The sequence below is a fragment of the Diospyros lotus genome, chromosome 10 (assembly GCF_014633365.1).
Source record: "Diospyros lotus cultivar Yz01 chromosome 10, ASM1463336v1, whole genome shotgun sequence".
In the NCBI taxonomy this organism is placed as follows: Eukaryota; Viridiplantae; Streptophyta; class Magnoliopsida; order Ericales; family Ebenaceae; genus Diospyros; species Diospyros lotus.
The window spans coordinates 4,051,705-4,195,883 of NC_068347.1; the positions used below are offsets into that span (position 1 = coordinate 4,051,705).

At 35.2% G+C, this 144,179-nt stretch overlaps 2 protein-coding genes and 1 pseudogene across 4 annotated transcripts; all 3 read right to left on the reverse strand.

Moving 5' to 3' along the window:
• Positions 1-12,013: 12,013 nt before the first annotated feature.
• On the reverse strand, positions 12,014-14,322 carry LOC127811847 (transcription factor MYB24-like). The gene is made up of 2 exons (XM_052352034.1): positions 13,978-14,322; positions 12,014-12,286 (listed from the first exon to the last, which is right to left on the reverse strand). The coding sequence occupies exons 1-2, from the start codon at positions 14,320-14,322 to the stop codon at positions 12,014-12,016; spliced, it is 618 nt and encodes a 205-aa protein (XP_052207994.1).
• A 14,239-nt stretch (positions 14,323-28,561) lies between these two features.
• LOC127812256 (uncharacterized) lies at positions 28,562-69,955 on the reverse strand. 3 transcript variants are annotated; one of them, XM_052352643.1, is made up of 5 exons: positions 69,450-69,955; positions 66,831-67,039; positions 65,953-66,060; positions 43,655-43,725; positions 28,562-28,958 (listed from the first exon to the last, which is right to left on the reverse strand). In XM_052352643.1, exons 1-5 carry the CDS (start codon positions 69,739-69,741, stop codon positions 28,946-28,948), a joined length of 693 nt encoding a protein of 230 aa, XP_052208603.1. In that variant the 5' UTR covers positions 69,742-69,955; the 3' UTR covers positions 28,562-28,945. The 3 variants fall into 3 exon arrangements, with proteins under 3 accessions (XP_052208603.1, XP_052208601.1, XP_052208602.1); XM_052352641.1 differs by lacking the exons at positions 28,562-28,958; positions 43,655-43,725 and adding an exon at positions 63,279-64,250; XM_052352642.1 differs by lacking the exons at positions 28,562-28,958; positions 43,655-43,725; positions 65,953-66,060 and adding an exon at positions 63,279-64,250.
• On the reverse strand, positions 34,070-36,651 carry LOC127812254 (G-type lectin S-receptor-like serine/threonine-protein kinase At2g19130; annotated as a pseudogene).
• Positions 69,956-144,179: the final 74,224 nt, after the last annotated feature.

A 144,179-nucleotide genomic window follows, 5' to 3' on the forward strand; every position in this document is an offset into this window, starting at 1 on the left:
TCTTGCCAAGTCAAGTTGTTGAAGCTCTCTTGAAGTTAAAGATTGTGGAAAATCTAAAAGAATAGAGGTAAGGGATAGCCCCATGGGATGGTGGCTTGCAAGTTGTAAGTATGATGCATGATTTCTATGTGTGCATTGGCATGTTGTGTGTTTTAGGACCTATGGCCATGAGGTTGAGTGGGGTAGGGTAGATTAAAGCCTCAAACCAAGGTGGTTGTGAGGATGTGGAAGCCCTAACCATGTTGCATACATGCATTGGCATCACATTTATTTTCATGTTCATACTATTGTCATTGCACCCTTATTGAGCTTAATAGCTCATGAGGTTTTTATCCTCACCATGTAGGTATCTCATGTGCAAGAAGGAAGGGAGTTTTGCAAAGTTAAGTGTTGAAAGCAAGGAAGAAAGCAAGAGAAGTAGTGTTTATGTATTTTATGCTTAAGTGTTGTATTTATTTGTTAATGTGTAATGAAGGCTAAATGTGGGGAAAAGGGGGCAAACTTGAATGTTTTGGAACCCCCTTGGTATGAGAAAGGGTTCTGGAAAATGTGGAATTTCAGTTCAAAAAAAAAAAAAAGAAAAAGCATTGTGGCAGTGTGCTGGCCGGGGGCGCGCTTGGGCGCGCCCGCGCGCAGGTGGTGCGCGCGGGCGGCCAAGCCGCGCGCGCGGCCTGCGCGCATGGCCGCGCGGCTAGCGCCCGCGGCTGGTGCGCGCGGCCTGCGAGCGTGGCCGCGCGGCCGGCGCCGTGGCCGATGCGCGCGCGCGCGGCCCCGCGCTGGGGGGGGGCGCGGCCAGCTGCCGTGCACACCCCCCCCCCCTTTTGCTGCTGTTGGGTATTTTTTTTTTCCTTTATTATTTTATTTTAATTTAATTTTTGTTTATTTGAATATATGATATTATTTTGGAAATTCTGAAATAATTTATATTTAAATAAATGAGTATTTAGCCTCTAAATTGATTATTAAATTAATATAAATTTGAGGCAATTGTGGGGAAAATTTTCTATATTTTGGAAAATTAAATAATGGAGTATTCTCCTTAAATTTTGGAAATTGGATGAGGATGCCTTGAGGTTGTATTTCAAAAATTAATTTCCTAATGGTTGGAAAATTATGGAAATTTTGAAATAATTAAAGGGGAAAATCAATGGAGATTTATGAGGAAAATTTATTTAAATTTTTCCAAAGAAATATTAATCCAAACATTCTCCAAGGGAATTGAAAGTGAGATAAATGAGATAATGGTTGGGGCAAAGAAAGGAAAAATTATTTTCTTATAATTAAGGCGTTATGCCATAATTTACTTAAAGCTAGAGAGTTATAGCTTATTTTCTTTCGATACTGGGAGGTCACCCTAAACTCTTCATTAAAGAGCTTGAGCAGGAGTGACGATTGCGAGGTTTCGGGTTTTAATAGGTCGCTTGATAATTCCCGGACCCTCGAGCGAAGCGAAGAAAGGGCAAAACCTAGTTCCCACCTAGGTCGTTTCCCGTTAAAACGTAGCCGTCTCTTCATCTTTGTCCTAGCATGTGAATAGTAAGTTGGCTATTCGTGAGTAACACCCGTAGGTGGGAGTGGGGCGTTACAGTAGCTATGTTATTAAAATATATCATGTTAGTATGTTTCAACTTTACAAACATGTACTAAGTTTTAAACGCACTATGATCTATGCTATTATGCTAAACCTTAAATTTCATGTCATTAGTGTGATTTATACCATAATGATGGGCATAATTGCAATAACAAACAAATTACAAGGTACTCATGAAATTTGAGCAAAATTAAAGGTTATAAACATAAATCACATAAATTATAAAGTTTAAGGTAGAAGTGTCACATTGGAAAAGTTCCAACTTTTACAATAATCTTGCTTATGTCTTTCTCTTTCTCCTTCTCCATCCACACCCTTCCACTGCCAATGAGCTTTATCCCACTGCTAGCATTTCCAAATATCCTTTTACCATGTTAGAAAATATTGTCAAAACCCTCTTGTTGTCGTCGACCTATTTGAATAGTTAAAACTACCAAAATCTGCCAACTTTTACCACTAAATCAATTTGATAACGATTGGTTTTGTTACTGCTTGCCACCAAAATTCAATCTTCCAGCCACTAAGCTCACTAGAATTCTCATTTTTTCACATTCTCTTATGTCTTTTCACTTAGAATGCTCGAAAATAAGCTTTTTACAAAGAAAACCTTCCAATTCTAAATTCTCGACCTACCATATCAATTGTCAATTTCTTGCCAAAAATTTTGTCAATCCTTCCAAATTCTAATTCCCATATTGATTCCTTATCAATTTCAACCCTAATTTGGAAAACTCGACAATATTTCAAAGACTAACGATTGCATTCATTCCTCAATTTCTTTTTGGTAATTTTTTTTAAAAAATCTTTTACTTCATCTATCTTTCTTATTAAGGGTCAGAAATACATATTGAATGTACTATTTTGTCCTCATACATGTCATTGATTAGGCCAGTCAAATGGTTCATTCTATTTCAAATTTGTTTGTCTGAAATTCAAGTCCAAAGTTACCTAATTAACTCACCGTGTATTTCAACCAACTTCAAGCTCAGCTAACTTTTTATTCATTTGTCAATTTTCTATAACATGTATCCATCATATGGTTTTACATTTATACCATTTATGAATCCTAGTATTCACCCAAAAAATGATAACCCAAAAAAGATAGGGTGAAAGAAAAGAAAGACAACGCAATTTTATAATTATTAAGAGGAATAAGAGAAACCCAAAGAAGAAAATGCTACCATTCATCAACTCTCTCTATATATGTATATGTTTAGTCTTTTACCTTATCTTTATGTGTTTAAAGAAATACCATTGTCTATTTCTTAATAACATTTATGAGAACCTCGCAAAATATGTACAACAACAATAACTTCATTAGCAAATAGAGTAACTTGATGTACCTAGCAAACTGTTCACTATTTTGTGTGCAACAAGTGTAATTGACTTTAATGGTTCAATAATAAGTAATATGAAATTAATATCATATATAAGCGAACATGATATTTAGCAAGTGACAATTAAATTAAACTATTGACCAAAGGAATGTAGCACAATTTGCAAGTGCTTTTTGTGATAGCATTTTCAACATAGTTTTGGGTAACCATAAGAACAAATAGTTAGTACTGCCAATAATCATTAGCAATAGGATTTAACACCATAAGAAATTATTCTCAAGTATTAGGTAAATATTGAACTAAAATAGTCAATGCATATATGCATAGACACACCAACTAGAATAAGTTTGATACCCATAACAACTGTATGATAATCTACGAGCACCACAATAACCAAATTCCCCAACCAATCATCAAAGTCCCATGGCTAGAAGAATTAGGTTGATTTTACCACATAGGAAATAACGTTATGTTTGACAAAAGACCGAACAGACTCTTAGTAGAAGATGAAAGTAAAACACCCAAAAGCTAGTAAAAGTTATTGAAATACAAACTTCTAAAGAATAAGAAACAAACTCTTAGCACATCCATAAGTTTCACCCCTCCCTCTTAGATTGTTATTTGAGTAACATTTTAGAAGCCTTCATTCTCATTGTTGTTTTCTGCCATGGTGTCATCAAGAAGTAATTGAGAGGGTGCTCAGACCCATTGATGAATCTTCAACTGCTACTTCCATATTTGGTGATTGTCCAATTGAAGTATTTGATATTTCAAGAAACAAAGCAAGGTCATCCTCAATAATTGGTGCATTAAGCAAGAAGGATAGATCATCATCAAGTGGGTTGATCCCTTCTAGTGGCCCTTTTTCTTTGATCCCTACATATATGAACAAAGTTAACTTAAACTTATACATGCTTTCAAAAATAAAAAAAAGATAATATATGAAATAATTGACAAATAGATTTTAAAAATAAATTTCAAGTGGAGTAAAGTTATGTAAATCTAATAGTATTTATACTGTAGTGAGTTTAAAAGAAGCACAAACTAGCCATGCAACCTCTTTCTCCAGTGTAAATTAACTTAAAAAGTCAATTGAACCCTCAACACAATGACTGATAGTGTTATTAATATGTAGTTATATGTTGACTAGATGATATATATGGGGTTATAAGTAACAATGACATTTTTTTAATTCTAATTTTTTATTTTAATTTTTTACTAAATAGATATTATATAGTTTTATCAAAATTAAATTTTCATTCAAAATTTTTTATTACTAAAGAAATGTCTTTCAATAAATTACCAAAGTTTAGAAGCAATATCATTAAATAAGATTCTTTAATTTTATATGCATGCTTAGTTGTAACATTAAAAACATAATAAATGAATTCAACTTACCCATGAATGAATGAGGTAAAGTTGAATCAGCTACTGGTTGTGCGAGAACGTTCATAAACTCTGCATTTGATTCATATATGACCTTATCTTTACCTTTCAAGGAAGTTTCTTTCTTCTGATATTTGAAATGCATCAACGCCTTGGACTTCCTGATAGCATGCATATTTATACCATATTTTGGCATATTTATACCATATTTTGGCATTTCACCTCATTCTTATTAGGCCATTTGAAGCAATTTTTGCTGATATTTCATTGTTTCTATTTTATTATGCTTCAAATTGTCCTTGCACTATTTTCTATCTTACCTCTACTCTATGGATCCAGGCTTTAGGGAATATTGGATGGGCTAGAGAAGTGGCTCAACTAAAGGAGCTTGGGCCTACTTTCAAGGAGCAGACTTGGGCTCACTTGTTTTCTGTTGGGCTAGGCCCAACCCTAGCCTCCCTAGCCTTTCCTTTCTTAGCCATGTATTTAAGGCCTCTTAACATGAATTTCCAGAGATCATCATGAGATAGAAAGAGAGGAGAAAATAGAGAGGATTCTGCCCGTTTTTGTTGTTGTAGCATTTTTCTGTTTTCTACATCTTTTGTTCCATTTTGTTTTCCTTGTTGTAATGATAGGCTAGAGCATTTATAACCGGTTGTGTGTCTTGAATCCATGTGGAATTTGAGTCCCGGATGAGCTACAAGAATCTGGTTTGTTGTTTGTTTCTTATTCATTTCTATTTGGTTTAGTTTGAACAGATTTGTGAATGCATGGAGTTCATGGCAGGTTTGTGTGAATTTGCATGGTTTCATTTTCTGTTAAATGCTTAAGAGAACAGAATGTTATAGCCGGTTGGTATAACATCTAGGAAATGAATATTATGTGCTTGAACGGTTGTTCTTGCATAGGTCCGGATAGGTTGAATAGAGAGTGAATGGCTGCATTTTGTTTACAAGAGATTTCTGTATTCATTTTGTTGTTCCAATCATTCTAATCCTTGGACGGTTGTTGAGGATGCTTTGAGTTTGTTATCCGGATATCAAAACATCTAGCAAGCCAAGGTATATAGGTTGGACGAGGAAGATTTCATATAGGAGACAAATACACAGCCGGTTGCATATCTTTTACTGATTTTTCATCCATCTTTATCTTTCTGTTTTGCCAATTAATTTTCTGTCAAACCCCCCCCCCCTAAACAAACTGTTGGTTATGTTGGTTCTCCTTTGTTGGTAGAAGAAAGTGAGGCTCCTTGTGAGAGATGACCTAGGGTGCACTTTGCTGCAAACTAGAGAAGAGATGCAAACATAGATCTCTAATTCTGGAGTGGTTCGACAGCCGGCCACTTCCCAATAACTTCTTCCAACTCTCTTTCATCATCCAATTCAAGTGTTTCTATCATGTAACTAGCATTTATATGCCCATGAGAAGGTTGTGTAGTCTCCCCCATAACTAGTGATTGATTTTGATCAAATTCTGGTTGTGAGATGGGGGTAAAGCCAAGTGGATTGAAAGAGCCTTCAATGGTTGGTTTTGGATCTAAGGAAAAACCAATATATGTGTTTTGAAGTGTACTTTGAAGGGGGTTGGAGCAATGCATGGCTTGAAATGGGTTGGTTGAGCTTCCTATGGATGGTGTAGTATTCAACCTAAGACTTTTGGGGATAATTTTAATCATGTTGGAAGAAACTTCTACAAATGTAGTAAATCCACCAGGTGTGATTTGAAATGGTTTAGTAGATCTACCAACCCTTGGTATAGTATGGAATTGAGAAAAGATAGGCATGGTTTGAAGTGAGTTAGAAGAGCCTCCCAAGGACGGTGTAATGTTGGACCCAAAATTAGTACTAGACTTGAATGGGTTCGAAAAGCCTTTTGGAGTTATTGATGGGTTGAAGCTGTTGCGGAAGATAATGTAATTCAAAACAGAAAGGAGGTTAGAGCAATATATAATCAAACCAAATAGATATCGAACAAATCAGCCAAGAACATGATAGAACAAGAGAAACTCCCTGTAAATAACTTGTCAAGGCTCAGATCTGGGTCAGTCCAGATTATACCACCCAGGTAACACCAAAATAGGGACACCAAGCCTCACGGAAGCTCACAAGGGACAAGCCACACAAGACCCCCAAATCGGAACCCTAAACCCTCTCGGCCAGTACACCAATCTTCTCCCATAACCACACAGGTAACGTTCATCACAAGATCCACCAAGGAACAAGAACGATCACAGAGATATGAGACGAAGAACAGTATCCGAGAGCTTACCCCAAACGGATCTGTCGCGCCAAGTAAATATAGGCTATTCACCGACCGACCATCGGCTTCCCAAAGGAAAGGAAGATCACTCCAAGAAGATGAGATCTGACCGAAGAAGGAAAGAACCAGCTTACGGATCTCAGACATCGAAGGAAAGGATCGGGAGAGCAAAGAGAAGAAGAGAGAGAGAGAGAGAGGCTGCCGAATGAGGACAAATAAGGCAGAAAAGATGCCTTTTATATGGTGGTACTAGGGCACGGTTGCAAAGGGCCATTTGGCTTGGGCTTGGGCTCGGCTTGGGCTTCCTTAGGCCTTGAGCAAATGGGCTCAGCCCATTTCTCCTCCAAAAGGCCTAATTAAGGGCTTATGGCCCGACTTTTAATGGGCTGCCAATGGGTGGTATTTTGGACGGTACTTCAATCCCGAGCCGAAGCCTATGAAGATAAACCTGAATATTTCGTCATAGCCTTGGGCCTCTTTGGGAAACAAAAAACAACAAATCTCCACCTGATTCCCAAAGAGGCCAGCAAACACAAACAGAAACATGAACAGCAAGATGCAACATAATGCAGATGATGCATAAGCAACTATCAAGTAATTTTGCCAATGTTAAGTAAATCTAGGCAGCTTTTAAATTTAGCCATAGGCAAAATTTTAGTTCCCATATCAGCATGATTATATTCAGAAAGCACTTTTTCCAATCTAACAATGTTTTGAGATACGATATCACGAATAAAATGCAGTCTCACATCTATATGTTTGGTGCGTTCGTGAAAAACAGGATTTTTACATAAATGAATTGCAGATTGACTATCAGAGAAAACAGTCACATTTTCATTAAGAACACATAGTTCATTTAACAATCCCTTAAACCACAGAGCTTCCTTAATAGCCTCTGTAGCAGCAATGTATTCAGACTCGGTGGTAGAGAGGGCAACAATATGTTGAAGTTGAGACTTCCAACTAATGCATGATTCACACAAAGTAAATACATAGGATGATGTGGACTTCCTATTATCTCTATCACCAGCATAGTCTGAATCAGTAAACCCTTTTAATATCACATTATTAGACTTATGCTTATATATTAATCCTACATTATAGGTGCCTCTTAAATACCTTAATAACCATTTCACTGCTTCCCAATGATAGGGACCTGGGTTTGTCATAAATCTGCTGAGAGTACTAACTGCATAGGCTAGGTCTGGCCTAGTACATACCATGAGATACATGACAGAACCTATAGCATTTGAGTAAGGGAATCTATTCATATATTCCTTTTCTTCCTCATTATCAGGAGATTTATCTTTAGATAATATGAAATGGTTTCCTAAAGGCAAAGATACTGATTTACTATCATGCATACCAAATCTTTTTAAAATTTTTAACACATATGCTGTTTGATGCAAAAATAACATAGAATTTGACCTATCTCTTTCAATTTCCATACCTAGGATTCTCTTAGCCATTCCTAGGTCTTTCATGTCAAATTCTCCACCTAATGCAGATTTTATGCTATTTATCTTTTTGACATCAGGACCAATAAGAAGCATATCATCAACATAAAGTAAAAGAAACACACAGTCATCATTATTTTTGTGCTGAAAATACAAGCAATGATCAAACTCACTTCTTTTAAAACCAATTGTTTTAACAAAGGAGTCAAAACGTTTATACCACTGTCTTGGGGACTGTTTTAAACCATATAAGGATTTTTTTAAGAAACACACAAAATCAGGCTTTCTTTTGTCTTCAAAACCTTTTGGTTGATACATAAAGATTTTTTCCTCTAAATCACCATGCAAGAAGGCAGTCTTTACATCTAGTTGTTCAAGTTCCCAATCAAAATATGCAACTAATGCAAGCATGACACGAATGGTAGTGTACTTAACAACTGGTGAAAAAATCTCATTATAATCTACCCCTTCCTTTTGTGTAAATCCCTTGGCTACTAACCTAGCCTTAAACCTTATTGGTTCTCCATCAGTTGTACCCTTCTTAACCCTATAAATCCACTTGCAACCTACAATGGACTTATCCTTAGGTTTAGGGACTAATTCCCAAGTTTGGTTCTTGTTAAGGGAACTCATCTCCTCTTTCATTACTTCTGTCCATTCTTTTGAGTATTTACTTCTTATGGCTTCCTCATATGTGTTAGGCTCATTTTCAACTAGGTCTTGATAGCTTGCATAGGCTAATTCAAAATCTGAGGCTAATCTTTGAGGTAACCTATGAGGCCTTCTTTCCCTATCCCTAGCTAGTTGGTAATCAGAAACTGATGGCTGGTCATTTTGAAAATCTTCTACTGTTTCACTGTCCTCATTTACTTCAGGCTGATTTTGACTTTCTACTTCACTAGAGGTGGAAGAAGTGTTCTCCACCTGATCTGAATTAGTAGGGGCTTGGGTGCTTGAGTTTTTCAACTCTTCTTGAGGACTCTTGTCCTCATTAATTTTGTCACCACAAGGCTTTGTACAAGGCATTTCTGATTCATTAAATGTGACATCTTTACTAATAATAATTCTTATTCCCTTTTGGTTTCTATCCCATAGCCTATACCCTTTGACTCCCTCAGGATATCCTAAGAAAACACATTTCTTAGCTCTCGGCTCTAATTTTCCCTCATTTTGATGAGTGAAGGCTGCACAACCAAAGGTTCTAAGAATTGAGTAGTTGGCACATTTTCCATGCCATTTTTCATAAGGAGTATCACCATTTAATGTAGCTGAAGGAGTAAGATTAACTAGGTAACATGCAGTCATAACTGCTTCTCCCCATAATGACTTAGGTATATTAGAACTAATCATCATACACCTAACCTTATCTAAGAGGGTCCTATTCATCCTCTCAGCTACTCCATTCTGTTGAGGAGTGTAGGGGACTGTTCTATGCCTAGTAATTCCATACTCCTTGCATAGGTTATCAAAATCAGAATTGCAAAATTCTAAGCCATTATCAGTCCTAAGGTATTTTATTTTTTTGTCAGTTTGATTCTCTATTTGAGTTTTCCAGTTTTTAAAACTTTTAAAAGTTTCTGATTTATCTTTTAAGAGAACAACCCAAACTCGCCTAGAGTAATCATCAATCATAGACAAAAAATACCTATTACCACCTGATGTGGGTTTTGATGCTGGCCCCCAAAGGTCTGAATGAATGTATTCTAAGGCTCTAGAGGCTCTATGAACATTAGAGGAAAAAGATAGCCTATGATGTTTTCCTAGGACACAATGATCACAGAAAGGGATATCAGACACAAAGTCCTTACCAAAAACACCTTTATCACTTAGCAACTTAAGCCCTTTAACACTTACATGTGCTAACCTGTTGTGCCACTTGATAGTGACATCAGGATTGATTGATGCTATATGGGATCCTAGATTATTAATTACCTCAGCATTTAATACATAGATCCCATTTCTCCTTACCCCTTTACATACTACCATTGATCCTTTAAACATTTTTAACACCCCATTTTCAATTTTTCCAGTAAGACCACTCTTTTCTAATTCTCCAACTAAAATTAAATTTCTAGCCATTTCAGGTATATATCTAACATCTTTTAAATTTAAGACATAGCCATTGTCTAACTTAACAGAGATGTTTCCTACCCCAATGATTTTATATGCTAAGTTACTGCATACTATGGCATGCCCACCTTCAGATTCATGCAAGTTTTTTAACCAATGTTTTTGTGATGTAACATGAAATGATGCTCCTAAATCTAAGATCCATTCATGCATGTATGATTTTGCAGCAACATTAATTTCAGTGGAATCAGAATCTAAGAGCATGTAGACTTCACTAGGATCATATGAGGTTACTACATTAGCTTCTTCTTGATCCTTACCCTTTTCTTTATTTTTATTTTTCTCTGCATAGCAATCTTTAATAAAGTGCCCAATCTTACCACACCCATAGCACTTTTTCCCCTTTCCTCGGTTTTTGGATTTGGACCTACTTCTACCCTTTTTCTTACTACCTCCCTCTTGGTTTTTAAATTGGGACCTACCTCTCATCATATGGACCTCACCATGCCTTTTCTCATGTTTAAGTTCCATTTCTTTACTTCTTAAAGAATCTATAACAATTTCAGGTGTTAAGGTATCCCTACCATACTTAATGGCATTTTTTACCTCTTTATAGATATCTGGAATTGCATTTAATAAGATCACAGCCTTATATTCTTCAGATACTGTTTCACCACAATTAGTGATATCTTGAACTAATTTGTTGAAGACATCTAAATTGTCATCTAGATCCTTAGAGGGGTCAATCTTAAAACTGAAAAAAATTTCTAACAAATAGAGTTTATTTGGTGTAGACTTCTTTACATATAATTTTTCCAATTTTTCCCATAGCTCTTTAGTTGTGTTAAGTTTTCCTACCTTTCTTAACACTGAATCAAAGAGGTGTAAGATTATTGAAGTGTATGCCAATTCATCAGCTTCTAGTATTTGTTCTTCTTTAGTACCTTCAGGGTATTTACCATCTATGGCCTTAGATACCTTTTGTTGTACTAAAATCCCCTTCATTTTTTGTTGCCAAATAGAAAAGTCCCCCTTCCCATTGAAAACCCCTAGTTCAAAGTGTGTATTCATACTCACTAAGTATATAAATTTCACACAGAATATGCAGCCTAATTAAATTTAATACAAACACACAGTTTTAAATTAAGTCAGGCAGCAAATTCTCAAGAGGTTAATAAAACAGAACTGATCAGGACTAAACAGAGTAGTGAAGACTGATTTACAAAGTAATCAGTATTATAGATTTGCACACAGCCAAGAATAACTGATATCACACACAGTAAATTATCAGAATGCACTAGGAATGTATCGGCAAAAAAAAATTGAGAACAGTAACAACAGAACAAATAACTAAAGCTGATACAAACTTTACCGAGCTAGATCTCAAGAGAGAGATCTAGAATGGAATAGGGTCGGATCTCTCGAGCCTGCCAACCTTCACGCGCCAAAGTCTGTCACTACACGCGTCATTACCAGCCGGAGTGTAGACTGGCACGCGCCGGTCAGGGCGAAGCTACTCGGACTGATGATCACGGATCTGGGGTTGGTTTACCCAGAATCATTCACTGCACAAAGCAATATGAGTTAACCGATTCGGGTTTCAAGTAAACCCTAGAACCACTTACCGTGAAAAAATCGATCGAAGAAACCAGAGGGCTTTTTCGATTAGGGTTTGATTTTGCACAACCCAGGAGCCACACAAGGCTCTGATACCATTTGTTGCGGAAGATAATGTAATTCAAAACAGAAAGGAGGTTAGAGCAATATATAATCAAACCAAATAGATATCGAACAAATCAGCCAAGAACATGATAGAACAAAGAGAAACTCCCTGTAAATAACTTGTCAAGGCTCAGATCTGGGTCAGTCCAGATTATACCACCCAGGTAACACCAAAATAGGGACACCAAGCCTCACGGAAGCTCACAAGGGACAAGCCACACAAGACCCCCAAATCGGAACCCTAAACCCTCTCGGCCAGTACACCAATCTTCTCCCAAAACCACACAGGTAACGTTCATCACAAGATCCACCAAGGAACAAGAACGATCACAGAGATATGAGACGAAGAACAGTATCCGAGAGCTTACCCCAAACGGATCTGTCGAGCCAAGTAAATAGAGGCTACTCACCGACCGACCATCGGCTTCCCAAAGGAAAGGAAGATCACTCCAAGAAGATGAGATCTGACCGAAGAAGGAAAGAACCAGCTTACGGATCTCAGACATCGAAGGAAAGGATCGGGAGAGCAAAGAGAAGAAGAGAGAGAGAGAGAGAGGCCGCCGAATGAGGACAAAGAAGGCAGAAAAGATGCCTTTTATATGGTGGTACTAGGGCACGGTTGCAAAGGGCCATTTGGCTTGGGCTTGGGCTCGGCTTGGGCTTCCTTAGGCCTTGAGCAAATGGGCTCAGCCCATTTCTCCTCCAAAAGGCCTAATTAAGGGCTTATGGCCCGACTTTTAATGGGCTGCCAATGGGTGGTATTTTGGACGGTACTTCAATCCCGGGCCGAAGCCTATGAAGATAAACCCGAATATTTCGTCATAGCCTTGGGCCTCTTTGGGAAACAAAAAACAACAGAAGCTAAAAGCATTAGTATCAAGTTGATTAAAGGAGCTTTCCAGAATTAGCAATGTGTTGAAGTCAAAACCTGTTGAGTTAGTTTGATGCGGATATGAGAAGTTTCCCATGGTGGTTGATGGAGTGAAGTCAATACCAGTAAACTTGGTTTGAGAACAAGTAAGTGGTAATTGACTTTGAAAGTTTTAATTAAAGGAACTTGATGGCGGTGAAGGAGATGTAAAATTATGGAATGTTATTGGAAGGATTTGATGTTTGAAGAGAGCTAGAGAAATGAGAACGGGGCAAAGAGGAACTAGAACTGGTGTTTTGATGATGATCGACTTGTTGGAGTTTCTTAACATTAGTGTTCCAAAAGTTCTTTATCTCATTATTTGTTCTACCAGGAACCTGGATGCCAAAATAGAAAAATTGATCAAATAAAGAGACTAAAGAAATTAAGATGAACATTTAATAGACCAAATAGGAAAGATAAGGCAAATATGAAAGCTCTATAAAATAGATAGATAATAGTGTATTTATATAGAAAGCGAGAGAGATGGGGGCGCTTGAAAACATTTAGGCTAAAAGGTCAATTTGCCCCTTGGATTATATGCCATTACCTAATATAATTTATATTTGGTTTGTTTTTATTACTTAACCATGAAGTTAGAAGGGAAATAAAATAATTTGGTAAAATTTAGTGCTAAATAATCCAAATATTTATCTAAAGTAAACAATTGGTCTAATAACTAATACTTTGATAAAAAAAAATGTCAATTTCATGCTTGTGAGTCAACAATTAGATTGATTAATAATGATTTATAGTTTATTGATATCAGGTACTAAATTGGGACAATTATGAAAATTCAAGTGTTTAATTGACTAAAAAAAAAGATAGGTACTAAACTGGGTATTAACATTAAGTACTTGGGTAAATTGGTCTTTTGGTCAAACATTTAACTCCAATCTAGACCAAAGCTTCTACAAGTTAAAAGAAGAAGTAGACAACACAACTTAACCCATATATTTAACCAAGTAAATGAAGAGAGAGAGAGAGAGAAAGTAATATGAACATATGTACATATACATACCAAATTAAGGAAAAGCTTCAAAAGGTTTAATTCCTACCCAGATTGGAATTTCTATGGGTTAAAAGAGGTAAGAAAAAAATAAATTTATCAAAATATTTAACCCAGAAAATCAAGGCAAGAACAAAAGATAAAGAGGAAGAGGAAGATGAAAATAAAAATTACAAAGCACATACATGCTTATGATAGGAAAGCGAATTATCTATGAATAGGAAAAGAAAAATTACCTTAGTGGCTATGTGAGCCCATTTGTTACCATACTTATTGTGGAGTTCAAGGATTAGCTTCATTTCTTCAACAGAAAAAGCACCCTTCCTTAGATTAGGCTTCAAATGGTTTAGCCATCTCAGCCTACAACTCTTTCCACATCTCTTTAGACTAGTTTTCCTATGCACTTGATTCCAATTCCCTTCGCCATTCTTTTTCACATACTCAACCAAGATCTCATCTTCAGATGGTGACCATTGCCCTTTCTTCAACTCTTCGTCCACATGACTGCTACCACCGTCATAACAAGCGTTACTTCTGCCTTCTCGGTCGCTTGATGTTTCTTTTTCCTCAACGTTAGACATGATTTTTCTTTTATCTTCCTCTATTTGCCTAATGTTGCTATTTATTCATTGACTTAACAGCATTTACTCCACTTTTTTGTCTCTTTCTAAACTCTATGTATATTTACCATATGATATTACGTATTGGTCACTCGCTCTTTTAAGGGAAAGTAATTTTTTAAATAAAAGGAAAGAGAAGGGGTAAGATGAAGAAATGACATGGCTACTTGCACTTTTTTGGTTGCATGTGAATAAATGGATGAAGCGTCATGTGACGCAAGGAAAGGGAGTAAAAAATAAACTAGAAAAGATGAATGTGGTAGTGAAACTAGAAATTTATATAACAAAAATAATGGGGTCTAACTTCAATTTCACAAACTAAATAAATTTTTTTTTACAAATTAATATTTTGAAAATATGAGTTGCAAAACAATTATACTTAAGGTTGATGAATTATCAAAGTATTTGACTTATAAACAAAAATAAATTGAAGTACTTAAGGTTTAAATAAAGATATAATTGAGAATTTAAGTGAATAATCAAGTATTATGTGTAAATAATCAAGTATCAATGTGTTGGTAACAAATACTCAAGTATTGAAATAAAATACTCAAATATTTTACTGTACATCAAAATATGTTAAAGTACAGTCTAACAATACTCATGTATAATGATTTAACACTCAAGTATGGTACTATAGCACAGAATGCTGGTTGAATGCAATTCAAAAATACTCAAGTACAAGAATACAATACTTGAGTATTACTGCACTGAAGCACATAATGTATGCAAGTTTCAGTTTCAAAAATACTCGACTACCAAAGGGTAATACTAAACTATTTGAGACAATCCATCAAAAATACTCGAGTACTAAATTTCAATATTACTCGACTACCTAAAGCTATATATTAAAATCTAAAAAATTCACTACTAAATACTCAACTACTAGGTCCACAATACTCGAGTATTGAAAATCCTCAATCAGAAAAATTCAAGAATCAAGTTGTTGGAAAGAAACTATTTGAATCGGAAATCCTTTCAAATCTTCATCTAACATCTCTTTGATGTTGCAGGTTGATAATTTAAATTTTTAAATTATTTTCTCTGATTAAAGGAAAAGATTGAGTCATTTTCAAACATGGGAGACATGCTGATGTCACTTGTTACTGACTGTTGCTTTCCAATGGCTCGATTCTCGAGCTTCAAGTGTGAGATCCCCCGTCTGAAGATCCTGAAAACCCGTGAGCCCCAGACGAAAGTCTCAGAAAAAGGAGGTTAGAAATACTAAAAGGAATCCCTGATAGAACAACATGTAAGGGAGTAATGTACTAGCACAACACAAGCATGGTATATACATACATACAAACAGCAAGGTAGTGGGGTGGCAACATCTGCACACCCTCCAACAAAGCCTGGGCATAAGAATCATGACATGTAAGCACAACTAGTAATCTCTTGTACGCCAAAACCACAAAACAAAACAACCCCATGATCGTCGGCTGGGACAACCCTATACAAACAGCTACCCAAGCACTCAGACGTTGCTACCCTCACCTTCAGCCCTCGCTTCACCTATTTCTATCCTTCCTCTTGGTTGGAAAGCAACCATTGGAAATAGGAAAAGAAGTCCAAATACTCTTGAAGGAAAATGAAGAAGGCAAATAACAAGCCAAGATGTCCAAATACTTTTGATCTTTAACTTCATCCTTATTCTAAAAACCCTATCTGCAACATTTTATTTATTTTTCATTCTTAAGTTTCAAATTTAATAGTCTTATTGAAAGCTTATTGTAAAACACCTTGACTGTTATCTTTTTGGAGAGATTCCTTTGTATTTTTATTCTCATTATCATTTATTCATTCATTATGAGTAGAAAAGATCATTGGGTTAAGTGACCTATGAGGTTATTACTTAGCCTTGAAAAGCAACCGTGTAAGGTTTGTGTTGAGCCCTTAAAAACACAAGATGTATAGAGGATAGTGCTTGTCTATTTCAAATAAACACTCTAGTTAGTGAATTTGGAAGATACTTGGCGAGGAATCAAGGTAGTGGACGTAGGCTATTTGTTGAACCATTATAAATTTGGTGCAATCTCTCTTGAACTTTCATCTCTTTACATTCATTACTTTTAGCAAAATTTTAGTTGGTAAAAAATTGTACAACTTAATTCACCCTCCTTAAGCTTTCATTTGGGCTAATATTTTCATAAAAATGAGAAAAAAAAAACAAATTTTCTTTGTCTTCACTTATGCTTTGTCGCCCTTGGGTGGTTCCATGTAAGCTTAGCTAGGGAAATAGTGCTTAGCCATGTACCAAGTAATGAAATCTCATGGTTATAACTAAGGGGGTTATTTCCTTGTCCCCTTGTAGTTGTCGCCTCTTCCACATGGGGAGGTAATGGTCACAAGGCCATTACACCCACGTGGAGAAGGAACAAGAGTCTCTTATATAACCAGACTATGAGGAAGTATAACCGTATAAATAGGTGCACTAGTTTTGTGACTTTCTTCTTCAATTGCATTTAATAATGAGATATTTTTCGTAAACAAAAGATGACGATTGGTGATGGTATCATGGCCTTTTTGTTTTTTATCAACCTCCTTTTAGTTAATACAACATTAATATACCGATAAAATAAGAAAAACACTATATTAAATTGCATTTAACAAAAGCATCAAATAACTATATTTGGGCAATAGAGAGAGGTTTCTCAAGAAACTGCTCCCACCACACAAGTTTTTTTAGGTATTCTAAAACCTATTTTAACCTAAAAGTAGAAAAGCCCTCTTTTTGAACATAACTAACCCTAACACATAGAAGAGATCAAAGAATTTAGGATCACTTGAATGATATGGCCATAATAGGATAGACAAGTTCCAAGTATACCGAATTTTCCAATTGATTAGAAAAGATAAATTGCTTTGTTCCACATCAAATAGGTGAAACCCTTTAGTAATTAAGTCATAAGAGACATAGAAGATTGCACACTTTGAGAGAGAGGTTAAAAAGATTAAGCCACTTTTCATTCCTCTTATTTGTAGAGTCCTCATGAAGAAGAAGAATTGTGTTCTATCAACTAGATTGATTTTTGTTGGGAGTGCATTAGATACCATCCACTAAGTTGAGACGTGAAAATATTAATAACAATTTTCATCTTTAAACATCCTAATGTTATCATGTTTTCGCTATGTCTTGAAAGATACACAAATAACAACTTCACAAAAATGTTTGACGAAAGCACATTCGTTAAGGAAAGAAAACACATTTTCAATTCTTATCAAATAATAAAAAAGGAACAAAGAAAAAGCATATAATATTTTCTTAATATGTAAAATATATATTTCTCTATTGAGATCATGAACTATCAATAATATTACATATATTATTATTTATATCATTATTCTTTCACATTTCCTCGCTCACAAGCTACATAGTTTCGATACAAAGGTAGGGTTGTAAATAAGCCATGCCGCTTGTGAGTGAAGTTGCGTTCATCTTAGTAAAATTTTGTTCATATTCATCTCTTGTTATAAACGAGTAGAGCTTGAGCATGGAAAAGCTTGGTTCAATTTGACTCGCGAACAAAGCTCACGAGCAACTCTAGGTTTAATCTCGAATCTCCTCATTTCTTCTCCATTTATCGATTTGTGAAGCATATTCTAACCCTAGGTCGGATCTTAGTCACCTTCACCATTTGTCTCCTCGCTATCGACACCTCAGTCGCCTCCACCATCTGTCCCCTCGCCATCGACACTTTAGTCATTGTCGCCTTTGCCTTCTATCTCCCTCATTGATGATGCCTCTTTCTCACCATTCTCACTATCGACGCCATTTGTCTCCTCTATCGTCGATGCCTTCTTCATGGCATTGTCACCTCTTTCGTTGCCTTTGTCACTACCTCCACCATCCTTCTGTGTCCCTAGTCTATTTTCTTTGTCACCACAGTCACCAGAAGCTCATTTATTATGGTAAATAAGTTGGTTTAAGCTCGAGCTTGTTTAACATAATAAACAAGCTGTTGGCGAGCCAAACTCGGGCTCAATAAATCTTTAACGAACTCGAGTTCGAACAAAATTTTAATCTCAATTTTTTATTGATGAACCAAGGTTGAACAGGGTAAAACTTGACTCGACTTGGGTAGATTAGAACCTTATATAAACGTATAGTGTATATTTTATATGTTTTGTTAAAATTTTTCTTCTAGTAATTTTTGTGAAAAAAATATTATTAAAAATTTTTATTTTATAAAAATTATATTTTTATATTTTTAAAATTTTAAATGTTTGCCCATATGAAAGTATTTTCTTAGATTTTGATGTTTATAATGATTGGCAAAAGATAAAATGTCAATACTTTTTTTTTTTTTTCCTGTGGAGGCGCGTGAGATAGGGAAGGTAAGATGGGGAAGGTTGGAGGTTAGGAGAAGGGAAGGAAGAAGTGATATTTGTTTTTTTGTTTATAACTGAAATGGGCCCACAGTTTGACTTTTACATGTATGGTTAATGGGTTGACATTAAAAACTTTTCAACCACCCACAGATGGTTGACTTTGGAATTCGAGCCATGTGGATCCCATTTTGTCGAGAATTTTCTTTAGTTTTTTTCTTACCATTTTTGTCTAAAATTAAAATTAAATAAAAAAATATTAATAGTACTATGGGAAAATTAAAGTTAGACACCTAAGACTTATAAAAAATTACGTCTTTTCAATAATTCTTAGTCCATTAAAATCTTTTCTATTAAATATCATACTAATTCCTTTATGGGTAATGTTAACTATTGTTCTAAATGTAATGGTTGAATTTCAATGAATGCATTTTATTTTAAGATAAAATGTATTATTTATAATTTCAAAATAATTTAATTAATTAATGATATGTGATTTATACACAATTAATTCAGACAAGTGTACTATAGTCAAATATGTATATAGTGATAAAACGAATGTCGATTCTATAAGAACTAGATCATAATACCAAAATAATTTTAATTTAATTTAACTTGATCTAATTAATTAATCGGATGGATAAAAAAATGAAAAATTGAATTTTTTATGAGAAAAATTAATTAATAAATGCACTAGGTGTAATACCCTATGTTTTTATGAGGTTGCCACGTAATTTAAATAAGTTCAAAATATCAAAAAATTAGTTTGATATGAAATAAGTCACCAAATCAACGGCAGGAAGCACCTCGAAACTTAGATGTTTAAAGAAAATGGTATGACATTGATGAACGTCTCAAGACAAGATTTATGAAGTTGAAAGAAATCAAAACAAAGACAGTTTTTGGTACAACTTTGATACGGCCTAAAAATCGAATGATCCTAAAGGAATTCCGGAAAGCCAGCGGAACCCTGAGTGTAACACCCCGCTTTCTCGGGCGCATTACAACTTGGGACAATTCTAAGGTAATAAATTTTTTTCTTCAAAGTTAAAGTTAAATCATATCATTCCTCATATCTATTCCAAATTTTTCATACATTTTCTCGAAAGAGAATCATTATACACATCAAATTGTGGAAGCTAAAATCGAAACCTGATATGGTACATTCACTTTAATCATAACATAAAAATCTATACCATAATTTAATATCATATCTATAACAGCCTTAATACATAAATACATGGAGACTCGATTCTCGAGATAACATCTAAACACCCTAAGTGTAATCAAATGATACCTCAAATACGTAGCCATTTCCTAACTCCTGAAACATCTCCTAATAGATAAATTACTGGAACTACCTGTTGAATCCATTGGACACGTCATCCTGTGTCGTCATATCTTAACCTACTCCTTGCCTAAATTGCAAGTTTCGACTGGAACGTTGAATGTTCCAGGGGCAAAGCCCAAGTTAGAGGATGAATCATCTAAGTAAGGGAACAATAAACATATTTTGTACATGAATGCAAAATGAAAAATGTCCTTTCTATATCATTTCGGTTTGAGTTGACCGCGCCCAACTATTGCTCTCCATTTTTACAGCCTCCTTATTAGGCCGAGATGTATGGGTGCACCCTTGGCAGAGCAGGGGTGCTAGTCTGTGATCGCAAACCCTTATGCGATTCATGATCAATAATAACATCGTGTACATATGCACATTTCATCATATCAAGTAAATGAAATCTATATGACATATTCCCATCAAGACATGACAACGTGATAAAATCATTTACTTAAAATTAGGTTTTTGGATTGAACAACTTACAAACCAAGCATTTTTCATAAAACTAAATCCAGTTGGAAAATACCACTTACCTTCTCAAGTGTATCGGGCTACCTCGATATTCGTGTCGTGTATCATCTCAATTTGCATGCCAACCTCAAAATTCACACAAGTCACTTCAACTTAAGCCTCAAAGCACTCTAATCATCATATTTGATTAAATAAGCATTAAAACCTATTTTCCATAATTTCTTGCATTTTCTTTATTTTCTCTCTATTTCTTCCTATTTTTCCTCAATAAATCCAAACTAAATATTTCTCAAATATTTCACTATGAAAATTCGTAAAGTAATATTCTTGAATTTCTTGAATTTTATAGAAAAATTTACTCACCTTGATTTAGCCCCTCAAGCTTTCTCGGTATGTGTGTTATACCCTCAAAATGAGCTCCTGAATAATTTTTCTCGCCAAAATCTCTAGAATATTAATTGTAACGGCCCGCCTCCCGGAGCCCCTACCGCAGATAGAGGATCCGTGAGAAGGTCATTACTAAAATGATACCGAACAGTGACGCATCTACAACACACACACAACCCTAGTCTCGGGAGAGCTCTGCACTTGCTACCATGACTCGACGGCCTAAACCCAAACCCCGCTAAACATACCTGCTCCCTTGGATAGCTCTCTTACCTAGAATGATGTAAAGCAAACATGAGTCGCGAGACTCAGCAAGCTCATGAAAGAAAGGCTATAGGTTTAAGTTAGGACTCTTTCCATGACACCCCATGCAATTCATGCCAATCCAACCACACCATATCATGATCCATACATGCCTTACTTCTACATGCATAACATAAAGTTAACTGCACATAAGGAACTAGGGGCCCACATAAGTCACACATTGGCACCTAGGTCCTGCATACAAACCTGTTGCAGCCTAACATAGGCTACCATATTATTATCCATAAAGACTCGCCTTTTTCCTGACATTAGTTGGCTTTTCTTGATATTCGTTACAAGCTCTTCCTAATACCCATCATACCCTCATGTGTTCTTCCTATCATCCATCACATTATCATATACTTCCGCGATCTTGGTCTTCCCTCGGGCCAACCCCGAGCTAATTTCTAAGGCCTTACCGTTGTCTTACCGTGGCCATGCCGCCTTGGGTCTCACTCCCAAAGTCTTACCGTGGACCACGCCGCCACCCATACTCATTACTTAAAATCGCACATTCTCACCATGCAGTGCAACAAATAGAAATGCAATGGCTTCTGTAGCATAAACGTGATGACAAGGCATAAACCAAGCATCAGGCCCTGCTACGCCCACATAGGAATACACACATGCGGCATGCTCTAAATGCATATGCTCACCTAGGATACCCAAGTTGGCTCTTAGACTAACCAGATCATGCAAATGCTCACGTATCGCATCACACACAAAGCATGTTCCCACGTGAATGCAATCATGTCCCTATGTAGCACGCACATCATGTTATGCACAAGTCAAGGCGGGAATCTAGAGTACTAGCTCTTTTGACCCGTCTAATGCTTATCGTAGCAACCGATAACTGGCGCCCATACATCCAGCCATCAACTGCCATGACCCACGATCGACAGTCAGTGGCTCTGTACCCCATACCCTTAGACACACTTGCTAACAGTATCAAACTTATACACTTCCAACTTAACATTTATTAAGCTATTCCCATGACATCTCATGCACTCGTAACATACCCATTAATATACCATGCTTGTTCTCATTCCTACTAATTTTCATAAAACCATCTCAACATGCAAAATAAACTCTTAACATGTTTCCATAATCTAAACCATATCATTTTCTAAGAACCTAGCCCCAATGGGTTCGGCATCATTCCCAAGGAAAGCGGAGCGATATGAAACTCCATTACGGTCGAAATGAAAGACACCCATATATCATTGTTTAGTTCATTCCATTAATAGTAGACCCATTAATAAAATAAAAGTCATAAAGTGATTACCACGCGGATTATTATTATTAATGCGTGAAACCGAGTCACGGTGAGTGAGGGTTTAAAATATGAAAAATAACGAAGACTCTCGCAGGAAATGAAAAACATGAGGAGGGGGTTAGGAACTTGCTTGAAATCGACTAATTCCTGCTCTTTTGTGCTCCCGTTGCGAAGTAAAGCATTTTTTAGTAATTAATAAATCATAACTTTAATTAAATAAATCTACCGTGTAATATAAATAATTTAGCCGTCTAAAATCCCACGTAGGCGCACCACAAATAAAATCCAAATAAGTCTCATATTTAATTTAAATTAAATCACGCTAATAACATCCTCATTTTATAATTAATACACGACACCAAGACGAATTAAGGGAAGGTGAGGGATTCTTAAAATGAAAACAGATCGCAAAGGTCTACGCTTTAAAATAGTATAACTCCCAAAATTAACAAAATAAAACCCAAAATGAAATTCTAACCGCACATAATGTTTAATACATATTTCTTTACTTACCTGACTAATTAAAACTCACTTAAACTGCATTTGATCTTGACCTTTCTCCCAATTTTTCTTCATTTCTTCACCTCTGCGCGCCATCTTCTTCTTCCTTTCTTCCTCCCTGTTTCTGCCCCATTTTGACCCAATTTCTTCTTGCAATTTGCAGCTTAAAAATCAAGGGAAAAGGGACTACCAGTGGCAGCCTAGCTGGTGCCATCGCATTGCCCAAACGACGTCGTTTTGGGCAAGATTTTGGCTGAAAAATAGCCAAAATTTCCCTTCAACGCGCGCAAGCCCCAGGTCTCGAACCCGCATCCCCCACCTGCTCCCTCACACGCACGACCACTGGGCTAGCCGCTTCCTTCATCTACTATACGCGGCCCATTAATTTTAGAGAAACCTTCTGCCTCTTTTCCAAAATTATACCAACACCCCCAGCACTTCCAATACACACACACACACCCCAAATTCCAATTTCCGTTTATTTCACTTACACCCTAAGACTTCCAAATTAATTTACTAAATTAATTTATTTTATTATTTCATTAATTTCATAAATATCCCCAAATAATTTAATTAATTACCCTTAATTTCATATTTCCTCAAAATATCATAGATAAGTATTTTTTCAAAAATCTCCAAATATTCTAAAATATCCTCAAACACCCAAATTAATTGTTTTTACTTGTCTCCAAATTTTTGGGATGCTACATTAATAAATATCCATTTCCTTTTTTCTAGGATTTTCTAGCATTCTTTGAAATTTTTCTCTATTTTTTTCCCTAAATTTCCTTTTTCCCTTAATTTTATCTTTATCTTTTTTTCTTTTTCTTTCTTCTCATATTCCTCCTTCTGCTTCCCTACTTCTTCCTGCAACTCATGCATGCTTCTTCTCCTTCTCTTTTTTTTGTTTTGTTTTTTCTTCCTTCTTTTCTTTTCTTTTCTTCCTTTTTCTTTTCTTTTTTTTCTTTTTCTTCTTTTCTTCTTTTCTTCTTTTCCTTCCTTCTTCTTCTTCTTCCATCGTCTTCCTCCCCTGCCTTCCTCTCCAATGTGAACCAGCTCCAGCTGTTTCACATTGTTGCTGCTACAGCCGTCGACCACCACAGCCTCTCCGGCTACTGCCCATGCCTCGTCGGCCTCCGTCGCAGCTATTGCTGTGCTTGTCCGCTAGCGGCTGGTTGCTGCCCGTGGCCATGGCCGCCTAGCTAGCTGCCATGGCCGCGCTGGTTGCTTTCTTCGGCCACCATTCATTCTTTTGATCTCTTTCTCTCTTGCATTCTCTCGGATTGCCCATCCCAACTCTGTTTCTTTCTCGCTTGCATCTCTCGGCCAAGCTCTCTCTTCAACTCTCTGATCCTCCACTTCTTATTTTCTTGCTATTTATAAGCCAACTCACTACCTAACCAGCTTCGCCCATCACCTATTACGTGTGAACTCCTCTAAATCTTTCAGGGAATGGCTAGGAAGTATGGAGTTGCAGAGGTATGGCTGCTGGAGTTTGCAGAGGATGGACGACCATCGCACACGCACACACAGCACGCAACCTATCTATATATTAATTACATATTACATAATAAAATTACATATTTAAACTAAAGAAAATTACACATAAACCCCAATTTCCTTCTTAATTTCACTTGAGTAATTTCTTTATTACAACTATGCCCTTAAACATCACATTAATTTGCATTTTGATACCGAAAATCCACAATTAATAACTTAAAGCTTACTCGATAATGACGATTCTGTCCCAGTATCCTCACTGGGCTATCGTTTCATCCCGAAACTATTGAAGGGTTGCTCATTACGAAAAATTGGAGCCCATCAGGCTTCCGTTATTTTTTTGGAGGTCCCTTACGACAATTCAATTTTACATCCTAAATGGCACCTACATTTTAGTTGAACCAAAAACTACCTCAATTCTAATTTCTTTTATTACCATAAATCTTATCTTAGAAAGCTCATCGAGACCATATCATTTTCCTTAGACAATTTCACTCCGAGACACTCCCTGCAGTTGATTCGGTATTGATAACTGCTATCAAGAAATTTTTTGGCATTATAAACTTGCTTAAATTATGTGGCAACCTCAGGAAAATATGAGTTCTTACACTGAGGAGGCTCCAATTTTTAATAAGGATCAACTTTGAAGTGGTTTTAAGACGAAACGATAGTCCTGTGTGGACACTAGAGCAAAATGTACTTATCGAGTAACTTTGAGTTATTAATTTTGAATTTTAAATATCTCAATTATTATAAAGTTAATGATAAGGGGTGTAGTAGAAAATCTTAGAGGATTTGGAATGATTGGAGAAGATTTGAAATGATTATAAAAGATTATGAAAGATTTAAGAAAATCATAAAATGATTAGAATATCTCAGAAGATTTGAGAAAATCTTAAATGATTGGAATATCTTGAAAGATTTGGAAAAATTTTGAAATGATTAAGAAATATTATAATATAATATAACATATTTGGTGGTCAAGTTTCAAGGCCTCTAAATAGGAGGCACCATTTGGAGAAGTTGCAAAGGAATGGAGAAAGGAGAAAGATTAAATACATAGGATAGCCAGGGTACGTTGAGACTCAGATTTGAGAACCGTTAAAAGTAAGGTTAGGCGATAATCAAGGTGTTCTGGGTTTTATTCAAGGTGAATAGTTCTACCAAAAAACTAGTTTTGTTGCATGTGAGATGTAACGGCTCATTTTTCGGGCGCGTTATAGCTTGGGACAACTCTAGGGTAATAAATTTTTTTTTCTTATAAACTAATACTAAACCACATCATTCCTCATACCCATTCCAAAATTTTCATTAATTTATCTACAAAGAGAATCATCATATACATCAAATGCGGAAGTTAGAATCGAACCTAACATCTTAACATTAATCATAAATCAGTTCTTATATTAAGGGGACATAAATTTCTCAACATGACTTAATACATAACATAAGTTCTCAACTAACAATAACCCTAAATAGGGTTATACATCATCATTCCTCAATACGTTCAGAATTCAAAGTAGCAAAACTTAAATACATGAGCTACATAACATACATTCAATTTATCATACACTTTCCTAAGTGTAATTTCATGCCTCAATCATCCTCGTATTTGCTACAATCTCCATATGGAACGTTTGAATACTCCAGGGGCAAAGTGCAAGTTAGATGATGAATCATCTAAGTAAGGGAAACATTTAATGCACATGTATGAATGCAATGCACATAACATCATAACTTTTATGTTTGCGTCGACTACACCTTAAGATTACTCGCCATTTTTATACTCTCTCTGCCAGACCGAGGTGTATGGGTGCACCCTTGGCAAAGTAACAGAGTCAGTTCCTAATCCCAAACCCATGCAACATACAACCATGAATCTCATTATGCTGATATGCATATTTCATCATCAGAAAATGTAAATGCACTCTACATGATGCATAGCATACCTAGACATGACAACATGACAATAAAACGTTTACATGAAACTGAATTTTTTTTTGGGTTGAACCACTTACAAACCAAGCATTTTCATAAAACTAAATCCAGTTGGGAAGTACTACTTACATTCTCAAATTTATCCGGATACCTTTATATTGGCCCCTTATCTCAAAATATGTGTATCATCTCGATTTGCGTGCCAACCTCAAAATTTGCACAAGTCACTTCAACTTAAGCCTTAAGGAATCCTAATCACCATATTTATTTAAATAAATATTAAAACCTATTTTTCCATAATTTCTTGCATTTTCTTTATTTTCCTTTCTATTTCTTTATATTTTTCCTCAATAAATCTAAACTAAATATATTCTCAAATATTTCACTATAACAATTCATAAAATAACATGTTTGAACAATTTCCTGACTTCGAAAAACTCCTTTAGCTTTGACATTTTATGGAATTTTTCTCCATATGTTTCTATTTTTTTTTCCTTTCTTTTCCTTTTTTTCTTTTTCTTCTTTTCTTCTTCTTCCTTCCTTCCATGCTCCCTATTACGCACGAACACCTACAACGTGCGACCTATGCACTACCTCCTCGAGGCCACCTCCACCCGCTCACCAGCCGTCACCAGAGCGCTGCCACTTGCCACCACGGTGATTCGCAGCTCGCCACCGGTCGCCCCAATGGCCTCCACCGTCACGGCTAGCATCCCCGTGCATCTAGCTTGCAGCGAGCTCGCGACCATGGTCGCCCCTACTTGCACCTCTAGCCATCAGAAAATGGCCACATCGGCCAGCCCTTGGCTACCCCTGACCATTGTGCACCAGCCAATTGCTGTTGCCGCTAGTCCTACTTCACCTATTTGTTGCTGCTACGGGCTGCCATGGTCGAGTTTGACCATCCTTCATTGCCCAACTCTCTTTCCCTCCCTCTCTCTCTACTCTCATTCGGCCACTCTCTCCTTCAAACCTGTCAGCTATTTGCTTCTTCATACATACATAGCATAGATATGTATATATATATATATATATTTTATATCACATAATGAATAATTCTCCTCAAATCATGTAGCCAATCTCTTATCCCAATGCCTCAATTGGTGGCAATTTGTCTCTCAATGATACATATTTGTCCCCCGTGTCCCATGCGAAAAGCTATTTTTATATAACACTATATATATATACACTAATTACGCATCTACTCTTACTAATTCTCCTTAATTGCACTTAGGGATTTTGATAATTGCACTATAAATTTGGATAATAGCTCTTGGACCCTCCAAGACCTTAAGATAATTACCCTCAAGTCCCACAATATCTTGATTTATCAAAATTAATATTCGGCGATTACTCGATAAAGGTCAATTTCGTCCCTGCGCTCTCACCGGACCCTTGTTTCATCCTGAAATCACCATAGGGTTGATAGTTATGAAAAACCGAACACCCCTCAAGGTTCCATTGACTTCTCGAAAGTCTCCTACGATAATTCAATTTTTCACCCTGAATCATGGCTGTAATTTAGCTGTATTGAAAACTAACTTAATTCCAATTTTTTTTATTGCCATAAATCCTATCTCGGAACACTCATTGAGACCATATCATTTTCCTTAGACAATTACACTCCGAAGCATTCCCTGCAGTCAATTCCGTACTGATAACTGTAAGAAATTATACTTAAGTCCCAACTCTTTTGATAATTTCACCTATGACCAGCATTAAAATTACTTTTGAGCACTTTTGAAAAATATGGGATATTACATGAGAGTTCCTACTTCAAACTTGAGTGGTTTCTCGAAACTTGATTTTGTTTCATCCAAATGGTTTTGGCATGTGAATGGTTGATTTCATGTGGATGGTTCATCCAAAATGTTTATTTACATGTGCATTAAAATGTTATCTTATATAATGCATCATTTCATGTTGTGGTTATGGCATTGGCATGTGTATGGGACATGGGTAGTGTTTAAGGGATGCTTTTGAGTGGGAACGTAATCTCTGACGTGATTTTGGTGAGCTGGGTTCCTACATTGATGTTGACCTTCCCATGTCGGGAGTGGTAACCATTGTTCCCAAGGTGTTGGAGAGATGCGTTGATGTTGCCCCTCTTAAGCTAGGGTTGTGTTGTGCCAATGTGTCATGTGATTATGTTGCCCTCAGACAAACAAGTCCTCTAGTACCAAGCTAGGTATCACAACCTTTTGTTTAAACAAGCAAGCCCTCTAATAATAAGTTAGAAAAAGAAAAAATAATAAAATGAAATGATCTAAGAGTAGACACTCTTAGTTACAAGATCTCTCAATATAAATACAAAGTTTGAACAAGATAATACAAATGATAATCAAAGTCTTTAGAGAGAAAAATGAAGCACAAATGAAACCATTAAGCTCTTGAAAGAATGAACACTTGAAAGCTTGAAATCAATCCTCTTGGTTGATTTGAATCACCCATTTGTCTTGTATTTATAGTGCCTTGAGAGTCCATTCACGAATCTTATCGTTAGTAATGGAAAAGCCACTTTGGGTAAGTGGAAAAACTAGTCATTGGGTGTTTCTACAACACAAACGGTCAACAGATGCAAGATATCAGTAGACAGATGAGTAAAAATTCAAAAAGCAATCGACAAATTAAAAAAATGGTCGACAAATTCAAAACTTGCATTATGCTGATCAACAAATGGTTTTGGTCGGTCGATAGATGGGATATAGTCGATCAATAGATTATAAATATTAGATTTAGCATGTATATATTACAACATATTTACATTTCTTTAGTTTAAGTAAATGTCCATATTTTTTTTAATTTAGTAAAATATAAATTAAAAAAAATGTGGACATTTACTTTAATAGATAAATGTAAATAAGAAAGTACTCTTCATTTGAATTTAATAAAAATATCTAAAAAATCAAAATTCATAATAATAAAAAAATAAAATTTTGGTTTTAGTACAAATTCAGAATTTTACAATTTTACCACTCCCAAAATACATACCTTTTATTTCTTGAAAAATTCATTAAAAATTATTTTAACAACAATGAATATTAGCTATCAAAATACCAGGAGATAGTTTTTCAAGATAAAAATATTTTCTTATATATCTCCTTATAATGTGCTAATCTTTCAGAATTAGAGAAATAGCATTTGTTGGTTCATTTTGATACACAAAATACTATAATACTTATAATATGTTTTCCACTATAAGTCATATAAAAATTCCATTAGGGGAATGGAGCAATTGGACTAAACAACATGGTCTTTTGCCTTTGAAATATTTTACTTCATTTATCTAATAAATCAAAACTAATTTAAAAAATTATTTAGGAGATTCCTTTAAATCTTAATATTTGTTTGCCCAAATCTCCATCTATAGAAAGTTATAGATCATTTGGTTTTCATTTTCACAAAGATATTTGAAATTGATTGTTATTTCCAAAACATATACTTGACTTAAGATATAAATTATTTGTTTTTCATCATCAAAACCAATACAAGAGTAAAATATCAGAGTCGATTGATCTTTAGATTTAGTCAACTCAGCAGAGGCTAGTTTTCTCATATTTTTGTGTCATCCCTTGGCCCAGTCAACTCAACAATCTACTCAGTCGACTAAGCATTTCTTTAGTCAACTAAGCTTTAGTCGATTAAGCCTTCCATTAATCAACTAAGCCCTTTATTTACATTTTGTGCTCTTTTGACCATAACTTTTTGTTTTAATATCAGAATTAAGATATTTTGTTTGACTAAACCTAACTTTATAAGCTTCGTTTTGAGATAGGATTTGAATCATTTGGATTCAAATTGAGCCTATAGTTCCCTTTTTAATCCGAGCCTAAAATCTAAAAATTTTCAGCTTCTTAAATGTTTATAATCTCTTCCCCAAACATCTTATAGAGTTAAAATGAGTATAAAAATGCTTCTTGATGATATGTGGGGGCCTTACAGGGGATAAATTTATCATGTGTAATAAGAAATGAAAGCCATGAAACTTTTATGATGAATATATGTAATCAATTTTTTTGATATTGAGAAATGGTGTGAAAATGAAACCCAATGAAGGATGTTAAATATCGTGGATGAAAATACCATGGGCTTATGAATGAAAATGATATTGAAGTGTTTAAATTTACATGATGATTGTGATGTGAACATTTTTATAATGGAGCATGCATGTTATATTTATGTGAGACCTCATGAGAATTGCATGGCATTATTTTTGCACTCCTATTATTATTTTGGTGCATCGATTATGTTCCGTGGGATGAGAAAGAAGATGATATCCTATAGAGTGCTTGACACTGGTGAGGTAGTCATATAGCCCAGTAGGCAATGCTCAACCCAAGTGAATGGCTTATTGATGTTTCTATATATATGTATACACATATGCATGCATGTGAATGGAAGGCTATGTGAGTCAATATGATTCATGTGAATTGAGGCTTTGAGAGCCGATGTGATGTATGGAAATCTATATGTTTATGGGAACTGGAATGTTGCATAAAATGCATAATGATGATGGTATGGGATGGTATTAATGATGGGAAATTAATAATAAAATTTTTATTGTATTTTGGGGAGTCAGGTATACTCCATTTGGTCTATCCATGCCTTAATTCTACGATCTCACTTGTTGATTATATATACTTGCTGAGTCTTGTGGCTTACCTTACTTACTTTTGTCATTCCAAATAAGGGAAAAGAAATTGTAGAGGATGAGTCTAGTGGAGCTAGAGCCTAGATTTAGAGGTGTACAAAGATGTTCACAACTAAAAGGTCCAGGAAGTATTTTGTTTGAGGGTTTGTAGAGTGAAATTTATCGTGCAATTTGCAATAGTACCCTTTTATTTTGGATGGTATAGCCATTTGGCCTAAGAGATCATGTAAGTCAAGTTATGAATGAAATGTATTATTTTTGTCTCCTATTATTCAGTGAGCAAGGAAAAAAATGTTTGAGTATTTTATTTAAGTGTTGTTCTATATTATTTTTGTGACAAGCTCCTTTCAAATTTTTCTATGCTAGGGGGATAATTTGAGAGTGAGCCGCTACAGGAATGGTCAAGATAAGTTTCGGAAGGTTTTCAAAATTTTTATCAAACTGTTTGTTAAATTTTTTAAGATGCATTAGATGACACATATATGCATGCATGTGAATGGAAAACTATGTGAGCCGATATGATTCATGTGAATGGAGGCTTTGAGAGCCAATGTGATGCATCGAAATCTATATGTTTATGGGAAATGGAATGTTGCATAAAATGCATTATGATGATGATATGTGATAGTATTAATGATGGGAAATTAATAATAAAATTGTTATTGTATTTTGGGGAGTCGAGTATACTTCATTTGGTCTATCCATACCTTAATTCTACAATCTCACTTGTTGATTATATATACTTATTGAGTCTTGTAGCTCATCTTGCTTACTCTTGCCATTCTAGGTAAGAGAAATGAAATTGCAGAGGGCGAGTCTAGTGGGGCTAGAGCCCAGATTTAAAGGTGTACAGAGACGTTCCCAACTAAAAGGTTCAGGAAGTATTTTGTTTGAGGGCTTGTAGAATGAAAAATTTATTATGCAATTTGCAATAGTGCCATTTTATTTTGGATGGTATGGCCATTTGGCATAAGGGATTATGTAAGTCAAGTTATGAATGAAATGTATTATTTTTTGCTCATGTTATTTAGTGAGCGGGAAAAAAAGTTGAGTGTTTTATTTAAGTGTTGTTCTATATCATTTTTGTGACAATTTCTTTTTGGATTTTTACTAACGGGATAATCCGGGAGTGAGCCGCTAAAGGAATAATCAAGATAAGGTTTGTAAGTATTTCAAGATTTTTATCAAACTGTTTGTTAAATTTTTTAAAATGCACTAGAAGACACATGTGTGTCATTTTTTTTCTTATCTGTAAGGATTAAGATAAATTTATCTAAAGGAGGAAAGATATATTTATTTAAAAAAATTCAGATAAGAAGTCGCATAACTTCTTCTTCAAGAGTTATAAGAAAAATTTAACAAATATAATAAAAAATACTTTTGTTTGAAATACTTTTCATATCTCATTTTTTTCGATCTATATCTTAATTAACAAACACTACATAAAATACTTAATTTTATGTCTCAACTACTAAGCAGATATGCCCTCTACCATATCCCCTAATAAGATTTTTTTTCCTGTTCTTCTTGCAACGAAATTATCAGTGTATTGTTTAGCATGTGAGTTAAATACAAGAAATTCGTTTATAAATTAAACAAGTATGTAGCTATAAAGTAATAAACAAACTTTTATTTAATTGAACAACCGACCTAACATTCCCACATGTGCCATGTCATTGTTTAACAACTATAAATACATTCGATAACATTTAAAAGATATAACTGCCAATTGTTTTATTTTCTTTAATTTAGATAAAAACTAAATAATTGATTACACACATAAACTAACCATTAAAAGAATACAACCATGAGTTAGGTTGCACCAAAAAAATAAAAATAAAAATGGAAAAACAACATTTTCCAAAGAGGGGATTTTGTTGGGTTCTAAAATTAAAGGAACATATTGTTAAATTATAATTTTATTCATGAGATCGAGTAATATAACAAAAATCTTCCAATATACTTGTAATATGAAATTAAGTCATTACAATATTATTTGACAAGAGTTGGTAAATAATGACAAATATAGAAAATAGTCCCAAATCTCACCATTTCCAAACAAGGCTTAAATTCTAATTTTTTTTTCAAATGTAAATAAATAATGACAGGAGTTTGTTCTATTTTATAAATGAGAAGGTGAGTGGCATATAAATCTTAAAAACCTTATTTAACTAAGGTAATATTTGTTAAAATGAATAAGATAAACTTGTATAAAAATAATATTGAAATGTTTTTCGAATTAAGATATGGAATAAACAAGATAAAGTTAAAAAATATTTCAAGATTTTTATTAGATTGTTTGTTAAATTTTTTGAAATACATTAAGAGTCATATGCCTCCTTTTTTTTATTTGTAAAGTTCAAGATAAATTTATTTGAACAATCCTAGACATAAGAAGTCACATGACTTCTTATCAGTGAATTACTAGATAAATTTAACAAATACAATGAAAACACTTTTGTTTAGAATATTTTTCATTTTCCATTTTTTTTCTACTCATATTTTTGTTAATAAACACTACCTAAGTAAGGTAGAGTATTAGAAATTGTTCTCTTTGTATTTTAATTTTCAATTTTGAATTCATTTTCAGTTTTATATTTTGAGTGTCTATTTTGAGATTGTAAGAAATGCATTCTTTTTGTCTGTAACGTTTTTCGCATTTTGAAAAAATTGAGCGTGTTTATAATAAAAACAGTTAAAATGACTTTTTGTTATTTTAATTTTTCTTTACAATTTTTTTTTCTTATTTGTGAAAATGCATTTTTAAAAGTATAAAAGTAAACATATTTTTACTGTTTTGGAAAACTAAAAACTGAAAATGGCCTGAAAACAGCAAAAAAAAAAAGAAGCATGACTTTAAAATCCTTGGCATTTTATACGAGTTCTAAATTAGGTGTACACTACCACTAGGTCTTTGTTCAAGTTTAAAATTGTTATACATATGAAGATCGCCTTAAACATCATTTCAATGTTCCATTTAGATAGAGGGATTTCATTAAACAGCTTTCTTAAAACAAACACAGCCCAAAAGCCTTTGAGGTCTTATTTTGGTTGTGAAAGTAAAATGATGCTAATGGACACGGAAAACACAAAAAAGGAAGAACATGCATGTTATATATACTAATAATCCCTTTTGGCCTTCAGGGCTTGGCATCTGTCGAGGATGCAGGGCTCTTTGCCTGAGAGGAGTCAGTCGAAGTGTTGCTCGGATGTTCAGAGCTCTGGCCAGAGGATGTCTCTGTGAAGAAAACTATGTTTTCCTGGTTGTCAACGAAGACTTGGAGGGATCGTGGAACCGGAGGTGGGTTCACATCCAGAATCCCTTCCAGGATCTGCACTACCTGACCCATTGTCGGTCTATGGTTCTCATCGTCTTGGACGCACCAACAAGCAACTCTACAGATTCGCCTTAGCTCTCCCGCATCTGCATTCTTGTCCAGTCTGGGGTCTAGTAGGTCAAGGACATCGCCTCCTTCTATGACAACATTTGCAGCCCAGGTTGGGAAGAATTTTTGCTTCCCTTCTTCGGTGTGCTCAGAATTTCTTCTTCCCGATACAACCTCAAAAAGCATCATACCGTAGTTGAAAACATCAGCTTTGGAAGTTATGGCTACTCCAGATATCCACTCTGGTGCAAGATAGCCTCTTGTTCCCCTTATGGTTGTCAAAACCCTGCTGAATTCTCGCCCCATAAGCTTTGCAAGTCCAAAATCAGAAACTTTTGGACAGAATTCAGCATCTAAAAGGATGTTTTCAGGCTTTATGTCACAGTGTATGATACAGTCCCTGCATTTCTCATGGAGATAAGCCAACCCTCGAGCTGTCCCCAGTGCTATTTGGTACCTTGTTTTCCAGTCCAAAACCTTCTCATCCTTTTCATGGAAAAGATGGGAATTCAAGGAGCCATTCTGAATATAATCATACACCACCAACTTCCTGTTGCCTTCAGAGCAGAACCCACGAAGCCAAACAAGATTGACATGTTGGATAGTTCCAATTGTGCTGACTTCTGTTCGGAATTGCTTCTCTCCTTGGATGATGCTCTCAAGCTTCTTCACAGCTACAACAGTTGAATCAGGTAATGTCCCTTTAAAAACAGAGCCAAAGCCTCCTGCCCCCAGTTTCTCAGAGAAATTCTTGGTTGCATGCTGCAAATCTCTGTATCCGAATGCAATTAATGAACCCTCTACAGCTTTTGTCGATCCAACTGACCTCCTTTGCCGCCGCCAGAAAACCGCAAAAACAACACCCAGGAGGGCTATCACTACAATGGAACCAGCAACAACTCCAATAATAGTACCCTTGTTATTTTTAGAACTCGAAAACTCAGAGGCAGCGAGTTTAATATAAAGAGTTTTTCCATTTCCTGAGAGTAGTTCGACGTTCACAAGCTCGCCAATCCAAATCGAACAAGCATTACTGTCATAAGCATAAGCTGTGCACGAACAGTTACCCAAGCATGAAGTTTCGCATTCTGCCTCACTGCCAACAGCCACAGTTTGTGGATTTTCAGGCGAGTTCATGTTGGGATACTTCCAAAACCTATCTCTTTCTTTATTAACAGCACCAGAAGTCTCGCACTGTAATTGGGAATTCCTCACACACCCACCAGAATGATCATTCAAATTCCAGTCACTGTCCGACCTAGGTCTGAAACCTTTCAAACAACTACAAGCTTGTTTTGTCGTCCCATCGCAGGTGCCAAATGCCCCACAGAAATCATAAACTTCACATTGTCGTAGCGGCTAAGACCAAACCAAATTCCACACCTTGCTGTTCTCCACCCATGTGACTTGCTTTATTTGCCCGGATGTATCCATGATAAATCTAGAAATTATTGAAGGATCATCGACAGAATATGTGAAATAACTCTCATTTTTGTTGTCGATAAAGCTAAAATTATAATTATAACCAATATAGTTCTTTATTTCTGGGATTTTGCTGAAAACCTGCCCGTTCCATGGACCACTTTTCCAGTAGACTTCAGTCCCATTCCGCATTATAATATACTCACTTTTATTTGCATCTAGACTAAGAGAGAATATCCCTGGAGCAGGATCTTCAGAATTCTTCCATGAAGTAAGGCGTTGATGGGTTTTAGTAACCCAATTATATGAGATCTTGGCACCAGGGAACCAAGTATCGGCTGGGTGATCAAAACTTTGCCAAATTGGTTCTGTGGAATTGGATTTGGACCCTTCTCTCAGAACCAAATTACCATCATCCCCAAGAACTGCTACAACAGAATTCGAAGTTGTAGAGCTCTGATTGGTGGACCAAACTTGGAGTTTCCGCTCGTTGAGAAGCACCAAGTTGCCATCTATGATTTTGAGTTGTGAGGAACGGTGATCTGAGACGGCTGATTCTCTATTAGCTACCCAAGGTACAATTTTATTGGACACTTTCTTGTACCACATGCATATGTAATACTTGGAAGCGTTACTCGGTGCGTAGAAACCCAATTCGAAATTCCCACCTGCAGAGACAATTGTCTGATCCCCGGACAGAGATTGGTTTGCAGAGATGGTGTCAGCTCCAAAAGAGAGACGCGTGTTGAGGGAGAAGGCCAGGAAGAAAACTAGCAGCATGGAACCCATTTCTGCCAAGAAAGATTCGTGCAGGAGCTGTGATAATAGAACTAGATATGATTGAATTACAGGGGAGAGAGAGAGAGAGAGTGAGCGGGCTTTGATATTTTGAATAAGTTGGGACTCAAATGCAACTGGTGTCATGGAAAGGAAGGAGTTGCGGTCGTTCTATCTTATAAGAAGTCCATTAGGCTTCGCGAATTGACCATTAGGCCATTTTTCAAACTTTTCTTTGTTTGGGAGCTGCAACGTTCAGTCAATTTTTAATGAAAAATATTATTAATATATCATTGTATATATTTTGAACTACATAATAATGTATCAATGTCTAAAATATCCTCATTCAAGGCGTTGAAGAACAGTGAAGGACAATAAGGCGAAAGATATGTATATTATTTATGTATTTTATGTAAGCTAAAATGTACATAAATGATGTAGAGACAAGGGTCAGAACATGCGGAGGGGATACTGAACCATTTACAACTACAATAGGACTGCATTAAGGTTCTGCACTAAGTCCATACTTATTTGCCCTAGTAATGGATGAACTCACTAAAGATATTCAGACAGATGTGTCTTGGTGTATGCTATTTGCAGACGACATAATGTTGGTGGATGAAACAAAAGAAGGAGTGAACACTAAGCTTGAGTTGTGGAGAAACAATTTAGAATCTAAGGGATTTAAATTAAGTAGAAAGAAAACAGAATATATGGAATGCAGATTTAGTAAAAATGCAAGAGTAGATGATGTTATAATAAAATTAGAAGACCAAATCTTACAAAGAAAAGACCATTTTCGATATTTGGGATTAGTGATTCAAAAAGATGGAGAAATCCACGAGGATGTCGCACATAGAATTAAGGCAGGTTGGTTAAAATGGAGAAATGCATCGGGGGTGTTATGTGATGGTAAAATCCCATTAAAATTGAAAGGAAAATTTTATAAGACAGTTATAAGACCAGTCTTGTTGTATGGCTCAGAATGTTGGGCAGTCAAATACCAGCATGAGCAAAAGACGAGTGTAGGGGAGATGAGGATGTTAAGATGGATGTGCGGACATACAAGAAAGGATAAAATTAGAAATGAAATTATTCGTAATAAGGTAGGAGTAGTGCCAATCGAGAAGAAGATGAGAGAGACTAGATTAAGATGGTTTGGTCATGTGAGAAGGAGACTAAGAGACGCTCCTGTGAGAAGAGTTGATGAAATGGAATAATTAGTCACAAAAAGAGGTAGAGATAGACCCAAGAAGATTTTGGGAGAGACATTAAAATTTGATATGAAATATATGGATCTAAACGAAGATATGACAAAAGACAGAAATACATGGAAGTCTAGAATTTATATAGCCGACTCCATATAGTGGGATAAAGGCTGAATATATTATTGTTATTGTTGTTGTTGTTGTATATGAGGAAAATATTTTTACAAAATACCATCACAGGACCCTACAGCGACTAGTTAACGCACGAAAACAAAAAGCACATAAAATGGTTGCCGCTTCTTTGTCTTTAAATTAATCCATTAATAAAGTACAAGAATTAATCAATTTACCTTTATATTTAAATCACTTCTTTGTCTCTCGTCTCACCTCTCCATCCCTCTCAATTTCTCTCTCTATTGATCTCCAGCACGCACCATTGGAAGTCCAGTTACGGTCAACTGTTAAATCATCATAGCCCCCAACTGGGGGCAACAAAAATCGTTGCTAATCTAGCCGTAACTTAAGCCCTGATCCACGGAAATTTATAGGAGACGTCAATTTAACGTTTCGAAAACGCTTTCGATTTTGAAAATCTAAATAACAGTTTCACATTATTTTTGAAATTTAAAAAAAATTTCAAATCCATTTTGTAATATTAGAAAAATATAAAAAATATATTTTTATCCACCAAAAGGTTAGAGAAGAAATTTTTTTCCCCACAAATAAGGGTGCAACAGCCACTGAAAAGACTGAGGAGGCGGGTTGGCGTCGAACAACCACTGAAAAGACAACCAATAAGGGTGCAACAGCCTCTAACAGCACACACCTCTTTATCGGCAACAAACAGGGAATACAACCACTGCTCACGCCGTAGGACCGTCGCTGCCCGCTCACCTCTCACGTCGTTGAACGAACCGAGGAGGGTGCAACAACATCCAACATCATACACCTTTCTATTGGTAACGAATGAGAAATACGACCTCCCACGCTTCTGGACCATCGCTGTCTGCCCACCTCCCATGCCACTAGATCGACTGACCACTCACCTCCCATGTCACCTACCCAGATCTGGCCGTCCATACAGCTGCTATCGCCAGCCCTCCCAACCCCGATCAACGTTGTTGTCAGCCACCAGCATGAAAAAGGTGACCGACTAACTGACTGCTTGCCTCCCATGTTGCTAGAGACCAACAGCATAGAGCAAGAGCAAGAATGAGAGAGAGGCAACGACTACCGACAAAAGAAAGCAAGACCAGAGGTTGGTCGGCAGCAAGGAAAGAGGGACCAGGATTGATCGATAGTGAACAAGGCGAGAGGTCAAGCAGAAGGCAAGAGGTTGTCGGCAACAAAAAAGGAAAGAGATTGTCAATACTGAGAACGAGGAAAAAGAAGATGATGGTACTGCCTTCACGCACCTCAATCGCGCGTATACTTTTAACATCTCTACTTTTTTAACAAATATTTTATATTGAAAATTATTTTTTTATACTTTTAACATTTAAACATATTTTTAAAATTAAAAATAAAAAACTAAAATAATTTTCCACAACTGAACAGGGTTTTAGTCCCTATAGGTGACGGGTCATTGTCCTTTTGAAAGGGTCACCGCACGCTATCATACTCTCCAACTGGGGGCAACAGAAATCAATGTTAGTAAGATGGGTAGATATATCCACCTTATTAACATGTGAAGGTATCAATGGAAATCTCAACCGTCAAATTATTTGAACTCCGCATCATAATCTAACACTAAAAAAAATTAAAGTATGATATCATTCTTAACCTCGGTCCAAATATACATACCAATCAGTCAGTCCTTCAGCAGTGCCCCCACCCTAATTGAAGACTTCCAGAGCTATCTTGTGGAGGAAAATAAATTAATTTTTTAAATTAAAAAATATTTACAAAAAATAAAAATTAGAAAGTTTATTGAAATAAAAAAAAATTTCAATTAGAAAGTGAAGATTCAAAAAATAATAATTTTTTTTAAAATTGAACTTAAAAAATTATTAAAAGGAGTTTTCAGATTTTCTTATCAATTTAGGGATATAAAAAACACCATTTTTAAAAAAAATCTCAAATCACCTCCTTATCCTTCTCTAATATAAATTATATAAAATAAATTAAAACATCTCTACTTTTGTAACAAATATTTCATATTGAAAATTATTTTTTCTGTACTTTTAACTTTAAACACACTTTTTAATTTTTTTAAAAAAATTAAAAATAAAAAATTAAAATCATTTTCCACAACTAAGCAACTCTCTGTTTTCCTTGTGCCATCCCATCTTGCTAGAAAAAATTAACCGAAAACTAGTGACAAAAATATAAAAGCAAAAATAAGAGACCCAAATATTGAGATTTTTTTTTCATTTTAGAAGGTTGGGATTGTTATCTTTTTATTGAGGTTTATTTTTACATTATAAATATATAACGCAACTCATCACAATTGCAATTTTATCCTAACTAGGCTAATACTGTAAAGTAGAAGGAAACATAGTTGACAAATTAGACCCTACGTTCCAACTACTGAACGTGAAACTATTAATGAAGTGTTGCCTGTGAAATGAAATGATACGATAAAAGGAAGTGTACCTCATCAGGTATGATATTGTTGCGATCTGATCCATTATTAGAGATCAATCCTGAACCCGATGGATCATTTCTTTTTTTAGTATACAGAATAGAGGATTTCACTAACTTGATTCTTAGGGAATCTCGAATCAAACCATTTGTCCTTATTTCAACAAAGGAAGCACGGGCCTCTTCGAGAGGTGCATAATAGATCGATATGAATATCATGAACTGTCCCATAATAGATTTGGTCTTATACATACGTGATGAAGGTAATCAAAAAAGAAAGAAGATGAGTTCTTCATCGTTTTATCACTTAAGAGCCGTGTGAGATGAAAGTCTCATGCACGGTTTTAAATGAGAGAAAGAAGTGAGGAATCCTCTTTTCGACTCTGACTCTCCCACTCCAGTCGTTGCTTTTCCTACAATTCCATTTTTATTTCAAATGGAGGAATTCAAAAGATATTTAATCCTATGATTCATATCCGAATCAAGTGCTTTGTTTTAGTATTTTTCTTTACCAGGGCATCCCAATTGGATTGAATGGGATGACAGTTTCTCATTTCGAATCTGTAAAATTAAAATTTTGATCAAATCACACATCATAATATACCAGGCCTTCTAATTCTTTAAGAGGTTTATCTAAAAGATTCGCAATATTCTCGTTCTGGGAAAAAATCTCTTAAAATAGAAAAAGCAAGAGTCGTTGAAATGTCATAAGTGATGATTGAAATCGCTGATGCCCAAGTCAATCCAAATAGTTCTCTCGAAAGTGGAATTGGCGTAAGAGAAGAAAGAGCAAGTCAAGTCCTATGCCTGGTTCACCAGGTTGTACCACTGCAAGGCCCAATCATAGTCAAAAAAAGAGTTTGATCTTGGCTCAGAAGGAACGTTGGGTTTCTAAAAAGGTGTAAATGGAACTGCTTAAGAGGGCTTTCCAACTGCATAAACCAGATGAAATAGTAAATGGGTAGAAAAGAAAGTATCATTTTCTGGTATGTTTTATACTAAAGTACCTAATAAAAGATAGGGAAAAAGAGACAATATCACTTGCATTACCTAATTACCTGATCAGGAGAACAAGAATAACCTTTAATGATATTTTCGCGATCATTTGCATTGATTAACGCAGCGTATAGTATGGGCATGAAAAAAATACAACAAAATAAAACCGAAAAATAAATTTCATTGGCCGAAACTTAGATTTTAAGAAGACGTAAAAATAAAATTATTTTCCTAAGAAAACCCAAATAGCCAAAATTTATATTAAGAAAAACTTTATTACAAACTCTAGATTTTAGGCATATTTATAGTATTTGATTAATCTAAATCCATCTAGAATAAAATTATTTAACTAGAATCCTAAAAATAAAATCTAAGTAAAAGTCAATTAGAATCTTAATAAAAATAAATTCTAAGTAAAATTCAACTAAAATCCTAATAGAAATAAATTGTAATCAAGCATGAAGTAGAATTCTAAATCAAGTAGAATCCTACAACTTATGAAGTATTAAAATACTGTTCTGGCGTTATTGTTCCAGCATGGTCGACTCGGACTTGGGCCAAGTCTTGATCAGTGACCGCATCATTCATCTCTACTTGAGAAGAATCATGTTCCTTCTTGACCAAAAGAGGGCGATTGGAGGCGGGACGCGGGCTCCGGCTATAGGTCCATCCGGGGGGCAGCTGGCACCTGCAAGCACTCCAATAGTCGAGTGAGTAAGAGAGTAAGGAGAAGGAGTGTATCAGTAAGTCAGAGATCAGAACATACCTTGGCTTTAAAGAGAGCTAGTTGATATAAAAGGAAGAGATGTCCTCCTGCATGCATGCATCATGCGTTTGCAGGTGATGAGACTAGCTATCCGGCGCCAGTAGAGATTCCCAGGTGGTAACATGGTGGCGACGAGACCCTCATTAATATGGATGGAATCCGCCATTAATGAGGACAAGATCTGAGGCTACAACGCGGATATCCAGTGGGAGTCACAATGACACTGTAGCAGGTTGGCGCTAGGCCAAGGCTGGGTTTAAGGGAAGGACCAAGATTGGGCCGAGATCGGTCCTAAGGAGAACACTGAGATCAGGCCTAAGAGAGGGCCGAGATCGGGCCCGGACGATCCATAGCCCCCCAGGTCGAATGCTTGAGTAATGAGCGTTCGAGCTAAAAAATGGAGGTCTGGGCAGTTTCTATCCCATGTGTTAGTTTTGAGGAGTCAAATTAAGTGGGGTTGAGGCGGTCGGTCGAGTTGACTTTGTCTTTGTTGGGATGGCGATCCTGGAGTCATTTTGAGGTCGGCCCGAGATGAGTAAGCAGAGCAGGGTTCTCTACGCGCTAACCTGCACTGCGCATGGCTTTAGGATTTGAGGGTGTTTTTCCTAAAAGGAGAAGGCGTTAGTTGGGTGGTAACTGAGAATTCCCTATATGCGTGACAAGTGGCGGCTTGGTGATGGTAGATCTGTGGGATGTGTCATAGGTATTCTTCAGCGATCTTTATAAGGATCCCCTTTTGGCTAGGGTTTCCTCACTTTCTCAATAACGGGAAGAAGGAGATAGTTGCAGAGGTTTTGGCGAACCTTACAAGTGACAGCCTATTCGATTGCTATTTGCGCTTGTGTGTTTTGTAGGGCGAATGGCTTCCACATATGGTAAAAAAGATATCAAGGAAGAGATAGATATGCTTCGCAAGGAGGGAGGTAAGGCTGTGTAAGGCTCCGTTTTGACAAATAAGGCAGCTGGGAAGGCTTTTGCTGTGCCGACACCTGCTGCTCCCCCCACGCAACCTGCCACTATTGTTGCTGAGACCACGAGTCCGAGCACAGGCCCTGGGGAGCTTACAATTTCTAAAGAACTAGCTCAGCATAAGAACTGTCAGAAGGGTCCTAATGGGGAGACTCGATCACTTGGTGGTTCGAATCTTGTCGGTGGTGACTGCTTAGCTTCGTTTTAGGAGCTAGAGTTTCGAAGCGACCTCTTCATTGACGCCTATCTCAACCCATCGTTGAATTAGAAAGGATTACTAGGTGCTGGGTTGTCGGCCGTGTTTCTTCAGATCGAGCACCAGGTGCTCCAACTCATCACAATTGCAATTTTATCCTAACTAGGCTAGTTCGGTAAAGTAGAAGAAAGCATAGCTAATAAATTGGACCCTACATTCCAACTACTGAACTTGAAACTATTAATGAAGTGCTGCCTGTGAAATAAAATGATACAATAAAAGGAAATGTACTCACCTCATCAGGTATTGCAGACACCTTGGGTTTCTGAAAATGTGTAAATGGAACTGCTTAAGAGGGCTTTCCAACTGCATAAACCAGATGAAATAGTAAATGGCCAAAAAAGAAAGTATCACTTTCTAAGACAAGGAAAAAGAGACAATATCACTTGCATTGCCTTACCTGATCAGGTGAACAAGAACAACCTTTCATGATGTCTCTGCGATCATTTTGCATTGATTGACGCAATGTGTAGTGTGAGTGTGAAAAAAACATACTAAAAAAAACTCTTGAAAGAACAAACTTCACTAGCCGAAATTTAGATTTCAAGAAGACGCAAAAACAAAGTTGTTTTACTAAGAAAAACCAAATAAGTTGCCAAATTTTGTATTGAGAAAAATTTAATTACAAACTCTAGGTTCTAGGCATATTTAAAGTGATTGGCTAATCCAAATCCATCTAATAGTTATAAACAAAATCCAACTAGAATAAAATCATCTAACTAGAATCCTAAAAATAAAATTTAAGTAAAAGTCAACTAAAATCTTATAAAAATAAATCCTAAATAAAATTTAACTAGAATCTTAATAGAAATAAATTGTAATCAAACATGAAGTAGAATCCTAAATCAAGTAGAATCCCACAACTTATGAAGTATTAAAATACTGTTCTAGCATTACTGTTCCGACGTGGTCGGCTTGATCTTGAGCCAAGTCTTGATTAGTGACCGCATCATTCACCTCTACTTGAAAAGAATTCGTCCTCAAATTATGATCCAGGTCTGACAACTCAACATTTAGCAAATATAAAGAAAGATTAACAACATTGAATGTTTTGGAAATACCATATGATTAGGCAAATTCACAACATAAGCATTATCATTGATCTTCTTTGTAATCTTGTAAAGACCATACTTCGTTGGCTTGAGCTTGTTCTGCTTTCATGTTGGAATCCGTTCCTTCTTCAAAAATATCATAACTTCATCTCTAACCTCAAATACCTTGTGCTTCCTATGCTTGCCAGTTGTCATCTTATACTTCTTATTTGTGCAACTTTTGCTTGACATTTTCTTGAACTACTTGAACTTTTCTACTAAGGGAACATGAACAAAGACATTCCTTCCCCTCTTAGCCTTATCTTCATTGGCATGGGTCCAACCATCACCATGTTTGTTGCCCTTTGCCTCCATTGTATTATTATTGTTAGATTGAGGATGATGAACAATCCATCTTGAGTGCTTCTCTAATCTAGTAGATCTTATCACATGTCTTTCTTCTCTCATTAGCTTTCTTGATTTTGACTCCTCAATAGCTTCCGAATTCATCCGTAGATTTTTCTTGCTTGGAGAAGCATTCTTTTGCAACTATTTTGAATAGAAGCTTATTCTATGACTACTAGCAGTCTCTTCATCACTTAAAATATTGATGCTTGAATCCTCATTTGGACCAAGCACTTGATTAGCTATAGCAGTAGCTACTACAACATTCTTAGTTTTGAAATCTAATTTCAAATTAATACCGAAAGCAATTGCACTACCCAAGTTAACTAGCCTGGGAGATCCAACACCCCTATCCAAAAAAAGATCCCTGTGACCATCTTGTTTTTGCAATCGCAAAGGTAAATACGTTCATATTGCCTTTGATTCAACCATGTCAGAGCCTGAATAAACTGTAGAAGGATCTGCTACCATGGCCACCATCTCCTTTACAATCGCAAGCCGATCAGAAGAAACAACGCCATCCTTGGATTGTGAAGCAATGCTTGAGCCCTCGGAACTAGAAAATACCCCAATATGAGTCAACAACCTTAGAGTTTCTGTCATGTTAGCAGCATAAACCAAACCTGAGTTTGTAAACGTTGAGGTTACTAGGATAACATAATGTTCAAGATCAAGCTTCAAACTCACTGAAAAGCCATTCTATAGTTTATACTCATCGTTTCCCCAATGGTTATGTTACTGCGCATTCTTCTTAACCTCTCTACCACTAAGGTTGGCTATCATACAACCAAGATCATCCTTATCGTTGCTATCATCCATCATTGGTCTTCTAGGATTAACAAGGATAGGACTAATGGCTGGTCTTAACGGTTTAACATAACCGGCTTGATTCATGTCATTAGTCTAGTTCTAGTTATCATTAACTCGTTGTAAAATGCCCAATTAGTTGTGATTCGCTCTAATTGTTGCTGCATTATACGAGTTATTTCCTATTATTCTTCGATTGCACTTCAAACCGCGGGCAACCCCGATCACCGTCACGAGGCTGGTTTTTACCATTACCTTCAAGATTGGCCATTTGATTGGTTGATTAATCGTTCTGATACCATCTGAAGCAGCATGTAGTATGGGTGTGAAAAAACACACAAAAATAAATTATTGAAAGAACAAACTTCACTAGCTGAAATTTAGATTTCAAGAAGATGCAAAAACAAAATTGTTTTGCTAAGAAAACCCAAATAGGTTGCCAAAATTTGTATTGAGAAAAACTTGATTGGAAACTCTAGGTTCTAGGCATATTTATAGTGTTTGGCTAATCCAAATCCATCTAATATTTGTAAACAAAATTCAACTAGAATAAAATCATCTAACTAGAATCCTAAAAATAAAACCTAAGTAAAAGTCAACTAGAATCCTAATAGAAATAAATCCTAAGTAAAATTCAACTAAAATCCTAATAAAAATAAATCGTAATCAAACATGAAGTAGAATCTTAAATCAAGTAGAATCTTACAACTTATGAAATATTAAAATATTATTCTGGTGCTACTGTTCTGACGTGATCGGCTCGGCCTGAAGTCGAGTCTTGATTAATGGTTGCATCATTAATCGTCCTTGTTATACAAGATTCAATTTATTGTGTGAAATGCACCATCATCACCATCAGCAACTTAGCATGACACAACTAAGATGGTTAGTCCACAAATCTAAGTACGTAAGACATCTTTAAATCACCAACTATAAACTTCAAGAGCCATATATCTATTAAAGTTTATAGTATCAATCTACCAACATTTCACACCTCCTGAAATGATACCATCCATGACAAGATATAAGCCATGAACTTCATGACTTTCTTGAACTCATAATTTTGTAGCCGAAAAACTTTACACATGTATTCCTAAATCAAGTAGCATGCTCAACATTAGCCATGCAGTTTCAATGTGACATTAATAGGGAAAGAATTTAAAGGAAGGAGGAATCTACAGAATTTAGAGAAAAGAATAGGGAGTATTCTGAATTTTTCTGCGTTGCCCTTTTTATTCCATTATGTTGAGTCTAGTGACTCAAAATTGAGACAGTCTATAAGTTGGTATTGGCCATTGGAGATTGCAACTCCAACAGCTAACTCCTAACCATATTTCTAAATTATAACTAATTCTGCCTCTTCAAAGTATCAAATTATTTCTATAAATAGAGATAGAGCATGCGGGAAAACACATGAATAAGCTACTGCATCTCCTACCATCTAAAGTATGAATCACTGGGATTGAGAGAACTGTGAGTGTAATACCTGAGAAATTATAAAGGACTCAAGGGTAATTTATCTTGGGGAAAAAATGGAATTTAAGGATAAATTGAGGATATAACGGTAATTTATTACTGTATGGATGACCGAATCGACTGCCGGAAGTGCCCTGGAGCCGAGATGCCCAAAAGAAAATAATGTGGCATTAACGAGCACCCTGAGATAGGATTTATGGTGCAGAAAGAAATCAGATCGGGAACAGTTTTCGGTACAGCAAAATAGCAACTGCCAATTAGGCTGCATTACCGAATTATTATAGACGACTTCCTGGAAGTCAATGGAAGCTTGAGGGAGCTTCATTTTTTCATTAGGAACAACCCTTCAGTGGTTTCAGGAAGAAACAAAGAGGTTTAAGGCCAAAACAAAGATTCGGGCCTAAGTGCAGTTTTTAGAAATTGTTAGAGGGAGGCCGAAACGATATTTTTTTGGAATCCTCAAGGGTAAAATGAAATTTTTAGGACTTGAGGAACCTAAATCCAATTGTCTAAAGTTGAGGGGTTAAGTGGAAAAGGGCCAAAATGAGAATACCAAAAATGGGGGGCAAATCTGCAAAAAAACCAAAAATGGCAGCCATGGAATCTGACCAACGCATGGGCGATCACCGACCGACTGTTTCTGCCATCGAAAAGGCACGAGGGATGGTCAGGGTTGCTTTAGCGATGCTTGGGGATCACTTTTGGGTCGAAAGCAGCCTCTGGTATGGTCGAATACTCGAGTTTTCTAACCAAAAGTTGGTCGCTTGGTCGCGGCACATGCAAATCGAGATTGTGGTCGGATGAAGCTGCTTCAAGGCCGATCCAGGGGAGGTTTATGCTCTTAGAGGCTTGGGTAAGGCGGCCAAAGGCTTTTGGGTGCTCGGATTTGCCTATAAATAGGCATTCGAAATGGCTGAAAATGAGAGGAAATGGAGCTTCAAATCGACCTCGAAAATGAACAAATTGGGAGTCAAAACCATAGGGCTTTTGTTTCCCATGGCTTGAAGTTTCATTCTAGAGAGTTTGAGCCATTTTCATGGCCGATTGATGGAAGTTCGAGGGTTGCCGGAAAAGAGGGCGGTCCGCTTGGCTGAGCTTTCAAACAGCCGGTTGGCTGTGCTCCGGTTGTCCTTTGAGGCCCAAAGTGGTGCCATTTGGATCGACTGGATGTGGGCTTTCAAGTGGTGGAGCTATCTTAGATCGCTGGCGTCGCCGTGGCCAGGGAGGATGACCGGCCCGTGGCCGGCACGCGCGGTTCCTCACGCGCCGCCACTCGCCTTAGCATATTGGGGCGCATGCAGGCACATGGAGCATGGGAAAAATTGGGAAAAATCTTGAAAAAATCAGAAAAATTATTTTATGGAAGTGTGTGCAAAAGGATTGGGATTTGGGATTCCCGATGTCTCGGTTTTCGCACCAAAGAATCTCGTTTTGCATGAAAATGCTATATCCGGGTAAGTCCAATATTTTTCCTTGGAAGTTCATAGCATATTATGAATTGTTGTGAAGATAGATTTGAGAAAATAGTCTCGATGTATTTATTGGGATTTTTAGAAGGAAAAATGAAGGAAAATAGGAAATAAAAGAAAATAAATGGAGTATTGAGGATATTTAGTAATAAAATATCATTTTATATTTGAGGTGATCGAGATGATGAGATTGGTGTAACTTTTGAAAGTTGGCACAAAAATCGAGGAGGGACAAGCATATCGAGGCGATGCACGCTTTTCGAGAAAATGCAAGTTTATCTCAAAAGGTGAGTTTTCCTATCCTACATGATATGATTGTTTATTATACATGATATTTATGAAAGATATGATTGCTTATATATGCATAATATTTACGAAAGATATGATTCATTTTGTCATATTGCATGGAAAGTCATGATAATTACATGGCATGATATTATTGTCACGTTGATATTTGTGCATGGGAATGGGATGTCGCCCCCAGAGTGTAGTCGTAATTCCCCAAAGGCGTTGAGGGAATAACGTTAGGCTTATTCTGCAGAGGTTCGGGATTTGCCTAGGATTCCTAGCCGGGCTTGCGAGCCAAGGAAGTTACATTAAGGGCAAATGTTGTTCATGTTATTGCATCATACATTCGTATATATGTTTTGGACCCTTACTAAAAGTTTCATCTTCTAATGGGTTATGCCCCTAGAACATTCAACGTTCCAGTTTAGACTTGCAGCTCAGGCAAGGAGCAGGTTGAGATATGACAGCACGTGATGGTGTGGCCGATGGATTCAGCGAGCTTACTCGGATATGTTTTAGCTATTGATGATTAGTCTTGTTAGAATATTATGGAATCCCCATGTATTTATGTATTTCAATATTGAGGATATGATGTTAACTATGGTACGAATTCTTATGTTATAAATAAAGTGAATTGATTGTGTACCATATCAGGTTTCGATTATCGCTTACGCATTTTTAATGATTTGCTGGGGGTTTTGTTTGAGACTCGGTACTTAAGGTTTAAGTTATGTACCGAGAAAGAAAGAAAAAAATAATTTATGTATATTTTGGGTCCCAGCATAGTGACACGCTCGGTAAGAGAAAAGCGGGGTGTTACAGTGAGTGCTAGAAATGCTCAGGCAAGAGCTTGTATTCTATTAGTTCTTGGAGTGAGTCAGTGAGGCTTCTTGTGTATAATTCTATAATCATGTTGTTACTGTATAGTGGATTGACTAGGGAATCCCCTTTGCCGTGAGTAGGATTCATTTAAGAATCTGAACACGTAATTGCTAGTGTTTATCGTGTGCGAGTGTTTCTATTTTGTTATATATTTTTTCTTCTTTGTTTTTATCTTGTATCTATTCTTGGAGTCATCGGTCGACAAATCCCTATCTACAAGTCAACAACAACTCAACAACTAGTATCAGAGCCAGATCCAAGACCTCACGATCCAAAGGGGTGTCTCTAAGCATCAAGACAAAATCAAGAAGAAAGAGAAGATAGGATCCACGAAGATAGAAATCGAGAAATTCGATGAACGTTGCGACTTCAATATGTGGTGTAAGAAGATGAGGGAAATTCTGGTTTAACAAAGGTGCCTAAAGGCTGTGGGAGGAGAAAAAGATCTCCCTACAACCATGACCCCTGAAGAAAAACAAGATACAATGGAGATTGCCTACAATCTCTTGATTCTAAATCTCGCGGACTACGTACTTCGATAAGTAAATGATGAAGACACTGCTGCTAAGGTATGGCTAAAGCTGTTGAGCCAACTTGATATATTTAATTTATTTTAAGATTTTGATAATTAACAAAAAGACCAATTTTGAACTATGTACAAATTGTTAACCCCCAATTTTATTTTCTAATAACCTTTTATGGTATTAATTCAAATAAAGTATGCTTATTTATTCAAATCATTTTGCAAATATATTTTTTAATGGAGAAAACTTATTTTCAACATTTTTGGTTCATTAATCAACTATCCATATAGCATTAGTCGACTAAGCGAAAAGTTTTTTTTTCACTCAATTCACCCCTCTCTTGAGTGGCCATTACCTAAGGGACCAATAATTGATATCAAAGCAGGCCTCTAAGGTAGTTGAATACTTTGTTTTAGTTCAACCTAAAGAGATCTAGATGACATCATTCACAAATCAAACCATTCCCGAAAGACCTTCACCTTCTAGACTGCCATTTTTTGATGGTACGAACTTTGCCTATTGAAAGATGCGAATGGAGTCTTACTTGTTCTCTATAGATTATCAATATTGGAAAATTGTTAGAGATGGTTTTATTACATCTAAACTTGAGGAGAAATAATGGAATGAAAAAGACATTAAAAAACACCAAATGGACCATAAGGCAAAATATATAATTTTATGTTCAATACTTCCTAGCAAATATGAGAAATTATTTTTTTGTTCCACATCTCATGAAATATGGATAAAATTAGAAGTGGTATATGAAGGAACTGATCAAGTTAAAAATACTAAGATCAATTTCTTAATGACTCAATATGAAGAGTTTAAATTGTAGCAAAATAAAAACATAAGTGACATGAATGGTAGGTTCTAAAAAATTATAAACAACCTCAAAATGTTAGGAAAAATAATCTTTGAAAAGGATCGAGTTAAGAAAATCCTTAGATCATTATCTCTACAATATCTCAAGCCAAAAATCTAAAAGTTTTAAGAATGGAAGAGCTAATAGGTACACTCTTAACTCATGAGTTGATTTTGAATAAATCAAATGGAGATAGCTCAAAAGGAAAGAAAACACAAGTTCTAAAAGAAAATGAAGAAACTGAGTCTAGCGAAGAAGAAGAATATGATAATATAGCTTTTCTTACAAGAACATTTGCTAAACTAATGAAAAAGAAAGAAAAGGGGGGCAAAAAAGTGTCTTCTACGTGCTACAATTGTAAAAAGGTGGGACATATGTAATATGATTGTCTCGAAGAGAGAAAATATATAAAGGAAAAGAAAACTGATAAGAAAATATAAAAGAAAAGATTTAGAAAATCAAAGAATCATGCCTTTTCGGCATGGGATGCAGATGCCTTAAGTGAGTCGTCTCAATCCGAAGAAGAAGAAGCTCATGTATGTCTTATGGGCATGGAAGATGAAGAAGAAAATGACATTGAATTAGAAGAACTTCAAGAAGCATACGAAAAAGTGTATAAGGAATATCAAGTTATTAAGAAAGAATTTAAAAATTCTAAGAAAATCCATAGGGAAGAAAATGAAAGTTTGAAAAATGAAATAAAGAGTTTAGAAGAAAAGACAATGGAACTAAAAAGAAAATGAAATCAAGAATGATGATGAATCAATTAAGCTTCAGGAGGAAATTAAGGAACTAAAGGTTCAAAACAACAAATTAATGATTGAAAAGAATGGCATTGAAAAATCTCTAGCCACATTAATCTCTAGGAAGAATGCTCAACTTAGACCTAAACCCAAGGCATCGAAAAGAGAATGGAGACAACCTAGGTGGTAGTCTCAACCGAAGAAGATCAAAGAAATTAGGATATGGATACCCAAAGGGCTAGTCAAAACCATGAGAGACTTAGAAAAGGAAATGTTCAAAATTGCTAATGTGTCACATGCAAGCACATCCAAAGTCACTCAATCTTTTGATCTTAATGAAGTAAGATATAAGGGACCTGTCACTAGATGGGTGCCCAAAACTAAGAGGTAATTTTATATGTGCAGATGTGCGTGAGGACCACAATGAGCAACAAGTGGTATATGGATAGTGGATGCTCATGACACATGACTGGTAAGCGAGACCTATTACTGGATCTCACTCACCAAGATGGAGGATTAGTCACGTTTGGTGACATTGACAAAGGTAAAGTGGTTGGAATTGACACGGTCAGTAAACCTCATTTCACCACTATAAGACATGTCCTTTTAGTAGATGGTGTTGGTTTTCAAACCAACCTATTTCTTGGCCAAACAAAGATCAAGCGCAGTAAACAAGAACGCATAAATGAAAATCACAACCACAACTCACACACACAAATAGAGACACAACGAGATACGTGTTCGGATCAATAGATCCTACTCACAGCAGAGGCTCTACCTCTACTCAATCCACTAGATTTCTCAAGTTTACAACCGAATACAAGATCTCAAGAAAGCAAGTAAAAATAGTATTACAAATACAACTGAAATAGAATCTAAAAACAAGAACAAGTGCAGATCTGTTCTGACCGATCTCAAGATCAAAGTCTAGGATCTCTGTTCTTTTCAATATACTGATCTCTCACACCTCAGGCACTTAAAACAACATAGAGACTACAAGCAATACTTTACTTACCATAGATCTTACCAGAAAAGCAACAAATCGATCGAATGAGAGAGAAGGATTCACAGGATGTGTCTCACTTCAAGAGGCGCCGATTAAGGTTTTAGAGAGTGTGCAAGAGAGAAAAACTGAGAACATTCTGAAGATTAGGGCATCGGATTTCCCTTATATAGCATTGCTAAATGGACTGACAAAAGGGCTAGGCTAGCAGCAAATGCAACACGGAAACGGATATGGGCTTGGCCCATAATAAACTCAACAGCCCACATATAACCAATAGCCCACAACAATAGCATGCATTACAATTAACAACATATAACATCAATTAATATGGATAACAATTACATTCAAAAAGAATATAATATGCATCTCAATATCATATAACAGCATGCAATCATTTTGATAAATCAAAAATGCAAATGAAAAAATCATTTAAACAATTTTGAATCACACAAAATTAACAAATTCCACCTTGATTCAAGAATGGATTAAATAGTGGATTAATAACTAGAGACCCTTGCAAATCTTCCACAGCTATGTTGGAAGAACATTGAGCAAAACTAAGGCCTGCTAAAACTTAGTTATTGGGACTGATTTAGTTAGGATATCTACTGGATTTATTAGAGTATAAATCTTCTCTACCTTAACCTGCCCTTTGGATATAATATCCCTAACAAAATGAAGAAGCACATCTATGTGCTTGGTTCTCTCATGAAATGCACTATTCTTTAAGAGATGAATGACACTTTGGGAATCACAATATACCTTAGAGATCTGGTCACCTAAACCTAATTCTCTAACTATTCCCTGCAACCAGATAGCTTCTTTCATAACTTCTGTTAAGGCAACATATTCTACCTCAGTGGTTGATAAAACCACTATGTGCTGGAGATTTAATTTCCAGCTTATCACATTTCCACCTATAGTGAAAAAATATCCTGATAAGGATCTTCTTTTATCCAAATCAGTTGCAAAATCAGAATCACAATAACCCTTAATGCTACTGGAATTTTCAGCATTTGATATAAGGACTAAACCCTTATCTATTGACCCATTTAAATACCTAAGAACCCACTTAATAGCTCACCAATGCTCCTTAGAAGGATTGCACATGAATATACTTACTAGGCTGACTCCATAGGCTATGTCAGGCCTAGTACCTATCATGGCATACATAAGAGTAGGGAACCTTCTTCATATACTCAACTTCTTCCTTAGGTAAGCTTTCTTTTACAGCTTGAAGCTTAAAATGAGGGGGAATAAGGGTTGTAACAGGTTTATAGCCTTCCATATCAAAGAGATTTATCACTTTCTTTAAATAACCAGATTGTGACAAGGTCAAAATACCTCTTTTTCTATCTCTATTGATATCTATACCTAAAATATGAAAGTAAAGCAAGACCGCTACGGGGTAAGCAGCGTAGTTCAAAATTTTGAACCTTACCCCGATCCCGGCGATTGGATCAACGTCGAAATCAAACAATCACATACATAATAAAGTAAATCTAACCTTTAGATTTTTAAGTCGTTTGCGGATTCAAGCCGTCCAAGTGTCCGGCCTCTAACTTGTGATACGCGGTGCGCGTCCGTTGGCGAGGAGAGCGGAATGGGCGTGCTAGCTCCTTCTCCTAACAAGGCTTATGAATGGACGGGAAAATAATTGATTTTCAACTCTTGAAAACCAACAAAATAAGAGGCATAATTTAGGCATCCTATAAAGGGCTATTTATAAATAAGCAACCTCCTAGGGTTTTCCCAAACCCTAGGGGACATGGATTGGGCTAGCCCATTAATCCTAGTCCAACTAGAAATTAAAGTGGCCCAAATTCATTTATAAATATGTGGCCCAAATCTAATTCAAGCCCAAATAATTAATATTTAATATTTGGCCCAAATCTTATTTAGCCCAAATATAATATTTATTATTTAATATTTGACCCAAATCTAATTTAGCTCAAATATTTAATTTAATTTAATATTTGGCCCAAATACTTTATTTGGCCCAAGTATTAAATTAAGCCCAAATTATTAAATTAGAAACTTCTTTCTAATTTAATCATTAAGTTAGAAACTACTTTCTAATTTAATCAATTGTTATTTTAGGAAACTTTTTCCTTTATGACGACCCCTCGTCATATCGACGTCATTACGTCTGTTTGTTCTTTTCCCGTGAGAACCTACGACGGCACAACTTCTTGCCGAAGTGTTCCACTTAACCATACGTCCGCTTTCCTAGTTTAAGCCAGGGACCGTGCCTATTGCGTATGACTCATTAGGCTTCCAAATATGTTGGCAATGTGCCGGTACGAACACATAAGACAAGATTGGCCTCTAGCAAGGCGTTATGCCTACCCAATTATTCAGAAGGATTCATAATCCGCAAATAACCTTTCACGAGCATGGTTACCGTGTAATTCAATCCTCTCGTCAATGTATCCTATGTGATCTCAAGTTGGCAATGTGTTGCTTGATTATGATCACATAAGTCTTTCTTCGGTTATCCGGATATCTTCACTTAATAGAAAGTGAATCAATAACTTCTTATTGATCTCTTTCACCATGGCCATGGATTTAAAGTGAATATCCACCGAAGGCGCCTTAGATACATCATCCTCTATCAAGGGATAGACGAGTCCCATCTTAGTTATGCACCCATCTCCATAAGCCTCACGATATGCCCAACGATCGCCCACGTGCAGCCTTTATCTAGGCCCATCGAAACGATGTCAAAGCATATCGGTCTTCTTATGAGATGACCGTAACAACCTCATGTCCAAGGATTAGTTACACCCATCTCGTATGAGAATTCCATCAACATTTAACCAAAATGGATTCTCATGGCGAGTCATGTCTAGTGACATGTTCTCCAACATTGGTCACCTATGTACTTGTCTAGGCATCCCCATGCCTATAGGTGTGAGTCCCCCATTGCTATCACATAGCAAAAACATAGCACATACAAGTCTTACCGCAATTGTCAATGTCCATTCTTGACATTGCTACGACTTGGGACATTTAATGATGTCAAGAAACTGTGATGCATCATCTCACATCTTTATAGATTAATCACAGTATACATCATATGGACTTCTATCTAGTTTCATCCGATCATTACATTAATAACAAGAAACTAATAGAACGACTTCTTGTAGAATTAAATAACTCTTTATTCAATATGAAATATGATTAAAAATGTCAGCGTACAATTTGCCCAATCTAATTGGGTCTAGAGCACCTACACTAACAAAATATGCCTAGCTGCTCCTAGGGTTTTTATTTCAAATTCTGATTTTGGGGCTTGAGTCAATTTATCTATTTCTCCCTTTTCTTTACATGCTATAAGCATATCATCTACATATATAAAGAGATATATGAACAGCTTTCCTTTAAGCTGTTTGAAATAGACACAATGGTCAAAGTTACAACTAGTGTAATTTTCTTTTAGCATAAACTCATCAAATCTCCTATACCATTGTCTAGGAGATTACTTTAGACCATAAAGGGACCTTTGCAGCAAGCAAACCTTATTCTCCTTATCTTTTTCTATGAAACCTACAAACTGGTCCATATATAATTTTTCTTCTATGTTTCCATGGAGAAAAGCAGTCTTAATATCTAATTGCTCAAGCTCTAAGTCATGTAAAGCTACTAAGGCTAAAACTAACCTTATATAGGTATACTTTACTACATGGGAGAACACTTCATATTAGTATATGCCTTCTCTTTGGGAAAAACCCTTGGCTACTACCCTAGCCTTAAATCTGGGTGGTTCTACTCCTAGTATACCTGGCTTCCTTTTAAATATCCATTTACAGCCTATAACCTTTTGATCTTTAGGTTTATTTACAAGTATCCAAGTATTATTCTTTTGGAGAGATTCCATTTCTTCCTTCATTGCCTTTAACCAATTAGTTCTATACTTACTTGAACAAGCTTTTTGATAACTAACAGGTTCATCATGCTCAATTGAATCTCCAATATTTAGAGCATAGGCAATTACATCAGCATGAGCATACCTAGTAGGAGGTTTAATCTCTCTCCTTACCCTATCTATAGATAGGACATAATCATCCAATTCAAGTATAATTTTAGCTGAATTTTCATTATTCTCATCTTCTATTTCAATTTCAGCAAGATCTGAAGAACTAGACACTTGAGGACTCTCTAGGCTAGACTTTACTATCTTATCATTAAGGTTATCCCTTTCCACCTCAAACTAAAATTTATCAGCTTGGTTTACCATGGCATTTTCCACAATATTTGGTGAATAGTACATCCCAGCTGATGACAATTTTCTTTTCCTCAATCAGCCATAATTTGTATCTTTTTACCCCTTGAGAGTATCCTAAGAATACAGCCTTCTTGGCTCTAGGGTTTAACTTCCCTTTTTTCTTATGGACATAAGCAATACATCCAAATGGTCTAAGGTGACTTAATGATGGGATCTTCCCACTCCACAACTGTTCAGGAGTCCTAAAGTTTGTGGCAGAGGAAGGAGATCTATTTATGAGGTAACAAGCAGTTGAAACTACTTCAGTCCAAAATTTCTTAGGCAAGTTAGAGTATTTAAAAAAGATCTTACCTTATTTAAAATGGTTTTATTCATGCTTTCAGCAATACCATTTTGCTGAGGTGTTTCACTGCAAGTTTTATGCCTTGTAATGCCTGTTTGTTTGCAGAAATTTGAGAATTATTGATTAGAGAATTCCAGGCCATTATCTATTCTAAGGGTCTTTATTTTCTTGCCTGATTGCAGTTCTACATAGGTCTTCCATTCCTTAAATTTAGCAAAAGCTTCACTCTTATGTTTAAGGAAATATACCTAAACCTTCATAGAATAGTCATCTATAAAGAAAAGGAAATATTGTGCGCCTAAAAGGGAGCTAGGAACTTGGGGAGATCCCTAAAGATCAGAATGAACATACTCTAGGACATCTTTGGACTTATGAGTTGCAGAAGGAAACTGCAACCTGTGAGACTTGCCTAAGGCACGTCTCACAAAAGTCTAAATTATTAATCCTCCTAAGATCTAAGATTCCTTGTTTACTTAATTCTAGTAAACTTTTCATTCCTATATGACCTAGCCTCCTATGTCACAAAACTGTGTCATCATTTTCAGAAGATGAGACTGCAGCACTGCCAGAGATAGTCTCTGCTTGAAGGATATACAATCCTTGCTTGCGGATTCCTTTAAGAACTACCATGGATCCTTTAAAAACTGAGGATACCATTTTCAAACTTATAAGACCCTCCATTCGAATCTAACATACCTAGGGAAAAAAGATTTCTTCTAAGGTTGGGCACAAATCTTACATTATCTAAAGTCTTATATGCTCCATCCCACATTTTAAACCTAACTGACCCTAAACCTGTTACATTGTAGGATTGATTATTACCCATTAGGACTTCCCACCCTCTATATGCTAGAAGTTAAACAACCAGTCTCTCCTAGGTGTCATGTGCAAAGTGCAAGGGAATCGAGGATTTGCACCCATTTCGAGGTCAACGTACGCACATCAAGGAGGCTTTAAAAGCTAAGGCTAGGATCGTTATGCTCGAGGTTAAGCAATTTGTGCGATTTTTTAGGCTTGGCACGCAAATTGAGGTAATACGCGCTTTTCAAGGAAATTCAAATTTGTGTCTAAAGGTGAGTGATTTTTCCCCAAAAACTTATATATGATATGATAACTTATGTTATGCATGTTATTCATAAAAGTTATGAGCATTTTGTCATACTTATTCATATATTATTGCATAGAAAGACATGATTTTTATATTACATGATATTATTGGCATATTAATACTTGTGCATGGGATGAGATGTCGCCCCGATAGTGTAACCGTAATTCCTCAATGGCAATTGATGGAACAAAGTTAGGATTATCTTGCCGAAGGTGTTAAGATTCTACCTAAGGTTCTGTGTCGGGCTGGGCCTGAGAAGTTACACTAGAGCAAATATTTTTTAATGTATTTGCATCATGCATTCATGTAACTGTTTTTAAAATGCTCACTAGAAGGTTCATCTTCTAATTGGGTTATGCCCCTGGAACATTCAAACGTTTCAGTTAGGACCTACAGATATGGTAAGGAGATGATTGATGACGTGGCCAATTGATTTGGTGAGTAGATCCGATATTTGCTCCTGTATGAAGATCCGAATATGTTTTAGTTGAGTTGAGAGATGATTATGTATGATGTTATTTAAGGTATCATTAGATTGTATCATTTGAATTACTTAGTTGTTATCTCTTGATGACGAGTCTCCATGTATTTAAGTATTGAAGATGTAAAATGGTACAGATTTCTATGTTATGATTATAGTGAATTGATTATGTACCATATCAGGTTTTGATTTTTGCTTCCACATTGTGAATGATATGCTGGGGGTTTTATTTAGAATTTGGTACTTGAGATTTAAGATATGTACCGTGAAAAAAAAAATTAAGAATTTGTATATATTTTGGGCCCCAGCATAGTGACACGCTCAGTAAGAAAAAACGGGGTGTTACAGTAAGCGCTCAGTCTTGAAGGTTCTTGGTGGGGTCCAACTAGTATCAGAGTAAGTTGCAAGTTTGAGTCTCCACTGAGGCAGTTCTGGGGGAGTTGGGGGGGGGGGGGGAAGGGGAATGAATTTTGGTGATCCATACCCCATGGCCCAACGCAATTCCAGGGAGGAATTGTTGGTCCATAGCCCATGCCCCAACAATTGCTTCATGGGACTGTCTGTGAGGCCTGGGGAGAAAGTTGCACCCACAGTGTGGATAGGGATAAAAAATTGTGCCTATGCTAACAACTATAGCTTTTGGCATGATGGTAAGCACTCAGTCCTGAAAGTTCCTAGTGGGGTCCAACAAAACATAGGAGAGTCTATTGAATTAAATAAGCCTATTAGTTTTAATGAGGCTTGTAACAACAAAGACAAGGTCAATTGGTTCAAGGCAATGCAAGAGGAAATGGACTCACTAAACAAGAATAAGACCTAGACTGTAGTTAAAAGACGCAGTGATTAAAAAGTTATAGGCTACAAATGGATCTTTAAAAGAAAGCTAGGTATACCAAGGGTAGAACCAGCTAGATACAAAGCAATGGTAGTTTCCAAATGTTATTCCCAAATTGAGGGAATTGACTACCATGAAGTATTCTCTCCCGCAGTAAAACATACCTCAATCAGGTTAGTCTTGGCTATTGTAGCTCTTTATGATTTAAAGCTGAAACAATTAGATGTCAAGACTGTTTTCCTTCATGGAAACCTAGAAGAGAAAATTTTTATTAAGTACCCTATAGGTTTTGTAGAAAAAAGGAAAGAACATATGGTTTACTTATCACAAAGGTCATTATATGGCCTTAAACAATCCCCAAGGCAATGATATAAAAGGTTCGATGAGTTTATGCTCAAAAAAAGTTACAGAAGTTGTAACTTTGATCATTGTGTATACTTCAAACAACTCAAGGGAAATCAATATATATATATATATATATCTCCTAATCTATGTAGATGATATACTTATTGCATGCAAGGATAAAGGAGAAATAAGTAAGCTAACCATGGCTCTTAAATCTGAATTTAAAATGAAAAACCTAGGTACAACCAAGAGGATACCTAGGATTGACATTAAAAGAGATAGACAGAAAGGTACTTTAACCTTGTCTCAATCAGGCTGCCTTAAAAAGGTTGTGGAATTATTTGAAATGGATAATTGTAAGCCTGTTCCACTCCTATTCCTCCTCATTTTAAGCTGCATGATGTGAAAGGAAATTTACCTAAGGATGAGGAAGCATACATGAAAAAGGTTCCATACTCTAATATAGTGGAAAGCCTTATGTATGCTATGATAGGAACTACACCAGACATAGCCTATGGAGTTAGTCTGATTAGTAGATTTATGGGTAAGCCTTCCAAGGAGCATTGGAATGCTATCAAGTGGCTTCTTAAGTATCTAAAAGAATCTATAAACATAGGGTTAGTGTTTAGTTCAAACACTGGAGGAAGAAACTGCATAAAGGGTTTTTGACACTTTGATTATGTAGCTGACCTAAACAAAAGAAGGTCCATATCAGGGTATGCCTTCACAATTGGTGGAAACCTTGTTAGCTGGAAATCTAATCTCCAACATATAGTGGTTCTTTCCACAACTGAGACAGAATATGTGGCCATAACTAAGGCCATTAAAGAAGCCATTTGGCTATAGGGGATCGCCCATAAGCTAGAGATGGTTGAGCAGGTTGCTAAAGTGTTTTGTGACCTCACAAAGTGCTATTCATCTCTTTAAAAATAGTGCATTTCATGAAAGAACTAAACATATAGATGTTAGGCTTCATTTTGTGAGGGACATTATTACTCAAGAGCATGTCAAAGTTGAAGAGATCTCAACTAAAGTGAATCCTACAGACATGCTTACTAAATCCATTCCAACAACTAAGTTTGAGAAGGTATTGATCTTGCTCAATGTTCTTCCTACGTAGTTGATGAGTGATGCGGGTCTAGTCATATCCAATTTCAATTTTGATTCAAGGTGGAATTTGTTGAGTCTAGTGACTCAAAATTGAGTCAATTTATAAGCTGGTATTGGTCATTGGAGACTATAGCTCTAATGGCTAACTCCTAACCATATTTCTAAATTGTAACTAATTCTGCCTCTTGAAAGTATCGAATGATTTCTATAAATAAAGATAGAGCATGCGAGAAAACACATGAAGAAGCTACTGCATCTCCTACCCTCTAAAGTGTGTATCGCTGGGATTGAGAAAAAAGATTAAGAGAAATGTGAGTGTTGGGAATACTCGGGCAAGAGCTTGTATTCTGTCAATTCTTGGACTGAGTCAACAAGGCTTATTGTGTATAATTCTATAATCCTATTGTTACTGTATATTGGACTGATTAGAGGAATCCCGCCTGTCGTGAGTAGGATTCATTCAAGAATCTAAACATGTAGTTGCTAGTGTTTATCATGTGTGAGTGTTTTTATTTTGTTATGTATTTTTTCTTCTTCATTTTTATCTTGTATCTGTTCTTGGAGTCCTCGGTCAACAAATCCCTATCTACAAGTTGACAGGAACTCAACACATTAGTTGGTTATATTTATAACCTTATAATGCAAAGAGAAAATAACCACAAAGCAAGGAAATAGAAAGAACTACTACCACTATTGTTGAAGACCTACACACGACTCCACTAAGCTAGAAAATATAGGAGATTATCTACCCATTAAAGCAACTAACATCCATTAAGCTTGACCAAGTCTTACTGGCTACATGGCTATGCACGTATCATTCCCCCTCCCCCTACTCAGATTATCCTTGTCCGCAAGGATGAAGTCGAGTATGTCTTCAAGCATGAAAAACTGAGATCGTTAACACCAATATTTGGAAAAGAATTTCTCATCACAGTAATAGCATAAGCCTTTTTCCCTACACTCTCAGACTTCTTGGCTCTTAATTCCTTTAAAAGGACTAGCATTACTAATGGCGCCAGTGCCAGTCTTAAGCGCAGCTGGGGGACCCAAAACTCCAGTAGAACTGTTGGGTCCTGATTTTGGTTACACATTAAGTGGTTGGCTTGGGATCTCTTGTAGCTGATTCCATTCCTCAATTAGCCAACCAACTCCTATTGTCTCTACCAAGGTCATAGGTTGTTTGATTTTTACGTTCAAGTGGATGTCATCTCAAAATGTTGCCACAAAACAACCAGTTAAATTTTTTTTAGGCAAACCATCTACTCAGTGGGAGAGTTTCACGAAGGCTTTCTGATAATCTACCACTGTCGAAGTTTATCCATGGCAAGATAGAGCCTCCGACAGATCTTTGTAAATAGTTGGACCAAAATGATGAAGTACAACTTTGGTGAACTCATCCCATGTAAGTGGTCTGAGAAATTTCATCAACCACCAGTGCCATTGTAGGGATATTCCTTCTAGATGGAAAGATGCTAACTGGACTTGTTGGTCAGGTGCAATATCCTTGAAATCAAAATATTGCTTTGCTTTGTAAATCCAGCCAATTGGGTCCTGGCCATTGAACTTGGGAAATGACAATTTTAGGTGTTGATGCTAGTGATCATTGCTGGAGTCAGGGCGAACAGCATGTGGCAATAGTGAGGATGTTCCCGGGGCAAATGAGTTAACTTCAGGGTGGCTAGTGCATGGGCTACAACATATCCATAAAGCTTGAAGCTCAGTTAACACTCTTTGGAGGGTAGCATTAACATGATCGAAGCTTAACTCATGTCGGGCTACGATTTCATTGATTTCATTACAAAATTCAAAGTTTGTTTGGCCGCAATTGTCCATGGTTGGAACCAACTCTAATCCCAAATGATAGGGAAAAAATTTAAAGGAATTGAGAATCTACAGAATTTAGAGAGAAAAAGGAGTATCCTGAATTTTTCTACGCTGCCCTTTTTATTCCATTAGTTGCTTATATTTAGTCTTACAATGCAAAGAGAAAATAACCACAACAAGAAAATAGGAAGAACTACTACCGCTACTGCTGAAGACCTGCACATGACTCCACTAAGCTAGAAAATAAGAGATTATCTACCCACTAAAGCAACTAACATCCACTAAGCTTGAGCAAATCTTGCTGGCTGCATGGCTATGCACGTATCAGACACTACCAACATTCAACTCTTTTAACTATTTGAGTCAGCAAGCTCCAATATTTTTGTGCCACACCCTAGTCGTCTCAGTATTTTTACTCTACTCAAACGAACACGCAATAATTCTCTTTTTCTTCTTCTTTTGGTTCTTGCAGCAGCAGAATTACCACTTCCAGGAGCAAATCCAGCAATAACAGCTTCAAATCTGTTATCACCTCTTTTCTCAAAATTCCGATGCAATGCCTGCGATGTTTGGTTTGGTTGCAAAAGTCTTCCCAAATGGTAAAGGGGACTGACATAAGAAGGCGATGAAGAAACAATGCCTCTCAACTTGGATGGCTGGACAAGCTTAACAAACTTTTTTATCTCATCAAAGCATGAATGATCTGAATATGGAACTGCATATATGTATTCATGATATTTTTCCACAGAACTGAAACTTTCACTCAGTTTGAGCTTGTCAGATTGACTCCCAGATTTCGTACACAATTTGCTACGGCTGTGATGGAGATTTGAAGGACCAGAACCAAAAAAACTGCTTTTTCCTTCAAGGGGCTTCAATTTCCATGAAAGACCAGATGGCATAATCCCTATAGTGGGGTGCATGGTATTTAGTCCTTCCAGAGTATCAATGCTAAAACTGTAGCGAGGGACGGCTCGCACCCTAGTTAAAGAAGTGTTGGTAGTGAAGATATCGTGGAACCCAAGAAGATGCATTATTTGTAGGCGTTCTGGCCACACCCAAATCTTTCAAGAATAAAACAAGAAAACAGGAACCACAATTCATTAAGAAAATGTAATATACAAGAATTATAAGAACAATAACAATAACAATAATACTTCATTCTTTTTCACCACACCAATCTTCTTGCAGGAAAAACAATATATATTATTATGTATGTCTGTGAAATCCACATTAAATTTAAACACAGCAATGGATTTTAATTTTTCTTTCTTTTTATTGATAAATAGAGTGCATGAAAGCTAAAGGTCAGAGAGAGAGGGGAGAGTTGAAAGTCAGCACCAAAGCAAAGGGAAGAAATCTCGATGTATATTCCCAGTCAATCACCGATTAATTATGTCCATAAAGCTTATTTATAGGTTATTCCTAAAGAAAACATACTGAAAATAAAGCTAAAATATAATCAAATCTTCCTAAAAAATAAAAAGGTGAAATTTAAATTCTAAGGTAAAAACAAATCAATAAAATAAGATAAGTCATATTTCCTATCAACCCAAACCCAAGTGGGGGCAGCCCAAGGGTCTAAAAAAATAAATAAAACCCGAGTCAGGTAAACTCAGAAATCACAAGGCCTGTTCTGCCCAAGTAGACTCAATCCAAAAGGTTAGTCCAAACCTGAGCCCTATTCTGTCTATAACTCGCCTAACAAATAAAATTAAACCCAAAACTCAAGTCAGAACAATAAAGTACAAGTCAAATTAATTTCCACGTTCCCCATAGGAAAGTGATTGAGGTATAGGCCAAGACGATTAAAGCAATATAAACATCACAAAATTATTACAATCAGTTAAAAAACAAATCGAAGATAAAGAAAAAATCAACCCCCCCCCCCCCCCCCCCCCCCTCTCAAAGAAGAGTAGCACACTACTTCTGACTTCAATTCAACCAAAATTTTGGCTATAAGTTAAGAAAATACCATTAAAAGTTGGGTTTTAAATTCTCTCGTTAGGGGGGTTCTGCCTTGGCAGAGCAGGACACCTCCAACTGCAGGACAGACCGGATACTCCAGTTTTGCAGCCCTAATTGACCCGCTTACAGATATTCCATTGACCAAAATGAAAGCCATTTTTTTAGCTTTATGAGTATTATTGCAAAGAAAATTGGCCGCATTGTTATTGACTCAAATCATGGCCATGTGTTACTGTTAGCTTCACAAGTCAACTTATTCCAACCGAAATTTGGCCTGAAAATTGATTGGTTTTTGATAGGGGCTTGGGCCTAGAACAACTGACTGGTCTGGGGAACAGGGAAATATCACAGTTTCAGTTAGCCCACTCTTTTGGGCCTTTTTCATCCCATTTCTTGGCTGCTATTTGGTCCCTAATTAAGCCCAATACTAAGGACTGAGTCAGGTCAACTCTCCGGATTATAAAAGGTAGGATAGGCAAATACAAATGTTATACATGCAGTAAGCAAGCAGAAAACAGCAAGTACCTGTGGTAGATTCCAAGTTGAACCAATCTACACTCATGATTTTGACGTTCCAGTAGTAACAGATTACTTATTCTGGATAATTTGTTCTATTCTTTTTCCAAAAGTTCAAAAGGAGGAAAAATAAACAAGCATACTCAAACCAAAGAGAAGAAAAATGAATAAAAGAAATTATGAGCTAGTTCTGGTCTAAATGTACTGCATAGGTGTTGTTAAGGTTACATTTAAATAGGCAAAATAGTAGCATATAGTCTTCTGTTCAAGGAGTGAATATACCTTTATATTTAGCACACGTGCAATGTAGAGTAAAAGGTCTTCTTTGCCCAAGGAGTCTATACCAATAATGATGTCATGTTCAGGATGAGATGTAATGATATCAACAACCTACAACCAGACCAAATGGTATATATTTTCTTACTGAGTTTCTGCATGGACAATCACTAGATGAAGATAAACAGTGGACAAAAGCAAAACTTTCATATCACAAGGCATGAAATTTATGTTTAACAATATTATTCAAAATTGAAATTTTCAAGAAATATTCCACAATTTTCTGACCACGTTTAGTTCAAGAAAGAGAGGGCTCAACACCTATCATGCCCATCTAAGTTATTCAATATTCATATTTGTTTAGAAAATCATGATAAGAAGTTAAACTCATTCAAATTCCCATCTAAGTAATTCAATATTCATATTTGTTCAGAAAACCAAGATAAGAAGTTAAACTCATTCAAATTCCCATTTATGTCCTTTTCATCTCAACTCCTGTATCCAAATTGCAGAAAATTACGTAAATATTGTTAGTGAGCTCAAGTGCATGCTAGTTAACCTCTTAATTTAATTTATTTTTACACCCATCTACTCCCCTTTTATTAAAAGTCCTTAATAAAAAGCCTCTTGAGGCTTAGTTCTTGGAAGCATGCCTGGAATTATCATTCTCTCTTGTTTGGCTTGCTTCACCCTATTCTGCTTCACATTGGTTTCAAGCAGCTTGGCCCAATAACATTTAGACAAACAACCTTATGTATTGCTCATGAAAGATTTCATAAAAATTAAAAGAGAAGTTTTATTGGTTCCAAAACTAATGGTAGCTCTACTACTAACTACATGAAACAAGGAAACTATAAAATCCCAAAGGATTAGGAAAGGCGCACCTGCTGAGCAGCAATTTCTCGAGAAGGAAAGCAATAGGATGGATTACAATAAGTGTTATCCAAATAAAGAATGTCAACTTTTTTAAGCCCGATAGCATTAAGAAGCATGCTCTTTCCAATCTGCGCCCTCTTGCTAGTTGTTTCCCAGCAAAAATCCCCAGTGTAAAGCATGCAACCAAACTCACCATAAAACAAGTACATGACCGCACCTGTCAAGTAAAAAACCATGAACAAAGCTTAATTGTAAAATCTTTGATCCTGACCATACTTCTTAAACAAAAATATTTTTAGTGAGAATTCAACATATTTTCAATAGCTAGGAATAGCACACTGAAAGGGAATCCAGGACAATGCAGTAGCAAAAACTGCAAGAAAAGACAACTTTCTTTTGACTCTAAAAATTCAGTCACCAATTACAATTTCTCATGATGGATCAATTGCTAAAATTTAAATATAAGACCCCGGGACTTTCAAAAAAGAAAATTGTTGGAAGTTTTCATATGAACTTTTCCCAATAAAGCCAGAAAAGCTTTCTATTGAAGCTTATGGAGCATGTCAAAAATGTATACCTTCTTGGAACGCCTTCCCTATAAAAGTTATATTAAATAATGAAACCACTTGATCAAAAAACAGCTCTGGTTTATCATTGTGATAAACACCTTTAAGTTCAAACAGCAGTGAATTGTCAAATTAGCAATGAATATAACCCTGACTAGATGAATTGCCCTCAGACAGCTTAATTTATAAAATATGTTGAGTATTATACAAGATACTACGAGCGGATTGCACCAGCCATAGGGCAATTGGACACTTGTCAGTCAAAAGGATTCCCCTTGCCTAACCAACTTTTATCATGATCTCCCTCCTTTTTAAGGGGGGAAATGCCACCTAGGCTGAGACTTGCGTTCTATGCCAAGGGTGAAGAGGTAAAAGCTGGGATGATTTCATCAAATGAATTGAAATGTAAACAGGCAAAATTTTGCTTCCAACCAAACCACAAATATTGAACTTTCTTGAATGAAGAAATGTATATGAGCTATGTGCCCTAATTATGTGTTCCTTAGTCAATACCCTTGTCCCCTTTCCTTCAAGGACTTCTGAACTATTAATGAAAGGTTGTAAACCTTGTTCCACATTGTTTCCAATCTATCCTCTTGCTCAGAACCTTATTGATGGTTATAATAAAATCAAGTTTCAAAAGTAGCTCAAAGAATCTCTTTTCAACCCGCTGATTATCAGTTTCTAGGCCAAAATTGTTACCCCTGTCCTAGGGCTTTTAAAATATGAACAGAAGGTTCTAACCGTTGCTCCATATTTCATCTAGTTTGTCATCTTGACCTAACTGGTAGTTTACAGAAAGATGAAAGTTAAAAAATGGCCTGAAAAAAACCAGTTTCTGATATCCCCACACCCCCACCCCATATACAAATGTAGACTCTTAAGCTTTGAGTAAAAACAATAGCTTCTCTGCTTTGGCTTAGAAAAGAAATATATATATATAATTTCTCTAAAAGCGGGTGACCTATGTGTACACCTTTATTCCAGGCAGCAATCTATTGTCACTGATTCAAGGCCTCGATCAATTCTTACAATCTCACATATCAAAATCTGAAAATATCCAACACATATTTTCATAACTTATTATTAAGCCTTATAATTCTTAAATCTTTATTATTTGAATTAACCATGTTATTATGCTTTCTTCTTTCAACATACTGCTTCACTTCTGTTGCTTTACACAACAGTTCTTAGAATCTAGGGTACATCAAGCTGTAGTAGTTAAAAAGCAACAAAATTACCTCACTAATTTAGAAGGGATGTCACTGTTGTAGAACTAATGTTTTCTACAGATGGAATAGGATAAATCTTCTAGTAACAAATTCTTGAATTTAACAGTAAGAAGCTTAAAAATATATTTCTACCCCCATATTTTATATAAGAGTATCAAGTCTTTGAGGAGAATTTCTGTTGAATTTCATTCTACATGATCAAATAAAAGATCTTAGAACTATAAAATCTCATTTACAAAAAATCATGTCTTCTAAATTTTTAATATTGGAAATCATATACAAGACATATGCTGTTAGCTTTCTTTTCTATATATGGGTATGAAAATGATAACCTTTAAATGATTAGAAATTTTCAATTTTATGTTGGCATTTGACATTGGTAGATCCTCAGACCGTCCAGTTTTACATCTAAACCATTTGGCTAAAGTTGTAGAACAACGTGTCATGCAGCTACTTAAATTAGATTTCCGTTGCTTCATCTCTCTTCCATCCAGAACAAATGCAGCACAAAACTGATGCAGCTGATTAAAGCATAGCTCGCGTCTCTTTCTATATACACACACACAAGCATGTCTACATATAAGTTAAAACAAACTAATTAAGCGACTACAATAACCACAAATGAATTTCAATAGTAATGATACAAGAACATTTAACTACACTCATATCTGTTTCAAGGCCGCGCAGCAAATATATTACATGGTTGAAAAGAAAACGTGAACCGCTCCTATGAAATAGCCGTATCTCGGCAGTTGCAAGAGGTTTCAGACATCAAGTGAAAGACAGCATTCATACTGAAGCTGGATAAAAACTTCATACTAAGGCGTACCGGGGCAGTGATCAGCGTCGATGGCCATGACTTGAAGGGTAGTATCGGATCCAGTGGAGGGAGAGGCCAAAGAGAGAGAATGCCAGTGGCCGATCTCAAGTACTCGAAGGAGAGAAAGGTTGAAGCCGGGGAATTTGACGGGGAAGAGCTTGGCGGTGGTGCGAGAGCAGAAGAGCGGGCCTTGTTTCCAGGTCGGCGACAAACCGACGGTATGGTCGGCGTGGAGGTGCGTCAGGAAATACGCCTGAGAGCCGCCGGACCACTGGTCCACCGACACCATACCTCTCTCCATTCTTCCTCAATCTGGCAATGCAAGTTCAATTCCGATGAATTCAGAACATATAGAGGGAGATTTTGAAATCTAGGGTTTGATTATTTGAAGCAGCAAGCGGCAAAGAACATGGCGTGTTCTGGCCGGCTAGGCCAGTTTCTGAATTTCGCGTCCAAAATCAACAATTTCCTTCTTTTTCATTCAGGCAGCGATCATTCAAAGGACAATGGATTGTTCGTTAAATTTTTTGATGTATTAAGCGTATTGGTTATTTTTTTTATTTATAAATTCTAAGATAAATTTATTGAGTAATGTTATTTGCCCACTCTTAGTACCACCGAAATCTCGCAATATTTTGGTGAGATATCGTGATATTTAGTAATAAAATTTTGCAAACAACAAAATTCAAATTGCTTCTTATTTTTCTCTCTCCCTCTCTTTCTCCGCTTCTCTTTTTGTGCATCTTTCTTTTTCCTCTCTCCACCCTTCTTTTTTGGTGCATCATTCTTCCCCTCCCACCCTTCTTTCTCTCTCTCTCTCTTGCTTTCTCTCTTGCTTGTGGGATCGAGCTTCTTTTATTGCAATAGTTCCAACCCTCTTCCATTCTTTCTCTTGTTCGTTGCACATCTCTATTGGCTTCGATCTAGAAGGAGAAAAGTCTTTTAAATCTATTCACAATTATTTTCAACACACATCTATGATATATAGGTATATATAATAGGTATATATACGCTATTGGGGTTTGGCAGAAATTTTAAGCTTAGATGTACCAAAATTCGGCCATTGAATCTTGCTAGTTTTTGGATATGTTAGTCGATAGACCCTTGGATGTCGGGTGGTTGCCTCTGATTGATGAAAACCACCGACCACAGTGGTCGATGGCGACTGAAAATGCGTATATATGTGTTATGGGTTTGGCCGAAACTTTAAGTTTAAATCTACAGAAATTCGGCCGTTAGATCTTGTTGATTTTTGAGCATGTTGGTCGATGGCCCCTTAGGTGTCAAGTGGTTACCTTTGATAACTAGAAATCATCGGCCACAGTGGCCAATGATGGCTAGCAATGCATTTTTAAGTTTACTCTGGCCCATTTTTTTGTATGTTAACTGTCTTGACTTGGTGTTTCTAATAATGGGCTCTGATCGTGAGAATCATCAACCAACGATGGTCGCCGGCGACGTTGGTGGTGGCGGTTGTGAATTCAATACGTACATACATATGTATATTTATATATATTTACATATTCTCTTTTGTTCTATATTAATTTTTCCTATTTGCTTAATGTTATTTTTTGACTGGTGATGATAATAAATTGGTTGTTGAAGTGACAATTAAAAATTTGATTTGTTTTTTTTATTGTGTTTTATGTGTATCTAGATGAGAAGGAGTTTGGGGTCTCACAAATGAGAGCGAGAAGAATTAGGCCTATACAATGAGGGCTTCGCAAATTAGTGTTTAAATATTATTTTATAATTATTTTAATTTATATTGTGAATGTTGATATCTAATATGATATTTAATTATGAATTTGTATTGAAGATGTTAGAGTTGAATATCAAATTTGTATTGAATTTGTGATCTTTGAATATTGTGAAGGTTAAAATGAAATGATTAATTGAAATTTAAATATTAATAAATTGAATTGGTTTGTATTTGTTTTGTGAATCTTTGAAGTGAAATTATTAAGTTTATTTAAGAATTGAATGGTAAATAGTTATAATTAATTTTATTTGAATTTATATATTTATTAATGTGTATATATACTAGGGAATGCCCGTGTCTAAAGGCACGGTGTAAGAAATAAAAATTAAATTAAAGTTATTATTTATTTATTTCTTTTCTCTTAACGTTTTATAATAAAAAATTAAATTAAAAAAAGTGTTTTACAATCTAAACAAAAATTAATATTTCTTTCTTGAAAAAATCGAACCTATACATATAAACACTTTAGAGTGATAAATAAAACTTTATACACATAAATAAAAAAATTAGTAAACGAAATTGATATTACGATTCGATGTAAGTTTCCATCCACCTGTAAAGTATGAAGAAAAAAATTAGACATGATAAGTATTTTTTTAAAAAAAAGAATAGGCCTTACATTAAATTTATATGAAGAAAAAAAAATTTACTTAACAAAAAATAGTAATATTGTCCATAACTGTTGCACTTCAACCTAAAAAATAAATCAGTTGCTACCAAATCAAATAATAAAATTAAATATTTTATTTAAATAAATAACCAAATCAGATAATATAATAGATGATGAGAAGAAGAAAAAAAATATAAACCAAAATGATAAAAGGCTAACCCAATGTTTAGAATAAATTTATTTTAACAATCACATTAAAATCAAAATCAAAACTTGGTATAAATAATTATCACTTGAAAAGTCTAAAAAGAATAATTGAAAAGTAAAATTAAGAAAGATGATGACCCTAATTTTTTACACCCAATTTTTTTTTTATAAAAATAAAAATAAAAATAAAATAGCATTTATGTTGGATTAAATGAGCTTTCAGGCAAATTGGGTCTTGATAAAGAATTTGCTTGGTACATGAAATTATCATTGACTGTTTTTAGTTGCTTAATTTAAATTTACAATTTTTATTGAGTTATAATTTAATTACACTACTCCTATGAGTTATAATTTTTCTCAGAGAAACTTAAATAAGTTATATTATATAAAAAAAAATAAACACATATTTGGGTCCAACTCATGAAAAAAAAAAATTGTATAAACACATAAATGGATCCAACTCATTTTCGTCCCATAAAATTTTTAAAAGATAAAATTATATATTTGGGTCAAACTCAATTGTACCCAATGTTAGAAATTGTTAAAATTAAAATTTTTAAAATTTTTTTTGAATAAAATTGTACCCAACGTCCTATTTTTTTTTCTTTTGTTATATTTTTTTGTTCTTCCAATACTAAATTTCCTTTATCTGGAAAGATGACAAAAATTACAATTTACAATTTTTACATGGATACACATATATATGACACTGATTTACAATTTAAATTTAATTTATTATTTAAATTAATACACATACACATGACACTAATTTAAAATTTAAATTTAATTTGTTATTAAAATTAATATAAAAAATCTCAATTAAAACTAAAGCTATATTACATGAAAATGTATATGAATGGGTGAGATGAAATTTAATATCTCTAATCAAGGTACTTAATTAAACAACTTTAATTCATTTTAATTGAATTAGATCAAATGGCCCATTACCTAAATTCTTAATTTTTAATTTCATTTTACAAATTATTACTAATTTTAAATATAATTATTATGAATTCGTATTTATTATTTTACATTATAATTATCTTAAATTATAATTATTATAAAATGGCCCACTGCCTAAGTATTTATTATATAAATTATTATTATGGTCCCAATCTTTGTTTCTAGTGAGATTTAATTGCCCTCAATGGCCGCGATTGAATGACTAAAAATATACAATGCGTATGCACACACAGACACACATAATGGGTACAAAATTTTTCATTAGATACACACAGTGCGTATACATACACTAAGAATTTTGTTGCAGGAGTATACACATTTTATAATATATAGCAGAATGTACACACGCACACACAATGCTGAAAAACATACACACAAAATACACACGCACACACAGCAGAAATATACACACGCAAGGAAGACGCATACTGTGTGCTTCCTTGCTTCTTTAATATATAATATGGATTATTATATATACATATACATACATATATGCAAGCACGGCAGAGTGCTGCCTTGCTTCTTTAATCTTTATACATACATATTACATTTATGAAGGAGAGAGAGAGTGACTGAGAAATCAAAACAAAACCTAGAATAAATTGACACACTCAAAATTTGCAGCAGACTCACCACAAATATGGAGAGAGAGAGAGAGAGAGAGACCAAAAATCTGAATCAGCTTGCAAGAGAACAAAACCCAGGAACCATGCTGCACAAAAAACCCACTGCGCTCTCCATCTACCTGAGACCCACATTATATTTTCTAGAAGAAGAAGAATATATACAGGAATATATATACATACACACAGTCGCGATATACATACAATGAGGAGAGAGAGAATGAGAGATACATACAGTGACTTAAAGCTTCATGCGCGGCGGCAGACAGAAATGAAGATCAGCAACCTTAGAGCAAAACGAATAGAATAACAAAAACACAACATAACGAAAATGCACATAAAAACACAAAATCTAAAGCCGTGATAAGAGCAGAAAATGCACATAAAAACACAAAATCTAAAGCCGTGATAAGAGCAGAAAATGCACATAAAAACACAAAATCTAAAGCCGTGATAAGAGCAGAAAATGCACAGTGACTATCTATATATATACAGTCGCGATGGATATACACAGTGAATAAATATACATACAGTCGCGATGGAGAGAGAGATAAGAGATGAGAGAGACACACAGTGAATGAGAGACACACAGATATGACTTTGAGCAGCGATAGAGCTTCATGCGCGGACAGCTTCGACGGATAGTTGAGGGATTGGGAGAGAGGGAAAAAGAGAAAGGGAGGTAGTGAGTGAGACCAAATGTGACTGAAAGAGTGGGAGAGAGAGAGAAAGAGAGAGGCAGCCGCCCACATGTCCATCAATCAGCCATCAAATTGGAGAAGAATTGTTGGGCGGGAAGAATTTTAATCTCGACCATCAAATACAGTAAAAAGAATCCCAGCCATTGAAATGTCTCAAAAGTGAGACATTTTCAAAAACAGTGCTGTTTTATTATATAGATTTTAAATTTATATTAAATAAAATTTAAATTATGTCAATCTTTTTTTATAAAAAATTAAAGATTTTAAAATGAAAAGTTTTAATTTTAATTTGTTAACTATATTTAGATACATGTATAATACAATAAAAAAATAAATTATGTTTTACAATTTAAAATAAATTATATTCTTTAATATTTATTTTAACTATTTAAATCAAACTTACTCAATATAAGAATTTAAATATAATTATATAATTTTAAGTAAAAATATTTGTTGCATCTATTGTTTGTTTCTTTCATATATAAATAAATACAAAATATTCAAAAACTTTGTTAGCAATTTGACGTAAAAAACATATTTGACAAGTACGAATATTATTTAGTTAGATATATTTTAAAAATAGTTAAAAAATTAATTAAACATTTTTTACAAAAAAATATTAAAAAAAATTAAGCAAACATTCAAACATTTGAAAAATATAAAATTATTTAACTAATTGTTATCTTATCAAAATTCAAAAGTTTTGACTTTTGTCTTTTTTCTTTCTAATTTTTTATGTTTATGATCAATCAATGTTCAATCTTTAAAATATATAATTTTTAATAACTCAATTTAACTATATCAATTCTTTTTGATAATATATATTTTAAATTTAAAATAATAAATATTATTTCAAATAATTTTCACATAAATAATTTTTAATTCATTATTAAGCTCTCTACCCTTATTAACAATTATTCATTCTAGCCTCTCTACCCTCTTTGTTAATAATGTAAGTGACATTCTTTCATTTATTAAAATTAATTAATAATAACTTAAAAATTATATTAATACTTATTAATAATGAAAAGATAATGAAAATAAAATTATATTTAATTTATTTTTAATATATTAAGATGAATCAACAAAAGATAGGGTGGCATTTCTTGATCGAGATTTTCAAATGCCAATCAATCTGTTTAGGCTCATGCCCCGATCAGGGAAGACATAAATAAATAAAATTGAACAATCTAAAATTATCAAATGATAGATAAAATTTTTATTTTAAAAAATTAAAATATAACATAAAAAATCAACACAAACAAAACATACAACAAATCATGGCTCTCTTTTAACACCATTTTGTAATCTGTCTCCCTTACTATCATCGGTGGATGTCTATTTACCGACTTTATCACATAAATCCAGTTCTCTCTCTCCTTCGAGAATGAGACCCAAACTTCCTTCTAAATACACGAAACACAATATAAAAACAAATTATGATAGTTTAAAACTCAAAACAAATCACGTTATTTAATTTTAATTTCAATAACAAAATCATCTTCATCAATACCATTAAAAAAATAACATAAACAAACAATAAAAACTAAAGCACAAAAAAATGAATATATAGATATATATATGTATACAAATATACAAAAATAGCCCAAAACAACCCGCCAGCACCAGCGGTCGCTGGCTACCACCGCTGACTAGAGATTCCCACGATTAGAGTCTACCATTAGAAACACCAAGTCAAGGGGGTTAACATATACAAAAATGGGTCAAATTTAACAGTTAGATTTTTGTAGATCTGGTTTTTAATTTTTGGCCACAACTTAAAAACGTACTGCTAGCCACCATGGCCAGTGGTTTCCTCCTATTAGAGGTAACCACCCGACACCCAAGGACCCATTGACTAACATACCCAAAAACCAGTAAGATCCAACGGCCCAATCTCCGTAAATTTAAGTTTAAAGTTTTAGCCAAACCCAAATAACGCGTATATATGCACTGTCATTCGCCACTCGCCACCGTGGCCGGTGGTTTCTGGAGATTGGAGGTAACCACTCAACACCTAAGGGCCCATTGACTAACATACCCAAAAACTAGTAAGATCCAATAGCCGAAACTCCATAGATCTAAGCTTAACTTTTTGGCCAAACCCAGATATAATGTGTATATACATATATATGATGTATGTGTGCTGAAAATCATTGTGAGAGAGACTTAGAGATATGCAACAGACGGGAGAGACAGAGAGAGGGCCAGAGTGAGCCCAAGAGACGCTGGAGATGAAGTCGCACGGGTGGGAGATCGAGAAAAAGATAACCAAACTCCGGAGGCTCGGTCGCACAAGCGGAAGATGACGAGTGTAATATCCCGCATCGAGTGATAGGAAGGACCAGAACAACTTACCCTGATGGGCCTACGCGAACTTCCCAGGGTCACCCATCCTTAAGCTTCCTTAGCTCAAGCATGCTTAATCTAGGAGTTCCTTGCCTACATTTAACCCAAAAGGTATCCAGTTAGTATTGTTTCCTTTCTTACTTATCCTCGATATATACTACCATTCTCTGGGCTTTTTGGGGTATTACATTCTCCCCCCTTGAGCACATGATGTCCTCGTCATGCGACCTTATAACTAGTTTTAGACCTTCTCCCCTTTAGGGGCTACCATCCTAGAAGCCTACCAAGCGCCACTCCTTGTTCAAGCCCTTGAGCCCCCACGCCACTCCCCACCCTCATCGAATCGCTTTCACCAAGGGTCGGCTCTGATATCACCTGCAACATCCTATATCGAGTGATAAAAAGGACCAGAATATTTTATCCTGATGGGCCTATGCGAACTCCTAGGGGTCACCCATCCTTAAGCTTCCCCAGGTCAAGCATACTTAACTCGAGAGTTCCTTGCCTACATTTAGCCCAAAAGGTATCTAGCTGATGTTGTTTCTTTTCTTACTTATCCTCGATATATACTACCATTCTTTGGGCTCTTGGAGTATTACATTATCCCCCTTTATGTCCTTGTTATGTGACCTTACAACTAGTTCCAGATTTTCTACCATTTGGAGGCTGCCATCCAAGAAGCCTGTCAGAAGTTACTCTTTGTACAGGCCTTCGAGCCCTCGTGCCACTCCCCGCCCTCATTAGATTGCTTTCACCAATGGCTGGCTCTAATATCACTTGTAACATCCCACATCAAGTGATAGGAAGGACATAAACAACTTACCCTGATGGGTCTACGTGAACTTCCCAGGGTGTTACCCATCCTTAAACTTCTCCAGCTTTAACTAGGGAGTTATTTGCCTATATTCTGGTCAAAAGGTATCCAGCTGGTGTTGTTTCCTTCCTTACTTATCCTCGATATATACTACCATTTTCTGGGCTCTTTGGGGTATTACAATGAGCTTGACGGCCAGAAAGAGAAGAAGAAAAGTGCGTGCGCGCGCGCGCGTGAGAGAGAGAGAGAGGAATAAGAGGAATGGTTGCCCAGGAGATAGCAAGAGAGTGAAAAGAAGGGTGGGATTGGCCTTCTAGATTAGAATTGAGGGTATGTTAGTAATTGGCTCAATGGGTAAATTTGTAATTTAGTTGAAGGTCGCACTGAGGGTGGCCGAATAGTATTACTCAAATTTATTTAAAGGGGGAGAGTTTTTTTTGATAATCTTGAATAAGAAGTTACATGACTTCTTTTTTAAGAGTTATTAGATAAATTTAATAAATACAATAAAAAAACACTTTTGTTTGAAATATTTTTCATATCTCACTTTTTTTAACTCATATTTTGGTTAACAAACACTACCTTAATTTCAAGTTAATAGATGTTTTTTTAATTTATGGCATTATAAATCTAATACTTTTATTTTTGTAGCCAGTTAAATCTGAAATAGTCTTTCCTTAAGCATGCAACATTCACTAGGGTAAAAAAAAAAAAATTAATTTACTTTTATTAAAATAGTTTTTATAAATACATCATTATATAATAATATGTATTGTTGTATCATTGTCATATAAATATTGTTGTTGTATATATACATATATATATATATTTAGGTACCATTTGTTAAAATGAATAAGATAAGGTTGTATTAAGATAATATTGAAATGTTTTATAGACTAAGATATAAAATGGTCAAGATAAGATTGGGAAGCATTCTAAAATTATTATCAAACTGTTTATTAATTTTTTTGGAATGCATTGGAGAACATAAGCGTCATTTTTTCTTATTTGTAAAGACCAAGAAATTTTTATCTTGAGGGGGGTAAAGAGGTAATCATATCTGAAAAATCTAGATAAGAAGTTATATGACATTTTTTTCAAAAGTCACCAGATAAGTTTAACAAATACATTGAAAATGACAAAAGTCTAAAATGCTTTCCATATCTTACTTTTTTCGATCTATATTTTAACTAACAAACACTACCTTAATAAGACCAAACTGATATGGTTTGATCCAATCTCGTCCTTACATGTAGATTTGGAGGTCAATCTATCAAGAGAAGGAAATGCTAATAAACTTATAATTAGTATTTTTATGAAATTAACTTCTAATTAGTATTGTACTAAGCTATTAGAATGATAGTAAACTTATACATCATTTTTGATATTGGACTGTACTAATTCCATTGGGCTTGACCCAACGATAAGCCTATAGCTCAGTGGGCTTGGTCCCTAAGCCCCATCCCATCAAAGTCAGCTCAGCAACATCCTTCACCCCATCAATGCCATACCAAGATCCCTACGTCCATAACATGCCTCAACTATCCCGAGATCCTCAGCTCCTAATCCACTTGTAATAGTCGATGACACGCAAGGGGCTCTCCCCTTCTCTCTTATATAAGTCAGCCAGCCACCAGTCAAGGTATGTTTTTTTTAGTCAAACAAAAACTCTACCACCTTAACCTTTTATTTACTTGAGCGTATGAGTGCTTGCAAGTGCCACCCCCTTCCCCCCTTCTCCCGCGATGCATTGTTGATCGCTGTTGCCTCAAGCCATCCGTTCGATCATCCTCTTGGACTAGAAAGAACACATATGTTATGATTTATTAGAACATGTTAACCTTGATAACAATCTTTGCTATTAGAAGTATAATATTGATGTTCATTTTGAAGTGTAACTGTACTTCATTTAGGTTTGATCTAATTACTTTCTTAATCTAAATGAAAAAATGGTGAAACCCAAGGGTGAGGGATTAGCAAGAGAATTTTGGGAATTTTATTAGGCTTAAGTATAATTATGAAAAAAAAAAATCAAATTCTCGAGGTTAATAACACGCTTGGAAAGATTTAAAGATGTTGTTTTCTTGATAGGAAGTGATTAACCAAGAGATATATTCAGTTAGTCTAGGTCATACAAGAAGGAAAAATTAGCTACTTGTGTTGTCTACAAGGCTAATGATTCATTTTTAATTTCAAAAAGTATAATGTTGCTCGATTAATTTAAATACAAAATTTATTCACATTATGGCATGTTATTGCAAAAAATGCATCAAAGTTTGTTTATATACATTACACAGGCTATGGTTATAAAATAGTTGATCATGTCATGATATGCTAGGCAACAATTGATATGTTTATGTTATTGATGAGAGATGTAGTTAAACCCTTATTATGATGCTTGAGGTCATGTGATAATCATTTGAGTGATGCTTCAGGCCATTAAATGAAGAGTATAAGCAATTTAAGGGTTGTGACATGAAAATTATCTTTTTTAGTCATGCAAACATGAGACATACATACCATTTTCTAATGCCTATTAAGTGGCAACACTCATTAATGTATATTCAATATGCTAAATTTTGCACGTATCTCGAAATAAAAAAAAAGCCATTAAAGATATAATAGTTATGTTATTAAAATATATCATGTTAGTATATTTTGACTTTACAAACATGTTGTACTGAGTTTTAAACGCACTTTGATCTATGCTATTATGCTAAACCTTAAATTTCATGTCATTAGTGTGATTTATACCATAATGATGGGCATAATTGCAATAACAAACAACTTACATGGTACTCATGAAATTTGAGCAAAATTAGAGGTATAAATCACATAAATTACAAAGTTTAAGTGCAATAACCTAGAAGTTTAAGGTAGAAGTGTCACATTGGAAAAGTTCCAACTTTTAAAATAATTTCACTTGTGTCTATTTTTCTCCATCCATACCCTTCCATCGCCGACGAGCTTTATCCAACTGCTAGCAATGACCAACAACCTTTTACCATGTTAGAAAATACTATCAAAACCTTTTTGTTGTCACCAACCTCCTTGAACAGTTAAAACCGCCAAAATCTACCAACCTTTACCACTAAATCAGTCTACTAACGATTGGTTTTGTTACTTATTGCCACCAAAATTCGGTTTTCCAGTCGCTAAGCTTACTAAAATTTTCATTTTTTTTCACATTTTCATGTGTTTGTTCACTTAGAATGCTCGAAAATAAGCTTTTTATAATGAAAACCTTCCAATTCTAACTTATCGACATACTATATCATTTGCTGATTTCTTGTTAGAAATTTTGTCAATCCCTACCAATCCATCCAAATTCTCTATCCCATATTGATTCTTTATCAATTAAAACCCTAATTTGGAAAACTCAACAATATTTCAAAGAATTTAACGATTACATCCATTCCTCAATTTCGTTTTGGTAATTTTTTTAATTCTTTTACTTCACCTATTCATGTATGTTTTGAAATATGAAAAATTTATTTTGAAATATGAGGTTCACATAAAGATTTTTCATTCTAAGATAGGTTTCTCATATAGGTTTTTATCAAACACATTTTCTTATATATTAAAAAATATGATACAACATAAGGTAAAGTTGAAACAACTATTGGTTGTGCAAGAACATCCATAAACTCTGCATTTGATTCATATATGACCTTATCTTTACCTTTCAAAGAAATTTCTTTCTTTTGATATTCGAAATGCATCAACGCTATGGACTTTTCAAGAACTTCTTGCAACTCTCTTTCATAATCCAATTCATGTATTTCTGTCATATAACTAGCATTTATATGCCCATGAGAAGGTTGTGTAGTCTCCCCCATAACTAATGATTAATTTTGATCATATTTTAGTTATGAGATGGGGGCAAAACCAAGTGGATTGGAAGAGGCTTCTGTGGTTGGTTTTGGATCTAAGGAAAAACCATTATATGTGTTTTGAAGTGAATTAGAAGCCTTATCCACATTAAATCCAAAACCACTAGGCTTGGTTTGAAATGAGTTAATGGAGTTTCCTATGTTAGACAAATAAAGTGTTCTAACATGCTACAAATATCAAAATAGCATTTAGATCAATGCGAAAAATGAATAATATTACCTCCAGCCATTGCTATTTTGATATGTTTCTGCTAGTTTAGATTTTCCAAGCTCTTAAACACCCCAAATGATGGTGTATGATGAAGAGAAAGGGATGATAAAGCTTAGGGACCAAAACCATGAATTTATAGAACATTCTTTCATCAAGAACATGCATCTATTACCACTTTACAACTCAATCTAAGAAACATAATTGGCATAAATATGGAAATATAATCATGAAAATATTTGGGCCATAATCAATCAAAGAATTCCTTTACAACCCATAACCAATACAATAATGGAAAAACATTTGGGCCACCTTAAGGAACTTTACATTCTCCCACTTAGTCCAAATGTTTAACTTGATGCCTTAACTTAATCTTATTGATTTTCGTTTCTTAAGAAATAAATACATGAATCATGGTGGTAAGTCCTCTAACAATGAGTATTACCTTCCATGTATTACAATGCATTCAGTTTCTTAAGAATTATCCTTTATGTGGCAACATTACTTAATGAATAAACCCTATGTTTATTCTTAGTCCTATACAAATGTGTTTTCTCAAATAAATTAAGGTGCACATGAATATGAGAAAACATCACAATAAATAAGAGTTTCATTCAAATACCAAATGTATACAATTTCATAGTGGAACCAAGTCCCATTTTATCTATATGATCCTTGAATTTCATTGGTGGCATGCCTTTAGTCAAAGGATTAGCAATCATCAACTCAGTATTGACGTGCTCAATGACCACTTTCTTTTCTTTAACACGTTCCCTTATAGCTAAGTACTTAATGTCGATGTGTCTACTTGGACTTCCACTTTTGTTGTTCTTAGCCATAAAGACAACAGTTGAATTATCGTAGAAAATTCTTAATGGTTTAGAAATGGAATCCATAACCCTAAGCCCATATATGAAACTCTTGATCCATACATGTGTGAAGTAGCCTCAAAAGAAGAGACGAACTTGGCTTCCATAGTTGAAGTAGCAGTCAATGTCTACTTGACACTCCTCCATGATACAGCTCCACTGGTCATCTTAAAAATGTATCTTGATGTTGATTTATGAGAATCAACGTAGCCAGCAAAGTTAGAATATGAGTAGTCAATCACTTCCAAATTATCCATCTGTCTATACATAAGCATGTAGTCCTTGGTCCCTTAAAGGTACATCAATACTTTCTTTGTAGCTCTCCAGCGGTCCATACCTGGATTACTTTGATATCGTCCTAACATTTCTACAACAAATGCAATGTCAGGCCTTGTGTAGACTTAAGCATACATCAGGCTTCTAACAACAGAAGCATATGGAATGTTCTTCATTTGTTCCCTTTCAAAATCATTCTTTGGGTATTGGTTTAAATTAAACTTATCACCCTTCACAATAGGAGCTATATTTGGTGAGCAATTCTTCATCTGAAATCTCTTTAAAACTTTATTGATATAGGTTTCCTGAGACAGACCTAAGATGCCTTGAAATCTGTCTCTATGGATCTTAATGCCAATGACATAAGATGTCTCACCCATATCCTTCATATCAAAATTTTTAGAGAGGAAATGCTTTACTTTATGTAGCAAACCCCTATCATTGGTTGCAAGCAAAATATCATCCATGTATAAAACAAGAAAACAAATCTTACTCCCACTGGCCTTTTGGTATATACATTGATGGGATGCTTGTTTTAAGCCGTATATGGATTTGTTGAGTTTACAAAGCAAATGTTCACCATCACTAGAGGGGAATCCTTCAGGTTGTTTTATATAAACCTCCCCCTCTAGATCTCCATTGAGAAAAACCATTTTCACATCCATTTGTTGCAACTTAATGTTAAAATGAGCTACTAATGCCAAAATAATGTGCAAGGAATCTTTCTTAGATATTGGAGAAAAGGTCCTTGTGTAATTGATTCCTTCCTTCTGAGTGAATCCCATAGTAATGAGTCTTGTCTTGTATCTCTCAATGTTGTCTAATGAGTCATTCTTAGTCTTAAAGACCCATTTACACCCAATGGCTTTTTACCATAAGGTAACTCAGCAAGATCCCAGACTCTTTTACTCTTTATAGAACTCATCTCTTATTTCATGGAATTATACCATAATTTTGACTCTTTACAACTCATGGCTTGTGAAAATAACTCAGGATCATTTTCGACTTCAATGTTATAGTCAGATTCTTGTAGGTACACTATATAATCACTAGGGATTGCTGACCTCTTAGTTCTAGTGGATCACCTTAATGTTGTATCAACATCTTCCTGAGAAGCTTGTGATTCAATTAGTTGTTCAGGAGGTGCTAATAATTCCTGAACTACTTGATCCACTGGAATGTTGACAACAACTTGTGGAACTTCGTTGATTGGTTGTTTAACACCAGTTGGAACTTGAGGGGTGTTGTGAACTATAACTAATCTATCATTTGAGGTGGAAGGTTGAAATTCTAAATGATCATGTTCAAGAATTTTATTCCTTAATCTTAATGCTATGAGATGGACAATAAAATTTGTATCCTTTAGACCTTTCGGCATATCTAATGAAAAACCCACTAATGATGCTCGGGTTCAGCTTCTTCTCTTATGGATTATAAATTCTCACTTCAGATGGGCATCCCCAAATGCGCATATGTCGCAAACTTGGTTTCCAACCTTTCCATAATTCAAATGGTGTATTTGGAATAGCCTTGGTTGGAACCCAATTTAATATATACACAACCACCTTTGATGATGCTTCATTCCATAAAGATTTAGGAAGATTGGAGCTGCTTAGCATACTTTGCACGATGTCCAATAATGTTCGATTTCTTCTTTTTACCACACCATTCTGGTCTGGTGATCTAGGCATGGTGTATTAAACAACTATTCCATGCTCTTGAAGAAACTTAACGAACGAACCCGGTACTTGTCCATCATCAATGTATCTACCGTAATATTATCCACCTCTGTCTAATCTCATGATTTTTATTTGTTTCTCACATTGTTTCTCTAGTTCAGCCTTAGAGATATTAAAGGCATCTAATGTTTTGCTTTTATTATAAAGCAAGTAGAGATATATATATCATGAGTAATCATCAATAAAGGTGATGAAATATTTCTGACTATATGAGTCCATGTCCAGACTACATATATTAGTATGTATGGTTTCTAATATGTTGAACTCCTATTGGCACCTTTCTTGGACTTGTTGGTCTGCTTTCCCCTTAATGCAGTCCACACATGTTTCAAAATCAGTAAAATCTAGAGTACTAAGTACCCCATCATTCACTAATATTTTAATTCTCTCTATGGAGATATGCTCTAATCTCCAGTGCCATAATACAGAGGAGTCCTCGTTAATAATACATCTTTTAGTACTAGTATGAACATGCATTGAACTGTAAGTGGTATTGTATTGTAAATTAATACGATAAAGACCATAAGACAAAATACCATTCCCAGTACAATTAGAGTTATAAGACAAACTAAATGATGTGTCTAAAAATTTTAAGGAATATCTGAAAGGCACAAGTTTGGAAACTGAAATCAAGTTTCGTGCAAAACTTGGAACATAAAAGGTCCTATTTAATTTTAAAATAAAATCACTATTTAAAGTCAAAACACATGTTCCTATAGCCTTCATGTGTGAGCCCATCTTGTTTTCGGATAAGATGCTTTGCTCATTTCCCACTGGCTTCCTTAGGTTTTGCATGTCCTGCAAGGAGTTTACAATATAGATTATAGAGTCAGAGTCAATCCACCAGGTGTTAATTTTAATACCCGAGATCTTTCATATTCAAGAAAATAGAATATCTCCAAATGACTATAAAAAGTCAAGGGCAAAATTGTAATTTTGTAGTTCAAGTAGAAGTGCAATTTTCAAAAAAAGAACCTGAGAACAAGTGTCATATACTAAAAGACCTAGGAATTAGTAAGATTCAAGGATAGCTTGGGGACCTAAATGAAATGGATTTCAAAACTTATTAAATATGACTTTAGATTTCAAATAACATTTAATTTAGCTTTGGATTTCATATAGAATTCCAATATAGTTTGAGACATGTGGTAGGATAGGATTGGGACAAGTGGTGATGTAATGATTATGGTTCTAGGTGGCTGGACACTTGGCAGAAGAGAGTTGGTTAGAAATTCTATAAATAGGACCCTTAGGAAGGAAGATGAAGCATTCAAGAGAGCTTTGGGTGAGATTTTGGGTCATTTGTGAGGGTTTGAGGTAAGGGATAAGATCTTGAGGGTGTGGGAGAGATTATGCAAAAGGAAGGAGAAGAATCGATGAAGAAATGAGCTTCGTTGAAAAGTTTGAGGCTTCATTAAAATCTGGGAAGAAACTACTAGAAAACAATGAGGCAAGTCTGATTAAAGTTTATATTCTAGTAAAGGGGAGAGAGATGAGCATGAAGGAAGAAACAGGGATCAAATCAGAGTTAAAATGAGGGAGATAAGACCAAAAAATCGAGAGGCTATTGCACCGTTGCTGGAGAAGACGGTGGTGGAACACGTGCCAGAAGGAGTTGCCTGTGCAGGCACATAGCCAGCCTTCTTAGGGTATGTGAGGGCCCATCCCATCTCTTTTTCCCCTTCAATTTCACACACAAACAAGTTAGATCATGTAGAACAATTCTATGTAAAAATATTTGATGTTTGATTTACAGGAATTGGTGTTTTCTGCAGAAAAATTGTTGGATCTGCCCTTAAACAAGCAAGCTCCCACTCCTTTATTTCTTTTATGCAAGCTCTTAACTCTCTTTCCATGTTTTTGATTCTTGTGTAAGCTCCTAACTCTCTCTTACAGATTCTGAGTTATTCCTTCTTTCAGTCTTAGTTGTAAGCTCTTCTTGCACTATCCTCTTTGGTATTGAATAGTCTGGTCCAATTAATTTATTGGTCTGTAATGTTAAATCCGGTTGAGCTATGTTTGTAATCTCAATGAGGGTCTCGAATCACCCTCAAGTTCCTAAGGAATGATGCATTTTTGTTAAGGTCAGATGACGCAGGGAATTGTGTCTCCTTGCAAAGGGAATGTTATGTGTGGGTTTATGAGTGTTTAAGGGTATGGGATACAAAGCTACTGGTTGTCTACTGCTAAGTACATTCGATCATTGGATGTATGGGCGTTAACTATCGATCGCTGTGACAAGTCACAGACAAGATAAGAAAGCTGGTACTTCCAGTTAGCCACCTTTGTTATTGTGCATATCATGATGTGTGACACATGGGGTTGGGTTGCATTCATTGGGGGAAATATGCTTTGTTTGTGGGGGGATGTGTGTGCATTGGCATGACCCTATTTGTCTAAAAGCCAACTTGGGTACCTTAGGTGAGCATATGCGTTTAGAGTATTTCACATGTGTGTGTTCTTATGTGGGCGTAGCATGGCCTGATGCTTGGTTTATAGGGGCCTTGACATCACGTTTATGATGAAGATGCTATTGCATTTCTTATGTGTTGCATTGCATGGTGAGGAAGAATGGTTATGAGAGGTGGGTGAGGCTGACAACGTAAGACCGTGGAACGAATCCATAGCAATAACATGTTATAATGATAAGTTATGAATGATAGGAAAAGCCAATTGTGGCGATATGTTATGTATGACAGGAAAAACATGTTATGAATGTCAGGAAAAGCTGACTAAGTTCAGGAAAAGGTAGGTCAAGAATGATGATATGGTAGCCTGTATTGGGCTACTAGCAGGTTTGTATGTGGAACTTGGGCACCCATATGTGTATCTTATGTGGGCTTCAAGGACTCTCTATGTGCAGTTTACTTTATGTTTATGCATTTAAGGCTAATGCACATATTGAACATGGCATGATGTGTTATTACATTCACATGAAACGCATGTGGTATGGGGAAAACTCTATTCTTAACATGTTCTCTTTATTCTATTATGCTTGCTGAGTCTTGTGGCTCACGTTTGCTTGCATCATTCCAGGTAAGATTAGGGTACCAAGCAAGGGCAAGGTAGGCGGTGCTCTAGGCGGGGGTTAGACGTGTACAGAGTATTCCCGACCAAAAGGTCCTGGTGGTGTCTTCTTGCTATAGATATTATAATGGGATAATGTGTTAGATTCAGTATTGCTCAATGTAATTGACCTCGATGTATGCTTAAGGATGTGTTAAGTGATTGATGAGGCAATAGAAAATCTTTGTTATCAAGAGTAAGTATGTTAACGGTTATGTTTTCATTAAGACTCTAGTAGGTGCCAACTATTCTAACACTTCCCCTTGAATTCCTCAGCCAGGGTTTCTAAGGAAGAGGTCGCTATAAGTTTTTGGTAGCCGTGCTGGCATCACGTTCCCAGGGAAAATATATAAATATTAACTATAAAAAATGGGGATGCTACATTAATATTAACATTAACCATATTAGATTCATAACAAACAAACGAGATTGAATTACCTTTATCCTCGTGCCATTTGTTGAATTTAGCGCAGTTTTTCTTCATGTGTCCCTTCTTCTTACAGAAGAAACACTTGGACTCCTTCTCAATATTAGTCTGGGCTTGTATTTTCCCCTTCCTCTTCTGATTGGCCTAAGATTTTCCTTTTTCCTGTGTTGTAGTCAGCATTGCACTTTCATTGATTGACTATTTATCCTTATGTGTGTTGTACGAGATTTTGAATGGCCCGTACTGTGGTGGGAAAGTGTTCAAGATATAGTGCACCAGAAATAAATCAAACATTGTAACCTCAAGTTTCTTAAGTTGAGTTGCAATGTCCCTCATATGCTCACGCACACCTTTCACGCTGGTGAGCCTCAAGGATCAAAACTTCATAATTAGGGTGCTTGCTAGCACCTTCTTTGAAGTGATGAATTGATCATCAATCACTTTCATCAAGTCCCGGACCTTTTCATGCTGATTGATAGAACCACGTATACCAGTAGAAGCTTTAGTCTTAATGAACATCACACTAAGGCAATTAGATCGCTCACAACATTCATAAAGTGCGATGTCCGCTGTAGTGTTGATATTAGTGATTGCTGGTGGCTCATCTTTCCTAATAGCACAGTTAATGTCCATCCACCCTAAATGGAGAAGAATTCTCTCTTTTCATATCTTAAAGTTATCACTCGTTAATTTGGGAATATCATAACGAATATAAGAGAAATTAATAGGTTGTGAAGCTGCATAAGTATTATAAATGCTTATGTCAAAATTTTGAGGTCTAAATGAATTGCATGTTTTACCAATGTAAATCATATATGAATGAATCTAATGACATAAAAATTGCCTATGGGCTAAATTTTTAATTCAAGCATATTTATGTGTTCTTTATAATAGAATTATCAAATTATGTACTCAATTCATAATTTATTAGTACATTATGAGAATAATTCTATCCAAAATAAACTTCATGATATCAAATTATGTACTAACTCATAATTCCTATGGGAATATTATGAGAATAATTTGATATTTAATCCTTATTAATTATATAAATATAATAAAAGTTTTTGTGGGATAAAAATTATTATATTAAATATAATTAATTACAATTAATGTCTATAATTCTTTATGTGATCCTAAACATAATATATAATTTTATTTAATTAATGATATTGTGGCTGATTCTTAGTTAATTAAAATTATATAGATCACTAGACATTTAAATAATATGCATAAAATTAAATTTTATGAAAATAATCTTTATTGCACATTTTAACTATGCACAATACATATTATCTTATGCATCAAAAATATTCTCATATGTCATGTAATAAACACAATATTGCATAATTAAATCATAATATTATGCACATATTATTAATTTTATGCAAATGAACTCATTCAACATATGCATAAATTAATATGGACATAATAAATTAATTCGTGCAAATTTTTGAACCAAATAATCACAAAATTTTTATTTTAACAGAATTGGGCCAACAACATTCTTAATTTTGTAGGCTAAAATTGAAACATGTCCAATAATAAATGCAAGTCCAATAGTGAATTATAACTTGCAAGGCCCAAGCCCAATAATGGATTAAAACAATAGTCCATGAAAATAGGCCCAAATTAAAATACCAATAGCAGAGCCCATCCCACTTAATAGCCCATAGAAAAATAGCCTAGTCAAATTTAAAATACAACAAAATAGTGTCATCTTCAACCTCAGTTGGGTCGTTTTGACCCAGTTTCAACCCATCAAATAGACCCGATTAAATCTCATGATTTCAACCATTAAATTTGATGATTTGAATTAAAGAGTATTCATAAAAAAATTTCCTAAAGATTTCTAAACTCAAAACATCAAAATATTGCAGAAAACTACAGATCAAATATAAATTTTAATGGAAATATGTTTTCGATTTTTTTTCCAGAATTCTAAAAACGCAAGGTAGAGGCAAATAATGGCTCTGATACCAATTGTTAGACAAATAAAGTGATCTAACATGCTACAAATATCAAAATAACATTTAGATTAATGTGGAAAATGAATAATATTACCTCCAGCCATTGTTGTTTTGTTATGTTTATGTTGGTTTGGCTCTTCCAAGCTCTTAAACACCCCAAATGATGGTGTATGATGAAAAGAAAGGGATGATAAAGCTTAGGGGACCAAAACCATGAATTTATACAACATCCCACTGATGTTGTAGTTAAGAAACCAAAACCACTAGCATTTGTTAGAATGTGTTCAGACCAGCTTCCAACAAATGGTGTACTATTGAACCCAAAATTACCAGATGTACTTTGAAAGGGGTTAGAGGACTTTCCCAAGGATGGTGTTGTGTTGAACCCAAAGTTGTAGCAAGGCATGGCTTGAAGTGGGTTGATTGAGCCTCCCACGGATGGTGTAGTATTCAGCCCAAGACTTTTGGGCACAATTTGAATCATGTTGGAAGAACTTTCTATAGATGTAGCAAAACCACCAGGTGTGGTTTGAAATGGGTTAGAGGAGCTACCCACCCTTGGTATAGTATGGAATTGAGAAAAGATAGACATGGTTTGAAGTGAGTTGGAAAAGCCTCCTAAGGATGGGGTAGTGCTGGACCCAAAATTAGTAGTAGACCTAAATATGTTCAAAAAGCCTTTTGGAGTTGTTGATGGGTTGAAGCTAAAAGTATTAGTGTCAAGTTAATTAAATGAGCTTTCCAAAGTTGGTGGTGTGTTGAAGCCATAACCTCTTGAGTTAGTTTGATGCGGATATGAAAAGTTTCCCATGGTGGTTGATGGAGTGAAGTCAAAACTAGTCAACTTGGTTTGAGAAATAGCAAGTGCTAATTGACCTTGAAAGTTTTGATTAAAGGAACTTGATGGTGGTGAAGGAGATGTAAAAGTATGGAATGTTGCTGGCGAAGGATTTAATGTTTGAAGAGAGTTAGAGAAATGAGAACGGGGCAAAGAGGAATTGTAATTGGTGTTTTGATTATGATCAACTTGTTGGAGTTTCTTAACACTAGTGTTTCTAAAGTTCTTTATCTCATTATCTGTTCTACCTGGAACCTGGATGCCAAAATAGAAAAAATGATCAGATAAAGAGAGTAAAGAAATTAAGACGAACATTTAATAGACCAAATAGAAAAGATAAGAAAAATATGAAAGCCCTATAAAATAGATAGATATATAATAGTGTATTTATATATATATATATATAGAGAGAGAGAGAGGGGTTCAAAACATTTAGGCCAAAAGGTTAATTTTCCCTTTGTATTATATGCGCCCAGTATAATTTTTATTTGGTTTGTTAACAAAGGGAAATAAGATAATTTGGTAAAATTAAGTGATAAATAATCCAAAACTTTGTCTTGAGTAAAAAATTGGTCTAATAATTAATACTTTTAGAAAAAAGGTCAATTTCATACCTGTTGTGAGTTAACCATTAGATTGATTGATAATGACTAATAGTTGATTGTATCAGGTACTAAATTGGGACAATTATGAAAATTCAAGTATTTAATTGACCAAAAAAAGATAGGTACTAAATTGGGCATTAACATATATAGTACTTGGATAAATTGCTCTTTTGGCCGAACATTTAACTCCAATGTAGATAAAAGCTTCTATAGGTTAAAAGAAGTAGAAAGCACAACTTAACTCATATATTTAACCAAATATGTAGAGAGAGAGTATAATATGAACATACGTACATGTATATACCAAATTAAGGAAAAGCTTCAAAATGTTTAATTCCTACTCAGATTGGAATTTCTATGGGTTAAAGGAAATCCAAAAAAATAAACTTATCGATATAATTAACCAAGAAAATCAAGGCAAGAACAAAAGAGGAAGAGGAATAGGAATAGGAAGATTACAAAGCACATACATGCATATGATAGGAAAGTGAATTATCTATTAAAAGGAAAAGAAAAATTACCTTAGTGGCTATGTGAGCCCATTTGTTACCATACTTATTATGGAGTTCAATGATATGCTTCATTTCTTCAACAAAAAAAAAAAAAACACCTTTCCTTAGATTAGGCTTCAAATGGTTTAGCCATCTCAACCTACAACTCTTTCCGTATCTCTTTAGACTAGTTTTCCTATGCACTTGATTCCATTTCCCTTTACCATTCTTTTTCACATACTCAGCTAAGATCTCATCTTTAGATGGTGACCGTTGCCCTTTCTTTAACTCTTCGTCTACGTGACCACTACCACTGTCATAGCAAGTGTTGCTTCTACCTTCTCGATCGCTCGATGTTTCTTTTTTCTCAATGTTAGACATGATTTTTCTTCTCTCTCTCTATTTTCCTAATGTTGCTATTTATTCAATGGCTTAACAACATTTACTCCACTTTTTTTTTTTTTTTCACTTTCTAAACTTTATGTATATTTACCACATGATGTTATGTATTGGTCACTCGCTGTCTTTAAGGGAAAGTAATTTTTGAAATAAAAGGAAAGAGAAGGGGTAAGATGAAGAAATGACATGGGTACTTGCACTTTTTTGGTTGCAAGGAAAGGAGTAAAAATAAACTAGGAAAGATGAATGTGGTAGTGAAACTAGAAATTTATATAACAAAAATAATGGGGTCTAACTTCAATTTCACAAACTAAATATTTTTTTTTCTTTTTTACCAATTTATATTTTGAAAATACGAGTTGCAAATTTTTAGTGAACAAGTTATTAAATATGGCTTGATGAATTTCTTGTGTAATATAAATTTAAAAATTACAACCATTTTTCAACACAACTTTATCAAAAATAAATTGTTAAATCCTTTGCATGATTAATGATGATTTTGATGCTTAACAAAACAATTATACTTAAGGTTGGTGAATTATCAAAGTATTTGATGTATAAACAAGAATAAACTAATGTACTTGAGGTTTAAATAAAGATATAATTGAGAATTTAAGTGAATAATTGAGTATTAGGAGTAAATAATCGAGTATCAATGTGTTGGTAACAAATACTCAAGTATTGAAGTAAAATACTCTAGTATTTTACTGTAGATCAGAATGCATGTTAAAATACAGTCTAACAATACTCGAGTACAATGATTTAACACTTAAGTATGGTACTATATCATAGAATGTTGTCCAAAAAAATACTCAAGTACATGAATACAATGCTCGAGTATTGCACAGAATGTATGCAAGTCTCAGTTTCAAAAATACTTGACTACCAAAAGATAATACTAGACTATTTGAAGCAATCAATCAAAAATACTCAATTACTAAATTTCAATACTTGACTACTTGATTAAAATCTGAAAAAATTCACTACAAAATACTCGACTACAAGGTCCACGATACTCAAGTATTGGAAACCCTCAATTAGAAAAATCCAAGAATCGAGCTATTGGAAAGCAGCTTATTTGAATCAGAAATCATTTAAAAACTTCATCTAACATCTCTTTGATGTTGTAGGTTGATAATTTCAATTTTCAAATTGTTTTATCTGATCAAATGACAAGATTGAGTCATTTTCAAGCATGAGAGACATGCTGATATCACCTGTTATAGACTGTTGCTTTCCAATGGCTTGATTCTTGAGCTTCAAGTTCAAATTGTTTTATCTTTGCTTGTTTTTTTCCTTTTTCTTGGTTGGAAAGCAACTGTTGGAGAAAGGTATGGTACAAGATTATTTGACCTACTTTCTGTCTACTTTTTTTTTTTTGACTATACAAGGATAAGAAAAATGAAGAAGGCAAAGAACAAGCTAAGAAGTCCAAATACTCTTGAGCTTCAACTTCATCCATATTCTAAATACCCTATCTACAATCATTTTATTTAGTTTTCATTCTTACGTTGCAAATTTAAGAGAGTCTTATTGAAAGCTTGTATGTAAAGCACCTCGAGTGTTATCTTTTTGTGAGATTCCCTTGTATTTTTATTCTCATTCTCATTTATTCATTCATTATGAGTTGAAAAGATCATTGGGTTAAGTGATCTATGAGGTTATTGCTTAGCCTTGAAAAGCAACCTTGTAAGGTTTGTGTTAAACTCTTAAAAACACAAGATGTATAGATGATAGTGCTTGCCTCTTTCAAAAAATCACTGCGGTTAGTGATTTTGGAAAATACTTGGTAAGGAAGCTAGTGGACATAGGCTATTTGTTGAACCATTATAAATTTGATGCAATCTCTCTTAACTTTCATCTCTTTTACAGTTATTACTTTTAGCAAAATTTTAGTTGGTAAAAATTGTACAACTTAATTCACCCCCCTTAAGCTTTCATTTGAAAACCAATTTTCTATGTCTTCACTTATGCTTTGTCCCTCGTGTAACATCCCATAATTTTGGGAGATAAATAATAATTATTAATTTTAGTGTTTGAGGTGATTATTGAATATTTAAGGATTTAAGGGAAAATATTAATTTGAGGAAATAGGAAAATATTTGGTAAATTCGGGTATAAGTGTAGTTATTAATCTAGGGTGTAAGTGGGATTTCTAGAAACTATGGGGGCTTAGGCGCAATTTCAAAAAGTAGGCGAAGGGTTAGCTTAAAGGTAATTAAATGCATATATATGTTGAATGTGGCAATAGTTCGGGTGGCACATGTGCAAGGGGTGAAGGCGGTGGTTGCGGGTTTGATTCCATGGGAAGCCATGTATGTTGGAGGAAAATGTTGATTTTAATCAGCAAGGTCAACCTAAAATGACGTTTTTTCAGGTTAGAGCGGTGGCAGCCATGCGTGGTTGTAGGCGGGCCATGTTGAGGCCCCTAGGCTGCCCATTTCTCCTTGCGTTATAAGTAGTCATTTTGCTTCATTCTTAAGGCCAAACTGGGCCATTTTTGAGGCCAAACAGAGAGGAAAGATAGGGGAATTGAGGGGAAGAAATTGGAGAAAAAGAAGGGGCTCGGCCAACAGTAAAAATGGGAGAAAAGTGGGAAAGATTGGGAGGAAAACTAAGGGATTTTGGGATTATTTTTCGGTTAGTTAAATGAGTAAAATTACTAGAAGCATTGTATGTGTTAATTATATATTTTTCACGCTTCAATCTAGTTATTTTGGGAGCCATAATCTTATTAATTTCTATTAAACCGTATTACTTCACAGCAGGAGCTCAAAAAGAGCAGGAAACGGTTGTTTAAAGGCAAGTTCCTAATATTCTTTTCATGCTTTTTGACCTTTATGCAAGTCCCTATTATTTTACATATTTTATTTCCCCCCTTGCCATGATTTGGTTCCACGTATTAATTATGTAAATACACGTGGTAACCATTTTATAATATGTAAGCTATTGTTGAGTCTGTGGATAGTGGGTTTAAACTAAATATGTGACTCCGAGTGATATTCGATTCTAACTGCTACGGGGCTTTGTATCACCCCTACTTCTTTGGGAATGATGCCGAACCAATGTGGGGTTAGGTTCTTAGAGAGTCAGGGAGACTTAGTATGGTTGATGAACATTATGGGTTTTGCATATAACTGCATTGGTAGTCAATCAATCTATCTCTGTCCAATCTTCAATATTATTAAATATGTTGGATCACTTAATAATTTGGGTATCGACGGGGTTCGAAAAAAGAGACATTATTTATAACCTTGGGAAAGCATGGTACAAATAGATACCCATACGGGGGATTCATAACTATATGTTAGAATAATGTCAAATATCAATATATTAACTTGTGAATATTGTGCCTAAGCCTTATGCCAAAACTATGTTGGGAAATGTACAAATATGGGTTCAATGATGTGATCTGCATAACGTGGAACATGTAGGCTTTTGCCCTTAAACTACTTGAATAAATGTTCCCATAACAACTGTGTAAAAACCCTTGCATATACATGAAGATGTGAGTTGCATATGATCATGCATGGCATTGTATATATGATTATCATGTGAGGTTTATGTCAGGTATTTGTCCCCTCAACCTCTAAGCGAGGGCACTACTATCGTTGTGCTGGTGACGTCCGGGTAGGTTAGGCTTGTGCTTCCATGCTAAAGAGGGTGAAGTATCGTTGATGAGTATTATTGGTTTTGATATTGCACGTGTTATTGTTGAGCATATTGACAAGTGTGAGCCTAAGGGCTACTTGTATTTAATTGAGCATGTGCATGTGTTGCATTATGATATGAAACCTCTCATGAGGGTACATGATGCTAAAAGCAATGTGAACATGAATGTGTATAACGGTGCACGACATCCAATATGAATTATGCCCGAATAACTATTTGCATAATTATGAATACGTGGCATACAAACCTAGAACATGACCGGGGCATGATGTGTAAGATGATGTATGACAATAATGTATAACATGATGTGTGAACGTGTGTTGGAAGCTTTGTTATGGCTAGTTATGGCTAGTCCCTTTTGATTTTAGCTTATTGTTGTGCCCCGTTTATTTCCATTATACTTGTTGAGCCTTGTGGCTTACTTTGTTTTATTGTCATTTTAGGTTGAGGAAGGGGAAGTTCGAGGTTGGATTCAGTGGTGTCAGAACCTTGTCGATAGCTATGTGTACGTGGCTTTCTTGATCGAAAAGATCTCTGGAGATGAGTGTAGGTAGGGGCACAGATGGGGTGTTTTGTTAGGTTTGATTAGCTGGTGCTATGAAGTGTATGTAAGAGCCCCTGAAATGGGCTCAGATGGGGTGTTTTGTAAATAAAAATTGAGGTGAAAATCTGGGTGGTTACACCTTGGGTGGTTCCATGTAGGCTTACCAAGGGAAATAGTCCTTGGGCACATGCCAAGTAATGAAACCACATTATTATAACTAAAGGGGTTATTTCCTTGTCTCCTTACAAATGTCGCCTCTTCTGCATGGAGAGACAATGGTCACAAGGCCATTGCACCCATGTGGAGAAGGAACAAGAGTCTCTTATGCAACTAGACTATGTGCAAGTACAACAATATAAATAGGTGCCCTAGTTTTGTGACTTTCTTCTTCATTTGCATTTAATAATGAGATAGTTTGCCTAAAGGGAAGATGATGATTGGTGATGATATTATAGCCTTTTTGTTTTTTGTCGACCTCCTTTTAGTTAATACCACATTAATATACCAGTAAAATAAGAAAATCACTACATTAAATTGCATTTAACAAAAGCATCAAATAACTATATTAGGGAAATAGAGAGAGGTTAAAGTAAAGCAAGATCACTACAGGACAAGTAGCGTAGTTCAAAAATTTTGAACCTTACCCCGAACCCTGCGATTGGATCAACGTTCAAATCAAAACAATCACATACATAATAAAATAAATCTAACCTTTAGATTTCTGAGTCGTTTGTGGATTCAAGTGGTCCAAGTATCCGGCCTCTAGCTAGTGATATGCAACACGCGTTTGTTGGCTAGGAAAGCGGAATGGGAGTGCTAGCTCCCTTTCCTTTTTGCGACTTGTGTATGGATGAAAAGAACCTCCTCATTTCGAATAGATACGGAAGGAAATGGGAGAGAGTAAACGATAGTTATTTTTCAACTCTTGAAAAATCACACAAAAATAATTTCATTAATTGGGCAATTGTGATGCCTAGGGCTGTAAATAAGCCAAGCCACTCGTGAGCTACTTGAGACTCGACTCGATAAAAGCTCGTTCGAGCTAGTTTAATAAATGAGCTAAGCCTGAGCTAGGAAAAGCTCGGCTCGATAAGGCTTGTGAGCTGCTCGATTATAGGTTCGTGAGTTAGTTCGTATAAAAATTCATGAATAATTTAATATATACTTTGAATTTTTCATATATTTATTTAGAATATTTACAAAATCATATATTTTAAGTAATTTTATTAAAAAATATGTATAGAAAAGTTATAATACTTCATGAATTTATATAATTATATACTAAATATTGAAATTCTTGAATAAATTTATCATTAGTTGAATTTATTATTTATTTTATTAAATAAATTGAAACTTGATAAGGCTTGTTTAGGCTCGTGTGTTTAAGGTATAATAACCCGAATTTAGTTATTCAATGTTGTGTCATACCTTGAGGATTGAGTTGGTTAGTCTTGATGTTTAATATGTTATTTTGATGATTATTTTCTAAGTGTGGAATAAGGGTTAAGTGCGTAAGCTAAGTGATTAAGCTAGATTTTTAGTGTTGTGTGAATAAGTATGTATGTTAGTGTTTTGTGGGACTTAGGAAAATAATTATTAAAGTTTAAGAGTGATGGTGGAAGAGCATCCAAATGGTTGAAAATAGGATTCAGATGAGGGAGGAAGCATCCGGATGAGAGCAAGGCCATCCGGATGGCTTGAGGGCATTCAAATGTAGTGTTAGGGAGGGCTGATTCAGATGCTACAGTGGCCAATCTGGATTGCTTGTGAGCAATTTGGATGGGGTGTGGAGCAATTCGGATTGCCCATTTTTCTGTGTACGAGTTTAACCTTGCAACCCGATTTTGACCATGTTACAGTCCAAATATCTCAAAATTCAAAACATAAAAGTTGTAGATATTTCTCTTGTTATTCTATATCATTTTGAATCACCTAAATTGGAGCTTGGATGAGAGTTATGCCCAAAATTCATTGAGGTGTCGAGGTTGCCGCTTTCCATTCGAATGAGTTAGGAGTAGAATTAAGTGAGCCATCCGAATGACTCACTGTATCATTCGAATGACCCTCACAATGCTTGGGTCTCTCATCCAAATGGCCTAAGCTATATTTGAATGGCTCTCACATTTCTTAAATGTCACATCTGAATATCTCGCGCACACGACGAATATATGTATATATATATATTATCCGAACCTCCATTGACTCAGGAAATACATAGAAACTTCTAGATTTGGAAAAGTAAATGAATGGATAAGCATAACTTATGAGGAAAATATAAAAGAGAAAAATTGTGGGAAAATATAAAAAATAACAGAGGATATGAGATAAACTCGTTAGTCTCTATGTTTTCTTCAAACCTCTTCCTTTTCTTCAACAACGAGCTAAACCCTACCCTCTAAGGAGTATCTAGCCACTATTAAGCAACATAAAAGGTGCAAGAAGGAAAGGTCCCTCTTCTTTCTTCCTTTTTCTTAGACTTTATCTTGCTGTTAAGTTGGGATATGGGCTCTGAGATCTTAGCTGTGACTTTGTTACTTAAATGAGATGTTTTAACGACCACGTGGGGTTTGTTCCTCCCCACTATTCCTAAGAAATGGGATTTTGATTGGAATTTTGCATGGGAGACTTGTCTCTTCTCCATGCCTGGTTATCGTTTGTATGCCCTAAAATATCTTACTGTGCTCTTGAGGCTTAAGCAAGAAATTATTGTTTTAGTGTTGCTTCTTAGCCATGTTAACCATGTTCATAAACTGAAAATAAATTTAAATTGCATCTATTGCTCACTGTCATGGCATGTCTTGAGATTGTGATAACGGTGCATCATGGGCATGACTTGGCTTGTTCTTTTCATCACATCCCATGGGTGAATATGAGCAAACATTTATATTATCATTTCACTTGCATTGGTATGTGGCCACCCTACGTGTTGCATATACATTGAGAAGTGTGGAGATGACTATGCGTGCTGCGATTGTATACTGCTGGGATATATCCCCCAAAACCAGCAGGCACTAGCTTGGCTGGGGTTACGCTCCTACTGTGAAGACTGAGGGGCGCACCTAGTGGTGACGACCATGGGTGAGATTATGTATATATGTATGGTAATAGCCAAGTATTTGAGATAGGACCTATGATCCACATGTTATCACAGTTTCTCTGGGTACAGGTATTAGCTACAGGCCAGTATGTATTGTGATGCATTTTATATTATTATGTGAGGCCACTGGCCAGTTATGTGCTTACCGGCTTTTATGTGTGATATGCATAGCATTATCCTCATGGGTGGGTGCGTGGTCCACGCTATATAATCTATCATCCGCATCTATATGCTTATCGGATACCGCCCACCATACCTGTATCATATTTTTATCTACCATGTTTTTTCTTTCCGTTTCTTATACTTGTTGAGCTTTGTAGCTCACGTTGTACTCTCCTCCATTTCAAGTAAAGATAAAGGTATAGCTGGCGAGGAGTCAAGAATGAGGGATGGGTAGTAGTATGCGCGTGTGGGTCTACTCTCTTGTTAAAGGTCTTGGGAGATGATGTTGTGATTGTATAGAACCCTATTTTTTTTGTGTAACCTAAATAGATCCGTGCTTGTAATCTTTGAGGTTTGTTATATTGATGTGGGTTTGGTGGTGGATGCTTTATGTATGTATGCCTATGGCTGGTTACTAATCCTTGCATTATCCATAGCACCCTTTCTTCCAGGTTGCCCAGGGAATAGGGTAGCTTGGGGGAGGGAGTGTTACATAAGGCAAGCCACAAGATACTCGGCTCGATTATAAATGAATAGGCTTGTTTATAAATGAGCCAAGCTTGAGCTTTCCAAAGCTCGGCTCGACTCGGTTAGATTACAATCCTCCTTGACCCCCACTACTGGGTGTTACCGTAACAACCCGACCTATGCCCTGCCAACATAAAGTATTAAAATAATATGGGCGCCTTGGGTGAGGTCTAGATTGTTGAGAACTTGGGTTTAAAATACATAGGCAACAAAAATTTACCTGATTCTCGTACTTGATTAGGCCTTTAAAATATAAATCCAATTTTCGCAAACAAATCAAAATAAGTTCCAACATGCTCAATAAAATACCCTAATAGTTAAGCATATTTAAATAGATTTTATATCCCGATCGCCACTGATCGATTTAAACACCCAACACACACTAAGTTACTCATAGTGGGAACCTTAATTTGATTTTAATCAAATTTTATTTAAATCATAGCCATCTCCCATAGTCAAATACAGAGCATATATAAATTACATAAACGACACAAAACACGACCCACATTCTCACTGTCCACAATCACTGTTAACCGATGACTCTTCCACCAAAACACGAACCACATTCTCGAGCCATTTGTTGGGTTAATGGGTGATTTTGAGGACTCAGTAAAGGCAATATGCAATGCAATAAATTAATGAACATGACATCGTAGATAAAAATGAAATGCAGCATGCATGCAAGCCCGTCCATCGCACCTATCTTAGGCTCTAGGTGACCCCTAGTGGTTCCTTCTATGACCTTGTCCTAGAACTCTCACAGTCAACAATCCACTGCCCCATGCCTAGACACTTCCTCAATATCTTATGCAAGCCATGACAAAAGTAATTTACATACAAAGAATATTAAACCCTTACCTTAAATTGTTTGTCACTAGGTGTTTAACTCTATTTTGTTGTACAAACAGGTAGCGTACCCGCAACACCCTTATCACAATTATATATATCCATAAGGCTAAGTAATCCATTACATAACCATGGATTAAGTTTACTAATTTAACAAATTCCAAACATTATCTACCAATTTAATTTATTAATTAAACTAACTACTTTAACTTAATAAATAAATTTTGTTACTTGTCGAGTTCTTCCTTTACAAGCTTATGGACTGAATTCTTTCTTCACTCCATGCTTCCTTTCCCATGGCCATGCTTGCTTATTTATAGGCTCGGCCACCCCTTGATTTCCATCCCAAACCAAGAATTTAACTTGCTGAATTAGGTTAATAAATGTTTTGATTTTACCCTGTTACGTGGCTGAAATTTAGCAAACAATGGAGAACAAATTGAGGGTAAAACGGATGGGTGGCAGGGGAAACACCAGCATACGCCATGTGGCACGATTGGACCACGCAAGGCTAGCACTTAGCCTCTATGAAATGGCGTCATTTTGGGCGCCTTGATGCTGATTAAAAATTAGCCAAAATTCCCTAGCCTCGCGCGTGCCCACGCGAGATTGAACCCGCGACCTCGCCTCCACCTCCTCCGCTCGCGACCGCTCGCGGTAGCACTTGCCTTCACCAAATATGCGCACACATTTGCATTTAAGGGGACCCTCGGCCCATTTTTCATAAATCGCACCACAACCCCCAATCTTTCGAAATTCACACACACCCACCCACACCTTATTTATCTTTATTTCACTGACACCCTTAAATTTCTAAAAATCCACTAATTTAATTTTTTCAATTCTTTCATTATTCCCATAAATATTCCCAAATAAAATAATTAATTACCCATTTTCTCAAAACAATATAATTTATTATTTTCCCTTATTTCACAAAATTCCAATTACTTCTCCCAAAGTTATAATTTCTTAATATATATCATCAAAAATACTTGAATTGGATAATTTCATTAAATAATTTCTCATACACCTAGAAATCAAATATTTTCCATTAATTTCCTAAAAACCACTAATTCCCAATAATTTATCATAAACCCACAAGGTTAATAAATTCCCAAATATTTCCCTCATATTCGAACATAATTAATATCCTTAATTAAATTCCTTAAAATCTCAAATCCTCGATAAATCACAAATAATTCTCTCAAATACACAGATTAATTTCCCTTAGGGTTAGGGATGTTACAACAACCCTTAAAGAGGTATTTATAGAGGAGTCTTAGGGTTTTTTAAACCCTAATCGATATGGGCTGGTCCATTTATCCTAATCCAACTGATAATTAATTAAGTGACCCAAATTTAATTATAAGTTTAAATAAAATATTTAATCTAAATCTAATTTAACTCAAATATAATATTTAATTTAATATTTGGCCCAAATACTTTATTTAGCCCAAATATTAATTTAAGCACAAATATATATTATTTCTTATTTGTCCTTCCAACAAATAGAAAATTATTAAATTAGAAATTTCTTTCTAATTTAATTAATTGCCATTTTAGGAAACTTTTTCCTTTATGACGACTCTCGTCATATCGACGTCATTACATCTATTTATTATTTTTTTGTGAGAACCTATGATGGCACAACTTCTTGTCGAAGTGTCCCATTTAACCATACGTCCGCTCTCCTGGTTTAAGCCAGGGACCGTATCTATTACATATGACTCATTAGGCTTCCGAATATGTTGGCAATGTGTTGGTATGAACACATAAGACAAGATCAGCCTCTAACAAGGCGTCATACCTACCTAATTATTTAGAAGAATTCATAATCCGTAAACAACCTTTCACGAGCATGGTTACCATGGAATTTGAGCCTTTCATCAATGTGTCTTATGTGATCTCAAGTATGACGATGTGTTACTTGATTACGATCACATGAGTTTTTTTCGGTCCTCTGGATATCTTCACTCAATAGAAAGTAAATTAATAACTCCTTATTGATCTCTTTCACCATGGCCATGGATTTAAAGTGAATATCCACCGAATGCACCTTAGACACATCATCCTTTATCAAGGGATAGACGAGTCCCATCTTGGTTATGCACCTATCTCCATAAACCTCACGATATGCCCAACGATCGCCCATGTGCAACCTTTGTCTAGGCCTATCAAAACGATGTCGAAGCATACCGGTCTTCTTATGAGATGACCGTGACAACCTCAAGTCCAAGGATTAGTTACAACCATCTCATATGAGAATTCCATCAACATATAACAAAAATAGATTCTCATAGTAAGTCATGTCCAGTGACACATTCTCTAACATTGGTCACCTATGTACTTGTTTAGGCATCTTCATGCTTATAGGTGTGAGACCCCCATTGTTATCACACAGTAAAAACATAGCACATACAAGTCTTATCACAATTGTTAATGTCCATTCTTGATATTGCTACTCTTTGGGACATTTAATGATGTCTAGAAACTGTAATGCATCATCTCACATCTTTATAGATTAATCATAATATACATCATATGGACTTCTATCTAGTTTCATCAAGTTATTACAATAATAACAAGAAACTAATAGAACGACTTCTTGTGAAATTGAATAACTCTTTATTTAATAATAAATATGATTGCAATTGTCAGTGTACAACATTCCCAATCTGATTGGGTCTAGAGCACATACACTAACAAGAGGTTCCTCAAGAAACTTCTCCCATCACACAAGTTTATTAGGTATTCTAAAACCTATTTTAACCTAAAAGCAGGGCCCTCTTTTTGAACATAAGTAATCCCAACACACATTGTAGAGTTCAAAGAATTCAAGATCACTTGAATGATATGGCCATGATAAGATAGACAAGTTCCAAGTGTACCAAATTCTCCAATTAATTAGAAAAAAATAAATTGATTTGGTCCACATCAAATAGGTGCAACCCTTTAGTAATAAAGTCATAAGAGACATAGAAGATTGCACACTTTGAGAGAGGGGTAAAAAAGATTAAGCCACATTTCATTCCTTTTATTTGTAGAGTCCTCATGAAGAAGAATAATTGTGTTCTATCAACTAGATTGATTTTTGTTGGGAGAGCATTAGATACCATCCACTAAGTTGAGACTTGCAAATGTTAATAATGATTTTCATCACTAAACATCCTAATGTTATAATGTTTTCACTATGTCTGGAAAGATATAAAAATAACAACTTTACAAAAATATTTAACTAAAGCACATTTGTTAAGGAAAGAAAACACATTTTCAATTCTTATTGAATAATAAAAGAGGAACAAAGAAGATAATATAAAATTTTATGAAATTTCTTAATATTTAAAATATATATTTCTCTATTGAGATCATGAAATATTACATATATTATTATTTATATCATTATTCTTTCACATTTCCTCGTTAACAAGCTACATAGTTTCTATACAAAGGTAGGGTTGTAAATAAGTCATGCTGCTTGTGAACGACGTTGTGTTTAGCTAGGTAAAAGCTTGTCATATTCATCTCATGTTATAAATGAGTAAAGCTTGATAAGGCAAAGCTTGGCTCAATTCAACTCGCGAACAAAGCTCAAGAACAACCCTATGTTTAATCTTAAATCTCTTAATTTCTTCTCCATTTGTTGATTTGTGAAGCATATTCTAACCCTAGGTTGGATCTTAGTCGCTTCCACCATTTGTCTCCTCGTTGTCGACACCTTAGTTGCCTCCACCATCCATCCCCTTTCTATCGACACCTTAGTTGCTTTCACCTTTACCTTCTATCTCCCTCATTGATGATGCCTCCTTTTCACCATTCTCACTATTGACGCCATCCTTCTCTGCCATTCTCAATGCCTACGCCATTTGTCTCCTTTATTGTTGACGCCTTCTTTATGGCATTATCACCTCTTCCGTTGCCTTCGTCACTGCCTCCACCATCCTTTTATGTCCTTACTTTATTTTCTATGTCACCATTGTCACCAAAAGCTCATTTATTATGTTAAATGAGCTAGTTTAAGCTCAAACTTGTTTATCATAATAAACAAGCTGTTAGCAAGCCAAACTCGAGCTCAATATATCCTTAACGAACTCAAGTTCGAACATAATTTTAAGCTCAACTTTTTTTTGATAACTATGCTTGGGCAAAGCAAAACTCGACTTAACTTGGGTTGATTACAACCCTATACAAAGGTATAGCATATATTTTGTATTTTTGTTAAAATTTTTCTACTAGTAACTTTTGTGAAAAAAATACTATTAAAATTTTTTATTTTATAAAAATTATATTTTCATATTTTTTTTTAAATTTTAAATATTTGCCAATATGAAAGAAAAACCTACCATTCATCAACTCTAATAACATTTTAGTCTTTTACCTTATCTTTTGGTGTTCAAAGAAATATCATTAGCCATTTCTTAATAACATTTATGAGAACCTCGCAAAAAATGTACAACAACAATAACTTCATTAGCAAATAGAGTAACTTGATGTACCCACGAAACTATGCACTATTTTTGTGTGCAACAAGTGTACTTGATTTTAATGGTTCAATAGTAAGTAATATGAAATTAATATCATAAGCAAACATGAGATATTGCACATTAGAATTTAGCAAATGGAAATTAAATTAATTGTTTCCAAAAATGGGCACCGCTGACTAGAGGAATGGAGCACAATTTGCAAGTGTTATTTGTGATAAAATTTTCAACATAGTTTTGTGTAAGCGAAAGAACAAACACTACAAAAAAATTGATTTTTTGCGACGATTTTTTTGAGGCATTTTTTTTTTAAATTTTGTAGCGGTTTCATAAAACCGCCACAAAAATTAGTAAAACATGTTTTTTTGTGGTGGTTTCCAAAAAAACGTCGCTAAATTTAAAAAATAATTAAATAATAAAAAAATTACATTCTGTTTCGGGCGATTTTTGAGAAATCATTGCTAAATTAAAAAAAAATTAAATTAACATTTGTGGCGGTTTTCAAAAACTATTTCAAAATTAAAAAAAAAACTTAAATTTAGCGGCAGTTTTTCGAAAACCGCAGCTAAATTTAAAAAAAAATTAAAATTAAAATTAAATTAACATTTGCGACGGTTTTGAAAACTGCCGCTAAATTAAAAAAAATTAAATAGTTAGTATTGTCAATAATCATTACCAATAGGATTTAGCACCATATGAAATTATTGTCAAGTATTAGGCAAATATTGAACTAAAATAGTCTATGCATATATGCATAGACACACCAACTAGAATAAGTTTGATACCCTGAAAAACTGCATGATAATCTAAGAGTACCACAATAACCAAATTCCCCGACCAATGATCAAAGTCTCATGGCTAGAAGAATTAGGTTGACTTTACCACATAGGAAATAACGTTATGTTCAACAAAAGACCGAACAGAGTCTTAGTAAAAGACAAAAGTCAAACACCCACAAGCTAGCAAAAATCATAGAAATACAAAATTTTAAAGCATAAGAAACAAACTCTTAGCACATCCATAAGTTTCACCCCTTTCTCTTTGATTGTTATTTGAGTAACATTTTAGAAGCCTTTATTCTCCTTTTTTTTTTTTTTTTTTTTTTTCTGCCATGGTATAATCAAGAAGTAATTAAGAAGGTGACATCAGACCCATTGATGAATCTTCAAATGCTGCTTCCATATTTGGTGATTGTCCAATTGAAGCATTCGATATTTCAAGAAACAAAGCATGGTCATCCTCATAAATTGGTGCATCAAGCAACAAGGATAGATTATCATCAACTGGGTCGATCTCTTCTAGTGGCTCTTTTTCTTTAATCCCTACATATATTAACAAAGTTAACTTAAACTTATACATGCTTTATAAAAATAAAAAAAATGATAATATATGAAATAATTAACAAATAGATTTTAATAATAAATTTCAAGTGGAGTAAAGTTATGTAAATCTAATGTGCTTTATAATATAGTGAGTTTAAAATAAGCACAAAAGAAGTACAACTAGCTATGCAATCTCTTTCTCAAGTGTAAATTAACTTAAAAAGTCATTTGAACCCTCAACACAATGAATGATAGTGCTATTATTATGTGGTTAAATGTTGACATGATGATATATATGGGGTTATACGTAACAATGATATTTTTTTAATTTTAATTTTTTACTATGATTTTTTTAGTAAATAGATATTATATAGTTTTATCAAAATGAAATTTCCATTTAAAACTTTTTATTACTAAAGAAAAGTCTTTCAATCAATTGCCAAAGTTTAAAAGCAATATCATTAAATAAGATTCTTTAATTTTAATGCATGCTTAGCTGTAACATTAAAAACATAATAAATGACTTCAACTCACCCATGATGAACAAGGTAAAGTTGAATCAGCTACTAGTTGTACTAGAACGTCCATAAACTCTGCATTTGATTCATATATGACCTTTTCTTTACCTTTCAAGGAAATTTCTTTCTTCTTCTATTTGAAATGCATCAACTGTAATGACTCGTTGTTGGGTCTAAGCATTATTGATATTTTATTTTGAGCATTAGAATTTTGCCTTTTCTAAGTTATTAATTTGTGAAAATATTGTATGTGTCGGTAATGAAGTGAATTAAAGGAAATAATATTTTTGTGGTATTATAATGTAAATGGGTTAATATTTTTGTGTATTATTATTATTATTATTATTATTATTATTATTATTATTATTATTATGTGATGGAGCAAGAGAATGAAGAAAGATTTGGAAATGAATTGGGTTGAGGCCATTGGGCTTAAAATGAATTAAATATGTTGTGTGTTATTTTATTTGGGCCTAAAATGGAAGTGGGTCATTTTATTTAATTGAGCCTAAACCCATGTGTATTGTGATATGTTTAATTGAATTGAAATGGAATGGGTTGTGTCCCAAGTTGAAAGAGTGCCCATTGGGCCTAAGAATGTGTTGGGCTTAGGCCCATGTGCATAATGTTTGTTTTTAAATAAATGGAATTATATATATCATTTGTGTATTATGTGGATTAAAAGAAAAGAAGAAAGAAAATGTAAAATGCAAAGTGACCAAATGGTCCTTGCTTTATTGAAAAAGGTAAGGGCAATTAGGGAATTTCACAATGGGGTTGAATAAAGAAAATGGGAAAGAAAAATAGAAAATGGCAAAAGTCTAAAATGGGTATGGGATATTTTGTGTTGTGCGTGTAATGTGAAGGGCATAATGGTCATTTTTTGGGGTGGTAGTTGGAGACCACATTCCCTTTGTCTTTTTTTTCTCTCCCATTCTCCCCATTTTTCCTCTCTCTTCTTCTTCTTCTTCTTCTTCTTCTTCTTCTTATTCTTCTTCCATTTTTGTTGCTATATTTGGAGCTTTAAGAAAATGGATTGTTTGGCATCCGGGCGAGCGTCTTCGATTTTCTTTTAAGACAAGTTTCTCTTGCACTATTTTTCCCTATATTGTGCAAGTTCTCTCTCTCTTTTGGTTGTAGTGTCGAAGATATATCATGGTATTATATCCTTTGATGTTAAAATGATTTTTTGTATTGGCGGAATATGTTATCTTCATTTTCATTCAAATCTTGAGTTGTATTAAAGCTTTTGTCAGGTCTTTGTGATAGTCTTGTTGGCCCTTGTTCACCCCATTTTTCATTTAAGGAATGACATTTGTGGGTTAGAAAGCTAGTGGTGTAACGACCCATTAATGGGTCTAGGAGTTATTAATATTTATTTATGGGAATTTAGAAATTTTTCCTATTAAATTAAATGTTGGGAAATATTCTTATGTGTTAAATTGTATGTAATTAAATTAATGGTTTGGGTTGCCCATTTGGGCCAAGTGTTTAAGGTCAATGACTGGGATGGGTTTAGAGAAATCCCATGGACTTAAAATGAATTGGGTCATTAGTAAAGTGGGCCTGGGCATTATATATATATGTATACATATGTGCATATTTTTATGTGGAAAAATTTATGTAAATAAATTAAGTATTAAATTAATAGATTGGGCTTTGGAAGCTTTGGTTGAAACAAGAGGAGATTTTGTATATTTTAATTTTCATAATGTTGTGAAGCCCATTGGGCTTAAGGATATGTTGAGGCCTTTTGAGTAGTCTAATGGAAATGGGCCATCATATTTAACTGGGCCAATGAGTGGGTTTTGGGCCTATGCATTTATATAAATGGACTTTTTGATTTGGGCTTAGGCCCATGTGTATGATAGTGAGAGATGGAATTATATAAATGGGAAAAGAAAATGAGAAAATGCAACTGTCTATAAGGGGCATGTGATACTTTTGGTGTGTGTATGATAGGAGGAGGGTAGTATGGTAAATGTAAAAGGGAGAGTGGTTAGCAGACCATTCTCTCCCCCTTACCTCTCCATGCCTTGTTTAACTCCTCATTTCTTCATCTCCCAATCTCTCTCTCTCGTGAACCTCTTCTTCCCTTTCTTCATTTCTTTTCCTTGCTATTTTCTCCATTTTCTTCTCTTGGTGAAGCTTCAAGAAGGAGGATTTTCATATTTAAGAAGACCAAGCTTCTTCTTCTTCGGTTCAAATATCATCAATGGCAATTTCCTCTTGCACTCTTTTTCCCTATGTTGTGCAAGTTATTTCTCTCTTTTGATTGTATTGTCGAAGATCTATATTGGTATTTCATCCTTTGATGTAAAAATGATTTCTCGTATTGATGGTGTTGAGTTACATAGATCTTATCATATGCACAGCGGAAATTAAAATTTAATTTGGAGGTATCCCGTTTTTCAGAAATTATGGTTTAATAAAACGAAGGCATAAACGAAAAATACCTCTTTGATGAAATCTTATTTCACCGTTAGATTTCCCGCCGTATAATCCTCCAAGTGTAGGATGCCGAGTCGGTCCACCCGAAATCACTTCTATTCAAGAATATCAAAGAGAGAAGATAAGTAGAAGAAATTTTTCACAAAAATTTCTAACTTACCTCTTGGATTCAAGAACACTTCTCCAAAATTCTCTCTACATTCAAGTGAATCAAGAAGACACTTATGAGAGAAAATAAGAGTTTGGAGCTATTTATAGTTCCAATTAAAAACTATTCTTCATTAAATGGGTTGGGCTTCTCAAGCCCATTCCATTTAATGCAATTGGACCAAGCCCAATCCAATGGAATTTATTTGAATCCAATAGTGCCATTGGGCCAAGCCTAATGTACTAGCAAAAGGCCCAACCCAATCTATGATTAAATAATTACATTCATAATATAATTATTTAATTATTCTTATTTATCCAATAAATAAATGCACTATAATTAGTAATTATAAAATTACTAATTTATTTATTTTTCTCTTTGAAAGTAATTTCTTTTTGGGTGGGACTTTCTGGGTCCACAAATAAATTGGCAACAAGAATAATCAACAATTAATTCTCGTAAATCATGAGTGACATCTAGCAATATATCATGATTACCCAATTTATTGTGAAGCGGGTATTGTGAACCTTTTACTACGTTACCATACAATACGGTCCTTCTATCATCCTATATCCCGACAAGATATGAGATCATGGTCAGTAGGTCGAATCTCTTAATCTTGTCATATGACCAAATCCAAAATCAATCTTGACAAATTATGACACAACCCGTATGGAACAAATTCCATCGTCATATTACCTCGGCCAAGGATTTATCGTCAAGTGATTACTGGATCGCATAGGATATCTTCCTCATAAATCTCGAGGTGATAGATTCCATGTCTAATGCACACATACCTCATGTATCACTGAATCAGGCACATAGATACGTATGATTATCCTTGATTAGAACAACCACATGATATCGTTGATATCCTAATCCACCAATACACAGATATCCATGTCATCTCAGGTCTAAGGACTAGTTGTAAAATCGCAGCTAACATTAAATCATTGACCCGTGAGAAATAACCCATGTGATTTAATGTTAACAGTCCCGTTCAGTGAACTCGTTCTTGTAACGAGCACCCACTTATCTTCCTTCTATAGCTCATATAGAATGGCACGAGACTCACCAACCTTATCTTTCAGTATCTCATACTGAAACAAGGAGGAAGACAATGTGCTGGCCTTTACGAGTTGCTATCATCCATGATAGGAATTCTATGGCCAGGAACATGTTTATAGTATAACAAATTGTGGATTATCCGTAACTCGTATTCTTAACACTTAAGAATGGTATCCACTTCTTATTATACTAATGGATATATGTTTTATAATTTAAACCATATTGCAATTTAAATAAAAACATAAACTTGCCATTTAAATAATATTTAAAGAATTACAAGATCGAGTCCCTTTGTGTCACTGGAACTGGTCTTTAGGGCTCATATCTAACAGATGGAAGTTGTTGTTTCCACTTTCGTTTAAACTTTGAGTTGTGTCAAAGCTTTTGTTGGGTCTTGATGTTAGTTTCGTTAGGGTTTGTTCACCCCATTCTTCTTCAAGGAATGACTTTGGTGGGTTAGGAAGCTAGAATGGGTGTATTGAAGTGTTTGGTGTCCGTTTTGAGCATTTTTAGTGGTTTTTTTTAGCCTTTTTCCATCGTTCTCGGCCAAGTCGACTTAGGCTGAGTCGACTCGATTTTGGGCAAGTCGACTCGGGCCAAGTCGACTTGGATTTCCGCCGAGTCGACTCGGCTGCGGTTTGACTACTCTGCGCATGTCTCGCTGTTTCGGCCATAACTTTTGATGTAAAACTCAGATTTGAAATCTGTTTGAAGTGTCATAAACTAGACTTCGAGGGATTAGATTTGATATATAATACATATATTTTGGTTATGAATTTAATGGGTTAAGGCTCTTCTTAATCTAAAGTAAGTATGATGGCTAAAGTAAAATGTTTTTAAATGCTTCCTTTGATATCCCTCAATCCCCTATAATGATAAAATATGGTTTAAAGCACCTATATGTATATTCGTGGGGTTCATGAGATAAAATGTAATTGAGTTGCATGAGGAAGCATGATGATAATCCTTTGGGAGATATATAAGAAGTGATCTTAGTTGGCATGTCCATAGTAACTCATGCTTGATGCATGACTGTTATTGTATGAATAATTACCCTTGATCAATATGAAATGTGTGGAAGAGCCAAGAGCTCTAATTGTGTTTCTATATTGCCTCGCCTTGTGATGTTGGATCATGGGTTACAATCATTAGGGGGTTATGCATTATATGTGATGGGAGCAAGAGCTTTAGCATAACCCGATTGGCCTATGAGTGCTGACTTGTGTATGTTAGGAGAGCATATGCATAAGAGCCATTGCATTCCTTATATGTTGCTTTGCATGGTTCCTTGGTGCGCAAGGGTGTTGGTGGTGGAAATTGGCTTGTGTTGGTAGTGCGTAAGAGTGTAGGTGGAGGCCCACAACAGTTAGATCCTGTGATGCGTAAGACTGTGGTAGAGGCCCACAGCAGCTAGATCTTGTGACGCGTAAGACTGTGGGTGGAGGCCCACAACAGCTAGATCCTGTGACATGTAAGACTGTGGGTGGAGGCCCACAGCAGTTGGATCTTGTGATACGTAAGACTGTGGGTGGAGGCCCACAGTAGCTTGTGACCTTGATGAGATTTTTAGTGATCATGAAGATGATGGTGATGGGTGTGTGATGAGAGCCTCGGGCTCATGTTCTATTTTAGTAGCCTGTCATTGGCTACAATAGGTTTGTATACAGGGTCTTGGGCGCCATTATGTGCATTTTCTTATGTGGGCCCAAGCACCATATGTGTGCATTATGTGTGCATCCATGCGTTGATGTTAGATTAGATAACATGTGATATAGTTACATGGCAAGGATTGTGTGTCGTATATGCTTTTGGGGCTGTGTGTGTCCATATGTGGCATGGTATAAGTGATGTTTAGGGAAGTCTAATCATATCCAGTTTTCTTTGGATTATGCACTTGTCGAGACTTAGGGCTCACTTTGAAAAATGGGTTTTGGTGAAATGTAATGAATTATAAATTCTTGGGTTATGATGTTGTCAAGTGTAGAAGGCATGGATTCAAGCGAGGTTTACTTGTGGGGATTGTGATTTTTCCTTTGCTTTAAATGGTTTATGCCTTAAGATATTATCTAGTTGATACTTCCCTTTTGTTATATGCATGTTGAGCCTTGCTGCTCACCCTTGTTCCTTTTGTCATTCCAAGTAAATGGAAGATAAGAAAATGGGGTGAGTTTCTAGTTAAATGTGTACAAAGATATCCCAGCCTTGAAGATCCATGGGTGTAGTTGAGGGCATGATTAGAGGGTTTCATTTTTGTATTTAAAACCTTGATGCCCTATAATTTTTTAAAACGTATGGGTTGTAAACCCAAGTTTATGATGTAAAGATGATGTATAATGTTATTTTGGCTCCTATTGATAGTGAGCAAATATAGGCATGAAAAGATTTTTTGGCAAAATGTAAGTGATGTTTGTATCTGTATCCATCTTGTATGGACATTCTCATAGATTTCCTATGCTAGCGGGTAATCCGGGAGCGGGCCCTGACAAGTGGTGTTTGTTTTGGGGTCATTTTGTGTGTTTGTGTGCGATGAGTCGACTATTTTTAGGGCTTAGTCGACTCATTGGAAGCCTGTTTTGTCATGTTTTCAGTGCTAGCCTTAGCCCACTTGACTAATGGGTGTTCATGAATCGACTAAGCATTTTCTTAAGTCGGCTAAGCTTTAGTCAACTATTACCTCCCAAAAGTCGACTAATCACTTTTATTTTAGCACTGCGCGCGTTGTGCTCTTTTGACCATAACTTTTGATGTAGAACTCAGAATCGCAATCTGTTTGAAGAGTCTTAAACTAGACTTCGAGGGATTTGATTTGATATATAATATCATATACTTTGATTATTATTTGAGTGGGTGAAGGCTTTTCTTAATCCAAATTAAGCATGATTGTTGATCTAAGTTACTATTAATTGCTTTCTCTAGCATCACTCAACCCTCCAAAATGCTAGGATGTGATTGAAGATACGCATATGTGCATGCATGGGCTCATGAGTGAACATGTTATTGAAAATTTTAAATGTACATGATGTCCATGATGTGTACATTTTTATAATGGAGCATGCATGTTATACTTATGTGAGATTCCATGAACATTGCATGGCATTATGATTTGTGCCCTATTGCTATTATTTTGGCGCAGTGGCTATGTTCTATAGATGAGGAAAGAAAAAGATATCCTAAAGAGCGCCTGACGCGGGTGAGGTGGCCATAAACCCGGTAGGCGATGCTCAAGCCAATGAGTGGCAAATTGATCTATATATATGTGTGTGTGTGTGTATGCATTCATGCGTATGAATAAAAGGCTTTGAGAGCCAATGTGATCCATGTATATGGAAGGCTATGTGAGCCACTATGATGTATGGAGATCTATGTATTCATGAGTAATGAAATGGTGCATAAAATGCATAATGGCAATGGCATGGGAATGATTTTATTGATGGGAACTAAATGGGAAATGCTACTTGTACTTGAGGAGTAGGGTCTATTCCACTTTGATTTATCCATGCCTTAACCCTGTTGTTGCCTTTATTGTAATATATGCTTACTTATGGAATGATATTATTAATGAGAATTAAAGGATGGATTTAAATTGTATTGGGGAGTCGAGTGTGCTCTATTTTGTTATTCATCCCTTCCTTCTTGTTTCCGTTGATTTATATATATATATACTTGCCGAGCCTTATGGCCTACTTTGAAATATGGGTTTTGATAAAGCATAAGGAAGTGTATTTCTTTGAGGATGTGTTGTTCAGTCCAAAAGGCATGAAACCAATGGGTGTCTAGATGTTGGGTAATGATTTTCTTTGGCTTGGAATTATTCATGCCTTCATATATCATTCTATGGATACTTTCTTTTGCTATATACTTGCCGAGACTTGTGGCTCATATTGTTTCTTTTGTCATTCCAAGTAATGGAAGATAGATATTTTGGGCGAGTTTTGGATAGATGTGTACAGAGATGTCCCAGCCTCAAAGATTCATAGGTGTATGTTGGGGGTAAGAAATAGAGGGTTTATTGTATTTTTAAAGCCTAGTGCCCTTTTATTTTCAAAATGTATGGGTGGTAAGCCCAAGATGATGATGTAATGAATGTTATATAATTTATTTTGGCTCCTATTGTTAGTGAGCAAATTCGGAAAAGAAATTTCCTGAAAACTCTGAGTATTTGTATCCATCTTAAATGGACCTTCTCTTGGACTTCCTATGCTAGTAGGAAAATCTGGGAGCGGGCCCAGACATCAATGCCTTGGACTTCTCAATAACTTCTTGCAACTCTCTTTCATCATCCAATTCAGGTGTTTGTCTCATATAACTAGCATTTATATGTCGATGAGAAGGTTGTGTAGTCTCCCCATAACTAGTGATTGATTTTGATCAAATTTTGGTTGTGAGATGGGGGCAAAATCAAGTGGATTGGAAGAGGCTTCTGTGGTTTGTTTTGGATCTAAAGGAAAACCATGATATGTGTTTTGAAGTGGATTGGAAGCCTTATCCACATTAAATCTAGAACCACTAGATTTGGTTTGAAATGAGTTAATGGAGTTTCCCACTGATGTTGTAGTTAAGAAACCAAAACCACTAGCACTTGATTGAATGTGGTCAGATGAGCTTCCAACAAATGGTGTATTGTTGAACCCAAAATTACTAGATGTACTTTGAAAGGGGAGGACTTTGCCAAGGATGGTGTTGTGTTGAACCCAAAGTTGTAGCAAGGCATGGCTTGAAATGGGTTGGTTGAGCCCCCCATGGATGGTGTAGTATTCAAACCAAGACTTTTAGGCATAATTTGAATCATGTTGGAACAACCTTCTACAGATGTAGCAAAACCACCAGGGGTGGTTTGAAATGGGTTGATGAGCTACCTACCCTTGGTATAGTATGGAATTGAGAAAAGATAGACATGGTTTGAAGTGAGTTGGAAGAGCCTCCCAAGGATGGTGTAGCATTGGACCCAAAATTAGTACTAGACCCGAATAGGTTTGGAAAGCCTTTTAGAGTTGTTGATGGATTGAAGCTAAAAGCATTAGTGTCAAGTTGATTAAACGAGCTTTCCAGAGTTGGTGGTGTGTTGAAGCCAAAACCTCTTGAGTTAGTTTGATGCGGACATCAGAAGTTTCCCATGGTGGTTGATGGAGTGAAGTCAAAACTAGTAAACTTGGTTTGAGAACTAGCAAGTGGTAATTGACCTTGAAAGTTTTGATTAAAGGAACTTGATGGTGGTGAAGGAGATGTAAAAGTATGGAATGTTGTTGGCGAAGGATTTGATGTTTGAAGAGAGTTAGAGAAATGAGAATGGGGCAAAGAGGAACTGTAACTGGTGGTTTGATGATGATCGACTTGTTGGAGTTTCTTAACATTGGTATTCCAAATGTTCTTTATCTCATTATCTGTTCTACTAGGAACCTGGATGCCAAAATAGAAAACTTGATCAAATAAAAAGACTAAATAACTGATCCGGGTTTTTTTGGCCCACTAAACCCGATGGACTAACTAAACCCGAAACTAAAATTAAATCACTTTTTATTTTTTATTTTTTTTTGCCATGAGTTTTCTTAGTTACCTAGAGATCATTTTAGTAATAATGGAATCCTCGGATTGAAAAAAAAAATAAAAAAATGAAAAAAAAATTAATTGGGCTTTGTTGGGCATTAAACTCGATGACCAAGTTTGGTGGGCCAACGAAACCCGTTCTGGGTTTAGTTGGCGTACTAAACCCGATGGGCCAATTAAAACCAAAATTAAAATTAAACCTTTTTTTTTTTCTTGCGATGGTGTTTTTCTAATTACCTAATAGGCCTAAAATTAAATTATTGTTTAAGAATTGCACTTTTATTTGGATAAAACAATATCATAACATCATCTTGGTCCAATGTTCATGGTTAGTAGGAAGTTAGAACACTTGATTGATAGTCACCTAATGGCATCCCATGCACCAAGTGACGATTTTGTTGGCATTCTATGTTCAATTAACCCGGATAACATTATTAGAGATCATTTTAGTAATAGTGGAACCCACGAATTGAAAAACAAAAATAAAAAAATGAAAAAAATAATCGGGCTTTGTTGGGCACTAAACTCGATGATTGGGTTTGGTGGGTCAATGAAACCTGATCCGGGTTTTGTTGGCCCACTAAACCTGATGGGCCAACTAAACCCAAAATTAAAATTAAATCATTTTTTATTTTTTATTTATTTTTTGTCATGAGTTTTCCTAATTACCTAGAGATCATTTTAATAATAATGGAATCCTCATATTGAAGGAAAAATGAAAAAAAGAATTAATTGGGCTTCGTTGGGCACTAAACCCAATGACTAGGTTTGGTGGACCAATGAAACCCGATCCGGGTTTACTAGACCGACTAAATCCGATGGGTCAATTAAATTCGAAATTAAAATTAAACAATTTTTTTTTCTTGCCATGGTGTTTTCCTAGTTACCTAATAGGCCGAAAATTAAATTATTGTTTAAGAATTGCACTTTTTTTGGATAAAACAATATCATAACATCATCTTGATCCAATGTTCATGGTTAGTAGGTACCAAGAACACTTGATCGATAGTCACCTAATGGCATTCCATGCGCCAAGTGATGATTTTGTTGGCATTCGATGTTCAATTAATCTGGATAATGTTATTAAACATCATTTTAGTAATAGTGGAATTCACGGATTGAAAAAAATAAAAAAAATAAAAAAGAATAATTGGGCTTTATTGGGCATTAAACTCGATGACTGGGTTAGGTGGGCCAACGAAACCAGATCTGGGTTTTGTTGGGCCACTAAACTTGATGGGCTAACTAACCAAAAATTAAAATAATCACTTTTACTTCTTTTTTTTCCATGGGATTTTCTTAGTTACCTAGAAATCATTTTAATAATAATGGAACTCACAAATTTGAAAGAAAAAAATAAAAAATTTAAATAATAAAATAATTAGGCTTTGTTGGGACTAAACCCGATGACTGGGTTTGGTGGCCCAGCGAAACCCGACCCGGGTTTAGTTGGCCCACTAAACCCAATGGGCCAACGAAACCCAAAACTAAAATTAAACCATTTATTTTTTTTTTTTTTTTTTGCCATGGGGTTTCCTAGTTACCTAATAGGCCCAAAATTAAATTATTGTTTAAAAATTACACTTTTATTTGAATAAAATAATATCATAACATCATCTTGATCCAATGTTCATGGTTAGTAGGTAGTTAGAATACTTGATCGATAGTCACCTAATAACGTCCCATGCACCCAATGACGATTTTGTTGGCATTCTACGTTCAATTAACCCGGATAACGTTATTAGAGATCATTTTAGTAATAGTAGAACCCACAGATTGAAAAAAAAAATAAAAAAAATAACAAAAAATAATCAGGCTTTGTTGGGCACTAAACCCGATGGGCCAACTAAACTCGAAATTAAAATTAAATCAGTTTTTTATTTTTTATCTTTTTTTGCCATTGATTTTCCTAGTTACCTAAAGATCATTTTAGTAATAATGGAACCCGTTGATTGAAAGAAAAAATAAAAATAAAAAAGTAATCGGGCGTTGTTGGGCACCAAACTCGATGACTGGGTTTGGTGGTCTGAAGAAACCCGATGGGCCAACTAAACTTAAACTAAAATTAAATTATTATTATTTTTTTCCCATGGGGTTTTCTAGTTACCTAATAGGCCCAAAATTAAATTATTGTTTAAGAATTGCACTTTTTTTGAATAAACAATATCATAATATCATCTTAGTTTAATGTTCATGATTAGTAGATACTTAAAACACTTGATCGATAGTCACCTAATGGCATCCCATGCACTAAGTGACGATTTTGTTGGCATTCTATATTCAACTAACTCGAATAACGTTACTAGAAATCATTTTAGTAATAGTGAAACCCACATATTGAAAGAGAAAAATAAAAAATAAATTAAAAAAAATAATCGGCTTTGTTGGGCACTAAACCCGATGATTGGGTTTTGTGGGCCAGCAAAACCCGGATCCGGGTTTTGTTGGCCCACTAAACTCGAAATTAAAATTAAATCAGTTTTTATTTTAATTTTTTTCCATGGATTTTCCTAGTTACTTGGAGATCATTTTAGTAATAATGGAACCCATAGATTGAAAGAAAAAATGAAAAAAAAAATAATCGACTTTGTTGCGCACTAAACCCGTTGATCGGGTTTGGTGAGCCAACGAAACCTGATCTGAGTTTGGTTGGCCCACTAAACCTGATGGGCCAACTAAACCCAAAAACTCCATTACCAAAAAATAAAAAAATAAAAAAAAGTTGTTTAAAGAAACTTGGTGAATGTGACTTCAATGAGGTCTCAACTGTGATTGGTGAAAAAAGTTGAATAACCCAACAAGTAAAAAGATTGAATGGAGGAATAATGGTTACGTTTAGATGGTTTCGACAATAGAGAAAGTAAGGAACAATGAATGTTGAAAAGAGAAGGTAATGTGAAAGAGACAATGATATTTTGGTAAATGAAACTAAGGGTAATATGAGCTTTCTATTTTAAAATCTCATTAAGGGTATTTTAGGTATCTTACATATAAGTGGCTATAGAGTGTAATTAGTTTGTTTGAGTGGATGAAAATGTTTTTTTCCAAGAAAGTCACTAAAAAAATTTATATCCATTTATTTTGGGTTAATTATGAATTCTTGTCTTTTAAAAACGTGTAAATGGAGCTGCTTAAGATGGCTTTCCAACTACATAAACCAGATGAAATAGTAAATGGGCAGAAAAGAAAGTGTCACTTTTTGGTATATATGTTTCATACTGAAGTACCTAATAAAAAGACAAGGAAAAGAGACAATATCACTTGCATTATTACCGAACAAGAACAACCTTTCTTGATGTCTTTGCGATCATTTGCACTGATCATTCACATTTTAATAAGGAAGTCTGTTACAGTGTTTTGTATTTTTCTTGGTGAGTCAATGGTATCCTGGAGAGTGTCTCCCGCTCATTTGTTGAGGCTAAATATCATGCTCTTGCTTCCATTACTAGTGAGCTTGTGTGGATCACTCGACCATTGTTGGATTTTCAAGCTTCTTTTCCACCTCCTGCTTTGTTCTTTTGTGATAATCAAGCATGTGATGACCGATAATTTTCTCAATTTAAATTTACAACCAACTGATAACTCAAATACATGGGTTATAATCTTGCCCCATAACTATACAACAACAAAAGCAATTTAAATATAAATACACATCTCAGGGGCATTTTCTTACATAATAGAACATCAAACAATCCAAATACAACAAATACATTATATGAGCCCTTGTTCACAACTCACACCCCGAAGATCTTTTCAATTGGGATTGCCCCGTACTCATAACCACCTAAGACTGACACGCTAAAAGATCTAATCATGACATCACTTTCCCTACCTGAAATAATGTTAAAAACAAGGTGAGCCACAAGACTCAACAAACATAATAGAAGAACAAAGATAAGACTGGGGATAGATCTCCTACACTAGAATACATCCTACCAAATATAGGTAAGACAAAGATAAAGCTGGAAATAAACCACACTGAAAATATGCCCCACAATATAACAATGATAAGACTGGGAATAAATCTCTCACCTAGAATACACCTCACGAATTGCAATGCCGTATATGATAATGCCACACCATACCATACAACAGGATATCCAGTACTCAACATAAATATACCAATGCACATAATGGTCATTGGGGCCCACATAAGAACTACACATCCTTGCGTGAGTGCACGACCGCCCGGGCTGGCTGCCGTTGTCAACCCACGTACACACACCATTAAAGTTAAGGAACCCTCCGCCCACTTCCAAAATTTACATTTAAACCCCCACACTTCCAGAAATTACCACTTACACACCAACTATTAATAACTCTTATACTCCTAAATTTCCAATAATTACTTGCCCACCTCTTTAATATGAAATAGTTTAATATTTCCCTTAACTCCCCTAAATATTTAATAATTGTCTCAAGTACAATACAATAATTATTCCTTCCATTAAATTATTTCAAGTCATAAAATTCCAATAAACCGTAGTTCACTTCAAATACAAAAATTAATAATTATTATTTGTTATCGAATTATTGGGATGTTACAAAGCAGCAGTCCACATTGCTATTAATCCTATCTTTCATGAGCACAAAAAACACATCGAGCTTGACTGCACTTTATTCGGGACAAAATTATTGATGGCCTCATCAAGCTCTTTCCTATCCGCACTCAGCATCAATTAGTTGATGTGCTTACTAAGCTTCTACCAAATATAATCTTGTATCTAATCCATCTTGAAGGGGAGTAACATATATTGGCTCAAGCTCATCAGTAGTTATTGATAGTTTTTTGTACAATTAGACAGTTAGTTGGTTGGTTATTTTGGTTAGTTGATTAATTAGTTTCTTCCAAATCTAATCGTGTATTTAAAAGCTGCAAGCAATTCTTTTGGTAATAATATTTCAAGTATTCATTTTCTTCCTAATATGGTATCAGAGCAATAATTCGCTCCATTCGCCGATCTTCATGGAAGTTCTCTATCAACCTTAACAACGTTCGATTTTCTTATTCCCTCGTTGTTATTCTCTATGGACCTTGATAACATCTAGTTCCTTTTGTTCATCATTCTACATTCTTTGCGATCTTTCATTCTTGCTGTTTATTCATCTTCTTTCATGGAAATAGTAGTTCCATCCCTTGCAAATTCATCATCGTCAATGAGTAATTCCTCCATTGACGATGGTTCCAGTCCAGATTTCCTTCATCATTTCGATAGTCCCGGCCTTTTCCTGGTCTTTCAACCACTAATAAGAGATAATTATGAATCTTAGAGTTGGGTCATGTTAATTGCATTGTTAGTAAAGAACAAGTTAGGGGTCATCAATGGATCTATTTGTCGACCGAAAGGTAATGATCATCTTTTCAATGCATGGATCCGCAACAATCATATGGTCATTTCTTGGATTCTTAATTCGGTGTCTAAGGAGATTTCTGTAAGTGTGATCTATTCAGAATCAACACATGAGATATGGATAGATCTTAAGGAGTGATACCCGTAGAGTAATGGACCTCACATCTTCCAATTCAGACGTGAGTTGATGAATCTAACTCAAGGCCAGCTCTCTATAAGTTCCTATTTCACTAAACTTAAAACAATTTGGGAAGAACTTAGCAATTATAGGCCTGTGTGTTCATGTGGGAAGTGTGACGCCCCACTTTTTTCGAATACACAATGATAACAAATATAAGCTAACATCATCTACGGGCGTTATGGAAACCCTTACCAACGGAAGCACTGGATCGAACCTGCAAGCTTAATCAAAGCTAAATAAAGGGGTTTCCACTATATTTCCTTTATATGTACAAGAAATGCACACAACTTTCAAGCTTTGCGTAAAAGACGCAACTCACTACTTGAAGTTACAATTGCAACACATGCCCAAACTAGCGAATAAACCCTTATCATGGAAGCCTCCCTATATGACATTCAAAGTGCATCAATTGAGATATTGCCCATGCTCGTACAACAAAGCTACAACCCTTAGTACAACCATCGGACGCTCACACACTTATTACAAGCTCGAGCATCCTTGTTACAATACATTACCCGGATCTAGCCAAGCATCACCTCCTTGCCCACGTTTGAATTGGAACCTGCAACACCTGATGCTTTTGATAAAGCTGGGATGTTGAATGTCCCAAGGTTATGAAACACCCGAGTTAGATAATTACATCTAAGTGAGTGACTCAGAAAAGGAAAGTACATGCGTGAAAATGCAATAATGCCATTATGAAATCCACCCCTGTGGTAGCAATGCCAGGGTGTTGCAATCACCCCCGCTGTCATCATAGTCACCCCTTGGTTCACCGCAAGAGCACGAGTTCTTCCATGATGGCCCAACAACTAGCCACAGTCACCAACACAAACATGATATATGATAAAGCATAAGGAATATGCATAACCAAGGAAAAATATGACATGTAAGCCATAAAGGCATGATATGCAAGCAACATCCATACACAAGTGAAGCAAACAATGCTCAAAGTGTCACAAAACATGCAAAAATCATTCACCTTGATCGTTTCCTTTCGATAGCACTGTTTATAGCCCGGTTTCGAGCACTAGGGCCGTTTCTGCAGAAATCACGGATTTTAGTGAACCAAAACTTAAATATTTTTACATAGGATTGTAGGTAATTAAAATAGGAGAACAACAGTGAACATTTTAGGCCAAAAAGAGACCAGACGCGCTCTCACGCGCCCCCGGAAAGTTGGCCACTCGCCACCTCCCTCCTTGTTACGAATTTTGCAACTTAAAATTAAAAATGCTATAACTTGCTCATTTTTGCTCCAATTCGCTCTCCGTTTGAACCTACGGACTCCCATTTTCATGCTCTACGACCCTATGGAAAGAAAATTGGCTTAACTTTTCTGTTTCCTTTTTGTTTTGACAGTTTTCTGACCAGGTCTCTCTATCCTTTCTTCTTTGCTTTTTCTTTGATTTTTCTTGCACTTGCTTGTTTCCTTTCTCCTTAGCTTCACATGGCCTTACCTCCTTCCTTTTATATAGCCTTTAAATTCCCAAATCCTCAAGATTTCACTTGGCCTCCAAGTTACTCATTTTCCACCCTAGTAATCATCACAACTTTGAAATTTTTCCAATCTTCTCAAGCAAGCCTCCACTTCTTCCAATCCTAGGCCTCCAAATACACCTTCAAGATAAGCCCTTATCATCTTCTTCCTTTGCAAGCAAATCCTAGCCAATCCTAATCTTTCAAGTTTAGACTTTTAGGATAAAAATCAATCATTACAATTATAACCCTTTAAGACTTTAGAAAAATTCTCAACCAATCCTATCTCTCTAACACATGGATTCTAGGATAAGGATTCATTATTGCATTCATTCCTTTTGTTGGAAACAAGATAATCCTTTTACAAGTTGTGATATTTGCACTTAGGTTCGGTTTAATGGCCTAAAACCTTTTCTGTTTACACTTTAATTCTAAACTTCCATTTGGAACACTTTATTGCAACATCCAAGCTTTACATTAAATTCTGGGGTATTACAGGAAGTGTTCTTGCAGAGGGTACTAAAGCCCTTGTAGATCACTATCTAATTGAGTATGTCATGTCCTGATGGGACTACATGACTCGTTTACGCAAGTTAGAGGTCAATTGCTCCTCATGGATCTAATTCCTCCTATTAATAAAGCCTTTGCTCTTATCTCTTAAGAAGAGAATCAAAGAAACGTAGCTAAATCTGTTGGTGGAAATGATTTGGTAGTGTTCTTTGTTAAACATGATGCAAGTAAATCTGGTCATGGTAAAATTCGAAAGAACGTCTTATTTGCACACATTGTAGGTATAATGGGCATATTGTTGATAAGTGCTACAAATTGCATGGTTATCCTCCGGGATACAAATCTAAACAAAGGACTAATTCATATTGTCAAGCGAATTCTACCATTGTTAGTTAGGTCTCTGAATGTGTTCTTAATCAGTCTAAAAATCATTAAAATTTTGAAAGTTTTATGCATACTTTGAATCTTACTCAATATCAACATTTGATGAATATGCTGAGTTCACATCTTTCTACTATTAAGACAAGCACAAAGGTTGATGCTTCTCCCGATCAAGCATCAAGTACTTGCTTCTCAATTTCCATTAGTCCAGTACTTAGTTATCCTATGTATTGGATAATTGATTCAAGTGCCACAAGTCATATATGTTTCAATCAGTCTTCATTTGAATATATGAGACCTATTCAGGATGCTTTTGTTACATTACCAAATCATAGTCGAAATCTTGTACATTTCATTGGGACTGTGAAGCTTAATCCTTATCTATTGCTTGAGAATGTCGTTTATGTACCTCAATTCAAATTCAACTTGATCTCTGTGAGTGCATTGACTGGGAAGACTTCATTGTATCTCAATTTCTTTAATCATGTTTTCATTATTCAAGATGTGCACCACTCGAAGATGATTAGGAGGGGTAATCTCATTAAAGGTCTTTACATTTTTTATGTTGACTCATTGGGGCTTAGCAATCAAATTGTAGCTATGGGTTGCACTTCTACTATTTCTGTAGCTAATATAGTTAGTAATCATACATGACATAATAGATTAGACCATCTTTCTTTTAAGAAGTTGGCAAAATTAAAGGATATGTTGCATTTCTTTCATGACTATAAGAACACTGATAACATTCCTTGTTCAATTTGCCCTTTAGCTAAATAGAGATAGTTGTCATTCATTTTGAATAATAATTTATCTCAATGTGCTTTTAATCTCATCCACTGTGATACTTGGGGTTCATATCATGTTCCAACTTATGCTGGTTACAGATATTTTTTGACTTTGGTTAATGACTACACACATTTTACTTGGGCTTTTCTCATGAGGCATAAGTTTGATTCTAGATCCATCATTCCTAAGTTTTTCTCACTTGTTGAAACTAAGTTTAATACATTATTGGTTAAAAGGTTTAGATCTGATAATGCTCCTGAGTTACTGTTCACTGATTATTTTGCTTATAAAGGGGTTAGTCATCAATTCTTATGTGTTAAGAAACCTGAGCAAAACTCAGTTGTAGAGCATAAGCACCAGCATCTTCTTAATGTGGCTAGGGCATTATTTTTCCAGTCTTAGGTGTCATAACCCATAACCTGGAGTAACCCGCTAGCAAAGGTGTTCCATGAAAGGGTCACTTGAAAATGGTACATGAAACAAGATAATAGAACATGAACATAATAACCAATAACAATAAACCCATTTTTGGAAAATTGATTACATACCATCAAAATACATCCAATTTAGGGCACAACTGCCCAATTGCATCTCAAATGATAACAAAATCTAGGGCATCAAAATAAAATTACAAAATCTACACTATCCACAAGCTCTGACAAAATCTACTCCTAGGCTCGACAGGCTAGAAATGGCTTTGTACACACTAGACTCCCCTGAAATCACCTACGACTAAACTCACTATTATCATTCGCTTTACCCTTATCTAGAATGACAAAGAGTACAAGGTGAGCCACAAGGCTCAGCAAGCAATAATAGAATAAAGGCATCAAACAACCAAGGAATAAGGACATGATCAATAATGCAACAATATGATCTATACCTGCCACAACATCCCAAGAGAATAAATACAATTCAATTCATGGTTCATATCAAAATCACTATCTCACTATAATTTGAATAAGCATATGATGTTGTGGAAGCATTTCATAGCTTACCATTTGCAATTCTCATTTGTTTTATCATGTCCCATCCATTTATGATTTAGGAATGATAGGGTATTTGATATTCCAATATAACTCGCATGACCAGCATATATGTATATATATTGTTAGAACAGTAGGTTCTATGGCACACACCAAGAGGGGGGGTGAATTGGTTATTTTAAAAACTTGATTTAAAACTTTGAAATCCTTTTGATTGAAAGTAAAAATTCAATGCAAGTGAGGATAATGAAATGCTAGCAATCATAAATATATCAAAGTACACAAGCATAAGAAAACACAAGGATTTATAGTGGTTCGGCTTAACCAAGCCTAATCCACTACCTTAGCTCCTCACTAAGGATTTTTCAAACCATCCACTAAAACCCCCTACTTAAACCAAGTAGGTCCTCTAGTCCAAGACTAGGAAATACAACCTCTTGCTCATACACGCAAGCCCTCTAGCACCTAGCTAGAAAATACAACCTCTTGCTCATACACGCAAGCCCTCTAGCACCTAGCTAGGAAAAACAGCCACTTGCTTCAACAAGCAAGTCTTCTAGCACAAAGCTAGGAAAAATTTAGAAATATAGAAAATGAGAGAATCTAAGAGATGAATCTCTTAGTTACAATGTCTCTCAAGATTAAATAAGGCTTAATTGAATGGATTTACAATGATAGAACAAAGCCTTGGAGAGAAAATACAACAGTGAAAGCACAAAGATTGTAAGCTTCGAGTAAAAATGATTTGAACTCTTTAGATCAACTCGTTCCCATCCATTAGCCTTCTCTTGATCATCCATGACATGTATATATAAGTGTCCCACAAAGTTGAAGAGAAATATAGCCGTTTGGAGCCGTTGGAATTTGAAAAAATAGCCGTTGGAAGCTTTCTGCGAAACACATAGTCGACAAGGAAAATAGATTAGTCGACTATTTTATCAAATAAAACTAGCCATAGTCGACAGACAGAAAAGCATAGTCGACTATCTTATAACACAAAAATCCCATAGTCGACAGATACATATGCATAGTCAACTATTGCAAAAATGTGAAGAAAATTTTGAATTTTATGAACAAAAATAGTCGACAGATGAAAAGCTATAGTCGACTATCCTTATTTGATAGTCGACAGATACAAAAATAGTTGACAGAAGCCTTAAATAGTCGACAGATCAAATCAGTATAGTCGACTATCCTTATACATAGTCGACAACACTAAACAACATAGTCGACTATCTTCTTGGAAAATCTAGAAACTTAATAGATAACATGAGAAGCACACTTGATTAATACAAAACATCACCACATATTTACATTTAAGTAAATGTCCTCATTTTGTTTAATTTATACTTTACCTTCCATTTACTTTAATACATAAATGTAAATAAGAAAGTACCCCCCATTTGGATTCAATAAAAATATCTAAAAAATCAAAATCCATAAGAATAAAAAAGTAGAATTTGGATTTTAGTAGGAACTTAGGATTTTGCGATTTTACCACCTCCAAGATATACACTTTCTATTTCTTGAAAAAATCATTAAAAATCATTTTATCACTAATGAATGTTAGCTATTGAATTACCGGGAGTTAGTTTTCTAAAAAGGAAACATTTTCATATATGTCTCCTTATAAGGTGTTAGTCTTCCAGACTTAGAAAAAAATATTGAAACGTTATCAAAATGAGTTTCAAGATATGATGCATGAACTAAAGGATTTTTCATATGATTAAGTTTCAAGCCAAAACCTTACATGCACGTTTCAAAATATGAAAGCTTATTTTGAAGTATGAGATTAACATAAATGATTTTTTATACTTAAGATTGGATTTTCATCAAACACATTTATGTTCAAGTTGGTATTTTGCCTTAGAACAATTTTAGCTCTATGTTGACCAATGACTTCAAAGCTAATTTGAAAATCATTTTAGGAGATTCTTTTAAGACTAAAAACTTGACTTTGCAAACTCTAACTAAAATAGAAAATCATAAATCTTTTTGGTTTTCATTTTAACAATGCACTTGAAATTGATTTTTGTTGAAAACCACCACCTTGATTCATGACTTAGGGATTTAATAACATATGTTTTTCATCATCAAAACTAAGCACAAGGGTAGAACATCATATATATCATAACCTGCTCATACATAGGTAACATAATCAACAATACCCCATATCATTGCCCCATGTGAACCTATGTCCACCCCCACCCTAGCTATAACCAGTCAGGCATACAGAGTCTAAGCTCTCATAAATGGCAAGTGCCACCGACTTGGTTTGGATATCCAGTTCATCTCCTCCATGCCGACATACCATCGTGCAAAATAATAAGTGCGCTAATCGCCAATAATATAATAAGTCAAGCACATAATATCCGAACCACGACTTGGGAGTTCAGTATTTTCATTCCAATACTCATCACATATTTTATCCACCATGTAGTTAAATGGATTTATAGGCTTTTCATTATGGGATATTCGGACATTTACCTTGATGTGATACATCCCCAACCCATTTAAATTGGACTTAAACCTCTCTTTTATAATTTTTGGAGGAAAACAAAAATAACTTTGGAATAAACAAGTTGACTTGGGCATGCAACGAGTCGACTTGGCAGAGGGATGAGTTGACTTGGTTGATAGGCGAGTCGACTTGACAGAGGGACAAGTCGACTTGACAAAGAAGGCAAATCTCCCCAAAATGAGTCGACTGGATAAGCCAGTTGAGTTAACTCATGATGAGTGGATTGGACTCCCTTGGAGTCGACTTAAGACCAGTTGAGTTGAGCTCCACTCAAGTCCACTAATCGGGGCCTAGAACACTTGACATCGTGAAAACCCATTGAAAATTCAAACAACCAATTCCAAACCCTCAATCCAACCAAAACTCATTCATGAAAGGCTATAACAACAAAAACCCACCATTCCACAAAGAAATACAAGGAGAAACAATGCCCCATTCAAGATTTTTGGATCAATCTAGCCTCAAAACCCATAAAAATCCTACCAACCCATTTTTGACAAAACTTGCCTTTTTCAACACGAAACTCTAGGAATTCACTATCCAACACAAGAGAGAGCAAAACCCCTAACAGAAAGAAAGGATCAATGGCTATTTCCAAAAATTTGGGGAAAACTAGGGTTTCCACATTTCATGAAACAAGAGAAGAGAAATTTGATTAAAAAGGGAAAAAAGTAAGGATAGATGCTTGCCTTATGAAGAGAAGAAAATAGGGAAGAATAAGAAGAAGAGGTAAAATTGCCTCTCATAGCTAACACCCCCCCCCCCCCCCCAATTTAACATTTCACTTTTCCCTCTTCCAATTTTACTTCCCAATTTTTCTTATTTAATAACCCTTATATCCTCATATTATTTTCCTTCATTAAAATAAATACAAAAACATAATTTATAAATACCCACACATTTAAATACACATATATTTATAACCTTTCCTCCCTTTTTATTTTAAGTTCAACTCAAATTGAATTAATGACAACGATACCCATGTTTACCAACATAAACCCACATATTTTCAAATAAATAAACTTCACATAAATATGCCTCTTGGCTCTTTCCCTCCTTCTAATTTCCATATCCACGTACATGAATTTATCCATTTGCCCGCTTCTATTTATCCTCATTTTATAATCCCATTTTATGCTAATCATACATAACCAAATATTCATCTTTCTTTTAAACCATTAGTTACTGAAAGCGAATGCTTACCAAAAATATAATGTATTTCAAAATAATAGCAATTTAATTCAGACCCACTAATGGGTCATTACATTGGATCCCTATTAAGTTTTGGGAAAATTGTGTCCTCACTGCTGCTTTTTTGATTAATAGGACCCCAGCCTTTATTTTGCATCATCAATTCCCTTATCAATTGCTATATCATTCCCCTGTTGACTATGATTCATTTAGAGTGCTTAGAAGCTTATGTTTTGCTTTCACTTTTCCTTCTCATAGAACCAAATTCCATCCTAGAGCTATAGTTTGTGTTTTTATTAGCTACCTCCAGGTATAAAAGGATACAAATTATATGACATTTCCACTTAAGCCATTTTTGTTTCTCGTGATGTTGTATTCCATGATCATATATTTCCCTTTCATTTTGTCACTACCTTTGTGAAGGATCATACACGAGACGGACTGTTTACTGGCTAAGGCAAGCCATCCTCCATTAGGATCTATTGCACAATGATCTTATCATGATAGAATGCCCAGTTCTATCAAAAGATCAAGAGTAATATTTTCTTGCTTATTAAGTACCCATGATTCATGCCTAACTGTGAAGAACGACCCATCACATGAATCACTTACTTAATAGCATGGACACCTTTCCAACAATTAAATGCAAATAATATATGTGCCATAAACTGAATAAAAGAAACATCATTACCATAAATTAAACAAAACGTGTCTTTAGGGCATACATTTCCAACACTTTGATGAAGTGATAGATCCCTTTCCTGACACCATACCCTTTACATAATTATCTTTCCTACACCAATTTTTTTTTTCTCATATCTCATTTCTCCTTATAGTGTCTTCCACATTTGAACCCCAACATTATCATCAAGTTATCCAATATACTCATTGGAGGGATGCTATGGCTGCTGAATTAGATGCTATGCAACAAAATAATACTTGGTCTCTTACTCTTCTTCCACATGACAACATTCTATTGGATGCAAGTAGGTGTACAAAATCAAGTAAAAATCTGATGGCAGTATAGAACATGTTGGTTCTAATGATGGCAAATATATCCTAAGAGGGGGGTGAATTAGGATTTGTATAAATTTTTCGATAATTAAAACAATGGTTGATGGCAGAACACTATGTTTCAAAATATAGGGTATATGTTTTGAAATAAACCTTTCTATTAAGTAGGTTTCGAAACCTACTATATATGTTTTGAAATATACCTTACTGTTATAGCTTGTTTCAAAATATAGAATGTATGTTTCAAAATGTACTTTTCTATTTTGCTTGATTCAAAATCTTTTAACTTGTATTTTAAAATAGTGATCTTTGGCAAAGATGATTTATATAAGTAAGAGTATACCAAAGGTGTTTGAGATCAAAGATAGGTACTTATGTTTATATGAATGTGTATAAGCTAATGCTCAAGGAGAATGTGTTTTAGAATTTGAAAATAATTCTTTTGAAAGCATAAGCAATAAAGGATAAGTAAAAGCAAAAGATTAACTGCGCACAAGATATATAGTGGTTTGACACCCCGTCTAGTCCACTACCTTCAAGCTTATCCACTTGAAGGATTTTTCAATCCTAATCACTTTTACTAGTGATCAATCACAACAAGGGTTTTACCACGGTTCACCCCAAAACCTTGTACAATGAGTTTTTACGGGCTTAACTCAAACCTTACACCAATTGAGTGTTAGGTTCAATCCCAATCTCAAGTTAAGAGATTTGTCCAGCCATTGGTAAGATATTCATTGCTATAAATTTATTGGGCTGTAAAGATAAAATTCTATTTATCTTGTTAATGTTGTAAGGTTTGAGTTGAGCCTAAAACTCACATGCATCTCGATTTTTAAATGATCTGCTGACAGAAATGTCAGAGGTTTCAAAACATAACATATAGGTTTCGAAACATACTTCAAAACCTGATTTGAAAACATATGCATTACATAGATATTTTGAAATAGCATATACAATTAGAAAACATGAAAACCTTTTCAAAGGGGTTTCGAAACCTGCACAGAAACATGACAGATTTTCATAAGGATTTGCTTGACAACACAATCCATAGTATGTATACATTACAACATATTTACATTTCTTTAGTTCAAGTAAGTACCCCTATTTGGATTTAATAAAAATATCCAAAAATTCAAAATCCATAACAATAAGAAAGTAGGATTTTGGTTTTAGTACAAACTCAAGATTTAGCAATATTACCACCTCCGAAATATATACTTTCTACTTCTTGAAAAATTCATTAAAAATCATTTTAACACCAATGAATATTAGCTATTGAAATATTGGGAGATAGTTTTTCAAAAAGAAAACATTTTCTTATAGATCTCCTTACAATGTGCTAACCTTTCAGACATAGAAAAAATAAGGTTTTGCAAACCTCGATACTTGGAATTTATTTGGTTTTCATTTTTGCAAAGTAATACTTGATATTGAAATTGATATGTGTTGAAAATCACAATCTTGACTCATGACTTAGGGATTAAGCTAATAGATACTTTTCATCATCAAAACTAATATATAAAAAGCTACAACATCAGAACAGTATAAAACCCATTTAGTGGCTAAAGGGTACACTTAGCAAGAAGGCTTAAGTTGTGTTCTTTTTGAGTTTCAATTTTCAATTTTGAGTTTTGAATTCATTTTCAATTTTCTATTTTGATAGTTTATTTTTAAAAAAATGAAAATGAGTTCTATTTGTCATTCTGAAAAGCTATTTTTTAAAAAAGAAAACTGGAAAGCGTGTTTATTTTGAAATTTTGAAAAAAAAAATATTTTATGATATCTTATTTAATGAATTTAATTATTCAATAAGTTGGAACAATTTAATACTAGCATATTATTAAGTAATAAATTGGAACAATTTCAATTCTATTTATTTTACCTTATTTATAATTTTCACACATACACAAAATTAATAATCAAATACACAAATTAATAACCAAATACACAAAAAAATTAGATACACGCATAAACAAAATAATTAAATGTGCACATCTATGAAATTAATAATTAAATATACAAATCAATAACTAAATATACAGTATCAATCATCCAATACATTGATAAATAAAAAAAAAAATCAAAATCCCACAAACTCACCTCTAGAAATTTGGTCTCCACTTTCTGGAGATTCCAATCCAAAATTTAAAGGAAACCCATGAAGCAATCATCGATCACAAAGAAACCCATGTCGCTGCTGCTGCTACTCGTCCTTGTCGTTGCCATTGCTGGTGGTGGTTATTCTCTAGCTGATTCAGCCTGCCTCATGTTTGGCCACCACTGGATCTAGAATTCGTTGATGGCCGTTGGGAAAGGGGAAAGAAATGGCTGCCACTGGATCTGCTGTTGTTGGTCGTTGCGCTCAACTACATGCAAGAAGGAGAAGAAGAAAAAGAGAAAAGAAGGAAGAAGAGAAGCTGTCGTAGAAGTTAGAAAATGCGGCGCATTTTGGTTGTTTTCAACTTTTTATTGTTTTGGGTTTTCTTTACAAAAACATTTCTTGTTTTCGAAAATACGTTTTTAAAAACAGCAAAGTAAACGCATTTTTAAGTGTTTTAAAAAATTGAAAAATGAAAATGGACTGAAAACAACAAAGAGAATGCAACTTTAGATTTTGTTAACACTTTTTCTCCTGTTGCAAAGTTGGTTATTGTTAAAGTCTTACTTGCTCTTGCTGCTATTAACAAGCGGTCTCTAGTTCAGCTTGATGTTGATAATGCTTTCCTTAATGTTGATCTTTTTGAGGAAGTATACATGGATCTTCCTCTTGGTTATTGGCCCAGAATCATGCTTCTTCTCAGGGGAAGTGACTCATCTGTAAACTACACAAGTCCATCTATGGCTTGAAACAAGCCTCCTGGTAGTGGTTTTCTAAATTCGCTACTGTTCTTGTTCAGCATGGTTTTCATTAGTCTAGGTCTGACTACTCTATTTTCATTAAGGGTGTTGTTAATTCCTTTATGGCCCTTTTTGTTTATATTGATGACATCATTATCATCGGTCCTAATGTTGTAGCCATAGACTCTCTCAAGGTTGTTCTTCATAGTTAGTTCAAAGTTAAGGACTTTGGTTGTTTGAGGTACTTTCTTGGTTTGGAGATAACTCAGTCTGCCAAAGGTATATTTTTCTCCTAAAGGCATTATAGTTTACAGCTCCTTGAAAATATTGGTTTTCTAGCTTGCAAGTCAGGTTCTTTGCCCATGATTCCTAACTCCAAGTTGAGTTCTTTTGAGAGAAATTTACTTTAGGATGCTTCTGTGTATAGAAGACTTATTGGAAGATTACTTTACTTAACTATTTCTCAGCTTGATATTACCTTTGTTATTCACAAGCTAAGTCAATTTGTATCTCAACCTAGACAACCTCACCTTGATATAGCTCATCACCTCTTATAGTATCTAAAGGTTAGCCCTGGTCAAGGGTTGTTTTTCTCAGTATCATCATCTCTTTAGCTTTGTGCATTTTCTGATGCTGATTGGGGTTCGTGTTTGGACTCAAGGAAGTCTGTTACAGGTTTTTGTATTTTCCTTGGTGAGTCACTGGTATCCTGGAGAGCTAAGAAGCAGAGCACTATCTTCCGCTTGTCTGCTGAGGCTGAATATCATGCTCTTGCTTCCACTTATGTGGCTCACTCAGTTATTATTGGATTTTTAGGTTTCCTTTTGTTGTATCATATTTTTTGATATATGAGAAAATGTATTTCATGAAAAATCTATCTTAGAATGAAAAATCTTTTATGTGAATCTCATATTTTGAAATAAACTTTTCATATTTCGAAACATGCATTAATAGTGTTTGGCGCGAATGTTCAAATGTTTGAAAAATCCAAAGTTCATGCATCATGTTTCGAAACTTAGTCTCTATGTTTTGAAACATCATTTTTCCATATTTCTATACTTGTTTTGAAATGCTTTTTGAGAAGGTTTCAATGTTTGCTAAGTTTGTATGCTATATTTCAAAACTTGTTTGAGATTTAAGCATATGTTTCGAAACCTATATGGTATGTTTCAAAACCTCTGAAAATTCTGTTAGCAAAGCATTTAAAATCTGAGTTGCATATGTTTTGAAATAAGTTTTTGAAGTATGTTTCGAAACCTTCATAGCATGTTTCGAAACATCTAACTCTGTCAGCAGAATATTTAAAAACCCGAGATGCTTTTGCTTTTCATTCTCTTTATATTCAAAAGTTTTTCAAAAAGCTTACTTTTTATTTTATCTCCATAATTTCAATTTCAAATTTTGTAAGTGGAGAACAAAACAAAATCATAAGTAGGCATAAAGCATTATCTCCTACTTATTCTATCTCTAAGTGCATAATCAGTTGTAAATGTTGGATGTTTCGAAACATGTGATGTATGTTTCGAAACCATAGTGTAAAAGTGTATTGTTTCAAAACGTATAAGCTTTGTTTCGAAACCTACTTTAATATCTTATCCCTAACGATTATAATTAGCCAAATCTCTATCTCTTTCTTGTTATATATAGCAGGTTTTTGAAGACAAGGACAACTTACTTACAAGCACATACACGAAAACACACATACAAGAGACATAAGATACATACTCAAGCACTTGTGAACGAAATCTTTTTGACAAGCTCTCAAAGAAGATATATACATACAATCCTTGATGTGCATTGTGGTGTGAAAATGAGAAGCAAGCTGAAATTCGAAGTCTCATCCTTCTAGCTCTCCTTACCTCAAACCAAGAGGTTTTTAAAGCCATTTGGTAAGACACTTTATTGCATTAAATTTGTTGGGTTGTAAAAGATAAGTTTTATTTATCTTGTTATTGGTTGTAAGGTTTGAATTTAGTCTTAAAACTCATTGTGGTGTAAGGTTTGAGTTGAGCTATAAAAACTCATCATATACAAGGTTTTAGGACGAACCATGGTAAAACCCTTGTTGTGGTTGATCATTAGTGAAAGTGATTGTGTTTGAAAATCCTTCAAGTGGGTAAGCTTAAAGGTAGTGGACTAGGCGGGGTGCCGAGCCATTATAAATCTTGTGTGCACTTGCTTTACTATTTTAGTTGCCTATTCTCATTGTTTATGCTCTTAAAAGAATTATTTTCAAAAAGCGAAAAGTTTCAAAATAAGCAAAACAGAGAGGAACATTTTGAAACATATATAATAGGTTTCGAAGCATACTTAACAGAAAGGTTGATTTCGAAACATTTTTTTTCATATTTCGAAATACAGTGTTTTGCAAGCAATAGGTCTTTAAACTATCAAATAATTTATCTTAATCCCTATTCACCCCCCTCTTGGGATATTTTCTATCATTTGGAACTAACACTTTTCCACCTCATGCTTTGCTCTTTTGTGATAATCAAATAGCAGTCCACTTTGTTACTAATATTGTCTTTCATGAGTACACAAAACACATCAAGTTTGACTGTCACTTTATTTAGGACAAAATTACTAATGGCCTCATCAAGCTCCTTCCTATCCGCACTCAATATCAATTAACTGACGTGCTTACTAAGCCTCTACTAGCTACTCTTTTACTCTTCTTAATATTCATGGTCCATCTTGAGGGGGAGTTACAGATATTGACTTAAGCTCATCAATAGTTATTGATAGTTTGTTTGTAAAGTTAGACAGTTAATTGGTTGGTTATTTTGGTTAGTTGATTAATTAGTTTCTTATTTAAAAGTTGCAAGCAGCTCTTTAGCTCTTTCGGTAATAAGATTTCAAGTATTCCTTTTCTTCGTAATAAACCACAACTCATTAAAAAACTGTTATGTACAAGAATTATAAGAATAATAAAAATAATACTTCATTCTTTTTCACCACACCAATCTTCTTGCAGGAAAAACCATATATATTATTGTGTAAGTTTGTGAAATCCACATAAAATTTAAGCACAACGATGGGTTTTAATTTTTATTTCTTTTTATTGATAAATCAAGTCTATGGAAGCTAAGGGTCAGAGAGAGACGAGAGAGCTGAAAGTCAGCAGGGAAGTAAAGCGAAGAAATCTCTATGTATATTCCTAGTCAATCACCGATTAATTACGTCCACAAAGCTTATTTATAGGTTATTCTTAAAGAAAACATACTAAAAATAAAGCTAAAATATAATCAAATCTTCCTCAAACATAAAAAGATGAAATCTAAATTCTAAAGTAAAAAAAAAAAAAAAAAAGACAAGTCATATTTCCAATAAGCCCAAACACAAGGGTTTAAAAAAAAAAAAGGACCAGCCCAAGGCTTTAAAAAATAAAACCTGAGTGAGGTTAACCCAGAAATCACATTGCCTGTTCTGCCCAAGTAGACTCAATCCAAAAGGATCAGCCCAAACTTGAGCCATGTTCTGTCTAAAACTCGCCTATCAAATTAAATTAAACCCAAAACCCAAGTTAGAACAAAAAAGTTAAGTCAAATTAGTCTTCACGTTCCCCATAGGAAAGTGATTTGAGGAATTGGCCAAGACGATTAAAGTAATATAAACATCAGAAAACTATTCCAATCAGTTGAAAAGGGGGGGGGGGTGTTCGAAGAGCAGCACACTACTTCCAACTTCAATTCAACCAAAATTTTGGCCATAAGTTAACTACATACCATAAAAAGTTGGGTTTTAAATTCTCTTGTTAGAGGGGGTTCTGCCTTGGCAAAGTAGGGCACCTCCAACTGCAGGACAAACCGGATACTCCAGTTTGCAGCCCTATTTAACCTGCCTACAGATATTCCATTTACCAAAATGAAAGCCTCTTTTTATCTTTTTAAGTATTAATGCAAAGAAAATTTGACCGCATTGTTACTGTTAGCTTCACAAGTCAACTTATCCCAACCGAATTTTAGCCTGAAAATTCATTGGTTTGATAGGGGCTTGGGCCTAGAACAACTAACTGGTACGGGGAACAGGAAAATATGCCAGTTTTAGTTAGCCCACTCTTTTGGGCCTTTTTCATCCCATTTCTAGGCTGTTATTTGGTCCCTAATTAAGCCCAATACTAAGAACTGAGTCAAGTCAACTCTCCGGATTATAGAAGGTAACATAGGTAAATACAAATGTTAAACAAGATACTACGAGCGGATTACACCAGCCATATGGAAATTGGACACTTGTTAGTCAAAAGGATTCCCCTTGCCTAACCAACTATTATCATGATCTTCCTCATTTTGAAGGGGTAAATACTTGCTTTCTATTCCCAGGGCGAAGAAGCAAAAGCTGGGATGATTTCATCAAATGAATTGAAATGTAAATAGGAAAAATTTTGCTGCCAACCAAATCACAAATATGGAACTTTCTTGAATGAAGAAATGTACATGAGCTATGTGCCCTAATTATGTGTTCCTTAGTCAATACCCTTGTCCCTTTTCCTTTAAGGACTTCTGAACTATTAATGAAAGGTTCTAAACCTTGTTCCACATTGTTCCCAATCTAACCTCTTGCTCAGAACCTTATTGATGGTTATAATAAAATTAAGTTTCAATGGTAGCTCAAAGAATCTCTTTTCAACTCCCTAATTATCAGTTTCTAGGCCAACATTGTTACCCCTGTCCTAGGGCTTTTAATTTATGAATAGAAGGTTCTAACCATTGCTCCATATCACATCCAGTTTGTCATCTTGACCTAACTGGTTGTTTATAGAAAGATGAAAGTTAAAAAATGGCTTGAAAAACACCAGTTTCTGACCTCTCCCCACCCCCACCCCATTTACAAATGTATAGACTCTTAAGCTTTGAGTAAAAACAATACCTTCTCTGCTTTGGCTTAGAAAAGAAAAATATAGATATAGTTTCTCTAAAAGCAGGTGCTTTGTTCCAGGCAGCAATCTATTGTCATTGATTCAAGGCCTCGATCGATTCTTACAATCTCACATATCAAAATTTGAAAATATCCAACACAAATTTTCATAACTTATTATTAAGCCTTATAATTGTTAAATCTGTATTTTTTGAATTAACCATGTTATTATGCCGCCTTCTTTCAACATACTGCTTCACTTCTGTTGCTTTACACAACATTTTTAAATCTTAGAATCTAGGGTACATCAACCTTACTGTTGATGTACCCTAGATTCTACATGATGTAGAGGGGATGTCACTGTTGTAGAACTAATTTCTTCTACAGATAGAATAGGATCAATCTTCTAGTAACAAATTTTCGAATTCACTAGTAAGAAACTTAAAAATATATTTCTACCCCTATATTTTAACTAAGAGTATCAAATCTTTGAGGAGAATTGCTGTTGAATTTCATTCTACATGATCAAATAAAAGATGATCCTAGAATTATAAAATCTCATTTACAAAAAATCATGTCTTCTAAATTTTTTATATTACAAATCATATACAAGACATATGCTGTTAGCTTTCTTTTCTATATATGAATATGAAAATGATAACCTTTCAATGATTAGAAATTTTCAATTTTATGTTGGCATTTGACATTGGTAGATCCTCAGACCGTCCAGTTTTACATCTAAAGTTATAGAACAGCGTGTCATGCAGCTACTTCAGTTAGATTTCCGTTGCTTCATCTCTCTTCCATCCAGAAAAAATGCAGCACAAAACTGATGCAGCTGATTAAAGCATAGCTAGCGTCTCTTTCTTTATACACACACACAATCATGTTTACATATAAGTTAAAACAAACTAATTAAGGGACTACAATAACCACAAATAAATATCAATAGTAATAATACAAGAACAGTTAACTACACTCATATCTTTTTCAAGGCCGCACAACAGATATATTACATTGTTGAAAAGAAAATGTGAACGGCTCCTATGAAATAGCCGTATCTCGGCAGTTGCAAGAGGTTTCAGACATCAAGTGAAAGACAGCATTCATGCAGAAGCTGGATCAAAAATTCATACTAAGGCGTACCGGGGTAATGATTAGCGTCGATGGCCATGACTTAAAGGGTAGTGTCGGATCCAATGGAGGGAGAGGCCAAAGAAAGAGAATGCCAGTGGCCGATCTCAAGTACTCGAAGGAGAGAAAGGTTGAAGCCGGGGAACTTGACGGGGAAGAGCTTGGTGGTGGTGCGAGAGCAGAAGAGCGGGCCTTGTTTCCAGGTCGGAGAGAAACTGACGATATGGTCGGCGTGGAGGTGCGTCAGGAAATACGGCTGAGAGCCGCCGGACCACTAGTGCACGAACACCATACCTCTCTCCATTCTTCCTCAATCTGGCAATGCAAGTCTCAATTCCGATGCATTCAAAATATATAGAGGGAGATTTTGAAATCTAGGTGTTATATTTTGATTCAAATTAGTTGATTTTATTAATTTCCTTATATATGTATTTATATTTCTATGACTAATGACTTGATGACTGAGAAGTGGCAATCAAATTGGGCCTCTTTTAATCATGTTTGTTGATTTGTTTCTGCCATGTATTCTTTGCATATATAAAGCAAAGTGAGAAGAGCAAGGGCCACACTATTCACTGCTTTCACCGAGAGGAAAACCTGAACCCTTTTCCCGATTATGTTCTGGGATGTTTTGGGAGAGAGTGAGATGATTGTTGAGAGTGGAATCGCTTGGGATTATTGAGCATATACTCTAGTTTATCATTGGTATTAGTACTGTAAGTTCTTTAATTTTCTTTGAGTTTTTTTCTTTATAATCGTTTATTTATTATCCCTTGTTCTTCGATCTATTGGATTTCCTAGGAGTTAAACGTCCTTGTCATGAGTAGGACCTATTTACGAGTCTGAACACTAAGTGTTGTTGCCTCTTTGTGTGCATGAGTTGGTGTTTACATTTCTATTTCTTTGCTTTTATGTGGGTGTTTGTCTTGTGTTAAGAAAATAGGTACTACAAGTGGTATCAGAGCCGTTGTTGGCTTCAAGATTGAAGGAGATAGAATATTCGATCCAAGAAGGGCCAAGAACCATAAAGGTAAATGGGATCTTTGAAGTTGGAGATCAAAAAATTTGATAGCCATGGTGATTTTAACCTGTGGCAGAAAAAGATAAGGGCAATCCTTGTGCAACATAAATATGTAAAAGCCCTGGTAGAAGAGAAGGACAAACCAGAGACTATATCCTCTCAAGAGAAGTTGGATATGCAAAAGCTGGCTTATAGCTTGCTCATCTTAAACTTGTCAGACAACATACTCAGACAGCTAAGTGACAACTATACTACAACCAAGGTATGGTTAAAATTGGAGTCTCTATATATGACATGCAAAATAGAGGCTGGGGTCCTATTAATAAAAAAAGCAGCAATGAGGACACAATCTGCCCAAAACTTAATAGGGACCCAATGTAACAACCCATTAGTGGGTCTGAATTAAATTGCTATTATTTTTGAAATACATTATATTTTTGGTAAGCATTTGCTTTCGGTAACGAATGGTTTAAAAGAAAGATGAATATTTGGTTATGTATGATTGACATAAAATGGGATTATAAAATGAAGATAATTGGAAGTGGGCAAATGGATAAATTCATGTATGTGGATATGGAAATTAGAAGGAGGGAAAAAGCCAAGAGGCATATTTATGTTGTAATACTCGGGAAATTATTAAGAGTATAAATGATATTTGATGAAGGGTATAACTGGAATTATCGAAGGAATAAGGCTATATGACACACTAACGTAGTTTTAGACGATCGAATCAGTTGGAGGGAGTAACCCGGACCTTAGATAGCCAAGAAGAATGGTATAATATCGACAAGTTATTCGAATTATGATTTTTAGTAATGAAAGAAATTGGTTCCGGAACAGTTTTCGGTACAACTGTCGACTGGGCTGAGAAAATCGAATCGACGTTAAATATATCCGAAAAGTCAATGGAACGTGTCAATGACTAATATTTAACTTGTAGAACAACCCTTAAGCAATTTCGGGTTGAATCAAATGGGTTTAAGGTCAATTTGACTAGCCGAGCCTAAGTGCAGTTTTCTAAATTTGCTCGAGGGAGGTCAAAATAGTAATTTTTCAGAAGTTTCAAGGACCAAATGAAGAGTACTAATCTTGAGGGTCTTAATGGTGTAGTTGGATTTATCAGGGGTATCATGGAAAGAAGAAAAATGGCATTTGATGAAAGTAGGGGGGTGGAAGTGTAATAAATCAAAAGTGTAATAATGTGAACGCAGCAAAACGGCCGCCGCAAATCTTCGCACGTGGAGGCCGAATCTGGCGATGGGACAGCCGGGGAGGAGCTGGGGGAGGTCTTATACGGCGGTGGGTTTCTTGTAGGCCAAGTTGTGGCCGGTGATTGGCCGAATTTTGGCCGAATTTCGAGTATAAAAGGAGGCCTCGGGTTTTGATTTTTGGGCTTCAAATCGATCGAGTTTTTGAATGATTTCAGGAGAGTGAATAAGGGGCTTTTGGTCACGAGGCATCAAGGAAGATTTTGGGAGGCTTTAGAAGCATTTTCGTCAAGTGTAGAGGCCGATTGAAGCTCGGTCGAGGGTTGGTGGCGAACTGCCGCGAGCCGCCTACAACTGCCATTTTTGGGCTTTTTTCGGCGAGCTTTCGGCCTAAAAATGGTGCCAATGGGATCGACTCATCGAAGGCTTGAAGGGGGTATGCTCAGATCGGTCATCGGAGGGGTCGTCGTCGGCCGGTCTTGAGGAAGAAGACGACGCGCGTGGCTGCACGCGCCAGCTTTCACGCACAGCCACACGCAGGGCGCGTGAGAGCACGTGTAATAGGGCATTTTGGTAATTTTAATTCTAATATTTTTATTTAATTATTTTAGGAATTATTGTGTTGAAATATTTTGAAAAATATCTGAGGAGATAATTATTTTGGAATTACTGAGGTGAAAAATGGGAGAAAAATAGAGAAAATTATGGAAAAATTGAGGAAAATGGATCTTAATGCTTCCTTAATTAAATATGATGTTTAGGATGTGTTGAGGATCGAGGTTGAGTATAAGCTCAAGTATTTGGGATTTGGCACGCAAACCGAGGCGTTACACGAGGATTGAGGCGATTTGAATACATTCAAGGTGAGTGGTCTGATCCTATCTTTACCTTATCTTGAAAATATGTTGGAAGGTGTGTTGTGGGTTCAGGTGGGCGGTGTTACCCTCTCGAACTTAGGTTACACGCAAATAGGACCAGTTCTAGTGAGCGGTTTTACCCTCCGGAACTTGGGTTGTTCTGCGAAAGCATTTCACTTATTTATTTATGACATCATTTGCATATTGTACATGTGATATATTGCATCAACTGTTTTTACTTACAAAAGAGTCGGTGCATGGCGAGTGATTTTCATATCATCGGGGTATTAATATTCGTGTCAATATTATTTTTTGTGTGGGACGGGTTGGGGTCTTCTTGAAAATGGGACACGGTTAATCCTGGCGATCGGGTGACACGGTAGGGCACCCGGGGCCGGTACTGGTGATCGGGTGACACGGTAGGGCATCCGGGACTAGTAACCTAGTGACACGGTAGGGCACACGGGGATTAAGTATGTCAGGAAAATTTCTCAAGATAGACGTGTTTTGCATGTTGCCGCTTGTCTGAATATCCCATGCTTGTGTGTCTCTCATGCATTGTATAATCTGTTTCTATACCGTCACTTAGATGTTTTATCATCTAACCTGGGCTATGCCCCTGGAACGCTTAATGTTCCAGTCAGGGATTGCTGCGAGGGCAAGGATATGGCTGGTAGAGGGCCAATGGTGCTTAGTTTGATAGCCGTTGTAACATTTGGAGGCCTTAGTACGTATTTCAGGTTGTAAATGAATAGTTGTATAGCAATGTTATCATTTGATCTGTATTGCGTATTTTGCTAAGGAAAACACAATGTAAGAACTACGGTGTTTGATGTTAATGTATCCGCTGCGTTGTATTATGTCTTGTTTAGTTTAAAGATTATTGATCTTGATAGTTAAACGGGCAAGGCTGGGGTTCTCGGGGTTTGTATCTACATGTGAAGTTTGTTCTTGACACACCGCGCGTGTTGAGTTTGGAGAAAGAAAAAAAAAAATAAAGAAATCTTGGGAATACCCTTATAGTGACACGCCTAGCGAGATGGGGTGTTACATATGTGAAGTTTATTTATTTGAAAATATGTGGGTTTATGTTGGTAAACATGGGCATCGTTGCCATTAATTCAATTTGAGTTGAACTTAAAATAAAAAGGGAGGAAAGGTTATAAATACATGTGTATTTAAATGTGTGGGTATTTATAAATTATGTTTTTTTATTTATTTTAATGAAGGAAAATA

Coding starts and splice junctions, on each gene's coding strand:
- LOC127811847 (XM_052352034.1), bottom strand. CDS start 14,322: ATGTCTAACGTTGAGGAAAAAGAAACATCAAGCGACCGAGAAGGCAGA. Junction 12,287..13,977: donor GGGCTCACATAGCCACTAAG/GTAATTTTTCTT, acceptor TTCTTCGGTCAG/ATCTCATCTTCTTGGAGTGA.
- LOC127812256 (XM_052352641.1), bottom strand. CDS start 69,741: ATGGAGAGAGGTATGGTGTCGGTGGACCAGTGGTCCGGCGGCTCTCAG. Junction 66,061..66,830: donor GAGAAATTGCTGCTCAGCAG/GTGCGCCTTTCC, acceptor GTCTGGTTGTAG/GTTGTTGATATCATTACATC. Junction 64,251..65,952: donor CACGTGTGCTAAATATAAAG/GTATATTCACTC, acceptor TATTCTTGAAAG/ATTTGGGTGTGGCCAGAACG.